The 144179-nt window shown below is 43.2% G+C and overlaps 3 protein-coding genes across 10 annotated transcripts in view; 1 reads left to right on the plus strand and 2 right to left on the minus strand.

The window, feature by feature from the left end:
- Positions 1–71486: 71486 nt before the first annotated feature.
- Positions 71487–76932, minus strand: LOC125309323 (alpha-amylase-like). Of its 2 annotated transcripts, XM_048266152.1 has the most exons (12): positions 76607–76932; positions 76244–76447; positions 75783–75950; positions 75427–75573; positions 74909–75106; positions 74430–74660; positions 74125–74258; positions 73874–73996; positions 73513–73612; positions 72984–73105; positions 72591–72716; positions 71487–72311 (listed from the first exon to the last, which is right to left on the minus strand). In XM_048266152.1, exons 2-12 carry the CDS (start codon positions 76247–76249, stop codon positions 72116–72118), a joined length of 1551 nt encoding a protein of 516 aa, XP_048122109.1. In that variant the 5' UTR covers positions 76250–76447; positions 76607–76932; the 3' UTR covers positions 71487–72115. The 2 variants fall into 2 exon arrangements, with proteins under 2 accessions (XP_048122109.1, XP_048122108.1); XM_048266151.1 differs by having other exon boundaries at positions 76244–76932.
- Positions 76933–78705: 1773 nt separating this feature from the next.
- rnpc3 (RNA-binding region (RNP1, RRM) containing 3) lies at positions 78706–97915 on the minus strand. 5 transcript variants are annotated; one of them, XM_048266148.1, is made up of 17 exons: positions 97844–97915; positions 94496–94658; positions 94233–94280; positions 94031–94140; positions 91068–91157; positions 87976–88087; positions 86857–86925; positions 85941–86080; positions 85345–85470; positions 84244–84407; positions 83658–83693; positions 81589–81759; positions 81002–81096; positions 80829–80887; positions 80539–80671; positions 79707–79779; positions 78706–79314 (listed from the first exon to the last, which is right to left on the minus strand). In XM_048266148.1, the coding sequence occupies exons 2-16, from the start codon at positions 94649–94651 to the stop codon at positions 79711–79713; spliced, it is 1578 nt and encodes a 525-aa protein (XP_048122105.1). In that variant the 5' UTR covers positions 94652–94658; positions 97844–97915; the 3' UTR covers positions 78706–79314; positions 79707–79710. The 5 variants fall into 5 exon arrangements, with proteins under 5 accessions (XP_048122105.1, XP_048122104.1, XP_048122103.1 ...); XM_048266147.1 differs by having other exon boundaries at positions 78706–78795; positions 81589–81762; XM_048266146.1 differs by having other exon boundaries at positions 81589–81762.
- A 31219-nt stretch (positions 97916–129134) lies between these two features.
- col11a1a (collagen, type XI, alpha 1a) overlaps positions 129135–144179 on the plus strand; it is an 83961-nt gene continuing 68916 nt past the window's right edge. For 2 of the 3 annotated variants that reach the window (XM_048266018.1, XM_048266019.1), the window contains exons 1-4: positions 129136–129483; positions 135851–136015; positions 137209–137422; positions 140545–140707. In XM_048266018.1, coding sequence (XP_048121975.1) covers positions 129369–129483; positions 135851–136015; positions 137209–137422; positions 140545–140707 — 657 coding nt within the window. In that variant the 5' untranslated portion in view covers positions 129136–129368. Of the gene's footprint in view, positions 129484–135850; positions 136016–137208; positions 137423–140544; positions 140708–144179 lie in introns of all 3 variants that reach the window. The other variant, XM_048266017.1, reaches the window with a different exon arrangement.

Here is a 144179-nt window from a genome sequence, read left to right on the forward strand (position 1 = left end):
AAATCAGTAATGTCGTTAATTACATGGCAGTATTATTGGAGCCAATTTCAGTACAAGGCACATAGGTAAACAGAGAGAAAGAGAGAGAGGGAGATAGAGAGAGTGTGCGAGATAGAGAGCAAGAGTCTAAATGAAATCCTAAAATAGGTTTCCGTGGTTTCCTTATTACAAAACCCCTAATTTATTAAGCCGGAGTTCATTTCTACCATTAATGTCATAGTTGATTGGTTGCCAGCTATTTGCTCTAATGGTGGTGTGACATGGTTTATTCCCCTTAATTATAGTTAGATTATTGCCTGCCTCGGCTTTTCCTGGGAAAGCCTGTAGAGGAGACTGGCTCTGTCAGCTCTTTTCACCAACCAACTGTTTGGATTCGGAACTTTAAGGTCCGCTAAGTAAAACATATGGAATGATTTTTTTTCTTTCCTATTTCTGAATCAGCTGACAAGAAAGGTCCATTTCTCTTCTCTGTATACTACCAGCAGTAATTACCAGTGATGTAGTACTCGAGTCCGGTCTCGAGACCGATTTCTGCTTTCTCAGACTCGACTCGGACTTGTTCCTACAAAGACTCGGTCTCGGACCACAGTGGGAGGAGAAGAACTCGTAATTTCAAACCGAGTCCTCGAGACCAACGCATTTTTTTATGTTGTTTTTATGTCATATAAAAAATCAAAATCAAAATGAAATTTCACGGCGGCCACGTCTTTGCCCCTTGTTTGCCTTGGTGCCCCCTTCTTTCAATATTCTGCTTTGCGTCCGTTTAATAGCGATTTTTATTTAGCCTATAGCCTGTCAAAATAATCTTAGCATCACAGCGCAAAGTAATTCAGTCTTACACAGTGGAGAAAATGACAGCACATGGCAAGACAGAAAGTGCGTCCAAACTCACCCATTCTTCTCAGTTGATATACTGCTTGTCGCTAAGCCTACTCATCACACAGGCACATGTATCACATCACATGAAAGAGCTTTTTCTCAGCTTTTAAACAATGTGAGCCGTTAATTGCTGTGGTGAACGGTTCAAAGAAAAAGTAAATAATATAATTAAATTGAATCATAACGTCTACATAAGGTGCTACACCCATCTCCCTACCCATTCATCTTGGTGGAATACTTCACGAACCCTTCGTTCAACACATGACAAAACATATATCAGAATAAACAGCAGACCTTACCGAACACAGAGGTGTAAAGCAGTCCCCTGTACAGTAAGCCGTTCCAGAGTATTCCGGTTAAATTAAAAATGTAATCTGCAGCAAGATCTACATTCATGTCTCCAACTTTGGTCTTTAGGTTTCAAAATGTGTTTAAATCGTTCTTCATGATTTCATAACAGGCCAAATACAAAATAAATGTTACAAATATTGCCTAGATATAGGTAAATATTAAAATCAGAGGATATACAGCTGAGTAGGAGTTTGTGAAAGGAGTCTTAATGATCAAAAAATGCTAAGCATGCATCTAGGTTGCATCAGTTTCTTAAAGCTGAGCTATGCTTAAATTGTTCAATACATCATTCCATAACAGGCCAAATATAAAATAAATATAAATATTAAATATAGCCTAGACATCTAAATATTAGATGCTCGGATGATTTACAGTTCTATGTAATATGTCATGTTTCATGTTTTTGTAATGTTTCATACAGTGATTCAGGTCTACTGCTGTGAATAGGCTAAATACAACTTTGATTATTTTTATAGCCTACTACTGTATAGTTAACTTTGGCCTTGGTGCCCTGACATGTGGCCTTTGTGCCCCCCACCAAATATGCCCAACTGAAGGCCAAGTGGCCTTGCCCCTAAAATGGTGAAATTCCAAGCCTGGGCCTAACTGTTGATTATTAATTGGGGTGATATTAAATCATGAATATGAAAACTGACATGTTTTTATGGTCTTGGTCTGGACTCGGGTCTCGACTCCTAAAGGACTCAGTCTCGACTCGGACTCGACTGTATTTGAAAACCAACGGACTCGGTCTCGACCCTTCAAAGACTCGGTCGTGTCTCGGACTCGGCATAGGCGGTCTCGTCCCCATCACCAGTAATTACTGTCTCTTCTGGTGATAGACTGAGCTAAATATATGTGCTTACAGGCGACCAGGAACCTTGTGTTTGTGACTTGTGACATTATTTGTACCGTTGTTAAGACCTTATGGAACACACATACAAAAAAACACTCCAAATATTGATATGCACATGCTCCTACTAAGAAGGAGATAAATGACCAATTAATTATTTTCAAATTAAAATACTTAATTGGAAGTCCCATTGATCCCCTCAATCACTGCTACCATCCCCACGGAACACACAACTGACCTTTAAAACAAACATCTACTCAAACTGTAGCCACACACACACACACCCACACACACTTTTCTTAGAATTCTTATCGAAAACTTTCTGGTCAAGCCAGAAAGAGAGACAAAAACACTAAAGACGATTCTAACGCTTCGCCTCTATTCCATCTCAATTGACCCCTGTTCTAATGCGAGGAGAGGCGCCACGCGCGGAAAAGTGTGACTGTTTAAGGAGCACAGTGGTGCCCGGCAGAGCACTGTTGGCAGGGCTCAGGGCCTTGTATGTATTCAGGATTAGTTCTCGTCCTCAGGGAGCATTAGTAACAACCTTTCAGAAGTACTGATTGGAGAGAAGGATGTGCTGCATATTAACAGGAAGTTGCCATCCCTGGAGGACTCTGGCAGGAAGGGGAGCAAAGAGGAGCTGACAGGAGGGACAGCCAAGGAGGCGGGAAGGAGGTGTGTGTGTGTGTGTGTGTGTGTGTTTGTGTGTGTGGAGGGGTTTGTGTGTGTGTGTGTGTGTGTGTGTGTGTGTGTGTGTGTGTGTGTGTGTGTGTGTGTGGAGGGGTTTGTTGTGTGTGTGTGTGTGTGTGTGTGTATATGTTTGTGTGTGTGTTTACCTGGCATCTGAATTGAAATGATTAAGATGCACTCGAGCTAAAATAAGTTTAAGCGCTGATGCTAGTCAGAGAGGAAGGATAGTAAGAGCAGGAACAAGAGAGAAATCCATTACAGTGTGGCAGCCTTAACAGATTTATTTAAAATGTCCAGGGAGCCGAGGCTGGAGCGGAATATGCTGGGCCGTCGTTCCGTACCTATAAACCAAAAGGACAAGTTTGCACAAGCAGAAAAAGTAGGGATGTGGGGAAGGGCATGGAGGGGGGCGTTTACAATACATTAAAAAAAAAGTAAGACATTGTTGCTTCTTCTTCAGTTTTGAGAGGGTAGGTGAAGAGGAGAAATGGCACACAGTTGTGTCTCAAAGAGTTATGGCATCCCCGATGAATAGATCTACATTTATTTCCACATACCTGCACAATTCATCATGAATAATGATGACGTCTTATTTTTTTCCCCTTAAACTTTTATGAAAGGGTTTCAAGGAGAGCCCAACTTTTCGGCTGGGGTCGATACTGGTTTTGTGTGCCGCACAGCGTTGGCTGCCCTTGCGGGGGTTTTTGTTTGGTAAATATTATTCTGGACCTGTGACGTGCAGAGAGGCCCATGGCTTTGCTTATTATAGTTCATGGGCAGTCACAGACACCAAACAAGCAAATAGAGGCTATTGTCCTTTGTGTGAATCAGAGCACAAGGGCAAGCTTATACTCTAAATGAAACAATACGGTATAATGAAACTGCAAAAATAAATGAATCAGCAGTTAACATCCTACTAAATTTGTGATCGCTGGGACTATAAATATAGCTTCAGTTTAATAGCTTCAAATTAAGTATATTTTAGTAATTGTTAATTTTGACAATTTCCACTGCACATGTAGTTATGTGAAAAAATGCGTTTTGGCTCTAAAAGGCCGATTGTTCGAGCTAATATAACCCATGTGGAACAGGTGTATCACGAGTCCTTGGGAGCCTATTTGCTCTAATAGTCTTTAAGAGGCAGTCTCTTCAGCCTAAGAGGCCCCAGCACTTGTGTTGGTTGTGGCTGTCTCTGGCAGCTGTCTCGTCAGCCCTCTCCCTGCATTAGGCTCGGCTATAGTCACAGCACAATCAATGAGCTGCTCTTGTCTGGCTGGTGCCTGCCCTACATGTATCAATTTATTGAAATGTTCTCACATAACAGCCTAATCGCACCTTCCTGTTAAAGTCTCCAGCTCTCTTTTACTCTGCCGTCTCTCTCTCACACCCCAAAACACACACACACACACACACACACATTGCCCAGGTGTAGTATTGGTAAAATAAATAGTGCATACTCATCTCTCAAGTTTTTCACTCAAGGGCCAACACAGTATTTTTCTCCAAGAGCAGAGCAGGTAGTTGACCTGATCTACTTAACATTGGCGGAGTGCTTTTGCGCTCCTCTGGGAGCTGGAACAAGACAGTAGGAACAGGAAATATATATATAAAAAACAACACAGATTTAACCCTGGCATGCCAGCGCCTAAATATATTGGGCCCCCCACCCCCCCCCCAAAACCCTTACCCCCGATGCAGGCCCCTGATAAAGACATCCAGGGGGCTGGACAGAGCAGAGGGATCCCGCGGCTGAGCGCGGGGGGATGGTGAGCCATCACTGTGTTTCAGACACCGGGCGAATCAAGCAGCACACCAGAGTCTCAGCCTCGGAGCAGATGGGACTGCGCAGGTATTGGTCCATCTATCACCGCGCACTCCCTCCCCGGTAAACACGGCGCGGCAGGAAATCTATCGCTCTCACTTTTACACAATATTCCCTCCATCTTTGTCATCGCGCGGCAACTTGAAATTCTCGCAAATATCCACTGAGAAATCAGCAAGTCTAGACTAGTAGCGTGGGTAGTGGGGGTTGGGGCTGGAGTGGAGGGGGGTAGTAAAGAGGAGGCGTGCTAGACGGTTCAATAGAGAGAAACTTTTTCTGATGATGTGAAGGATTGCCTTTTCATGATCAAGTGCCTCACACAGTCATCCTAATGATAGACTCTAAACACTGGAGTGGGAGCTTCAGTGAACAGGCACTCGAGTGAGGAAAATGGCCACATGTTGGTCGTGGCTGCCTATTGTATCTAGTATCCCACACAGATGCTTCTGGCCGCCATAGAAACACATGGTAATCTGTCAATCAGCACATCATGGCATCAGCCATGTCACTGTTTTAACAGGTGTCTCTGCGAGAGGGTGATTTAAGCAATATAGCATGAGTGAGAGTGGGGTTGGTCATGGATATTCCCACAGGTGTTGTTCGGCCGTAGCCACGAGGCCGGAGGCCGAGTGACGCAGGCAACAACAGCCGTGGGAATATCCATGACCAACCCCACTCTCACTCGTGCTATATTGCTTTTATACAACAATTCTACCACAAACTAAATAATCTGAAAACACCCCATTATTGTTTAAAAATGTTAATTTCGACATCTTTCTTACGCATCAAAAAATAGTTCCCTTTTTAATAGACAGCGTCTTGGTTGCTAGGTAACCAACATTCCAGATCCCTCGTTACAGGTCTTTGTGGTTTACATGTCTTCTTGAAAGAAATGTTGAAAGTCGGGCTGAAATCACATTCATATCTAGGTTTGCTGCATGCATGTTACAAGGACACTGGGCCATGTCATGTAAGGGACATGATACTGCAAAAAAACTGAAACATAGTCTACATTGCAGAACCACTCAACTTTATTAATTTATGGTGAATAAATGTTACACTACTGTGCACAGCCTGACGTGATGATGCTAGCACGTTAGCAGCGGTTAGCTAATTATGCTAACGTTAGGTATCTACAAGTCTCCTCCAAGTGACAATCATATTATACACAATGCTGGCAATGCTGAGAACAATTAGCTTCCTCGTTTATCTTACTTACATTGAGTTGACTGTGTGGCTTAATCCACAGATGTGGTGTTTCGTTATGGTTTGCTAAGGAGTAACCCATTGCTTGAAATAGTGGAGATGAGAGTGTCAAATCTTCAGGCATTGTATCACGGAGTGATTTATTATTAGCTGTGCAAAGTCTGAGTTGAAATGTCCAGGGATTCCAACTCATGGAACGTCTCTCGGCCAATCAGAAACAAATAAATAGTTCCATAGAACCCAATTGTTGTATAATAAGTATTGAATGGCTGTAACTCTGGCTTGTACTGAGACAACAGTTGGCTTCAGAACATGAAAAGTCTTCAGAAAGAGTGAAAGTGAGAAGACAGTAGACAGACGTGGAGTGGAAGAGTCAGTCAGAGGCCAGAATAAAATGGGAGGAGAGAGAGAGAGAGAGAGAGAGAAAGACCTGATCTTGTTACGGCAGGTCAAATGTAACATGTCAGTCCACTCTTCAACCTGTTTCCGAGGGCGCTTTTCTCCCGATGGCCTGGCCTGTCAGAACCCGGGAGCTCCGACTGGCAGGGCATCTCTGCAGATGGAAAGCCGAACCCCACTCTGAAACAGTCCATTAAGCACAGGCCGCGCGCGCAACTGTAGAAGAAATAACACCAGGAAAGAAACTTCACATTCAGTTCAATTGCACTGATCTTCACCACGCACGCTGCAAACCTGGAATTATACTTTTTTCCAGCCAACAATTTCTTGGTCGTGCGAGTGAGTGAACATTGAAGCAAACACGAGGCATACTTACATGTTGTGGGGGAGGTGGAAGTTGTTTTGGTGTTTTTATTTTTATTTTTCTTATACGCCCATTACTGACTCGTCACAGTTGTGTGGTGACAATTTGATTTACAGGACGGGGGCGATACCTCCAAGCTTTCACTTGACCCAGACAAGATTCCCGAAGCCACCGCTCCTTAATCTTTTCCGCTCGGAATGAGATGAGAAACACAGGATGCTCCGAGGTCACCGTCGTCCTCGTGGAGCTGCATCCTAACAGGGTGCCGGTCGGCCCAGCCCGACGCGAAGCGGCCGGCGCTCCTGCACAAAGACACCGGTGGAGCCTGACAGCACGGAATTAATTGACATGCCTCCGAGAGGCGGTTCTTTAATAACATATCGATCAGCTGGGTCAGATATGCAAAGCGTCTGCCACGTAGCATCGCTCTTAGTGAGGGAAGCGGGACGCTGGTGGAATCCCTGATATGGCTGCCGTTGATTAAAAGAGGTATTAACCCCTCTGATCTGACGCCCAAGGGACGGCATCAGGTGCCTCCCTCAAAGCCATGCAAACTCGATGACATCGGTCCTTCACAATTGCTCTCTGTAGTTTTCCCCCGTTATTCTCGCTCTCTCTTCTCCCCATCTCCATTTCTCTCATGATACTTAGGCACTCAGAAATACACAAATAAACACAGACACAATACAATACAATGTGAGATTCAAATAATCTATGGCTGGAGACGCAGGTGCTTTTAGCTGTCAGCCAAATAGTTTCTTTATTCTATGAGCGACAGAGCATTACCCACATTTATCATATAAACCATCACAAATGCTCATCAAATTTGTGTGTGTGTGTGTGTGTGTGTCTGTGTGTGAGAAAGAGAGAGAGAGAGAGTGTGTGTGTGTGTGTGTGTGTGTGGAGCACTTACAGATTGTGTTACCCACACTCAAAAACAGCATTACTCTCAATAATCAAAGGGGGGAAAACCTTCTCAACAAAAACTGTTCACCTCTACTGAACCATTATCTTAATATAACATCTTCAGAACTAGGGGCGGATCGATACAGAGCCATTACACACACCAAAGGGAACCTTCTGTTGTGTCGCCATCTGCCATCACACGTTGATTATTCATCTTATGTCTGGGGCTTAAAAGCCCTGGGAAGAATGTCTTTTTCATTCTGGTTAACACAAAAATAGCTGGAACAAGTGGCCCATGAAAACCAGTATTGACAGGGAGAGCACACCTCCTTCTAAAACAAGGGCTGAGAAAGGTCAGACTAGCTATTTGGCATTAACAGTGGCTCTCAGCCAGCCGTACAGGCAGCACTGCGAATCCCATACGCCTCGCTGCCACTATATTTAGATGAGCATGTAAAGAACTGAGAGAGAGAAAGAGAGAGAGAGAGAGAGAGAGAGATGGAGCCTTGAGATCTTTATTGCTGTGCTAATTGCCATGCTGAATGATTTCCCAAATACTGGTTTTAATCTCATCTATTTATTCTGGTGCATGTAATCCCAATGACGCATATGCATTATGCAATGCAGAAATATTTTTACATTCAAAACAATGCATCTTAAAAAGAGTTCTAAAGCTCCTAAGACTGACCACACATTTCACTAGGCAATCAAATGGCTCTGAGTCTGTCAATGCTGTGCATACAATGATGTTCATTATAGATTTATCTTCTCTGCTTTTATGCACCCTCCAAAATGACGTTGTTCATATCTGGACGGCTCCACTAGTTTCTGTGTTAATAAGGTTGGAAGAAATGCAGCCTATTTGTCAACCTCATACATTCATACATGAAACACTGATCAGCCACGCGGCTTTAGGCAAAGTGACACTTCAGCACAGAGCACACGGGTGGTCTGACTACAGGAACAAATTGCCCGCAAGGCACACGCCATCGGTAATGCCCTTGGTGTGCCACCCTGGCACGTGGCAGCACAGTGGCGGGTCTACTTAGCCTCAGCGGTGGGACGCGTCAAGGGTGATTGAGGGGCTCCCAGCCCCAGCCAGCTGCCCGGACACCAGGGCAGGTTTGTCTGCCTTTGACAGCCAGCTAATGGTGGGAGGCAGCGCTCCAGAGGGCCATGAAAGGGAGACTCCGTCCCCCCTCAGCAGAGTTGAGTCGTCCATACCGCACTGGCACCGATGCGCATGGGTCAGCACTTGCTTAAAAAACATCATGGCTGCCAATCTGGCTGACCTAGGAGGAGCTCTGTGGCATGCCGGTCCAACTCTGAATAACCCAAATGAAGCAGGCTGTCAGGATGCCACCTCTCTGAATTAGGATGAAAGGCTTTGACATCTGCCTGATTAATATAACATTTTGTAGAACGTTTATGGGCAGCCCAGTTTACATATGTCATCACAGTCAACTGATTGTGGTCCTTTTTTCAATAGCTAACTTTATACATAACTATGCACCTAAATAGACAGCCGTATCCATACATCATTATAAGAACATTCATAAAGTTATAACAAATATTCATAGTCATTTACATATGTCCATCTTACTATTTATACTTAGTAATTACTGCCCTCTTAAAGTGTAACAATGTACAGGTTGAAGTATCAAAATACATAAAGTAGCTTATTTTACCTCTTGATAATGCCACTGGGGACATTGCTCTTTATAGAACAATATGCAACAGCACTCATCCTAGAGTTGTACAGGGCTAATACATAACAGTATGCTACAGCATTAAACTACATTATAACACTATATAAGAACACAATAACATAACACATTACAATACTACTTATAATACTATGCTACAGTAACTTACTAATGATGCTTTAAGGGTACTGAGTTTTGGTAGTGTTAATCCAGGTGCTTATAATATAACATCTTAACACTTTATGAGTGATTATTATATAATGAATATATGTATATATATAATGATGAGACATTATGGAAACTATATAACTGTATGTGTTGATAATGCTTTGTGCCCCAGCCGTGGCAGAGCTGGCATTCCCGCCCCATGGTCCTTTCCGGCTTCCTGTCATTCTCCACTGTCCTGTCACATAAAATAATAATAATAATAATAATAAGTATAAGTATAAGTATATATACTTTTTTGATCCCGTGAGGGAAATTTGGTCTCTGCATTTAACCCAATCGGTGAATTAGTGAAACACAAACAGCACACAGTGAGGTGAAGCACACACTAATCCAGTGCTACCACCACTAATCTAGAGCAGTGAGGGGTTAGGTGCCTTGCTCAAGGGCACTTCAGCCACGGCCCACTGGTCGGGACTCGAACCGGCAACCCTCCGGTTACTAGTCCAGAGTGCTAACCAGTGGGCCACGGGACTCGAACCGGCAACCCTCCGGTTACTAGTCCAGAGTGCTAACCAGTGGGCCACGGCTGCCCCCCCCATAATAATAATGCTTTGTGAATACTTGTTATTAAGGGAAGTGTTGCTGAGTTTTGAGTGTTACACCTCTCCACTCATATTTTTTACAATATAACAACACACATTTGATGTAAGGTGTTACCAAATAAATCTATAAAGTAGCACTTACAGGCAAGAAGAGATAGTTTTTTCACCCCACAGCTCTTAGTCACCTCAGCTTGTTTACTTATTCTCTGCTTGCCTTCCTGAGTCTTCAGAGAGGGCTGTACGAGACTGTGTGGGCAGGGTGGTTTCGGAAGTGATGAAAACCCATCAATGCCACCGCACTCAATAAACCAGGTCACACCTGAATCCCCACACCCCTTCCAAAAAGTAGTCCAGAACTAGATGTATCTTAGACACTGAAACTAGCCATGTTTTCATAATGACATTTTGATGGATGAAAACTACAACAAAAAAATGAATATTAAAGTCATAAAAACATAATGCATTTGAATGTGTTCACCAGCCTACACTTAGAGTGCTTGTGATTGTCTTCACAGAACCGAAACTCACTGCTTTGTGCTGTGGATATTCTGTGCTCTCCGTGCAACATGCATCAAAAATGAATGGCCTTCTTATGTCATCCACTTGACAGGGTGGAAAAACAAGCACAACTCGATGCCGCGTGTCTGGTGGAGGCCCTTCCAGTTTTGTGCCATAATTTGCCTCAGAGACAGCTTGGAGGTGGAGTTAAAATGGCAGGGGCCTTCACACACACACACACTCACTGCCTTCTTCTTCTCTGAGCTCCCAAACTCTCTCGCCGCTAATTTATTCCACATTAAAGTGAGCTGCAGTATCTCCGCCGTGCCATTCCTTCCCTTGGAAAGTCCCCCCCCCCCCATTTCTCTCTTTTCTTTCTTCCAGTCATGAGCAGCTCTCCGTCACGAAGCCTCTTATTTCTGTGCGGAGGATTGCGACACAATAAGTTACCCAGCTGGGGCAGATGAGAGTCCCGTCTATTGTATTCAAATAAGAGCCCTGACTCCAGGAGGATGGCACATGGGCGGGTAAGGGGAAATGGATGGTGCCACGGCTGATAGGCGCCCGCTCCCCAGGCAGTCGATGAGTTCGGAATTGAAAAGGCAGAGGGCCTTCGGTGCCCCCTGCAGGAGTGGGGGCCGCGGCCTCTCCCGACGGCCTCTCGCGTGGGCACACTTTTGCGCGAGTCAGCGGGCAAGACTGGCACCAGGCTGCAGATGCCATTGTGTGACTGGTGAACTGTGTTTGTGAGTCCCAGCTGGCGTGCTGCATAGGCAGGCGGGCAAGGGGCTGTGATTGGATTTTGGAGCTGCTGCAGCGGCCTGGCGGCAGGATGCTGGGAAGGTTTTTATTTATTTATTTATTTTAAAAGATATTTACACAATGCTGAGGATTGGATGGAAAGCTATGGGAGAGAGTGGATCCCTGAAATGTCATTTTGGCGGATGAGAGATTAGTCAAAACCAACCAAGCAATGTGGTAGTGGTCTAGAAAAAGAAAACTTCCGGTCTCCTGGAAATGAAAGCGTCTGTAGCAGATACTGTTAAATGTTTAAACTAGCTGTTTCACATTCTCACAAAAGCACAAGGAAGAAATGTATGAATTAGTAAAAAAAACTTAAAAAAAAACTGTCCTTTCCTGACAAAAATGTTACATGTGCCCAGAACATGACAATACACATAAACTAGCATATCCTGGCAGGAGTGTGTTATTCATATTTTATAGATTTTATTACAAGACAGTAATACATGTGTGATGTATTTACATTGTAATAACAACTTGCCCAAATAGAATGGTTTTATGGTGATATTTCTTGTGTTGCACAGTAATTGTGGGCCATTTTTGATGTCCAGTAATGTTGTCTAAACAGAAATACCTGGCAAAGATAAATGCACACATAGAGCCAAGTGTGTATTTGAAGGCATCCTCATGTAGAAAATGCACTGCATTCAGACATGCCATAAATATTTACGGACGATTTAAGCATGTCTCTAAATGTGCACTGATAGAACATTATGGTATGCCTACATGGAGCCTACCATTAAGTCAACTCTGGTTAGAGTGATCACTAAGTATTTTATTTTCCTCCTGTGAGCCACCTGCACTATTCATGTGCACAAGCAAAGTTGTAAAGGGTCCCTGTGGGCCACTGCAGTGCCTTACCTTCCCTTTGGTCTGCACTGCACAAGGCCTGATGTTCACATTCCTCTCATCCTCCCTCGTTTCTATGGCTACCTTGTGACATGAAAAGACCATCCAGCCAATCTGTTGTTCTGGCAAGGGTACAAAGCCACTAATTAAAAAGTCCATCCGCTCCGCACTGATTTCTATACACAGGTCTCTTATTGGTGGGGAAGACCTCCATTCCTCCATTTACATTTTGATATCTTAATCTTTGTAATTGTTAGTAAAGCTGCCGGCATATAACGTGAAGAAAGAAAAGAAAAGAATTTTTTTTTTAAAAAAAACCCAGCAGGAACAGCTAAAAACTGAGCACAAGCAACACTGACACACTCAGAGACAAAAACAGGCTAAACAATATGCATGCAAAACAAACACCCTGAGGTGTGCAACACTCACACAAACCTACCAAGTAGAATCGTGCTTGTAATGTCCCTCAAATTAAGCACTAGTAAGCAATTGCCTATGGGCTTCATAGAAAATAAATCATGCCCGAAGGAAGGTTTAGGGGGGGGGCTTTGCTTTGAATTCTCTCTCTCTCTTTCTTTCTCCATCCCCCTCCCTGTTTTCTTCCTTCTCCATCTATTTGTCTTTCTACATATCTTCCACCTCTTGGCAACACACCTTGGTGTTCGGTTTTTCATGGTGCAGCAATTTCTGACAGTATGACCACCAACATTAATGAAGGTGTACACCATACCCGTTTGGGTAACGCTTTAGAATAACATGTGCCTATTAGGTATTAACAGTGCATAATAAGCAGTTAACAATTCATTACTAACAGTTAGTTAACTGTTGTTATCCTTTAATAACATTAACTGTTAACTGTTAACACAGCTTGTAAGTGTTAATAAGCAGCCTTTTAAGTTACTTACAAGCATAATTGTTAACAGTTGTAAGTGTTAACAAGCAGCTTGTTAATGCTTGTTAATGGTGTATAAGACAAAGAGGTGGATAACTAATACGCTTATAAGACCTTTCTTACCTCTTTGTAGTAAATTTTGCAGCCCTCCAATCTAAAGCGAGGACCATGTAGCCTATAGTTCCACAAGCCCAACCTTCTATATCTCTATATACTGTATCTCTCTATCTATCTTGGTTTAGCTGAGAGAAATGCACCTTCAAAATTGTTGCAGTGAGCAGGAATCGAACCCCAGTCTCCCGCGTCAAGGAGTGCATCATGTAGCCTCAACTAGGCTCGCACTCTCCACCTGCTCACTGTCCCTTGCTCTGTATCTTGCTTACATCCTCGTTCAAACTCAACGAACTTCAACATGTTGCTGACATATGCTAGCCTACTTGCAATATTGTATTTTTGAAGCTTCTACATTGGTGTTAATTTTGCACAATTGTCACTACCGGCACCGCCCGCAATTTCGTGTAAACAACCCGATTAACTTTTGATCGCTCACAGAATCCTGGCTCTGAGCCAAAATGGGAGGGGTGGGGCCTGACGTGAGCTGTTATTGGATCAGTCCAGTGTCAATATATTGAAATGTAACCAATGGGCCGCTGATTGTCCTTCCTTTGGGCCGATCGTTGGCCAAAATAATTAAATGATATATATAGCCTATTCTGTCGGCCCAAAAGGTGCGTCGGCCCACCGGGAAAATGCCCAGTATGCCAGATGGCCAGTCTGCCCATGCCGGTAGGTTAGGATAGGTATCTTTCATGTATATCTTCCATCAGCATTGTGTTAGCGAACGTTAGCGTTGTGGCTAACTAACTTAGCTCCTGTCAGTATGGTCAGAAAAGAATGGGATGACAGTCGGAAGAGACAATTACAGTACTGTTATCAATTTGCTCGGTACAGTATAACCGGGTTTATGTCAAATACTCCAACAATCAAACTAGCCTCCATCACTCAACCAATGCTAACAGTAACATTATTTTACCTATGGATATATATGGCTCTGGATATAACATTAAGCAGGTGTAAGATTAATGAACCTGCAGTAGAAACCAAGCATGTCCGATAAACATTCTCAGGTTTATTTTGGCTTCAAGAAGAAATGGGAATTACATTTCACGTGAAACTGTAAGTTACCCTTGCGTTGTCTTTCTAGGAAGTGAAGTAGTAGGGCTGAAACGATTCATCGAGTTACTCGAATAACTTGATTACAAAAATTACTCGAGGCAAAAACCCTGCCTCGAAGCCTCGTTAAATTCCTATGACGCGCACTATACGCGCAGGGATCTGATTGTTCCACACGGACCGTTGTTCAGTAGGCCTGTCAAACTCGATTCCTTTTAAGGATCCGGGTTATTCTGAGTCACTCACTAAACTGATCCGGGTTGAATGAGTCACTTGAGTCAGTATTGCTAAATCGCAAAGAAATTCAGTCCTACGTTCAAGCAGTGCAGTGGGGTGCTTCATTTCGTTAAGTGCCTTCTCATGTTGGATGTGGATCCTCCATGATTTGAAACCAGGTTTTTGCAGTACTTGCATTTAGCCTTTAGAGTTTTGCTCTCCTGGTCAAAGTGCATCCACACATTGTTCATCGTTTTGGTGCTCATGTTCAGAAACGTTGATCTTATTGACAGAGAGGGTAGCCTATATTATAATAATTAATTATTTGTTGTTGTTTTGTTAACAATAGAAAAGTTTGCCTATGTCTAATGCTACTCTGCTACAATGTTTATTAACACTACTATATACTAATAGTAGGCTACTAGGAATCTATTCTAATAAGTATTATAGGCTGCTAATACTAGGCAACTAATATTATTATTAATCATAGTTATACTGTTAGGTAGCCTAATATAATATAATATAATATAATATAAAATAGCCTAATATAATAGCATCAAAACCTCCACCCACTCACGGGAAAGAAAGCAGTTTGAGCCAGACTGTTTATTTATTGTCTTAACCTAGCCTAAGCAATTGACTTTCAATGTAGACATAGAAACAGGAACGTAGAAATGCCCTGCAGTCAATAAATTATTATTATTGTTATTATTATTATTATACTACTACTACTACTACTATTCTCATTAGGCCTATTATCATGACAACGTAGCCGGCTGATTCGGCTGACTCGCAGTCATAACAACATAACGTAACCGGCCCGCCCGGCTGATCCGACTGACTCAGGTAGGCTAGCCTACTCAAGCAACTCCATACAGAGCTTGCAATGTTTCGGACTGTCTTTGCGACCTAATTGCATTTTATAGTAGGCTATGCGTGCAGAATATATGTTATTTCAGAAGTGAAAGCATGGCTTTTGTTGTGGATTTTCTTTTAACCTTGACAAGGATTTACTCGCTCCTCTAAAGATCCACTCATGACAACGTAGCCGGCTGATTCGGTTGACTTCGCCTCATAACAACATAACGTAACCGGTCCGCCCGGCTGATCCAAATGACCCAGGTAGGCTAGCCTTCTCAAGCAACTCCATACAGAGCTTGCAATGTTTCGGACTGTCTTCGCGACCTAATTGCATTTTAAAGTATATATATGTTATGAATATATGTTATTTCAGAAGTGAAAGCATGGCTTTTGTTGTGGATTTTCTTTTAACCTTGACGAGGATTTACTCACTCCTCTAAAGATCCACTCATGACAACGCGTAGCCGGCTGATTCGGCTGACTTCGCTTTTCGTAACAACAAGCGTAACCGGCCCGCCTGGCTGATCCGACTGACCCAGGTAGGCTAGCCTACTCTCCATACAGAGCTTGCAATGTTTTGGACTGTCTTCGCGACCTAATTGCATTTTAAAGTAGGCTATGCGTGCAGAACATATGTTATTTCAGAATTGAAAGCATGGCTTTTGTTGTGGATTTGCTTTTCACCTTGACGAGGAGTTACTCGCTCCTCTAAAGATCCACTCATGACAACGTAGCCGGCTGATTCGGCTGACTTCGCAGTCATAACAACAAACGTAACGGCCGCCCGGCTGATCCGACTGACTCAGGTAGGCTAGCCTACTCAAGCAACTCCATACAGAGCTTGCAATGTTTCGGACTGTCTTTGCGACCTAATTGCATTTTATAGTAGGCTATGCGTGCAGAACATTCGGCTGACTCGCACTCATAAAACAACGTAACCGGCCTGCCCGGCTGATTCAACTGACCCGGGTAGATACTCAAGCAGCTCCATGAGCGTGCAGTTCGGACTGTCTGCACGACCTAATTGCATTTTAATATGCTACATCTATACACCAAATCTAATTATGTCTAGGCTACATGCAGAACATTGAATGTTATTTCAGAAGTGAAAAAATGTCTTTTGTTGTGGAATTGCTTTTCACCTCGAGGAGGAGCTACTGGCTCTCAGAATCCACTCATGACAACGTAGCCGGCTGATTCGACTGACTTCGTGACTCAACGTAGCCTAACCGGGCCGGCTGATCCAACTAACCCGGATTGCTACTCAGCCGGCTCAATCTGAGTCCCATGGTCTGCGAAGTCTGCAATGTTTCCGGCTCTGCGGGAAGTTAACCAGTTATCTCGGACTGCCTGCTCACTCAGTCGCTTGAGTTGATTTGTGGAGTTGTGGTTGCCCTCTAAATTGTTACATTTTTGGCAGCTACGATGGCTAGGGCTAGGAGGCTAGCTAATGTTGCAAGAGGTTTGTGTGTGGCGCTGTTTATCGTTTTATCGAATTGTAGTAGGACTCAACTGATCCGAGTTAATGATACTAGAGACTCGTGACTCATGGGTTAATTTAAAGACACGGGTGAAAGATCCGAGTGCAGGGCTCTCAAGTTTTGAGGACAGGCAAGAGTGACACCCCCTCCGATGGTTAAAGGGGTGGCTGGTCAGACGGGTTGCAAGAATGGGGGTGTCATTAGTAATACTACAACTTTTTGTTGCTGTTAATAATATGCCTTCAGATGTTCCAGTGTAACAGAGGTCGTTTCGTCAGCTGCTCACGGCCCTCGAACCCGCCATCTCACCCACCGCCGCCCAAGCTTCCAACTCAGCGGTTAGAGCCGTTCTTAAGGTTAGGGGTGTGAGGATTTACACGCGCAACTAGCATCACCAGCTAGCATACACCAGCCTCAGGTCGGTTACCAGTTGATCCAATATTAGTTGTGCAGAAATATAGCCCATCTTATAAACACCAATTGAATTGAAATAGATATTTGTAGATATAATAGATAATATAGAATAGAATAATAGATTTGTATTTTTTTAATTATTCCATATTTAGTGTAGTCATATCAGAACCTGAAGTAGCCTACAATCCAAATACAAGCATGAAACTTCAGAGTATTACCTTCATTTGAGGCCAAGATTATGCTTATAAGGGGTTCATATGCAGCAAGCATTTGATTGCCAGTATGCATTTTGGATAACCCAAAGTCCTATGGGGAGTTTTCATAGGGCATTTTACAAAATGCATGAGCATACCTTGGCAAATAATGGTCTAAAGTACTCATGTTGTCATTCTATATTGATCTACTTTTGCACACAGCATGACAAGACCTAATGCTAGGACTCAAGTCATATCAAGTCAAGACCTAGAGGGCTGAAATGTGGTCAGTTCAAAGATGCGTGTTATCCGGTAGAAAAAGAAAAGAATAATCTAGCCTTTGTAACTTTGTGTCAGTACATCACACAGTTATTCTAATTGTTTTCCAACAGTGCCTCAGCTTTCCAAAAGAGAGCAGGCATTTGATTATTGGCTAAAGTATGTAAAAGCAATGCCCTCCTGAGTCAAAATGGGGCAAAAGTATAATTTATAATTGCTCAGATTTGCAAAAGAAAAGATTTGACACATGGCGCTAACAAATCAATAATGGGCCTTTTCACCACCTCTGAGCATCCACTAACCTGGACCTTTTAGGGGGCTTTCCTCTCAGGGTGAATGAGAGGATGCTTAATTGCTTTTTATACCCAACATTTTTTAATACAGATGCAATGATTAATGTATCCATGGCCAGGATATAATTATATAATATGACATGATTTTAAAAGTGACCTATAACAATAGGCTATGCAATACACTTTAATTTGTTTAGGGCTAATCAAATGAAAATGAATTGGAGAGAGAGATGTTTAGAATGTGACAATATGTAAGTCATCGTGTGAACGGAAGTATGACTAGGCATAGGCTACTTGTTCTGAGCAAGTGTTGTCAATGAACAGGCTGTGAAACTGTTGGCTAAGTTACAGACAGTCATGAACAACTGATGCTAATTATCTGGGAAACATTCTCTATAGCAGCAGTCACGTTTGCCATTGTTTGTGTGTCAAACAAGTTGTGGATTTGTTGTTACATTAAAAAATGACTTACTCTGTGCTGAAACCATGAACTGATGCTCGAAGCTCCAAGATGAACGAAACTTGGATGAAGTAAGTAACAGGTTCACGTGCAATAATTCACGTTCAACAATTCCAGGATACGCGTTTTTCATTGGTTGTTGCGTTAAATCTTACCAGATACAGCAGAGCTATTTTTGATTGGCTATTGTGTAGCCCCTCTTGTTATTTTTGATTGGCTGATAAGTGGCAGGCTCAACTCCAGGACAGACGCGCTTGATTCCTGCCGGTTCCATAGTGAGAGCGCCGCGGCCAGAGACAATTTGGCCGCTGCGGCAGCATATTAAATATATAAATAGTTTTTCTGCGTGAGAAATACAATGTGTGGCGGGAGAGCGTGACAAAAGACTGAAATGAGTGACTATCACGCTCAATGCGTGACACTTGAGAGCCCTGTAAGTAACAGGTTCACGTTCAATAATTCACGTTCAACAATTCCAGGATACGCGTTTTTCATTGGTTCCAGGAAATCTTACCAGATACAGTTTTTTTTGATTGGCTATTGTTGCCCCTTTGTTATTTTTGATTAAAAGTGGCAGGCTCAACTCCAGGACAGATATTCCTGCCGGTTCCATAGTAGAGAACTATTTTATTAAATATATAAATAGTTTTTCTGCTACAATTGTGTAGCCCCAGAAGACTGAAATAGTTCACGCTGAATTTGAGAGCTGAGTCACGACTCAAAACACCTTTATTGTTCAGGAAGCACAAGATGAATCCATAAATTTAGGCAGAGTCAAGATGTCCATAAATGGCAGAGTATGTCTAAAGTTTTCAAGTAAAGTTTGGGGATCATTACATACTCAAAAAGGAAAAGAACAAGTATCTGAACCGAAAACATCCACTCCATGCTGTTTCACCAAGCGTCAATAAAGTAGGCTATCTATCAATCTATCTAGCCTATCTATCTATCTACGTAGCCTATAGCCTACATTGATGTTGGCTGGTTTTAATCACATACTGTATTTGTAGCGATGTCGGGATATAATGTTTAGCTTTGATGTTTTTAAGTAGTAAACTTATTCACGTTCAATTGCAAGACAGTATGCCTAAAAAAGAACCCCTTCTTATACACATGCATGCCCCTCATCTTCCCTCACGCACCGCACGCGTGCACACACACACACAGGTTGCTAGGTTACTATAGCAAATAGGCTCACCCCAGAAAATATTTTTTAGTAGCCTAATGGTAAAATTATTTGTTAGTAGCCTAATGCCAAATGCTGCAGGTGTAGAAATCTACATAAAACAGATATTTACTTTGATGACAGGTCTAGATTACAGCATGAAACTTGTTGTGCATATTAATACATTAAATTGCTTTCCCTCTCCTCCCTCCCAGCACTTCACAACATAGTATGGACAGCTTTGTTTGCCCAGCTAAGTCATGCACAAGAGGTTGCAATTGTACAGAGAGCATTTTGAACATTATTTAATTGTTGCCACTGGCACTTATAAACACTAAATGGGTAAATTGCAATAAATGGGCTTAGTTTTGGAGTCAAATGTTGGAGTTAGAATAAATACCGTTGTGCCAATTGCTTGATCATTTTACAGCAATGTCATTTTCGTTATGCATTATTTGTTTTGGTTGTTTAAAAATGCAAAACATTTTTTATCCGATTAATCGATCGATAAAGTGCTATATTAATCGATTACAAAAAGATTCGATAGCTGCAGCCCTATGAAGTAGTAACAAGTCAAGTAACCATGTGTGTCTTGCAGACAAACTACGCAACACCAATACAGGAAATGCAGCCTAAACAAAGGACCAATATTCAATTGTCCTTACTAAATTTAATTTTAATAATAATTAATAATTATTTATTGACCGTTATAATTGCCGATACTAATAGTATGTGTGTGTGTGTGTGTGTATGTGTGTGTGCCTGTACATGTGGATGTGAGTGTGTGTGTGTGTGTGTATGTGTGCGTGCATATGTGTGTGTGCGCATAGATGATAGGGAAGAATAAATAAATAAATAAAAAGAACTTTGACAATCCCTATATGAACGCTTCGCTAGCAGCGTCATAATAAATGTACACATAATTGTAAGTAAACTCCCATGTGTGAAATAGGGGCAGCAGATGTGTGTGTAACATGTTACTGTTTTCTTCCCACGGGTTATTTATTAAATGGTACATTTAAATTGTATTGAACTGTCAACTGCAACTCTACTTGGCATCAAAGAACATTGAGATCTATTACATTTCCTACAAACAATAGCTAGAACACATGAGGGAATGGTGATGTAATTCATAAGAAGTAGGATTGTGTGGGGGTAGTATAGAATCCACCAGTCTCACAAATGATGAGTAAAAAAGTTAATAATGAAAACTAAATAACCATGAAAGTCGTTAATTTGAAATCTAGCTGACATTAAAACTAAGGCTGAGTTTGTCAAGTGCCTGTAAAAAATCTAAAATGACTAGATCATTTGATTAGAACTTATGTAGTTCTCAGTTTCCTGAAACCTAATCACAATTGTTTGCATTGGGAAAAATGTGAATCTTTGCTCATTGAGTATTTTAATGGGCAGTCATTAGCAATGTCCCTGACACAATTCAATTAAGTGTCTCACAATCACTACAGTATTTTTAGTTCTCCATGCATTTAACATTAAAATGTCTAATTTTGGAGAAAAAGCATCCAATCTTATTGGTGACTAAGCTCTGACCCTATCAATGAAGAATTGTACCGTGAAATAGCTCAGGAAATGAAGAACCTATTACATCATATCTCTTTGAGCACATTTTTAGAGTAAAACACTGTTGTCACAGTGTCAGCATAATAACAAGCTGAGGTAGAGTTTGGGTTGGATGCAACTGTGAACAGCAGGTCTATGTATCTAACTATACTTACAGACTTTCGATATTCATTGTCTTTTTAGAAGATGGGTGAGCTTTCGGACACTGGAAATCATGTGAAGTGTAATGCTCTGTAAATTGATATTTGAGTGAATGTTCAACAGCATGTAATGGAATTGAACATGAAACAATTTGCTGTACAGCAATATTCAGCTGTGTATGCCAAGTAAAGTGCATTAGTCACAAAAGTAGCACCACTTAAATGCAAAAGCCACTCTCATTGCGTTCTCTCTCTCTCTCTCTCTCCTTTGGCGTAACACAGGATTAGGGGCGATTGATAATTGTTTATGCCGAAGGCTGTAATAAATTTGTGTATTTCAAGTAATTGCAGTTGTGTTCAGGCTGACACACACGCACAGTGCAGAGTGTCTGACAAACGGTGGAGTGAGGGGAGGGTGTGCTCTGTTAGAAAGGAGGACCTAAAAATGAAAGTTATGAAATATAAAAGAGGACTGATTTTTTTAAAAGGTTGTTGCAGAAAACAAACATTCTTATTACTTTCCATGTCTTTCATGAGTATTTTTTTTAGCAAAACTCTCTTTTAATTGGAACTCTGTGTTGGCAGCTGTACATGTAATTGCTTATTATGGTTTCTTTGACAAAATAAAACATGCTGTAAGTTGGCATTGTTTCTAGGAGTAAAAGTAAACATCAGTGAAAAGCATTCAGTATTTAATCTTCAAAACTTTAGATATGTTGCCTTTGATTTAATTCATTTCACTTGTAACCACAATTCAAAGTATTCATACAGACGGAATCTATTTGAATGAGGTCTGTTAAGAGGGTGATAAGAAACCATGGTGTTTTAATGGCCGATATGATTGAATAGGTACAGTAATAGACCAGTGTATTAACACATTACAGGCACTTTAATGTGGTTTGTATTTTCCTTAAGTGGCTAGATAGTAGTGGTCTGTTTCTGGGTTATGTGTTCATTGTGCTCCACGGTAGCTGGGGTGAGATGCATGGCCTGAGCACATCTCCCTCTAGGACCTTTACAGCGGCTGCACTGGTGGCCTGGTGTGACTGCGGATGGCCCTGAAATGTCCAGGGCTGGTGAAGAATGGCTTTTACCCAATTTATGACCAGTTCAGTTCATTCAGGTAATCATGAGCTACACAGAAACACACATGCGGCCAATAAAATACCAGCCTAAGAGATACTAGATATTTTTTGAGATTCTTTTTCCTGACGGTATCTCTCAAATTGTAAGAGGCAAAGGCTGTAAGATGTAGCAACATGTGTCAATTATGCAGAAATGTGTTTTGCACCAAATGCCAAGAGTGCCTAGACACAACATCAACTCTGTGGACAAAAGACGGAACTGAGGAAAGAAACACTTTGACACTCATAGTCAATATCCTCACAATCTGACTTTATATACATTTATTTGTGACAACATTGATGATACAGACAGAGAAAGAGATCACTACCAATTGCTTTCCAATTCATCAGTGGCATCATTAGCTGCAAACTTGCTGCAATGAGAGGCAGGGTCATAGTCGGCTCTGTCTCACTCACTTCTAAGAGCTCTTGTGTATTGTGCGTTGGGGTCTGCATATGCATTAGTTGATATGTGAGAGGGTGGGAGGTGGGGGTCTGTTCTTCACTGTCTGATAGAGTAAAAAAAGAAGAGAAAGAAAAGTCTTTTGGGTACAGTGACCTCTGCTGGTGTCTCTGGTAGTCTGAGAAAAACTAAGATGTTCAAAGAGTCCCAATCCTGAATTGAGTTCTTAAATATGATTAAAAAAGACAAACAACTAGAATTAGATGCAGTCAGAATGTAAGAGCTACAATAAAACACGTTCTTATGACATCACACAGTCCTGTGCATTGTAGGAATCAGCATCCTGACACTCACAGAATGCCGCTTCCACTCGGTCTCTCCCGATTCGCTCTCTGCTGGAGTACAGCAGTAATGATACAAACTCATTTTAATCTCACTGTGCAAAGGAGGAGGTCCTGTCCGTAAGACGATCGCTTCCTCCCTTCTCCCTCCCCCATCTCAGAGGTCAGTCCCTGGCCTGGTCCTCAGAGGAAGGGGGCCCAAAGGGCTGGAGCTGAGGTTTTGCTGCAGCACTGGCTGTATATTATGGAGTTCTGGGGGATCAATGTGCTTTTATTGCGGTCCTTCCCCAGAGCCGGACCGCACATAGCCCTTTCGCCTGCCCTCAATCTATATCGGCCCTGCTGTATTTACAGTAATGAAACATTTAGACGCGTAACGACAGCCATTGATTTTGTTGTGGGTACACTTTGTTTTCTTTTTTCAGGGGAGATGACTGACATTTCTCAAATGGCAACCCATCATAAAATAGTAATGAGCCGATCCTTATTAACATTCTGCCTTTATGCTGAAAAATGGATTTAATATTAAGATTTCGCTTAACTGCTCTCAGATATGCATGAGTTATGTAACTGGCCGAAAAATGACATTTATTTTATTTTTCCATATCCTCTGAGGAGCTATCAGCAGCATTGATTTGACAAAGGTATTGATTTAAACCTGTCTGAAGTGACGTATAGGTTAGCACATAATGCCTGTTGTCAATGAGCGCTTAAAAGACTAAAAACCTAATTAACTTAATGATGAGCAAACCGGATGGTACTAATCATAGATAACTAATGGCAGAGCTTGCCAAAATAACATACACTACACATAGACATAACAAGGCTGAAATAACTCTTTCATTGGCTGACAAATAAAAATAACAAGCTCAGAATAATTAGTTTATATATATATATATTAGTTTATATATAATGGTACTTTATTTAATTTTGGCAGATGCCCTGTCTCACTTTTTCTATCTTACCTGCATCTCATACTCATACACAGACACACCCTAAAATCCTGTAATTCAACTTAAATGCCGGTTGTGGAATGTGGGTTTGGGGAATGAAACTTTCTTTTTGACCGAGCAAGCTCTACCCTTCCTTCGGTGAGAGAAGCTTAGAGATGTGATCTGGGCTCTGGAACTAGAGGCTAAAATCAATGTGTTTATGGTGATAATGAGGAGAAGGGCTCGTCTAGTTTCACCGAGGGTCCATAATAATCCCTCACAGTGGTGTGCAGGTGGGAGCAGAAACGTGACACAAATGCAATGCAGCCCATTCATTCTTAACAAACAAACGAGTACATGGAAATGCGCAATAATTAGAGAAGATGTTAGCACTCTTATGTACACAAACCCATTCACATGGTTGCTCAGGCAGAGATACTAAATGTAGACAGCAGCGGAGGGGAGGGCAGGAGACCACCCATGATACAGGTTTTTTACACAACACCTCCAAACAAGCTGCACGGCACAAGGCAGCACAGTCATGTTATTTCCAGAAGGAATATTCTGTGTAACCGTTAGCTTTGTCTTAATTAGCCACCATGGGGATCAGCTATTTTCAGCTATAAGGTACTGACTGCAGTCAATCTGTCACTCAGAACGTCTCGAAGCACCTATACTGTGCCTAGTTTAGCTAGCTGACTGGGAGTCATTCTCTGGGGTGCGGTCATTGCCGCAAGAGGAACAACACTGAGGTGTGTGTTTACAGCTCTGTTAAAGTGGAGCAAAGGTGGCCTCAAAGGGAAGTCTGGAAGAAGTTGAAGTTGGTTCAATCAAGTGGAAACTTGGGAGTGCATCTTCATGCTATTACATTCACTGTTGCTACCAGGAATTCTCTAAACCTGCCCAACAATACACCATCAAACCCAAGAAAGAATACTCACATGAAGGATGAAATTCCTTATCTTATTAGTATTGCTGCCCATGGCTGGAAGCTCTATGAAGCAGTCCAGGCTCCATACAGCCTCTCTCGTGTTGCTCAGACATACAAAGTCTTTAGCACAAGCTGTTTCCTTGAGGTGTAGAATTAGTCATCTCGCTGAAATCTGATTAGTCACCCTGACAATGTGCCGACATGGAAATTACTTTCTTGTGCATATCATTAAAGAGAAATCAATATGATGAATGCGGTGAAGGCCAGGACTATTTATTGTGGCTGAACAAGGGCTATGCAGAGCCAGGCTGGCCTCACATCTCCTCTCGTAATGAGGGCTTAATTTGTCCGAAAGACAAAAACATCCACTTTGGGTCAGGGAGGGCTGGCGAATGTGTTGCCATTTCTCTCTCTCTCTCTCTCTCTCATTTTCTTCTATCCTACTCTCCCTCACCCTGCAACCCCCCTCCTCCTCTCGATGTCTACACATCCGCCCCCAACTTGGTCCAACCTGTGACTTAATTACCTGAAAATAAATTGCCTCATGAAGAAATGTGAGCTGCACTTCAAGATGAGACCTCCTCACACTCCATGTCTTAATGCTCTCATTATCCACCGGGCTCCTAGCAGCTTTCGAGCAGCTTCAAAGATTTCAGCGGTCAAATAATTAAGTGACCTTAGCTTTGCATGTGGAAGGGCTTTGTTAATAAAGGTGCCCCACCATGGGCACTGACTGAAAAGAAAGGTTTCAAAAAGAACTTTGGAGTATAAATTTCACAAGTCTGGTGAATGCAAGAACATACATATCACACATATATATATTCACACATACAGTTGCATGAAGCCATTCATCCATACATTTATATTGTAACATGCAATGGGGTTATGCAATTCCAAACATGTTGTGTGTGTGCAATAGTTTACTCCATACTGCTGTGCGTGTGTGCCTGTGAGAATGTCAATGATTAATTCTGTTTTTAGTGTTCCTTTTTAGAATGTGCTCTCTGGCTTGTGGTAATGTTAGCGTGTATTTCTGTTATCCTTTTGAGTCTGTGTGATATGCGTAATTGACCGTGTGCAATCCTGTCTGTCAGTGTATTTGTCATAATTAATTGTGTTCCTGAAATAAATGGCAGAGAAGCCAAAGAGAAGCCGACACATTGCTCACTTCACTATACTGGTATTAGATGAGAGATAAAAAAAAACATGATATGCTGCAGCAGAGTGGGGCACAACCAGAGCCTTGACAGTAACAAAGTACATTTACTTGAGTACAGTACTTGAGTACAATTTTGAGGGATCTGTACTTTACTTGAGTATCATTTTTGGGGAGTACTCATGACTTTACTCAAGTACATTTGAAAGGGAAATATTGTACCCTTTACTCCACTACATTTCTATCCATAACCGTGAGTACCCGTTACTTCTTCTAAAAAAGAAGGAAAAAAGAAAAATCTCGGAAACCCTCAATTTGTTGTTTCCCTCTCAAACGTGATTGGATTGTGCAGGCACCACTGATTGAGACAGCCTATCAGCAATCACCTTCAGCTTTCCGCCAAAGTCAACTCCATGGTCAGATTTAGATAAGACACGAAACCATGGATGAAACAATGGATGAAGACGCAGCAGGTCCATCCCGGGAATATGCCAACCCGTGGCCCCACCTCGCCAGACTATTTCGATTTTCTGAACAAGTTAATGATAATGTTCGCTTCAAGTGTTTCAATTACAAAATAGTATTTTGTATTTGAAATACGTATTTTAAATACATGTATTAGAAATACTGCCCATCCCTGGCAACATGGTAAAAAGATGAAAATTACTTGATTTTACTTTCAATTCCTTTTACATTCTCCAAGGTATTAACATTAACATTTTTCATTCCAATCCAGTTGCTGCTACTGGAAGAAACTGGAATCCATGCATTTCCACTGAATTATTTTTTGAATCTGATCCCTTATCATACCTGTTCATTCTTACTGTCGTCGACTTATTATAGAACATTGACTAAATTCAAGATGGCTGCAAACGCTAAACTTCGCGGAAGATACTGTCTGTATAAATCGTCTTGTAAGTAAACTACCAGTGCTTTTTCAAAGTTCTCAATGTCTCGTTTTAAATGTCAGGGCCCTCGGAAGTCTACCAATGAAGTGTGGAGATACATTGAGCCTCGTAAATGGTGTAAAACAGTGATTTATTTGCATGGCTAGCCCGATGCCGAAGCACCACCATTGAAAAAGCTGTTGGTAGCATCGGCTAACTAGCGCCAGATTTTGGAGTGCAGGGGAAAAGCCGAGATGGGCTATGAGACATACGTTCACACTTGATATCATGTTTCAACACACTTTAGGTCAATATCACACCGGAATTCTCCTTTAAGTAGACATCTGACTGTTGTACTTTTACTTGTACTTGAGTAAAATTTAGCAAAGGGTATCTGTACTTTTACTCAAGTAATGAAGCTGTGTACTCTGTCCGCCTCTGGACACAACCAAAGGGGAGTACATCTGTCCAGCCTGATCACCATCCAGGCTTGGATCTGCATGGTTAGCTTAAGGGTTGCGGTGGATGTGTCCGGAGATAAGCTCCTTCTGGCCACTGAAGCCGTGCCATTCCACACCACTGGCAGAGGGGCGGACTGGCGGCCAAAAGACTCTTCTCACCACCTCCGTCAGCTGAGACTGAGCCTGCTGCTTCACTGTCATCTGCTCCAGTAAAGCTGCCGAGATCATCTCCAACGGTGTAGAGTCCAGAGCGTGCATGTACCAGGCTTGTGCAAAATTCCAGAATTGAATTGAAAATGGCTCTTAAATTCCAATTTGATTCTTAAATTTCACTTGCATTTCAATTGAGGTAGCAAACAGGAAGCAGAATTGCAATTCGAATTCTGCACAACCCTGGCATGTGCTACTGTGACAGCTGGTTCCAGAGGCCATCGCAGCATTGCTGTCCACTCCAGAAAAGCCTCCATGTTGTGGCCACCGTCACAGAGGTTGTTGAAAGCCGAATAGAGCCGCTACTGTGCAGCCACCAGTCCAGTGGCCCCACGGCATCAATCTCCATTGCAGTCATTCAGTGCCAGAAGCATCGCTAAGCGGGGCCGTCTCCACGCCAACGCAGATGCTCTGTCCTGACATCTGTGTGAAGAGGAGCAGTGCCGGTCTTTTCAGCACAGTGACTCCCGATAGCAGCTGACCAGTGTGGCAGTAGATGAGCAGCGATGACAGCAGCCTCTGGACTTCAGCGCCAGGCGGCGATGACAGAGGATGGGCATACTGTACATCGGTCCCCAGCAGCTCCAGAGTGACCAGGGCCATGGTGCTGCTTTCTCTCTCTGTCCATGGCTCACTGTCGCAGCACTGGGTCACAAGACCGAGACCCCCTACTTGCAGTGGCCCAGCTTCACCACCAACACTACCTACTAACACTGTACTAGATAGATAGATAGATAGATAGATACTTTATTGATCCTCAAGGGGAAATTCAAGGGTCTCAGTAGCATACAGACATACTGTAACACACAACATGCACTTACAGCAGAAATGGTAAACATAGGTATAAGTATAAACATATAACTAAACTCCACTGTACAATAAAGACAGTAGAAGATAAGAAAGATATGAAAACTAACAAAACTAAATACTAAATACTAAATACACTATATAAGTTAAATTAAGAAAGTCCAATGTGCTCGAGGGTGATCAAGCATAAGACGCTTGTAGTGACAGGGCCGGGACTGGTGAGGTGCTAAAGGGAGTGAGTGAGTGTCATGGTGAAGGTGCAAACAGTAGTCCAACCATAGTCCTTAGTTATGTGTGCCTGGCAAGGTGCTCAAGAGAGTGAGTGTCATGGTGAAGGTGCAAAAAGTAGTCCAACATTAGTCCAACAGTGCAACAGTGCAAGAGTAAGGTACTACTAGCGCTACCAGACTCCCGAGGGCCATCTTGAAATCCTGCACCTTATGGCGCCTCACTGCCTGAACTCCAGTTGACTCCTCCAGCTGGTCCATGGCTCCGTGGGGGTGAACCAAACGTGTTCACATTCAATTGCAGCAGTATCTGGTGGGGACCTGCATGGCATGCTCTTGACAGCCATTGACAACTTCCCTAGCACCTAAGAGCCTTTATTAAGAATGCCTGGGTCATAGTGGACGATTGACCAGTCAGGTGGGGGATATGTATGTGCAACAGGGTTGTGCACTTCTGCAAATGTGTATAATATACTGCTCAAAAAAATTAAGGGAACACTTACAGTTTTCCACAATTGTTAAAACACATTTTTTGAAACCTTCCACCCTTTTCTCCATTCTCAAACTACATTCACAGAATGTTTTTGCAAAATAAAACACTCGCCTCAAAAGTTTTACTTGTGCTCAGAGCCAAACAGTTTTAGAGTACCGATCCAGTCTTAAGGGATTGAAGTGTTCCCTTAATTTTTTTGAGCAGTATAGTTCACTCCATGTTGTTGTTGTTGTGTGTGTATGTTTGTCTGTGAGAATGTTAAGGTTTAATTTGGAATCTGTTATTCGATTGCAGAATATATATTGGGTTAGCTTGACAGCTTAACATTAGTATATTTCAGTTTCCTGATCCTTGTGTTGTGTGATAGGCGTGATAAGCGCCATTGGCGCTTGCAATTCCCAGGCTGTTGGTCTATTTATCCTCATGTAAAGATTAGAGCCCCTCAGCTACTCTACTTCTGCATCTGAGTTTCTGTGTTCCTGCCATAAACAGAGCAGATCCATATGGACATGTATATCTACATTCATACATCACAGGAAACCAAATCCATGCTCAAACATCAAGATTTTCTTGCTTTGACCTATCCATTATGTATTTTTAAAGTGCATTTAATCTAAAATATAAGTTGAGCCACAGCCGCTACAGCTATAAGCAGCTCAGTATACACCAATTCGCCGCAAACTTTATGGGCGCTGCCATCTTGCCTGCCGCCATTACTGCGTGCCTGCGGAGTGTGACGGTGTGACACTTGCCTGTGCCTTCTAATGGCTTTTCAATGAAAGCATCCTGTCAGAGAATATCAAATAGGAGATCCTGCTCATGAAAAAATGTCAGGTGAAAGGGAACATTGGGTAGATGATGTCAGGCAGTGGCCAAAACTTACCGATGAAGGTAATTTATTGACAACATAATGTATTAAGATGTGTATTAATTATTGACAACAATAAACCGAATGCTGTCATTAGTAGCTGTGTTGCTAATATGTTTACAAGCTTCAGAAGTTGCAAATATCTATTAGCCACGACCACTTATAGCAGTAAATTACATGTTCTTACAGGTATTCAGGATTATTTTATTAATCTGTATTTCATCCACTTTTAACGCACATCTTGGTCCTCCACTCGACAAGGAACTCTGTGTAATCCGTAAGCCTGTAAACCAAGGGCACTCAATGTGCAACAAAGGTTTGTGAATTTCACAATCGGTTTAATTCTAGGTCTGTATATTCCTACTGTTGTTAAAACAGCTGACCACAAAACACGCTTTTCACCGGCATCACTGAACAGCATACGTACTAAATAAAAATTAAGAAAAAGAAGATTTTGCATCTACAGCTAACGTCTGCTACAGCCGCCTACGGGACCAACACATTACTTCGCTACTTCCTTAGCAGCGAGGCAACGCAGTAATGGCGGCGCTGCTTTACTTCCGTGTTTCGCCGGATTTGTGTATATTATCACTTAGATCCAAAATGTCTAGGTGCCTTGGTAATGCTCTGATTACTTCTTAAGACTTTAAATCTGCAAGAATAACTTGAGTACTTAGGAGATAAACTCTGGGTCCATATATAAGAGGTAAGAACTGTTAGATTAATTTTTGCATTGCACACACTTGGCCTTTCTCATTCTGTATCTGTCTTAGACACACACACACAAGTACACATATGTAGGTGTAATCATAGACATAATATACATATATGTATATTATGTCTATGGGTGTAATGGGTATAAAACAACTGAAAGAAGACCTGAGTGATCAAGCTGTTTGCTATAGCTGTGCTAAACTCGACCTTACCGGCGGTTACAGCGTAAATGGAGTTGAAGTGTTCAAGGTATGACATTTAGAACCAACAGGAGAGGGAACTTCATTAAAGGAAGATTTAGCAAAATGAATCAAGAATAAAAAGTTTGCTCAGCTCTCATATTGCTTTCTGTTTAAAAATGAAATTGAACAGCTGTGAATGGTAAATTACTTTCACTGACTAACACAACTGTTCTTGTATTATAAAATACCCAATGTCCCAAAGTTGTATTACCTAAAAAAAGTAAATGTCTCTGAAATGCTTGATTTTTGTAACAGATCAATGAGGATTTATTTCATTGTATCAGTATATTCTATTGAAAGAACAATCATTTTGTATTTCAATAATGTGAAATGAGGTGAAAATGCTGTCATTTAGGATACATCTACTTCTGAATAGCTTTAGATCAGACTAAGCTGAAGAGCCATCGTCCATTTACTGTACCTAAGAGTGACCTATCTACTGAGAGCATAGCATACAGTTCTAAATGGCTGTAATTGTTGGGTAATTTCTAAGTGAAAATCTATAGTGGGCCTCTTGCATTACAGGTGCATTGCAAACTTTTTCATGGTACCTGAGTATCAAAGATCACAGCTAGAAAGAGTAATCCCCAATGACTGCACACTACTGAATATATGGGATGGGAATGATTCTTCCTATCAAGGAGACATGATAGAAATCCAGCCTGAGAAGGCAAGTCAGGGAAACATGATGATATCCTGTTGCATTCTGTGGGTACAGCAAGGCTGTTACTGTTGTAAAATAATAACCCCTTTACTGAATACAAATATTATGGGAAAAACATATCACAATTTGACACAAAAATGTAATGGATGTCTGGTTGAGAATTGTTTTGTGATGACATTTTTGACTAGGTTATGAGGAGATAGGAAATGGCTGAAGCTAACTAGCTTCAGCCTGCCTGGCAACAGCTGGCCATGCAGCCGAATGAAAAATCAAACTGAGCTTCTCGTACCTACCTGATCAGTGCACCTGACACTTTGTAGCCATGTGTCTCACAGTCACTGCACATGACGCCACATCCATCTGTTAATGCTTTGCTCGACTGGTCTGTGGCACTTCCTGAAACCCAACAGGAATTGTGCACAGGTGGTTGCCTAGTGTAGCACTTGTTAGCTTTGAGAGATTAACAAAAAGAAGACAAGACAAGATTCCATATCACAGCATTCAAGGCTTGGATATCTTGGTAATTTAAGAATTTCTTTGTCACATACTGTACTCTACCAATTTACATTTGTTGCTGTGTGTTTTAAGACTTTCATTACCATGGTAATGCACATTTGTGTACAGTATGGAGACAGGAAGCTAAGCCATAATGTATACACTTGGTATGAATAGGCAATTTCATTCAAGTGTTACCTAAATACAGTATATTTATCTAAGTACAATATAATTAGGAGGTATTTTACATAATTTTAGGAGATTGTCATTGTAACCCACTCATTTAGAATAAAAATAAATAAAATGGTCACAAGTGCTCTCCTCCTGAGTGGTGTAGTGCTGTATTAGGTATTGAACATAAAGGTGGACATAAAAATAGCCTTAGGTGCAGGTGTTGAGTGCTATGCGCTCCCTCTCATGCCTCAGGTATCATGACAAGAAGAACACTCACCTCTCTACACACTTCCAAAGTTGCACTAAAATGTTTTCAAGAAATTGAAAATGCACGTCTGGCTCTTGAAACTTGTCACCAATGTGAATGGAGAGATGAGTCAAACATACAATATATAACACGTTGTTCCAGCTGTTCAGATTGTTTTTTCCCCCACAAAAAGCGATAGAGAGGAGGGGGCGAGAGAGATTTTTCCGACTCGGAGAAATCGGAGTGAGGATTTACATCAGTTGAAAAAAGTTGAGAAAAGCTTGAGGAAGTTTTCAAGGGGAGTTTGGGTCCATGGGTCCAAATTTCCCCCAGCATAGGGAATCAGTGGATTTGAGACAATACTTTAAACTCTATCCCAGTTACAGAAGCAGTTGCTGTTGGAAATCTTCCTCCGAGGCAACAAGGCCTGTTGATTTCTTCAAAGTCTGCAAATGGCCATTAGTACACAATCGAGAGTTGGTCTTATCGAGCCGCAATTGATTTTGTACATGAGAAAAATCTTCTGGTGCTATGTGATTTATACACCAGAAGGTCCAGAGCCAAGTTTTATTTTTTGATGGCTATCAGTGATGGGAGATTCTTTTCCCCATTTATTGGACCATCAGAAAAGATCAGAGAGTCGGCCAACGCTGCTTGACCCTCCATGGAATAAACCCTGAATCACAAGCTTAGAGTATTTACCACACAGTGCATATAGTGTCCAAATCATTTCGCATAAAATTATAGAGATTCCAGGAAAAGGAGAAAGCACCATGACTACACTGGGTATGTTGATGCCCCCATGTCCTCTAACAACAGTGGATGAGAAATAGGGACATACATGTATGCGTTAGTTGTCTAAGGCTATTTTATCAGGTACTCTTTGCAACCTTTACTCATACTATTACTTTATCCTTGGGGCTCTGACATCCAGCATAGATGAGTGTTCCCTCTGCAACAATCAATTTAGTGTTTACGGCTTTGGAGATGCAAGCAAGGATGATCATTTGTTATGTTAAATTTATTCTGGACTGTTGCAATGCACTTGTCGATAAATTGAAAATGGGGACGCGCAATAAACATCATTTACCCCTCCTTATAGCCTGGCTAGCGCCACCACTTCTCAATGAGACGTGGTCTGGGAACCAAACGTTCATTTTCTCGTATTTGAAAAAAATGCCCAGATCCGTTTATTGGGTGCTACGGATGTCTATCAAATGCGTCTGTGCATAGCTCATCATCGTCTTGCTTTCCCCCCTGTTCTGTGATTGGTTCCCTATCTCAGGCGAAAATTTGCTCCATGGTCTCCAGGCTGCCTTAGCAGCGTGAATCAAATCGCGCGCAAGGCAGCATGGGAACACCCAGGCTACCCTCCTTAGCAAAATCCCAGTTGCAATATACCCAACACTGACCTTAAATCTGGCTGAGAAAAAAAAGCATGCTGGGTTGTATATCACAGATCTTTACTTTGGTTATGAAAATATGTATGCTCGTATGATTTAGCATTCATAAACAGCGGTCTCTGATATGCTGTGTTTTGTTATTGTGAAATAATGGCAGCCAAATGATGGTGCATTTTCTCCATGGTTTCATTGAAAATTTCTCAAATTTCTCAAAGGACTTGGAGGCATACATGCTGATTGCGCTCTTGAGAACGCTGCGTATAGAGCTGGCAATAGAATGAAGACGCGGCACATTTCTCGGAGAACTCAGCAAGAGGGAGAAAGAGGTGGAGAGAGAGAGAGATGAAATATAGATGGATACTGAAGGATTACCATCTGTTTGTCCAGACTCTTTTTTTGACTCTGCAGATTGTTACAGAGCCACAGCGAGAATGAGCACAGAGCTCTGGATTTGGATTTTCCAAGCAGAGCTATGCAAATATGCATTCATTTTGAGCGCAATAAATTTTAATAACCTGATTGCACCCAATTTATTAGACAAATCATACAGAATGTACACATGAGATTATATCACTAAATATGAAATTAGTTTCGAGCTTGTCATCATTTATAGAGGATTTCCAATTAGCAGATCACAATATTTAAAACCCAGATCTTCCATGTACATATTTAATGGCAAAAAAGGGGGAAAAAAGCAAATAAACACAGTAGGCGTGTGATAAAATGTCTGGCATCTCAGCCAGAACTTCAAGCTTGCGATTAGACAAGGGAAAGGTGCCATTTTTCATTTTTGTTTCATTCATGTCCAAAATCGCCTTGATTTGCCATCTGCATTTGTTTGCTGTGTGTGTGGGGGGATGAATCCTGTTTAGAGCTCTTTCCACAGATCAGCTAATCAAAGTGAAATTTTCAAAAGGCCACTCTTGTGCAGCACGGCTACAGTTGGCTACAGTAACGGACACGTGGCAGACTGACGTCGTCTCTATAGCTGGGGCGGGAGAAGGGCGGGGGTATACATCCATGCCATACCTCACATCTCAGCAAAGTCGCCCTGTTTCCATTGATTTCCTTTTGATTTTTTTCCACTGAAGCCTCAGACATCTCTGCTGTGTTGAAAGCCTAATTCGACTGTTGTGGATTAGTCTGCAGGATTTCAACTGAGCAGTCAAAGTGCCCTAACATTTATGGCGTCCAGACTTCACATGGCCTCCGAGACCATCTGGCCAGTGCAGTCAAGCAAAACAGATATGGAGATGACCTCAAGGAGGAGAGTGTCAATCAAACGGCTCCTGTTTACATGGTTACGTTTGTCTGTCCACAAATTTCAGCAGTTCCCAGGGAAGCTTCAAAAGGTTAGTGGCAAGAAATTGGCTCGTTACTATTCCGACGCTCCAAAGTTTCAAGGTGAGGCCATTGAGGCATCAGGTTTTCTTATTAGTTTCTGAGCGTGGCCATCTTATTAGGGATTCAAGAAGGGACAAGCTCCTCGAAGAATGTTAATTAGTGTGACTTTAACAAAAGACGGCGGATTCAGCCATCTGCCTACCATAACAAGGATTCCTTGCTAATTAAAACACCTAGGCCTGCTATTTAAAAATAATACCTATGGAAGGCTAGTAGAGCAGAGGTTTGCAGGAAGGGAAATATGAGGAATACTTTTTATGTGCCTAGAGAGCACTGTGCAATATTGCTTTTTGGCTTGGTAAAGCAGTACACTACAAATACTGCTAAAGTTGTTCATCTTTCTAAGAAAATCCATGCATTATGTAATTGGTGTTTAATATTCTGCCCGATAATTCAACATCACTCATTATCATATGTCTTCCATGACGGCAATTTATTTTTAGTGTAGTCTTACCACACAGTAAGAAGTGGTGTAGAGCTAGCGTGGAGTTTTGTAGTTTGGGACTCACAAGTCACACTTTCAAGGTAACACTTAAAAGTATCCCAGGCCAAATCATTGTCAAGGTTACTTTGCACTCATCAAAGAGCATCTTTTAGCATGACAAGACACCCAATATCCATCAGCCTTAATCTTTTAGTGAGGTGTGGGATTTCTCACCTCCATTTTTCTTCCATCTCACTGAAACTTAGCCCGTGCTCGGTCACCCCCAACCCAGAGCCGCCGCTGAGGGGCAAACCCAGGCGAGTGGCGGAGGCTGGCAGCTAAAGGCCCGCTGGGGACAGGCTTCCGGTGCCAAGCCTCCGGCTTTAATTGATTGTTGAGGGAAATATAGAAATCTGCTATGCCTGAGAAGGCAATTTGTCGAGAATGAATTTGTCACGGGGCGCTGGGTTAGTCTTTATGTGCGGTGTCAAGATAAGGGAAGAGGGGTTGACTCGCTGTGGAGTCATGATAGCAGTGAGATGTCAATCACAATGAGGCTCAATTGCACACACCCACTCTCTTGCCATGAAAGAAAAAGGACAAGAACGGGCGGTTAGCAGTTTTTAAGCGTTGGTTACAGTTATGAAGTTCAGAATGAACGGTTCGGGCCCTGCGGGACTGAAATGTTCAAACTGTGCTTCGGACGAGCTCTACAGTGGAAAACATCAAATACCAGCCTGCTCCAACCCCCACCCCTCGTGAAGCTGCCCATATCATCATTGCTCATGACATCCCTCTTTTTGTAGTTTAAAGTCATCCGGACCTCGGGCAGAGACGGCGAATCTATAATCTCTTTACCGCACGCAGCAAACGCCCTCCAGGCACTGGTTTCATTTAAGCACACTCATTACCTTTTAATTGCCTCTAAATTGCATTGTGACCCATCACATCAATAACACTATCTGCATTAAAAAACGCACAAAAATTAACTTGATGGAGTGAACATCTTTTTTTGAGGGGGCTCTTTTGAACCTAGACCTCCTTGGATAAAGAAGGAGAGTAGAGAGTGGGCATGCAGGTATTTGGGCAAAGGCAGTTATGAAATGATTTTATGAGAAGAGGTGCAGCCAGTACCGGGCACTCCTGGCCCTCGCAGTCCCCTTTTAATCCCTTTTGATTGGACGCTTTTGTTTATGACCCTAGGTTATTGGCAACTGCTGGTCTCAGCTTTGCTATGACCTTCATCAGAATATACAATTGCCTGCCTGAAAGCTTTTCTTGCTAATGCTTGATGACTAAGTGTTGGAGGCAATCTTTCAACAAACTTTTTTGCACTATTGAGACGCTATTGCTTTTGGGCTAATTAGTCATTAAAAAGCCTTTTAATGAGGAAATTAAATACCAATGATATTTGAAATGAAATGATATACCAACACACTATGTCTAAACCTAGACTACCACATCTAAATTACCTGGAAAACAGTGAAGTTGGACTGAAAGAGAAAAAAGAACATTGAAGTGGGCCTCACAATCAAATCCCAGCCTGAACGTTCACAACATGAAGGCAGCCCCTCTTTTCTGTTTAGGTCTGCGTCTGATGGGAGTTACTGGCAGGGCTCCATTTAAATGAGTCTTGAATACTTAATCCGTTTCTTTCGGGGCCCCTGTAATGTAACGTCAGTAAGACGGAACGCGTGGCGCGGCGCTGCCTCGACAGAGCTCAGCACATTTTAAGAGGCTGGATTACTGCATCAGATGGATCCCTGAAGACTTCAGTGTTGTGCGTTTTGGAAATCGCAGCCAGAAGCACAGCCATGTGCCGCCGCCGTCACAGTGATCAAAAACAGAAGCGGAGGAAGAGAGAGAGAAAGAGGGAGGGGGAAAAAAGATGCTGAACTTGTTCCACCCCTAATTGCTTTGAAAATACACAATCTCTGCTTAAAAGTGTGCCTAATGGACTCAGCGCAGTGCGCAGTGGGCAGGGCATTTAAAGAGAGATAAACACTGCAACAATCAGCTTTATTTTCCATAGCCATTTTCCACGGCCATTAAGAAGCTACGAAACTATCCACTATCGCAGAGCAATGCGGCAGCTGAGTATAACTCATCCCATCAGCTTTGTATTCAGCAGGGGCCATTTGATCCAGTAGAAGATGAATGGAGATTGCCGAAGAGGTCCTGAAGTCGACCTGATGTGCCTCTCTCCTGAAGGACATTTACGATCACCCCTCTGACTGCAAAGAAGTGCTGCAACATAAAAACAGCACTCGTTTTATCTCGGTGAGAAGAGGAGTGCATGTAAAAGAATGCCAGTGCTGATGTTTACAATGCCACATTATTGTTATTGGCCCACAAGCATGTCACCAAACACAGATGAAACTCGGCTCCAACCGTGGCGCAACTGGCTGTACTCCGGTGACCCGGGTTCGATTCCCACCCCGTGATCCTTTCCGGATCCCACCCCGACTCTCTCTCCCACTCACTTCCTGTCACTCTCCACTATCCTGTCGCATTAAAGGCATAAAAGCCCAAAAAGATATACTTAAAATTTCTTTTTTTTAAACCCACAGATGAAACTCAACGTCACCAAGGCAACATCGATATACATGTCTGGATTGACCAGCCTGCTGTGATGGCTGATTCATATGCCAGCTCAGTCAATACATGAAGCGTCCACAGCTGGGAGACGCCAAGCTTTAGGTCTAGTTGGGCACCTGCTTCAAACCCCAACTGGCTTTATTAATTAAAACAGCCACCTATGCACCAACTCCCCTAGGGACTCACAAGTCATTGAATTAATTAAATCCTAACATACCCCTTGTCTGTGAAAGTGCTAGTCCTGTGGGCTGTTAGAAGTAATTCAGACGTAGCCACCTCTCAGTGGAAATGATCCTTAACTGTTAGATCCAATTAAGAGTAGGGAGGTGATGCCGTGGAGGCAAATGAGTATGTACTGTTTGGGGAGCTCTCACTTTACTTGTGTTTGGAGAGGCTTGTTTTATCTTCCAAGATCATGTATACTTTTGATGTTAAGTTGATTGTTCTGATCTTCTCATTAAACTGGCAAATCCAAGTACTCACTGGACAAACGGCATATTAATTCAAACAGCCCTTAAGTCTCCACTGTGCACCACAGACACTGCCCATCAAAACAATAGCTATGAGAAACTCAGCAAACAGATACAACATTCTTCTAAAATTCCCACACATCTTATTCAGACGGACCCTAGGTTTTGAACATGGGAACCCAACAGTATATTCTTGGTGGTAGTTTGACTCACCCAAAGCCTTTACACAGGAAGGGCTGATTTTAATGGATCACAGGGAGGAGAGAAAACCTCAGATCTCCAGCCAGATTTGAAGTGAGAGAGCGGCAGAGTGAGGAGCAGAGCCGTATGCCCCCGTGCTGAGGAGAGGAGTCCGCAACTCGTGCCAAGCCTGGAGTATGGCCTCCTGTTCTCTGTCAGAACAGAGGCAGTACATGCACAGCACGCACCGAAAAGTGCAAGCTGAAAAATGCAACTGTCGATCTGTCGTGTCACAGGGAGTGTTTTTGCAGCACTGGCATTCAAGGATATGGAAATCTCTCACAGAAAAAAGTGTTATCAGAAGTCTGGGCTCAAACCACATTTCGCCGTTTCTTTCCAGCACTTTTTCTTATTATTTTCTGATTCTGATGAAAGATCTATGTGTCTGTGAATAACTTATCACTAGGAGGCATGCTTGGCCGTTTTAACATGCTGAAGCTTTGAGATAGAGCCAAGGTAAAAGCAACTGTATTTGTTCAAAAGTCTGCAAGGGCTTTCATGTTTTCTAAGGAATACAAAGGTGTGGTTCAAGTCCAAAGCAGTGCATGTAATTAAAAAGGTTAGTCAAAAGGAAAGCAAACAAGCTTTTGGAGAAAAAACACACACTCATTGAGAAAGGAAAAACCTTTCCCCATTCTGGGTAGTACAGGAGTCAGTCAAACCAGAGACACAGCACTCAAAAAATACTCCATAGAAATGCATGGGGCTAGTTTGTCACGCCAATATGGCCGTTGTCTACACATATCCCACCCCTTCCTCGGCAAAACGTCGACATGTGATTACATTGAGCCAATCATATGGTGTGTTGTGAAGACATCGTGCCAATCATGTGTTGTGATCTCGCCGCTGGAGCAAGATTGGTGTCGTGAAGCCTTGCGCACGCGCAGTTCGACCCAAAGACTGTGCCCGATGAGTGCCCATATAACGTTGGTATATGGCCGCCGAGTGGAGGGACTTGCCTAAAAGGACTTTGGTCAAACTGCTCATAGTAAAAGCTCACTGCAACTGAATTCATGGTGGTTTGTTGTGCCCTCGATACAGAATGGAATGAAATTCTTAAATGGTAAGTAGACTGCATGATGTTATGGAATATGCCATCAACTTGACTCCGCCAGATGGACTGCTTCGCATTTGCTCGACATATCCATCTGGGAACGTTCCGTTGGAGAACTTTTGGGAAGTGGCGGAAATACTGGTTAGCTGATTGGATAAACCATCTGTCTATCACCACCTATGTTGGTGATAGACGGGCCAAATCAACCAATTAGATCAACGAAGCGTATGACATACTAACAGAGCGTTGACGAAAATACAACCACAACCTAGGCTGCCATTAACCTAAACCCGCCTCAAAACCAACACTGATTGGCCGTTCGTTTGGTGAACGGCTCCAAATTTTCTCCATCGCAAATAGCCAGACTGATCTGCGAGTAAAATAAAATGGAGCTCATGAGATCAGGATGGTCTCATGAGGTTAATGAAACATGCCAAGAAGGAAAATATAGAATGTCAAAAATTGTTCTGATATACTTGCTCTTTGATGAGGGCATTAGTATATTAGTATTAAACAACCAGCCACAAAGCCATAATTTTGTAAAAGTGAAGTGAAAATGTAAAATATTTGCACTTAGATGCAAGACTTCAAAAGCTGCTTTTTAAAAAATGACATCTGTCGGTAATAAAAAAAAAGTTTCATGTCCGAAACCTCAGACCTCCCCCTACTGTATGTCTGCCATGCATCCTCCGGAGGGTGGTCAGTGGGAAGAGTTGAAGGAATGTTCTGTCAGGTCTCTCCTTTGAGCTGGCCCTGTCTATAGCTGTATTGATCCATGAGGAAGAAGAACTTTGCTCATCAAAGCGTCCGAGGGCTCTTTGAAGGTGTGCTGATCAGTGCGCCCTTATCTCTTACCACAGACAGGACAGCACTCCAGTCGAGATAAAATGGAATAGTTCCAGCAGTCTCTCACCCCCAACCAACTCGGATGCAGCACACCTGTGTTGGTGTACAGCCGTGATGAGATAAAATACTGATCTCAGATCGCAGATTGAATTCAAAATTTGAAAAAAAAAAAAAAAAAAATCTCGAATTGATATCACTGAGACAGGACCTCTGGTGACTTCAGGAGAATACTTTTTTGGCACTCTAATGAGAAATTATGTCTTGCCTCTTCTCCAAGATATTGCAGACTGTTACTGGACTCTGTGGACCTCATGCTGACAGATCGATGGAACAAAACAGGCTTCTAACTCACAAAAGACAGGCCTAAGGTGTCCATCCGTCAATATAACACCCACTGTGTCAACAACCTCACATGAGAAAGAGACAAATATTGTGTGTAGGAAGTTGCCCCCACACACACACACACACCACACACCACACACACACGTCACTGATGCCACCCGTAAGGGACAGGCTATAATGGTGTTCCAAAAAATGTGAAAAATCTGTCCTCACATCTTGTGTCTTGAACTGACAGGAAACATGTCATGGTTATTGTTTTTGACAAGGGCTTGGCAAAACGTCAAACTGACACTGATGCTGTGTGTTTGATGCTGCCTGTTCTCTCTGCCCAGTCATAGCACTCAGATGATACACACACCTGTCTTTGGGACGGCAGATACTTTAACAAACCAATCAATGGAGGTTAACGTCAACAGTGGCCATGTCACGGCTATTACAACGTCAGGCCTCACTGACCCTGAAATCGATTTGGCTCCAGATATAAATTACGAGCGTAATCTTTCACTGTCTTTGTTGCCACTCTTCTCACAAAAGTTTGATTGACGAGCATCAGGCGAGATTGCAGTTAGCATAGCATTATTTGAATTGTGTTCTGACAACTTTCTGTCTGTTCCCCCGGCCGCCAACACATGCAAATCGACTATCAAAAAGCAAAAAATCTATCATATGTCAATTACAATTTTCCACCAACTCAATCTCCGTCAGTAACTGGAAAAGGGTAACTTCTTTTCTCTCCTTCCTCTTCTTCCTCTTCGCTCTGTGGACTGCATTTAGAAGGTTCTCATTCAGTCAGGCATTATTCTCAAGGATAGCCTGTAATGAATGAGTGAAGTGAACATTTCAGGAAGTTACAGATGTCATGCTGTGACTAGCCTTCCATTACACTGGCTTAGTGGAAATATTACTGGCATATGGAAATATCTCCCATTTGTGGACCTCAAACAAACGGATCCTATTTATAGGGTGATGAATGGCCATCCATGGGAAAACAGCCTCTTAAATATTTTATTGATATATTCAGAAGTCTGCAGCTGACACAATGAATCCTGTTCCTTTTTCCAGAATTAGATATGAAATGTAGGCCAAAGAACCACTTTATTATGTTCCTAATGTCCCCCCTATTGTTTTATTCACTTCAAGCAAGTGCAACCCAGACACTGAGCAAAGATTTTCTACCTGATCGCTTCGCAGTGAATAAAAGATACCAAGGTTAATACATTACAGTATAGCACAGTCCACAGTACATGCTTTTCCATACGTTTCTAAATACCCTCTTATGGACACGACATATGAAAATGCATTCCTGTGCCAAGAAATACAAAAGGCTACAGGTGTTTATTTATATATTTATTTGTTAGGCATTTGATATCACTTGGCATAATTTGCTCATTTCCATAAAATGAACAATTAACATTTCCGATGAATATTCAGCCGCATGAGCAAGCCGCTTTCTTTGCAGTTGTTCCATATTCAAACAGCAGCCGAAACCATGCAGACAAAATGGGTCCCGCGTATACATACCATATGGTCAGTTCTAATGACTGCAGATGAGCCGTCAATCATCTCATTCTCATGAAAGTCGATTTCTCCTCCTTTCATCCTGCAAAGCACAACCACATGGCATTTACATTTAGACTATTCCCACTTATGCCCCCATCACCAGTACACTTGCACACATTATTCTGTTCTTTTTATTCAGTTTTTCAACACTTGTTTTTCCAAGTGGCGTATAGGTGGTCTGCTTCTGGTCGGGCCCGGTCCAGCTGCACTAATGAGCCTCCGGTCCCCCGCGTTAGCCGGCGCACACCCTAGCAGTGCCAGAGCGATCTGTGAGCACAGGTAGCTCCTGGCCAGGTGAGAATGACATGAAATCACACTCACACTCGGCGGCAGGCTCTGATTCAGACGACGCTCCCCGCTGCTTCCACCCCCTCCTCTACTCCCCGCCTCCTCTACTCCCTCCCCGTCTTCAGACGGCTGTTGTTTTGTAGTTGTTATACCAAACCTAGCTAACACACTGCTTCATCGAGAGCCATGGTCCAGATGAATGATGCCCCTCGTCTTCGTCTGTGTCCTCCCCTGTCGTACAGCTTACATTACAATCTGTTATAAGTGTGCTCAATAAGGGAGGGATGCAAGGTTTTGTTAGTATTGTTGTGATTCCTAGACAACACTAGTCTACCTGCCGAGACAAATCTTGGTAGACCACCACAATGGTATTGGTGCGAAAAATAGCATTTTGATTGGGACTGTATGTATGCTGTTATTGGGATTGTATATGAGATTGTGTTGTTTGTGTGTTTGTGTGTGTGTGTGTGTGTGTGTGTGTGTGTGTGTGTAGCCAATCACATCTAAGATGATTATTGCACATTAGGACATTTAGACTAACGTAGTGTGTGCCAATAAAAGCTATAATGTCAAAACACTTGAGGGGACCATTTGGAACCAGGTGCCAGTAACTCAGATGTGAAACACACACACACACACACACACACACACACACACAAACACACGCACACATACACACGCACACATACACACGCACACATAGGCTATGTGTAACTGCATGTAGACGTTTGTCCACGTCCTTGTGATTATTGTTCAGTACATCTATCACGATGGACTAAACATGTTGGTCTTTCTTGTGGTGCTCATGCTCAGGCTTTTGTGTCCAGAGTGGAGGAGAGCAGCAGGGGCAGAGAGAGAAGAAGAGAGCACAGGACACGTGAGAAGAACGCATGGGAAGGAGGAAAGGACAGGAGGTATGAGGTAGAGAAAAAGAGTGAGAAGTGGAAACAGGAGGAGAGGGGGAAGAGAGGGGGCTAAAAGAAGAGAAGAGTAAAGGGGGACAGAGAGGAGAAATGAGTCAAACTTCTCTCCCAGTGCCCCCCTGTCTGTGACTGGTACTAAGTCATCTGAGTCATCAGATGTACTTTCATGTCACTGGATAAATGCATCCGTCGAAGCAATAAACATCAACAGCGTTACTACAGGAAGAGGAGACTGACACAAGTCACACACAGATTTCAGTCTCATAGTTATGAGTAGTATATGAGACTGTTGGGACTAAAATAGCTATCTCTGTGTGAGAGGCGAGATGAAATCTGAATAAAAGTAAACAAATGCCCCGCAGCATTAGTCAAACGTAGTGACTGCAACACTGAAGCCAATGAGCCGCGGGTGTTACTAGCACTGCAGCCAATGATCCAGTATACACATGCAGCACCGAGACGGCGTGCTGATCTCTAACCGCGTGTGTGTGAGAATGAGTGAGTGTGTGTGTTAGAGAGAGAGTGTGTGTGTGTGTGTGTGAGAGTGTGTCATCACTGAGTCATCAGCAGAGTGAATCAGTGTAGGAGCATCAGAGCTGCAGGGGCTGTTTCATTGTGTGCCTGCAGTCCCCCTCAGTGCATGTGCATACACACACACACACACACACACACACGCACACACACATGTACACACACACACACACACACACATGTACACACACAAACAAACAAACACACATGTACACACACACACACACACACATGCGCACACACATGTACACACACACAAACAAACAAACACACATGCGCACACAAACACACACACATGTACACACACACACACACACACACACACACACAAACAAACAAACACACACACACACACACACACACACACACACACACACACACACATGTACACACACAAACAGATAGACACACACACACACACAGTCTTGAGGCAACCGCCATATGGACCACATGCTATCCCCTGTCATGAAGCATGCAGTAGCCTGTTAACTCCCACACATCATCAAACAGTGTACACAGCAGCCTGTACACACAGTCGTGATAAAGAATCAGCCAGCCAGGCTTCCTCCTCTCCCCCTTCCTCCGCTGTCTCCATCCTCACCAGCAGAATGGAGTTCCCACAGAAGTAATAGAGACCAGGTAATGGCTCCTATGGACCCTTTCAACAATAAAAACAAAAACAATGCTTGAACGTTCTATTTGGGTCCCAATCTACTTCCTCTGCATTAAGATAACATATGGAATGTTAAAAAGGAAGTCTTGTGGGGCCAACTATGATGCTGATAATGGAACTCTCTTGAAAGGGTCTATAGCGATGCAGAAAAATACTACCTGTGCTGTAAACCTGATGTGTTGTTGTAAACGTACTGCACAACTTCATCCTAATTAAATACTTTGTGTTGAGTCATTTTGGTGCGCGACTGGAGTTCGTTCCACGTCTTGCTTTTCCTTGAGAGGTCAGCGTGGATATTGACCCCTTGGGGACGCCAGCCACGCAGACACATCAAGGTGACTGACGGAAATGTTATACTGTACGCTCAGGTGGGATACATTACGGCGCCGAAGCTCATTTCACGACTTAATTACCGGTCCGCCATCTTTCCCACGTGCCGTTGAAGTGCCGCAGACACAGCCCAGCACTGGGTTGGTGAGGGTGGTTGGGATGGAGGTGCTAAAAGTGGTCCCGTGGAGAGTTAGCGGGTTAATTACATCCGTACCCTCGTGGCCAGTCACGTGGTCGACAATCTGCTGCATGCTGAAAATGTCACCTCCTTCCATCCCTCATTGTGTGCAAAGAGGAAGGGATTATTTGGTGCAAAAACCTGTGCTGATTTGTAACATAAAGCAGTATTGAAAAGGCTTCAGCCATACGAGTGGAAGGAGTCGTCAAATCAGCCCCACGGTCCGGAACTGATCAATAGTCACAAATGCCTGTTCGCAATGATCAATGAGGGTTATCGTCACCCGGACAACACAAGAAGATTAGTTTTCCCTGTTGATCCTAAGACTATTTAGCAAATAGTGAGATCAATTCAGGCTAATTTCACACAGGTTTGTTGCCGAGTGAACAGTGGAGACATGAGATGCAGTGGTATTGTGAAAGCTATGCATGATCCTCCATACGGGTTCTGAGATCCCTGGAAGACATCATTGAAAAAATTCCCTCTATTAAAGGACATGGAGGGAATTGAGCTGCCATTGGCTCAGGAAAAAAAAAACATTGATTCAAGTGTTTTCCAGTATCTTTCTGTCTATCTCTGTGTGTGTGTGTGCGTGTGCGTGCGTGTGTGTGTGCGTGTGTGCGTGTGTGTGTGTGTGTACACCTCACAGTTTAACATGTTATTGCTGAGGTTGCTGTATGAAGCATACAAATATTTCACACTTACTTTTTTTGCTTTACCAAGGATATGCAGCACATTGCTTTCTTTGCTGAATTATGCTCTTGTGGTTACTCTGGTCTTATCCATGACCTTCCCACACCATGCAGTTACTTTACAGAAAACATACTGATGGTGATCTTACAAGTCAGGTGTGGATCGTTGGCTTCTCTGCCCTGTATTAAACACTGGCAGAAGGCTTCAGATACTGATACAGGATAGCAGCTGGCAGAGTAGTGGGTAAGGCCAACACAGAGACAAGGTAACACAAGTAAATCATATAAGGAAAATAAATCATACATAGAGTAATTTCCTGAGTATTAGCCACATTGTGTATAAGCGGCAGGACAGTGTTTTATGCAAGTTAAAATAAACAAAACCATATTACCGGTAATACCATATTAACTGCCCCCGTGTATTAACCCCATAGCTGAAGAAATTTAGCAAAATCAATGTATAAGCCAAGGCTAATAGGGAAATTACGATATAATCACACTCAGATCGCCATTTGGGGATTCATGCTAACATAAAGTAAACTGGGAAATGTCCAGTTATGTTATGATGAATGATGAAATAATGCTATAAAATGGATAAAACCATGCAATATATATAATAACTAAGGGTTACAGGTCTTGACTCCCATTTAATTAAGAGCAGCTCTGGAGCTCAAAGTAAATAGGCCTATTGACTTTCTTGTTAGTGTTCAATGAGCTATTATTCCCCAGCATGAGCATTCAAGAAGTGTAGTTTATCACAAGCCAATCTCTGCAATGTTGCCCCAGGTAACATACATATTGAATTACCACACATCAAAGAGTCTTCGAATGACTAGTTCTAATGATAAAATACACTTTTTATCTCCTAATTACGAGCAACAACTCACCATAAAAAATGGAGACTTCACTGCACTTTCTTTTCTGACGAAAGGCAAGAACAGCAGGCATTCAAAACACAATGAAGTCTGAAAAATATAATGGAGGGATACTTGGGCTCCGGGATTAAGTCTTAAACACTGGGGCCATGAATGCCCATTCAAGACAATGCTATTCACAAGGGTCACCCAGAATATAGCTTTTTATAAACATTCACTTTAATCCTGTGAATGAGATAACATCAGCAATCACAGATTAATCGGGTAACAAGAGCATTTTCTAATTCCCAGGAAGATAGATAGCCTACATAAACAGGAATAAACAAACCTCTGCAATGGAGCCTCAACAGGGCCAACTTCACACAGCAGTTACCGTGGTTACTGCACTTGACTGGACAAGAGGAAGTCCTCGGCAGTTACTTAGCTGTCAAGGACAAACAAAAGACGACGAGCCGAGGGAGGAGAGAGAGAAAGAGAGAGAGAGCAAGAGAGAGAAAAAAGGAAGGAAGAGAACCAGCTGCTCCTGTCATGCTCAGACGCTCAGGGGTAGCTCAGGACCCTACTTCTGTGGCCCAAGCCGCTGTGGCCCAAACCTGTGGATAACAGGAGAAGGGAAAAAAACACCTGACAAACTCACTCCTCTTTGATTTATTATTTTACAAGGCAGGAGTCACCCAGCCCTGACGAGGAAACTCCGAGGCTAATGCAATTACCTGGCTGCGAGGGACAGCAACAGCTTATGGATTTTATTTTTTTTTTTGACTTTGACGCTGTCCCATGCATTCATCTTCCTTTCAGATGGATCATTTAACCATCTAATTGACCACTCAGTAAGTCAATAAATATTTGCCCCCCTCAATACACCTGTGAGACAAGAGTGTGTTTGTGACATTTTTAGGCTACATTCAAAGTCAACATCCCTTGTAGACGATGGAAAGAAGTTAGGCTTGGAGAGTTAGGGCCACAATGGCTCTTGACCAGTTCTGACATTTTGTTTCTTGCTTTTACGATACAAAAAAACAAAAACAGGAGAGGAAAATTAAACTAGCACATGGAAACTCACTCAGGCAGAACACCCAGGGCAACAATCTGGACCGTCAGCTAAGTGTCACGAGCCGCTGACCTGACTTGGCTAGTTTCTTCTGCCCTGGCTGCCATTAACATGCCAATCAGCCTTCCCGGTGAGAACCCAACGACCTAATCAATCACTGCGATTGGTTGTGTCACAAAGCAGCTGCAATCAGCAGGGAGGCTACACCTGTTGCTGTCACTAATCCAGCGCAGCGTTTTGCAGTGAGCACCACAATGTCAGCAGTCCTTTGCTTTTAGCCCCATTTAAAAAGGCGCGGAAGCCTGGCGGTGCTAACGCTAATTAAAAAATGATTATTCTTTTTTTTTTTTTTTTACATAAACCGCTCATTTTGTTGTGCTCCTTGTTTGGCTTAACAACACCAACAAAAAAGGCCAAGCATCCACCCTCCCAAGGTGAGGTGAAAGTTACTTATTCATGCTCATCTCTCTGTGTCTCCCTCTCTCTCTGTCTTTCCCCCAGGGAAGTACGGTGGCCCAAATAGCAGAGACGGTCTGAATTGCGGGGGGAGGGGTTAGGAGGTCTGATGCTGCAGTTCCCTCCATCCTCTCACTGCCTTAATAAATACACAAACAAAAGTATACAGACACACGCACACACACATACAGTACACACACTAACACTCTCTTTCGTCTCCCAATTTATCTCACAATCAAACAAACCTATATAGTGATGGTGGAATTACATGCTTAGTGCCCAAGAGCACTGCGGGCCATTTTGTGAAATGACAACAAGCCTTCACACAAGAAGAGAACAATGCGAATGGAAGCTCATTTAAATATAAATGGAAGGCATCCTAGAAGTTAACTTATTCGGGACCTAGTCACAATTTCACTGTTATTGGGGTTTTGCCATTAATGGCAGCGTCTAGTTCTCAAGCAATGTATTATGAATAAAACATTACAATAAAAACTGGTGCAATGAACTCCAAGGGCTAATTACCATAAGTTCACACCACAGGTTGGCTAAATGCGATCCTTTAAAGCAACATCGAAAACATATAAACTGTACACAACGAAAGATCAATACAGCCTTATGCAGAGAAATACAATAAATTAAAGACAATCTGTATAATGACCTGAATCATCATCATGTTTATTCTAAATAAAAAGTAAAAAGAAATCAAATAAAGAAAGTAAAACTCAAAGATAAACCTTGGGAGCAGAAAGCTTAAAGCTGATGTTTGTTTTGACAGCTTCCTGACTCAACAGAGATGGCACTTATAGTATGACATGTCGACCAGGCCACCCTTATCCTCCACCTGCAACTACCACCTGCGGCAACACGCACGCACGCACACACACACACACAAACTCACACACACATACATGCACACACAACCACTCCTCAGGGACAGACAGACAGTAAGGGGCAGCTCGTATTGATCCAGGGCTGACGAGAAGGTATGGACTCAGCCCATGGCACCTCCTCCCTTCTCTTCCCCCTCTCTCCTCTCTTCCCTCTCTCTTCCCCTCTCTCCTCTCTTCCCTCTCTCTTCCCCTCTCCTCCCTCTCTCTTTCCTCTCTCTTCCCCCTCGCTCCTCTCTTCCCCCTCTCTTCCCCCTCTCCTCCCTCTCTCTTTCCTCTCTCTTCCCTCTCTCTTCACTGCTGTCTCCCTCCATCACAACTCTCCTGCTAAAACTGTCTACAGCGCCTGCCAATACGCACTGATGGGCCTTTTAGACGGTCATCAATATTCAACCTTCCCCCAGCCACAGACTCAGCAATTATGTCCTAATTGATAAGACACTGATTATCATCACTACAGGGCCAGTGAAGTCGAGAGTAGCCTGTACTCTTTAAAGGAAGGGAAGGAAACGAGAAGCCTTTCCAATAAAAATATACAACCATTGTTTGGTGTTCTTGTATATTAATTTATATTATTGTCTGTGAGTAATATATAAATAATGAATGTAGACTTCACAGTAGGATGTTGTATGAATGGAACAGGTAGACTGTGTTTTGAAAGAGAGTGTGTTGGGATGGGAAATGCATACTGATTGATGATGAAGAAAGTAGTGTCCATGTTCGCTTGGCTAATATTCAGCAGGGGAGAAGACAAAGACAGGAGAGCGAAATACAACAATGAGTTCATCCCTTACAATCTCCCAATCGGGGCAGCTACAGCAGGCTTGTAAGGGAGGATGACAACTTGGCCCGGGCTGCAACGGCCGAACTGCCACGGCTCGACAACATACCAGAGAGCCGCTCCCCGTTGCTGTCTGTGCAGACATAACGCCAACGCAGATGCCGCGCCGATGAAAGTGGTCTCGGCCGAGTTTCGTACAAAGAGGCTGTACTCTCCAGGAGCAGCTCTTTGCAGACGTGCAGCGATGGCACATCAATCCAGCCCCAGCCTGGGCTTTGCGCTACCACGGCAACTGTGATGTTCCCTCCCATTTCATGCTGGGCAGGGTCTGTGTCGTTTTTTTCCACCCAAAATCAAATATGTTGTTTTTTTTCTCCTATTTTCCTTGATATGAAATCTATCCCCTTGTTGTGCATCATTCTGTGCCACCAAACAAGCCCCAGCACACAATCTGAATGCAGAAAGCGAGGTTGTTTTGCAAACTGTCCAAATGAGTGACAGTGAAGTATTTCCAAACAATGAGAGGAGGTATTCATGTATTGTTTTGTATTTATTTTTTTTCCAGCTTTTTTTTTTCTGTCATGTTTTTTTTTTGTATCAGAAAATGTTCAGTGAAACCCTTGAACATTGGCATCGATGGCATCTCTCTCCACACCTACACACAACTACCTCCTTGCTCCGGCACATCTGTGGCCCCCCGTTCCCCTGCCTTCCCCCTCATCCACATCTGATTCCTGAGCAGCCATGAAAAGCCGCGTTTGAAAGGGTAATCTGATAATGAGTGACTGGCCCATTGCAGTCGCAGAAAAAGCGATTCAAAGTCCTTACATAAAGGGACGCTCTCAGCGCTAAGCTTAGCCCAGACGGCCGAAGGCAGACAGATTAGCGACTGCCTATTTTTTCTTGTGTTGAAAAATAAATAAATAAATGAATAACAAGGAGATTCCTCACTGACATAGCTTTGAAGAAGACTGCTTTTTAAAGAGGAATCGGGGCCAAGTGTGACCGGTCGTGGTACATTAAGCCGCTAAAATACCCATGGCTTCATTTGTTTGAGAAGTGATTATGACTTCACGAATGGCTAATTAGGAACTCTCATTAAAATTTCTCCATGACTGTTTGTAAAGCATTACATCGCACTGATTAAATGTGAGATCCTTGATTAGCCAGCTAGCAGTCTCGAGAAGCGATAATGTTTACAAGGAGCTCTCTCCTTCACGGTATGCAAATTCTAGCACTGCATTTTGTTGTTACATTAAATGAAGCATGGATGAATGAATTTGAGTTTGTGTCTCAATTACAGTCGACAGAATTCCCCCCCGCTTCCAAGATTCCTGTAGGACTAATAGATCCTGTGTGGAGGCGTGCTCGTGTTTGTCTATGTCGGAGGATATTTGTGCACTGTACGTAAAGGCGCACGTACACGTGGTCTTTGACTCTCCGCATACAGGTTTTCCTACAAACTAAAAGCTGCGTGGTGGAGTCATACAAAAATCAATCTGGGTAAACTGCTGCTGTCCCCCGGAGAAAATACAGACGAAAGATTTTTTGTAACCGCCATCACCCCCTCTCCTCTCCTCTCTGATGTTGTGCATAAGCTTTATGCTCAATGGGGTTCAATGGATTCGATTTGTCTCATTTTGCTCTCTTCATTCCCTTGCTTGTTCACACCCACTATACCAGCTATCCTTTCCTTCCTACCTGGTCTCAGAATGCAACGGCCTCTCGGCATGTGCCCAGCCCTTCCCTACCATTGGTGTCTGGCGTTCCAGGGTCATGGGCATTTATCTGGGCTATAAACAATGCCACTGCCCTCTGGCCACATCAGGCCTGCTGGGGCAATACTAAAACAAAAACAATGAATACACCAACCAGCCCCCCCACCCCCATACACACACACACACCAGCCCCATCACTGGGAATCAGGGCTTTCAGCCTCCCCGGGTCAGAGATGGTTAACGTCTGACGTGGTTCGGCCGGTGGCCTTGCTCATCGGAGCTTGTAGGCCACCTCCCGCGGGGTGGAAAAGCTGTGACCGATGACTAAACTAAGCGCACGAAATGAAGCTCTGAGCTGCCCTACGCTTTGCATCAGTGCCGTGCAAACAAGTGCTGGGGAGCGACAAGGGCAGTCCTAGAGGACGCAATCTACATGTGGGGTATCAAATCAGCTCTGCCGGACAGCCAGCCGTGGTGGGCAGTTTTTTTTCTCTCTCCCAACGAGGCAATACAAATGCGTTTCCCTCAGGGCTTACAGGTGCTGGTCAGGGAAATGAGGATTCACAACATGGGGACATTGAAGAAGACGCGGCGATCAGCGCTGTCCTTTAATATGTTGCTATCGAGCTAAATGAAAGGGCCACAGTTTGGAATTTTAAACACCTCCCGAGGCAGGACTGCGACAAGCAAGCACACTGTTGCTTGAATTTGTGCTCATTAAGGATGAAATGTACACACACACACACACACACACACATACACACCATTCTCCAGCCCAATAATTGCAGATCAGTTGCTGCTGCTAAGTAATCAGATGTAGATAGGGGCTATTAAAAAGCTTGTGTTGTAAGCACTACTGATAGCGAGACAGAAACAGACAGGTGGAGAGGGCTAGGGAATGAGATTGAGAGAGAGAGAGAGAGACAAAGAGAGGAAGGCAGAAAGAGGGGGAAAAGGGGGAGAGAGAGAGAGAGAGAGAGAGGCATTTAGTGAACAGACAGTTAGCCTGATTCAGCTTGGCTGGGGACTGGGCAGGCTGTCTTGCTTCATGTACCTCATCTATCACTGACTATTTCTGGAGAGTCACCCCCTTTTTCCTCCGCACAGAAAGAGAATTCAATCTTTTTTCCTCGTGCCTTCCAGTCATCTCCTCAAATGCATTTGTTTGCCCTTCATGCGGAGCCTCCCAACCTGCCAATATTGGAGGGGTGGATGCCGGGGTACTGAGGGAGGGAGAGGGGGAGAGAGAGAGAGAGAGAGAGAGAGAGAGAGAGAGAGGGGGAAATGGCGAGAGGAAGCAGAGCTTTCTACATGTATTCTGATTTCAATCTGTATGGTTCCGTTGGGAAAAAGTCTGTGTGTCTTTGAATGTGTGTGTGTGTGTGTGTGTGTGTGTGTTGGTGGGGGGATGGGGATATCAGTGGTTCTAAATGTTTTCATCGGCCTTGCGGGATTTGGACAACGAGTGGATAAGAACGTAATTATTCAGGCCCCCAAAGCTCAATTTGTCACATGGGTGTGTGATTAAATTCTTCATCAATCTGCTGCAATGGTGACAGAATAGGCAAAGAAGGAAGGGACCAAAGAAAGAAAGAAAGAAAGAAAGAAAGAAAGAAAGAAAGAAAGAAAGACCTAACGAAAGAAAGAAAACATGTGCATGCAGGACTTAGAGCCCCATGAAGTCATGTGGACTTCTGATGTCGATTGCCCTCCCCTACTGAGACCATGCCCTTTTCTCTCAATGAGATTTCAGTACACAACTCTAACAATACAGAACTCTTATGAGTCCAGAATACTTTGGAATATCTACACAAACAACCGTGAGACATCTGTGCATAAATCCTACGTAGAAGGAATACATCTACTGAGGACAGAAGCCTCTTTTAATGAAGAGAAACAGTATATTCTGTAAATTGGTGCAAGTGGAACATGCCAGCAGATTTGGCAAGGATGAGGCCCTAGAGACTCAGAGGGTTGGCTGGAGCAAATGTAATTAGCTTGAGGTGTGTTGCCATGCATGACCAATATTCTTTTCCTTAAAATAAAAAAAAAAAAATCTAGATGATTGTAGATTCTGGGACGTTCTTGCCAAAAGCACATATGGAAAGAGAAGGCCAAAACTGTCACCTAGAGCATACTGCACCATTGTACAATATATGCAAATGTATATGGATTACCGCTCAGTCCAGCCCTTGGCCATTTAGAAAGTGGAGTGAAACAGACTGTACACAGAAGCCATATAGAACACAACGCACATGCAAGAAAGGCACGACTAAGAGCTGGGAAGCTATTGGAGGCTCAAATTAATTTCCATTAAACTATTAAGCAAATCATGAAGTGTAATGAAGCCAATGTGGTATTGGTACCATATTTCCCCCAAGACTACCAGTAGTCATTCATTCATTCAAGATTTCATTTAACACATATTAAACCTAGATCTTCCTCCTTTGGCTGCAAAGCCCAACACATGTAAATAAAACAAATGAAAATGAAAGCATAATCAAAATCATCACAAATGGCTAAATGGACGCTGAGTCACTGATGTGTACTCAATTTGGATTTAGCGTTGTGCTGTATACCATATCATATGGGCCCCATTCATTCGGGCAAATGTTGCAACCATGCCAAGAAAGGGTGGGTGATTTCAGCCTTCTCATGCAGCTATAAACAACATTCCGTTTATTTGAGAAAAGTCCATGAGACGTCTAAGCTCTGCGGTCTGTCTCAGTGCAAGTTCAGAGATTCAGACATTTTGCTGGACACAAAGACAAGAGAAATATCAACATATCTTAGATCTTATTTTTCATGGCATGATAGGACACTGATAATTGAAATCATAGTCTTCCAGCTAGGATGCAAGAAAAATGGCAATATACACTTGACAGGGAAGATTAATCTTATTTCAAATTGAAAACTAATCTCTGAGATACATAACTTTCAACAACAACATTGTTCGTAACGGAACTATATAATTGACAGAATATACTTTTGAGCAGAGCTATCTTCACAGAACTTCTTAAAACCACTTATCCAAAGGTTATTACAAAAAATCTGCATCTCTTTACATGGTGCATTTCAAGCAATTTAAATGTGTAATCAGTTAAACAAGTGTAATCAGGTCTTGTTAATGGGCAACCCAATTTATCTTAGCTAAGAACTATTATGGGTCAAACAATTAAGAACAAAGATGAAAAAGACAAAGATGAGAATCAGGAGATAAGATCAATCTCCTGCTCCAAATTGTCAACTTGTGCAGCTCTTGTGGGATTAATAGGGTTTGCAGAACAGTTTTATACTAAGTTTGAGAGTATATGTTCATACCCTTAAAGGTTATAGCAGCATGTGTAATGATCAATTTATAATGAGCAAAGTAATTATTAACCTAGCCAGCTCAGTATTGAGAGGTTAATAAGAAAATGCATTGAGCATTCAACCACACATGCCTTTTTCATAACAGACCAATAGCGAGTTATTTCCTTGGGGTTCGGGTTTTTAAGAAACATCCTTGGTTTTCAAAGACTTAGAAAGGAGAATTAAAACCAATGTTTTAGCAGCATGAGACAGGTTAAAATGTACAAGTATAATTGCACTGGGGCAATCTGGGCACATTTAGTTTGCCATAAGAGACCTAATTATTGTCCCAGAGTGCAGTGAAAATAAATCATTATCTTGGTTTTTACAGTTAAAAAAGTAGCGCTAAAACTATTGCCTTAATCAATCTAGGGCAGGTTTTTTAGGAGTTTATTGCACATTTAATGATTTGGCCTTTTGCTGTATTAAGTTAAAAAAATAAGAAAAAAAAAGAAAGAAATGTCTTTCACATGACTGTGAGGTTCAGCTAGATATACTAGAGAGAGGGAGCAGAGAGGGAAATGGGCAGAGAATAAGATGAAAGGATGAATGAAAACAAACACACACGCACACACAGACACACACCACACAATTCTGCAACAGCCCCTGCAGTACAGCCAAAAGGAAAGAAGCCTGGGAACTGAAGGACCTTGACATCCTAATGCTTCTTGGTGGCAAACAGCAGCTTAGTAAAGTCTAACCCCAAATTACACGCGAAAGGCTTTGTTGAGAGCCGTACATTTTTCCAGTTGTTTCTGGGAAAACAAAGGATTTGTTTGTTTCAATACTGCCCCCAAGTGGCCTTCAGGTGGTCAGTTAGAGACATACTCCCTCAGTCACTGCTGCTGGAAAACTTGTGTCAATGAAGACACTGATTTGGAAATGATAATGATTAGTGGAGAGGCTATTAGTGACTTTCCTAAAGATTTTACAAAATATAATATTTTTGGGAATACATTCGTTTTTCATGACCTAATTTTCCCATAAAAAGGAGAGAAAGGGTTGATGGTGATTTGGCTGAAACATTAAGATTGTGGTCAGTTCCACGGCTGGTTTGTTTGTTTGTTTGTTTGTGTTTATTTACTCCAGAGAGAGATACGAGGAGAAGGGGAAGCCACAGCTCAGTGCTCTTCCAATGTCAGTGGCTTTTACTCGGAGAGTGACTGTGTAAACTGGTGACCTCACCTCTGGAGTGTGTGATAAGAGCCTGTTTATTCCCCAGCGTGTGTGTGACCGGGGGCTCCTCACCAAGCCAGGCTTAATGTGTATGTCCCTCTGTGTGTGTGTGAGTGTGTGTGTCTCACTCTGCCGCTCACTCTCCACTCCTGTCTCCCACTTGCTCGCTCTCTCTCTCTCTCTCTCTCTCCCTCTCTCTCCCTCTCTCTCTCCCTCTCTCTCTCTCTCTCTCTCCCTCTCTCTCTCTCTCTCTCTCCCTCTGTCTGTCTGTCTTAAGCACACCCTATTTCTCCTCTCTTAACACTCAAAACTATAGCGAGCAGTATGGCGTCTGCCACCAGGCATAGAGAAAGTGATGGAGATGCTGGCGATGATGATGATGATGCTGCTGAAGAGGATGCAGGTGTCTCGGCGTGAGTGACGGGTGGGTGAGGAGTCTGACCCGCTCCGCTGACATGCATGACACTAATCAGTAGGAACAGCTCGCGCTGCAGTGGCTGGGGCAAGCCTTGGGAGTGCGGCTAAATAATTTAGCAGGTGCAATATGTTCAGGCAGGAAGGGGGAAGGGGCAAAAAAACTTCTCTTAAAATGGCCGCCCTGTCCTCTGGTTGTTAAAAGTCATCAAGTGATGATGGAAAATGACGAACCGCTTGCCCTCACAGTAGCTTCCCTCCCGTCTCGATTCCCAAGATGGCCAACACCGATGTTTTTACTTCTTCTCTCTGCTCCTGCTCCTCTTGTTCTTGTCCAACCATTTTTTTTCCTTCTTCTTTCTCTGTTCTTTCCCCCCATTTTCTTCCCCACAGAAGACTGTTTATTGTTTGTTTTTTTTTAGTCATCAAGCATGGGTTGCCATGACGACAAAGTGGAATGTCATGCTGCATTTCACCTTTGCTGTCTCACCTCATGTGGCGTTCCGTTTCCCTGTGCAAACGCGACCGACGCGGCAGCCATACAGATCCCAGATTTAACCAAGGCAGGGCAGTGGAGGCGGTGGCGGTGGCTGGGGACTGACCTTGGGGAAGGTGGCCCTCCTGAGGTTCTGTGTGGACTTGGGCAGCTTCATTCAATCTGCATCATCCGGCCCAAATGGTGAATGCCAGCGTTGCACAGGGGGGCAACCAGCGGCACTTTACACTGCAAGCTTGCAAGCTGATGGCTGTCCTGAGAGGAATAGGAGAGAAAAAAGAGAGAGAGAGAGAGAGAGAGAGAGCTAGAGTGAGTGAGAGAGAGAAAGAGAGAGAGAGAGAGAGCTAGAGAGAGAGAGAGAGCTAGAGTGAGAGAGGGAGAGAGAGAAATAACAAGCACTGTCTATTAGTGTTGCAGTGGACATATCCAGCTGCTCTTAGACAGTCTTCTGAGCTTAAACATCTCATTACCAGTCAACATGGGACTATTCTGTCTATGATGAAATTATGAGCAGACTTACTGTAATGTGCTTTTACATTCTGTTGCATGTTCTTCAATGGACATAGAAAGACCACACAAAGGATCACACCCAACTACCTAGACCATCTCCAATTTTAGTAACATTCAGCAGAACACGCATTAAAGATGTGTGGAACATAATATTGCTTTATTTGACATACTGACCAGTGGTACAGTCTCTAGCAGTGTCCACACAGTGGGCAAGCATTACAAATATTCTGAAAAGTACCCAACTTTATGTGGAAATAAGGCATAAATATTAAAACGGGAACCTCTAAGGTATAAAAGGTAGTGCACACAGCGTCCCACCCCTCCCACCTACTCACCCACCCACCGCCACCATCTCTGAAAATAAACAGATGCCATCTCCCCCTGTCATAGCTGAGTGGCGGAGGGCATGAGTAATGTCCTCCTGAGAGTCACCGGGTTTTTCGGGCCCGCTTTCCACAGAGAGGTGTATCGTGGGAAACCTGTCAGTCGGCCAAACAATGGCAGGCCAGGATGCGTGTGGCATAACTGACAATAATGGGCTCCACTGTCGCCGCTGACGGCTGTATTATTCAGGTTGACAAATGTGCTTGAATGGGTGGAGAAATGGAAGCCATAGATCACACACACACACACACCCACACACTCCTGCAACCCTATAATCCTAGCAAGCAAGCCCTCCTAATCCTTACCCTCTCTCCGAAGAGAATAAAAAAAAAAATGACGGACAGCTCCATTATGGCACTGCAGAGGCGAGGTCCCATCCACAAAAGTAAACTTGGCAGGAGAGTTAAGCGATGTAGGGACCTGCGCCTCAAGAGCAGGCAAGAGCTTTTGACGCGTTTGACATCTTATTGTTAGTGCGGGGACGAGCCGGAGCTGGAGCCGGGGAGCAGTAATCAAGTGGATCGCGCCAGCCAGCGATGCTATTGCACATCTGAGAATTCCACCTGTGATTCATGAAAGCCACCAGGCGTTTAAAGGAGCGAGCATTTGTTCATTTCCTCCTCCCCGCCACTTCACTTTTTTACTCCTCCCCAATCCCTCCCTCCATACAGCCTAATGTGTTGTGGGTAAACAAGAGTCAAGGCTATTTCCGCGATTTATTGATGTAAACAGCCCAAAAGAGCTTGCAGTAGGACATTTTATTTTACTTTTGAGGTTTCATTTTTTTTTTTTTTTAAGGGTAGGTTTGACAAACCAAACATAACTGAAGGGAGGATGGCTTATGATTTCCAGAAGCAAACAAGCAAAGCATGTCTTCTTACCCGCAAAGCAAATGTTTGTGTAACCTCATACCAGAACGCTTAAGTTATGGTCAACAAAGTTACTTTTAATTTCTCATTTGCTTTAACTGGAATCAAACCTTTTTGATTATGAAAACCTGGTACCCTTACACCTACTCACTGGTGAGGTATTAATCTGAAATCTGACAAACTGAAAATGAGGGGCAACCAAACCAAGCAATTATCAATTTACATGAAACCCAAATCATGACAGTATTAACACAAAATCAAATAAGCCCCTTTCTTAGTTCACCTTTTAGGCTATAGTTCCATTCACTAGGTCTTAACAATTCCCTTCAACAGGCATTTAGATTTAGTAAACCCCTTCAATTACACATCATAACATCAACAGCACATAACACATTGTAATACACTTGTAAGCACCACAACACGTGATTCAGTATCACAAAAGTCCCTCCCAATAAGTTCAATGCTTTGGCATGACTCAATTCCGCTGTCAACGACTGTTGTCACTTATAGTTAAATGTTCGCTCAGTGTCAGACAGGATGGTCACTTAAAAGTGTTCCACAAGAAAAGTATTAGCCAGTTCACGGGTGAACGTCTATTCGTGCCAGTAACTGGAGTGGAGAGTCTCATGTGGCAGGGAATACTCACAGACCACACCGTTGGTGCCGCGGGGAGTGAGAGAGGGAGGGGAGGGAGAGAGTGAGCTTGACGAACAAGCGCTGGCTTCTCTTGCAAGCTGATGTGATGAAACGTCCCACGTTGATCTAGAAAGACGACGAAACTAACACTTTGTTCTCTAAACTAATTTAACTTCACAATAGGATAACTAGTGAGGCAATTCCACCTCACACTACGACGCCATACACTTTCCGAACGGCAACAACGCAAAGTTGATTGAAGTGTAGACTTGTTCTTCTCCGTGACACAACCGTTCCAGGTATCCTTCGTCCGCAACCGAACACAATGACACTACTTTGAACTGAACTTAAAGATACTTTACTTAATACTTAACTTAATGCAACTCGATAGAGTACCTTCACTTTGTCTAACGTGTGTAGTCCACGGAGGCTGCCATCTTCTCTCTCACTCGTTCACGCTCCTTCTCCAAGTCCCTCCCTCTCCATACTCCCCATTGGGCGGCACAACAACCCTTTACAGCCACTGATTGGTTTACTGTCAATCCACGTCCTAGGCTGCTATTGAATATAGTTCTTCACAGGGGAGGGTTGACACGTCAAGACAGCGGTGTACAGAATAATTATCCATAGTCTGAGGCACCCTTACATTTGGAACAAGTTCAGTCATTTGTTAAACCTCACCAGCTAGTGCATTGATTCCATGCATCGATTAGCTTTAGAGGTTTACCTCTTGGATTTCCTCTCCTTTAATCAGACGCTCAGAGAGAGGCTAACCTCACAGCCAGGGTCACAGTTAGTGGTGAGTCACACTTCTCAACACAGCTATCATCTAGAGAGAGCCATATAACAGGTCAACATCTATTCAGGGCCATGCTTTTAAAAACGTATTCATTTGTTCATACAGATTCATTACATTGCATTACATTTGGCTGACGCATTTTTAGCCAAAGTGACTAACAACATGGTAAACAGTTTAAGTTTTAAAGCAATTCTCAACAATGTTTGGACAATTTAAAAAAACGGTAGAGTACGGTAAGAATAAGTGCATCAGTGAGTGCTGTTTTTAATAGTTACGTGTCAGTTCAAGACGGCTGGTAAGTGCTAGGATCAGCAAGACTAGTTGTAAGTGACGCTTATGAGAGGAGATGTTCTCTAAAGAGCTGGGTCTTCAGGAGTTTTTTGAAATTGGAGAGGGATGTCCCTGCCCTTGTAGGAACTGGCAGTGTGTTCCACCAACGAGGGACAACAGATGAGAAAAGTTTGGATTGGCCTGAGCGTACCGGTGGTAGAGCTAGACGTTGTTCGTCTGAGGAGCGCAGCGGTCTAGAGGTAGCGTATGTCTGGATGAGGGCAAGTAGGCGGGAGCAGAACCGGAGACTACTTTGTAGGCAAGCGTTAGAGCCTTGAATTTGATGCGGGCTGCCATAGGTAGCCAGTGTAGCTGGATAAGCAGCGGGGTAACATGTGCCCTTTTGGGTTGGTTGTAGACCAGGCGCGCCGCCGCGTTCTGGATCATCTGAAGGGGTTTCACTGCGCAGGCTGGGAGACCTGTCAGGAGGGCGTTAGTCGAGTCGTAAGATGACTATTGCCTGAACCAGAAGTTTGGTAGCATCTTGAGTGAAGTAAGTCCTGATTTTCCGTTTGTTGTAGAGTGCGAAACGGCATGACCGGGCGACTGAGGCAACATGATCTGAGAAGGTTAATTGGTTGTCGAGAACAACTCCTAGATTTCTTGCAGTCTTGGTAGGTGAAACAGACAGGGAGTCAAATTTGATGTTGATGTCGTGGTGTATGGTAGGTTTAGCTGGGAGAACCAGCAGTTCAGTCTTTGAGAGGTTCAGCTGGAGGTGGTGTGCCTTCATCCATGTAGCTATGTCTGAGAGGCAATCCGAGATCCGTGCTGAAACCAAGGGGTCATCAGGTGGAAAGGACAGATAGAGCTGTGTGTCGACTGCATAGCAGTGGTATGAGAAGCCATGCGAACAGATAATCTGTCCCAAGGAGGTGGTGTAGATAGCAAAGAGAAGGGGGCCCAGCACTGAGCCCTGGGGGACCCCTGTGGTGAGATGGTGAGGTGCAGATAGCTGACCAAGCCATGATACGAGCGTCCTGTGAGGTAGGATTCAAACCAGGAGAGAGCAGAACCGGAGATTCCCATGTTAGCGAGTATAGAGAGAAGGATCACGGGGTGATTAACCGTGTCAAAGGCAACCGATAAGTCAAGCAGAATGAGTACTGATGACCGGCGGTCGCCTGGCTTCTTTTAAGGCTTCTGTTACAGACAGCAAAGCCGTTTCGATAGAGTGGCCGCTTTTGAACCCAGACTGATTTGGATCCAGAAGGTTGTTCTGTGAAAGAAAGTCAGAGACCTGTTTGGAGACTGCTCGCCTCAATGCCTTTGGATAGGAAAAGGCAGGAGGAGAGACAGGGCGGTAGTTCTCGACTTGAGCAGGGTTGAGAGAAGCATTCTTAAATAACGGGTGTTACCCGGGCCATTTGAACGCTGTTGGAAATGTGCGAGGAGGTTAGATAGGCATTGATCACATGTGTGATAGCTGGTGCGATGGTCGGCTGATGGACTGAAGTAGGCTCGTAGGTATAGGGTCTAGCAAGCATGTTGTAGGGGCGGCTGCATGTCAGGAGTCTAGATACTTCACTCTCGGAGAGAGGCTCTGCTTAAAAAGATGTTCCAGCAGCCCCTAGAGGTTGTGGGGAGTCGCGGCATCTGAGTCAGATGCGTTGTGTGGGCATGTAGAGAATTGACTGCTGATTGCCGCCACTTTGTTTGTAAAAAATGAGGCAAGGGTATCCGCAGTAAGGTTGGATGGAGGAGGAGGCAGCTGAGAGTTGAGTAGCGATTTGAAGGTTGAGAAAAGTTTTCGAGTGTCTGTAGCGCTGTTGATTTTGTCATTGTAGAAAGCCATCTTAGCAGCAGCGATGCTGGCTGAGAAGGAGGTTAGGAGTGTCTGGTAGTTTTTGAGGTCATCGGTTAGTTTGGATTTGTGCCATTTCCTCTCCGCGGCTCTGAGTTTGGTACGCTGCGATCGGAGAGTATCATTTAGCCATGGATGAGAGTGTTTGGATCGAGCTGGCCTTGTGGTAAGAGGGCACAGCTCGTCTAGAAACGAGCTCAGTGTGGAGCAGAGCGAGTCTGTGGCCTCATTAACCTCCAGAGAGGAGAAGGTGTTGAGTGGAGGTAGACCGGAGGCAACCACAGAGGAAAAGTGCGTTGGAGACAGGTTCCGGATGTTGCGGTGGAACGTAACCGTCGGCTGAGGAGCCTGAGGCTGTTCTGTCAGGCTGACGTTGAACTGGATGAAGAAGTGGTAAGAAAGATGGAGTGGCGTCATCATGAGGGTGTCTGTGCTGCAGTTCCGAGTGAGGATCAAGTCAAGCTCTTTGCCAGCTTTGTGAGTAGGTGGACTTTGAACCAGTTTGAGTTCAAAAGAGTGGATCAGGGCCAAAAAGTCCGCTGAGCCTGGGGCGTCTAAGTGGATGTTCATATTGCCGAGAACGAGAAGCTGACAGTCATGCTCAGGGATGGAAGACAGCAGAGTGTCAAGTTCGTTCATAAAGTCGCCTAGTTGGCTTGGAGGGTGGTAGATGACCAGCACGTAGAGTTTTGCTGGGGCGATCACTGTGATGGCATGGAATTCGAATGAGACATATTTGTTTGAAGGCAGTTGCGAGGTGAATTTCCATTTGTTGGAGATCAGCAGGCCCGTCCCACCTTCTCGTCCAGATGGGCGAGGGGTGTGGGATAGTGTAAAGTTAGTGGAGAGTGCAGCCGGGGTGGCAGTGTTCTCTGGTTTGATCCAAGTCTCAGTCAGAGCAAGGAGTTCCAACGAAAGGTGGTTGGCATAGCCAGCTATGAAGTCTGTTTTGTTGACTGTGGAATGACAGTTCCACAAGCCCATGGAGAAGGAGGTTTCTGTAGGTGAGGACCGTTTAAGTTGCTGGAGGTTAAGCAGATTTCTGCCCTTTTTGGCATGATGCCGTTTTCTGCAATGGCCGGTGATAACAGATATGGTGGAATGGCACATTTCACAGATTCACAGCATAGTGTGAGAGTGGGATACCCTTTCACAAAATGAAAAAGAGCAATCATGAATTAGAAATATTTAAATATATATAACATAATGTGGCAATATTAAACAAACTCAGTTTGACATCATTTGACTATGTCTTATTTGTAACATTATGGTAATTGAGTTAGATAGATAGATAGATAGATAGATAGATAGATAGATAGATAGATAGATACTTTATTGATCCCCAGGGGAAATTCAAGGTCTCAGCAGCATACAGACAACACAAACACATTCTTTAACTGCAGAAAGAGTAATTAAAGTATATAATATAAAAACACAACTAAGCAATAAGGACAGTAGAAGATAAAGAATATAAAGTATAGTTATCCATTTTTAATGAAGGCTATAAATCATTTGACCTGTAACAACTCGGGGAGCAGTGAGGGGTTAGGTGCCTTGCTCAAGAGCACTTCAGCCCTTTGGTCGGGGCTCGAACCGGCAACCCTCCGGTTACAAGTCTAGAGTGCTAACCAGTGGGCCACGGCTGCCCACGCATAGAGATATGTCATCTCTTGGCCAAATATGTTTATTTTAGCTGAATTATGAGTAGTCAAGTGCATGCTGCAATTAATTATAATATGTATCCTTCCTCATACTCTGATGAGATCTAAAAAAACATGTTTTCTGAACATCTGTGCTTATTCCAAGTTGTACAAGTTTGATGGTTACCGTAGTGTTGCCAACTGAATGAGCAATATGTGTTAAATGGTTGAAGACCTTGAGGAAAGGATATCTGAGTCATTAACTGGATATAGTGTAGAGTAGTAGCGTATTAGCTGATTAGATACATTCCACTTACTTTTGCATCTACAGTACACTTAGAAAATTCAGACCACTTTTTTGTTATGCTATAGCCATTTTAAAAAAAATGTAATTATGTTTTCCCCTCAATCACCACATAAAATAGGATTTTAGAATTTTTTGGCAAATATAAGTAGATATATAAGTAGGACACTTGAAATAGGACGCTTGAAATTTAGCTCTGAGGCCTTCCATTTCTCATGATCATCTTTGAGATGTTTGTTTCTACACCTTGATTGGAGTAACCTTGTGACTGTGATCCTTTCAATTGACTGGACATGATTTGAGAAGGCACACACATATTTAAGTTCTCACTGCTGAAAATATATACCAGAGCAAAAAAGAAGGTAGAAGGAACTGTCTGCAGAGGTCAGACAAAAATATGGGGAAGACTAAAAACAATTCTGCCCCATTGAAGGTTTCCAAGGTTTCCACTTCCTAGAGCTGTCTAGCTGACCAAGAGGCGATCATGAACCTGATGGTCAGATGGGAGAAATTTCCAGAAAGACACCATTGCAGCACTCCACTGATCTATGGCAGAGTAGGCAGACAGAAGCCTCTCCTCTGACAGACACACGAAAACCCTCTAAAGCAGCAGATAAAGGACTCTGACCAGAAAACCAACCAATGCAAGCAGTAACAAATAATTGTATGTTTACTGAACAACTAATCAGGGCTGAGGGGGATCTGAATGGAGTTAAGTACAGAAAATATTCCAGAGCACTGAGGACCTCAAACTGGGCCGAAGGTTGACCCTAAGATGACCCTAAGAACACAGCCAGGACAATACAGGAGTGGCTTAGAGACAACTCTGTTAATATCCTGGAGTGGCCCTGCCTGAGCCTTCACTTGAACCAAATCGAACGGATCTCTGGAGAGACCTGAAAATGTCTGTCCACTGACAGTCCCCATCTAACCTGACAGAGCTTGAGAGGCTCTGCAGCGAAGAATGGCAGAAAATCCCCAAATCCAGTTCAAAGCTTGTCGCGTCACATCCAAGAAGACTCAAGGCTGTTCTCGCTGTCAAAAGTTTGCCTCAACTTGTCAATGAGTAAAGGGTCTAAATGTTAATGTCAATGTGATTTTCAACTTCCCCTTTTTAATTGCAAGTGTGTCTCAACCCCTGCTTTCCTGTTGTCATTACAGGGTATTTAATTGTAGATGCATTGTGACTGTACAAGGACATCCTATTTCAAAGGTAACGTTGCTAAAAATGCTCTGGCATTACAAAGGGGGGGAAAACAAAGCAAACTCTCCCTCTCTTGCTCTCTTTCTGTCTCTCTCACACACACACACGAATACACACACAGAGTCAACAAATATACAAAACAATGAAAAGATGCTCGTTCTCCAGCTGAAGTCATGCTCTGTATTTCATGAGGAATTTATTTCTGTCAGTTTGGATAAAAAAAGGAGGAAGAGATTGTGGACTATCGGGAGGCCTCAGGCGCCCGGGCTCCTGTTAGAATTCATTAAGCCAGATGCCCCTATGGATTATCAGTGTTTCATGGGCTGGCATGAGTCCTACCGCTCTGACAGGTCATTATTGCACATCACACTGGGACCCACTGCTGAGAGAGCACTGCCAGCTCCCTCGCACACACACACACTCACACACACACACACACACAAAGATCTCTCACACACACACACACACCTCAATGGTACAGGATGTCCTGCTGCTCCTCTCGCATGAGTAATACCTGATGCGTGTCCATCATTCCATTCCAACCTCCATTCTCCTGCCCCAACCCCCCCCCCGACTCCTGCAAGCACCCACGCTCCCACGCTTGGCCTTCGTTAGTTGCCCCCTCCCACCGTCTGGAACACGCCCCGAGGTCGTGAGGTGAGCCTTCACATGCGGATAGAGCATAGAGCCTGTTGCCACGCATTCTGGGTCTCAGATGAGAGGCACGGTGTGCCAGGTAAGAACACACGCTAAGCTAAAACCCAGAGGAGAGCGGAGGGAGTATTTACCTGCTGTTTTTGCCCAGTTGGATACAACGTTTTTTTAATCAAGGCTTACGCAGGGGTGGCACTCCTCGCTGACAGTCCAACCCGTGACCTTTGTGGTGTGGTGAGATCTACATGGACGATCGGTTAGGTAACAGGAGAACTTTGTCGAGCGACAGAGCGAAAAAACTCAGAGGAGAGGTTACCGGCACGGCGCATTGGCTGTTGACATCTTATCGACGTCTGCTTTATCGCCCACATCAGCCTTTCCTCCCTCAGATGAGCTCAGATGCTTATCTCTACCTTCTACGGATCAGCGTTACACTGGAATATTAAAAGAAAACCTGAAAAAAAAAACACATACACATTAAGATGGAAAAATAGAAAAAGATAATAAATGCCCCCCTTATAGTCAGCAAATCAATATGACTCGTGTGTGGGATGATATTAACAATTGACAGTGTCAGGGTGCTGGAAGCAGTGCAGGCAGAGAGAAAAATGGGATCTATGACAGCAGATGGTATTGATTTGTTCTCCTGTTTAAACAAAGCTCCATAATGCAATTCCGGGGGTAACTGACGACCAAGGAAAAGCTATTATTTCTCAATATTGCAAAACAAATTGTAATTAGGCTTTGGGGCCACAGACAATTGGACAAACGGCAGCAAGCAGAGAAACTCTGAGAAAATTGATCAGGCCGGTTCCACTCGGCCTGGTCATAAATGGCTCAGATTATCACGGCATGGATTATGAAGCCACCGTGCTGCACTTGGCGCTGTCACCGAATACCTGATACTGCAGCCCGGAGAAGAAAGCACAGAGGCAGTGACAGAAAGCAGAGATAAGGAGCGACTAAAAAGGCCTCTCAAAATACAAAGCAGTAGCAGATAGAGATGAAAAGTGAGAGACAGACGTGAAAAGAGAGGACGGAGGCTTAAAAAGTCTACTCAGAATAAAGGAGTTCAAGATGATGAAGACGTGGATAGACATAGACAGAGAACAGATAGAGATAGAGAGAGGGCGAATGAGTGGTATAGAGAGAAAAGAGGAGAGAGTGAGTATGAGTCCTGAAATGGATGAGCACTAGAGATCTGACAGGAGAAAGAAGGCAGAGTTAGAGGAGAACCAGTGCTCCCTAAATGAAAAGGCCGTTTAACCCATGGGCAAATATGTGGGCCGCTGGGCCAGCCCCGTCTAAGCAGAGGGGATTCTGGGCTGCTCCGCCGGGCCAGCGCTTTAATAATGAACCAGCGCCCACTGGGATTTATGTGGGAGGGTCATTCAGAGTGCAGCCCAACTGAGCACGCTCAATAAGCCAGGCAGTGGAAAAAGGGAATTAGTGGTGACCTACACCTCCTCAAATATCTAACCCAAACCTCTCTCTCGCTCTATCTTTCTCTCACTTTCTGCTAAATGAAATTTGGTGAGGCAGATAATATTAGAGTGAAACCAGCCAACATGGAAGCTATTAGTCCTCCGACGATGCCGACAGTCTCCAGTTATTCAAAAAGTGACCTCCAACTGATTAAAACATTTCGGTGATTATCAGCTAATTCAAACGCAGAGAGTGTGAAGCCGGTCAAGATTATGCAGATTACTGAGGACAGTCCCCATGAGTATGTTCACAAATTGCATCCCACCATCACAGGTATTTTAGCTACATCACTGGCGATACACTAAGGGACTTAAGGTTGTCTTTGAAACTACATCTTCAAGAGCAGTCCTCCTTTCTAGGTTCCTTTTAATTGCTCTTGACTCAAGGATTAAGACCAAATGCCAACGGTTGACTCGCCTGATTCGTTTGATATATTATCATTGCCTCACAGGAAACACTGAGGATTACTTCAATTTGACCAATTATCTTCTTGGATCATCGCAGATAGAACACACTACCGCTGTGCTTACTCCTCCTATTGATATTGCTGGCCAACATTCAGAAGCAGCAGGTCCCTAGTCTTATGATCTCTCTTAACAGACAGATTGTTTTAGGAAATGTGAAACTGTTCAATTATGAAAACCCATCCTTGTGGAATGGAATTTTGTTGTCAGTCTAGCGCAGATGACAATTTTCTTGGTTTGATCTATTGGGCTTGATCTATTAAAGAATTAGAACATTTCTACTGGTCAGAAGCACTGATTATTGAAACACTTGAGGTCTCAACAAGTGGTATTGCTCATTAATCAAAAGTCTCATCCATGAACTGGTGAAACTCACATCCAGGCCCTACTCCACCCATCAGCCTATTCACCGTCCCAAAAAAAAAAAAAAAACGTATGATGAATTTTACATTAAGTCACATGTCAATTAAATTTTTATCATAATTACTAATGTGACTTCGATATCAAAATCTTGACAGGCTAAGCGGTCATGGCGCGGTGATGGTGAGGAAGGGCTAAGCCTCTGCTCTCTAATGGTCAGGCCCTCTCGCTGGCCTGACACGCATTAGTGGGTCGAGAGCCCCATCAGTATTTATAATATTCCACCTTGCTCACACCTTCCTCTCCCTTCGTCTCTCACTCCATCTCTCCCTTCCTTCCTCACGTCATGCACTGTCTCATCAGAATGCACAGGTGGTCTCCTTCTCACTCTCTCCCCAAGATGCGCTCCTATACATTTGAGCAGAATGACTTTAGATTAGCCGGCGTATTATGTTCCATTACTCATGACGTTAATAATGGAGGCATTTGCCATATTAGAGTTGGGAAAACATTATCGCCTGCGTGCTGTGAGATCATATGCCTGCCAATCTTATTAGAGGCACATGTATGGAATGCCTCTCTGTGGTAAGTGCAATGTCTGACAAGCTCTCAGATTCATTGTTCCAAGAGAATTTACATTCTGTATGCATGGCGAAATGTGAGATTTCACCGTTTTATTTAACTCAATGAAACTGCTTTCTATTAGGGAGTCCCATTGTGTAACTAAGTGTGCCGTTTGAATACACACTCTACTTACAGTTGAAGGCATCCATATGTATGACATGGAACACTGCAACTGCTGAATTCCATCATGCGCCAGCAGTTATCAGATGGACCCATAATGTAGGCTTCCCAAACATTGTCTTTCTGCTGCCTCTCGCTACACACACACACACACACACACACACACAGCTTCCATTTGGTATTCTGTTTACACCATGTACACAAAGTCCATGTCTTCCAGCCTCCAACTGTGGCCTAGCACATACTGGGCCAAAGGGCTTTCCGATCAACATTCCACCCAGCTGAAGACATCAACCAGCAGCCTTCCTGCTCCTCCTAGTCCCTGGGCTGCCTACACTCGTTCCTCAGCCTCTTAGCAAGCCGTGTCCCCTGCTGAGTTAGTTCTCTGTTAGGCCTGGGATAATGGCGTCCGACGTGCATGAGACAGATCGCGCCCCCACCCCGGCCCCAGTGCAGATTGCAAAGATGCTGAGGACTTAGAGCTTCCGCAGCGGAGGCATTACAGCCACCGCTGCGCCGTATCCCGCCTGCTTGGCATGCTGTCGGCAACGGGGAGGAGCGGAACCGCGAGCGCGATGCATTAGTCCCCGAGAGAGACCTCTCTGGGGCCCCCCCGCACCTCTCACACATTCCGGTCAGCGACCGCGCTTCTCCGAGACGCCCACTGTAGATTTAGACATTTATCTCGGACTCGTGACTTTTCCACCACCGCTTCCACGGCCATAAATTCTCCCTGCGCGCCACACAATTGCTACTGTGGGGAATAGGCAAGGTTACCAGGAATAAGACGAGGCTGAGATTTAGTTGGGGGGGATTTGGACAGCGGGACAAGAGTAATGAGAAAAGGCCCATCGCACCACAGCCCCCCCCACATGTTAACATGAAACGTGGTGTTAAAGGCCCCCACCACCACCACCGCCGCACCCCACAGCCCCCATCCCCCATGCTTGTTGGCCGTGTGTGAGTATTCACTCACGACAACACAGACAAAACATCAGACACTCGTTACTAATTTATGTCCTGTCGGAGGCTCTAGTGTGTTTCCAAGAGCTGTTTTCGTTTTCCAATCTATTACTTCCGAGTCCACATTTACCCAATGCGAGTGGCAATATTTTACAGCCTTGACTTCTTCTGCTGACATCAGGTGTATGTCTTTGAACTTTCAGATGTTAAGGCTGCTTTTTTCCCCTCTAGTGGACCAGAGGGACCACCATGGATGATCTACTTGTTTTTACAGCATCAGCACTTTCAGGTGCCACTCGAAGCATGGCAATATAAGGCTGCTTTTTTGTGAGAACAAACTGATGACCTTCGTAGTAATTCTTATCAAAGACATCACACATGAAATATTAAAATAAATTACTTCACTCCAGGTTTTAAATGTTACTCATTTGGACAACTTCATGAAATTTGCAGTGTTCGAATGCATGAAATATGAATGGCAAAGCCATCACTTGCTCTATAATGAATAAGCACACCTTGGAATTGACTCATTTACTTAAGGAGAGAGCTAGGAGCGTCATGGACCGACAGTTATGTGACCAGAGATACTGTACAGTGTGATGTGTTGCTCTCGCCGAGGACATTTGGTCCTATTTTATATGATAAGCGCATCATATTAAGTTACATTAAATGAAAACAGTAGTTGAATGAATGTTTAAAGTCATTCTGCATTACTATCACAATATTTTATGCTCAAGCTTAGCGATAATTGGCAGGGGCGTCTAATGTTTAAAGAGATTACGCATTATGTTTTGTATCAAACTGATGAAAAGGCATTCTCTATGATTCACAGACTATAATTTATTTATACGAAACGGGAAGACACAAAGCTTCAGTGCATGTCTATGTAGATTTGTACAACACCAAGAAGTACGCCTATTTTCTTATACTCACTGTTTTGAGCTGAATCACAGTTGATTTTAATGCTCCCTCTCAATGTAAACCAATCCTGTGGATTAATGGAATGGATACTGGCATGTCTGAACTTCAGTAATACACAGAAGTTTCATGGTTTCATTGCAATTACCTGACTGAAATAATCTCTCGAAACTCACAGTCTGGTTTCACTACTTTCTCTCACTGACTCGGGCCCACTGCCTTTCAAAGCTCTCTTATCCCAAGCCAGAGTGTCCCATTTGATCACAACTTTGAGCCTGAGTGGATGGCAACAAAGGGGTCCTCTTCGGAGGCCTTGATGGAAAAACGGGCTCTTCCATCTTCCCCTACGGTGATCCGCTTCCCTGTGCAGCCCGTGCCGGCAGCAGTCCTCTGGCCAGAGATCACATCGCAGTAGCACCCGGCAGGCATGCCCGTCTGCAGTGAGGCGTCCAGAGTGCTAATAATGAAAAAAGATTAGTCACAGGTGTTAGCCTAATGAGACTAGCACAGAAAGGTAAGTGTGAGTAGAGATGTGTCGCTTCGATCGCAATGTACCATGAAAACATAACACTCTCACTTGGGCTTTGTGCAAAGGAACGTGCCATGTTATGGCTATTGGGTGTAACAAAGCTTTCATGCCTTAGATGGTGCACATGATCAGACATGGACAATCAGTTTTGGTGGCATTCCAACCATGCATTCCATTCTAGAATGGCTGCACGCCTGCTGTGCTTACCAATCATCGTTGTTGATGACTATGAATCCGCGATCTCCTCGCCCAAAAGCAATCTGGTTCTCACCATTGTCCCACCAGTTGGATAACGGCTGCCCATGGGCCACATTCCGGAAGGTTACCATATTCCTTCATTCAGACGGGAGGGTGGGAAATAAGGTATTTACATTTCAACATTCGATTTCTTTCACTTGGCAAAAAAGGTTTTGTTTATCTCCAATCGCATGAAGGCAAATGGAGAGAAATTGGCAGTCATCATCACAGAGCTATCACACCGTACAATTCTGTCCCCGCAAGGTCAACCCAAATATTTAGTTGGCGGAAAACAATTGAAAGTAATGAATGTGGATAGGCGGCGAGAGAGGGCCGACCGGCCGGATGCGTCCACTCAGTCACCTGATTTGATGCCATCTGTGTTCGCACACCCAGTCCCCTCCACAGCTGCCGTCGGGGTTGATGGGGACGGGCTTGGTGGAGCCGTCCGGATAGCTGGGAGGGCCCATCCAGTCGTTCTGATCCTGAACGAAAGGGAGGGGGAGAGAAAGAGAAACGGAGGGGGGTGCGCAGAGAAAAGAAAGATGAATGAAAGAACAGAAGGACAGACAGCACAGACAAAATAAAAAGGGAGGTGCACCCATTAGGGAACATTAGAGAGCCTGCAGAAATCCGTCAGGGCAAAAAAAAGAGAGAGAGGGGAGGGGAGAGGAGAGGTGCAAGGGGACAGAGTGCCTGAGAAAGTGCTGAGACTAAGGCTTCAATTCGCACTGGCGGTGAAGACGCGTGGTGTTGGGTGGGGTGGGGTGGCGGGGTGCCCCGGGGCCTCTGGAATGGAAGGCGTCCGCAGTGCTTATTTATTTATCTGCGTCTGACACATCCTGACCTAGCGCGGCCCCGCAGAGGACAACACCTGACAGGAGCCACCCACCTTCCCGTCCAGCAGACGGCGGTCCCAGCGGTAGCTCGACATCAGTCTGGTCACGCCGTAAGGATGAGCCAGCATGAAGGCCACGGCCATTTTGTACATTCTAAGAGAGAGGAAGAGAGGGGAGGTGGCAAAGTGCACAACGCAGTTCATTAGCACATTGTGATTTCTAGTCACCTTCACTGGAAAGAGGAAAGAGCCACATAACTGTCTGGAAACTCAAGGAAAATTTCTAAGTAAAAGTCTCAGAGCATCTGGTAATTTGTGCCTTCGTTTCAACTGCTTGTCAGTGCTCAGACAAACAAAATGCCACAGGCTCCAATGATAGATGAGCCATGCAATCATTGTCTTTGTAGCACAGTACCTTGGCTCCCAGAACGTCAAAATAGATGTCCCTCCTGCTCCATGCCCTCTCTGGTTGTCATGGTTATCCACAAACACCAGGGCTTGGTTGGAAGGCATCAGTCCCCAGCTTTCTCCAAAGGTCCTGGAAATCAAATATGGCAGAAATTTCCTCTCAAGAAGTAGTTGAGCCCTTTCAAAAAGTCACATGAAGAGCGGCAGCTCCTCATTTGCGGAGGCCCTGTCTGTCTGTGTCCCCAGGGCATGGCTTACTTAAGGTCAGCGAGCTTGTCTCTGTTCCATCTGCGAATGACAGATCCTAGCTTAGCTCCGTATTTGAACTCTGTTACATGGCCAAGCCCAGAGTATTCGCTTGCCTTTATGGGTTCCCCACCAAGGTCAATGACCTAAAAGAGAAGATGTATTTTGCATGTGGTTTTCACAAATATTGTGCCACTAGTGATTTTCACAATTCACAAAACTCCAGCAGTAAAGTTCATCTTGTTTTTCACAAGTCCAAGACATATTACATTCTCACACTAAACTAGGCCAATATATTTCACTGGACTTTAACTCACCTCTTGGTAAATGAAAGGTCTGGAACCTTCTGGAAACCACTCCGTGTTGAGATTGTGCAGTTGGCCGTAGATTGCGTTCAGGTCCTGCGGCCACATGTGCTTGCAGGCATCCACCCTGAAACCGGCCACCCCCATATCCAGTAGGGAGTTCATGTAGCTGGCCACCCGCTCCCTCACATGCTCCTTACGATGGGCAAGGTCCAGCAGCCCCACCAGACGGCAGTCACGCACCTGCACGACACTCAGATGTGAGCTACAAGCCAAGGCTAGGTGTTTCTCTCTCTCTCTTTTATTGCACCACCCATGGTTCACCGAAACACAAAAAAAAACATCCCTCAATTATGTGCAAATCATGTCTGAAATTTCATTAGGGGAAAAAGTCACCTCTCTGGGTGTTGGAAAAAAAAAAGGAAAAACATCTCCATTTCCATCTGTACCCTTTCATCTTTTTACTCTCCCCACCCCACCTAAAATCGTACCTGATAAATGTCTTGGTAATTCTCAATATTTCCACTCGCGGTGGTGCATTTGTCATCGTTGAAGTGGGAAGCTGAGTAGGGCACAGATGGGAACTCCTCTTTGCTGGCATTGAAGTATGATCCACAGGTCGAGCGCCTGCCTTCCCCTGCGCTTGCCGAGCACATGTGATTGATGACTACGTCCGCGTAGATCTTCACCTGCACAAGACATGTGCTGGATCATTACCATAACCGCACATCGCCTCGCAGACATCAACCAAGGCAGTGAAGAAGAAAAAATGTATGGATGTCAAAGGGCATTTCTATAAACATCGCTTATGGCCAGAGGCAACCAAGACACTATTGATAGACAGAATTCCTCTGCACACTGAATTCATATCACATGCTGGCCTATCTTAGCTCTAAAGAACAATGGACAGAGTTTTCATACAAAATGGTGTGACCTAATATTGTGTCTGTATTGTAGCTCTTAATATTTTCAATTTGTCAGAGCTGGCTGTGCAGTGTGGGTAGCTGACCCCAGCTTTGTTGCATCTGGAGATCATGTCCCGTAGCTCCTGTTCCGTACCCGACCTGGAGCAGAGCTTGTAGCTGATTGGCTGATATCTCTCCCACCAAGGTCTCCACGGCTGGGCCACCACAACGTTCTCACTAGGAGGGGAAATCTGATGCGGAGGCATTATTGATCGTGCTCACATTTAGTTTAGTTCTTTCATTACCAAGTGGATTTTTGCATAGCCAGTGCTACAGAAAATGAATGCACGCAATGAGACAAGTCATCTCAAAAGCACTCTGCTACAACTCTGAGAATATTTGACAAGCATTTAAATTATATGTTCTTCAGAAGAAGGAAAAGTAACACTCCTGTACACACCTGCACAGCATCAAAGCCGTTAGGACCAAGATAGTTCTCACATTCTTCAGCTATGTCTCTCCAGCGCCATTCAAACAGATGGACAATTGATGTTGTCCCACATGTGGTGCTGCAGTGGTAGTGAGACAGGCCAAGACCCAGTGCCAACAAACACCACCTGGCCTTCAGCTAAGCAGCAGAGAGGTAGCACAAGTAGCCTACTATGAGTGGTTTAATTTCATACTTTTCTTAACCGTTTGTCTTCAAAATGGAAGCAGCCTGCTTAACTGGCTTAAATTATTTCAGGAGGAAATACTATTATGCATAATGCAAGATAAGACCTGTCATAATATCCTCATTTTAAAACGAAAGTGTAGTCAACAAACAGGTTTTTATAGGACTGTCCACATACTGACAGAAGTCATGTTTGTACACTCTGCTCATGAATCTTTCTAAACTCATTGGCACCACTAGAAACTCACCTTCATTTGCTCAATTCAAGGCTGTAGAGCTTTTTCTGGACATAGAAGTTGCCCTGTTAGGGAGAGCTGCAGGAGCATGCAGTGCTGCAACATTCACTCCTCAATGGGACTGTTCCGAGGAAAGGCCATAAAGCAGGGGACTGTGCCAGCACACACAGCCATAGACCAATCAGCATGAGGGGGAGACGCTCAAACTAGCAAGCCCTGGATTGTGGGGGTTAGCCAAAGCAGGAAGTCATGCTAATGGCTAACACTATTACCATGGTTGCCAGTACAGCAGGCTTGAATACATCACTGAGGCAATGAGTGAACTTACTAACTAAACATTTAATTCCATGTATATGGTTACATGTATGTACTTACCCCGACAGGAATTTAAATAAGATAACAGTCCTTGTAGAGATTCTTAAAACCTTATTTCCTCACAGGGAATTAGGAGGTAGCACAACGAAAGTAGGAGGGTCGTTCTACAGAAACGCACACTTTTGACATGGCAAGATGTCTGAAAATTTCTTTCATTTTCTAAACTTTAAACTTAGACCACACTATTACTTAACTTCTTGGCTGTAAGAATACACTTAAGGGACACCTTAAATATGTTTTACCTTTATTGAGCATTTATTTAAAGATTTCATGCACCGTCTATGTCACTTGTGTTACCTTACTCAAAATATTATCTCTCAACCTCTTCAGCACATGTAACAAGAGCTACAGTACAATAATGATAAGGCAAAAAACAGGAGATTATTGATTTATTTATTTTAATAATGATTGTTAAAAGTTTGTTTGAATGATGTTTATTCAAATGCGCAACCATGTATTCTCTATAAAAAAGAAAATATCATAAAAAACAGTTATAAACAAATAATATTGCAATTGTTTAAATGTCATCTCTTAAGTCTAGCAAAATTAAATGAATATGAAATCATTATCATGCCGAATTTGACACATTTGTCTTCATGTTCCTGAAAACACACAGTAACACCAGTGACATAATGTAACACCAGTGACCAAAGATCTTGACTACTCAACTCTAATTAAGTATATGACACCAAATTGTTACATGTAGGCTAATAAAATCACATTGACAATAAGTGAAAGTATTTAACAAAGTATTGTAAACAAGAATTTCATACATGTGTTACTGACAGTCACTGGTGTTACCCACATGAGGGTAACACCAGTGACAACTCTCAAGGAAAATGAAATTTACAAAATGGCTGCTACAGGGAATCAAACCACATGTTGTCATTCATGGTATACTTACTAAATTATGTATATTAATCCATTTGTAATCTCTTTTTAACTTTCCAAAGAATAAAATAGATCATACCAGTGACGTCAACTAAAAGCTTCAAAGGAAAACTTAAGATAAATGAGAATATTTCTCAAAAATGAAAAGTCAGTGGTCTTACCATGTCTTCTTTGATCTTCAGGAAGGAAGTAAATAGATGTCTTGTGATGTCATCAGTCTGATTTTTTATGTCAAAATAATAGTCTTTTCTAATGAGGTAACACACCAGTGACATGACTCCATGGGACATACATTTTTATCATTTTATTTGTAATATTTAATTGGCATTTTGTATTTTTATCTAATGCATAATATATTTGATAGTTATGTATATATTATTGCAATTTAACTGAATAAAAAACATGTTTTTGACTTAAAAATATTGCCCTCTGCCTTTGTACTTGACAGTTGGGACGGGCATTTTTGTGGTGCCTGGGAATTCATAAAATTGTTTAAAAACAAATACTGTCATAATGATGGCTCAAAAAGGTGTAATTGTTCAGGAAACATATTATTTTACTTTAAAATATAAATAAATTGCAACAGTAATATGTTTTTAAAATGTTATAGTCCTCTAAAGTCAGGGGACAGAAAAGTGTGCGTTTCTGTAGAATGACCCAGGAAAGTAACAACCAAATAGGAGAGATTAGTGTCACTCTGTGCTCAGAAGGTGCTGCTCTCGCTGAATAAGACATTTCAAATGTTCTGGGTGGCTTGAGCCTGTCTCTCATTAGCAGGCTTCTCCATGCAGTGCATAAAGGGGGCTGGTGAGGAGCTGGGGGAGAGTGGCTCTCCAAAGAGCAAAGTACAGACTGCAGCTTCTGTTTCGCTAGATCAAGGCCAGTTATTCAGCCAAGGCTGCCATCCACACACGTCCCCCCCCTTTGTTTGTTTGTTTGTTTGTTTGCATGTTTGTTTTCCTTCTCTGCCAGTCATCGCCAGTCTCACGGCGCTGACACCACCATCTGTTGCTTAGCACCCAGGAGCTGTGATGGATTTCGGATAGCCTGCGTTGACTCACTTCATCTCCGTCACCACATGTGTGAAAATGATACACAACCACACACTACAACGGACGGGCTGGAATATTAATAACACCTCGGATGAAAAACAAAACGAGTAACTGTCTAACACAGTCATGTGTGTCACAAAAATAATTAGACAATAGTCAGACTCTTTTGGATTTTATTATAAAAGAAACATTTATTTATTCAAATCAAGGTCTTCAGTCAAGGGTGGTCAGGTCAAAACGTGCAGTCTGTAAAGGCAAAGACGTGGGAAAGAGAGAGAGAGAGAGAGAGAGAGCAAATGTTCAACATAGTCAGCAGGCGCAGATAAAAGTTTAAATGTGGGCACAGCTTATTTCAGACATGTTAGGAAAAAAAAACAGGAGCTGCCAATGCAATTAGGGCTAAGCAGGGGTGAGAGGAGATGGGAGGAAGCAGAAAAGTGAGAAATGTGCAACTAAACGTCAGATCTCTGCAGTGTGACTCAGGCAAAGGTATCTATTGTAGTATCTCACACACAGTTTTTTTTTTTTTATCATTTTGCAAACTGAAAGGTGAAGGTAGTGTGAAACGATCTCTATTCAAAATATCACTCCATGTAAAGTGGGTCTTTTGAGTGTAGAAGCCTAAATGTCACAGTATGAGGGTACGATGAACTAATTGTTGAACATTCCCGTTAAAACCAGTATCTTGAAAGGATATGCCATGATTAGAAGGATACAACATTTCCCCATCGATCCCAACAGAGACGTTTTTTTTGCCATCAACATCTTAAACAAATGAAATATTTCACTGGATTAATACAATGTCTTCTAATATTTCTAAGATTATGTTTGCTTTACGACTGGGGAAAAAACATGAATTTTCATAATTAGACTTTTTGATTATTTGTTGATTTGTTTTCCTGATAGATCGATTGGATAGTTGTTTGGTCTATAAATAATTTCGGAACATGGTGAAACATGTTGATGTCCTCAAATTGAAATCCTCAAGATAATGTCAACTACTACTGGTAAATTAATCAATAAATCGATTTGTCGTTGCATTTCTAATATGCTTACCCAGTTTTACACGGCTTTTAGTGCTAAATATTTTGAATGGTAGCTGGACATCTTAGAAATCCCTTCTAAAATATCCCCAAGGAGACAGGACTGTAGCTTACCCTTCTAAGACCTCTTTGGTGGTTTCTTTGTATCTCCAGCATCTTGTTTGGGTCTGGCTGATCGAGCAAATTGCTGTGTTCTGGGTCAAGGACTCACAATGCAAGCAATGGAATAATGTTTGTTCTCTGCTATGCAGACACCATTAACTAGCATGGTGAAGACAATAAATTGAATCCTACCTCACTGTGTGATCGTTAAATGTGTCTTGGCTAAGACAAAGTCTGCATCTTACCGCCTCACCAAACGAGGTGCCCCAAGGCTTGGTGCTGGGGCTCCTTCTCTTTAACATGTACCCCACTTCGCTGAGCCTGATTATCTGCTCGCACGGCTTCTCAGATCACTGCTACGCAGATTCTACCCAACTCTATCTGTCATTCCCGCCATCTCGAAGTAACGTCATCTGGCACTGTCGCCCCTACGCACGGCAATCCAGACTATTTTCATTTGTAGTTCCCTGTTGGTAGAATGTCCTACCAAGTGCTACCAGCGCAGGGGCATCCCTCTCTATCAACAGGAAACTTTTGAAGACTCAACTCTTCCGAGAGTACCTCCTCTCCTAACATATTTCCTTCGACCACTTTGACTAGTACTTCCTAAACTACTTCCTAATACTTCCTCTGGTAGTAGTACTGTAATAATATTTATTGTTACCTGAGGTCTCCTTTGTATTGTAGCTATGCTACAGTAGTGTCTGCTGAATTAATAAAAGTTTATGTAAATAAATACTGTTAAAACCTCTCACACAAAATCGTTCCATAATTACACAAGGCCATTCACAGCCACTTCCTCCTGAATAAGAAAAGAAACGTCAATGTGACACGCAAAGGATACCACGACGAGTGGCTTGTCGTTGAGCACATATCCATTGGTGTCCCTCAAGGCCTTCTCTGCACTTTTCTCACTGGGCAGGCCAATGAAAGCTTGACCTTTCATTCTCCCCTCCTTCATTAAAACTATATCAAACCTGCAGGGGAGAACGGCACACACTGAAGTAATGGAAACCACATGGCCCTGAGACTCAATACACAAAATGTTTACAGAACTGTCTGGCTGCATCAACACAACTGATTTTAAGTTTTTCAAGGAGACAAGAGATCTTAAAGAAAAAAAATGGCACTTACATATTTCTCTCTGCCTCTGATGTGATGTCGATGTACCTGCCATAGACGTACTTTAAGTCCTAAAGATGACAAAGGCAGCAGTGAGAACCAATCCAATTTTAATCGATGAACTCCTACACTTCAGTCTTCGTCTGCTGCTTCAGTGGGAGTCTTCCCATGGTGCAGGTACTTACTTTTTCTTCTACTTGCTTGGCGATGTTCTTCACGTACAACCTGCAGGTCACTTCGCCGGGCTCATAATTTTTAAACACAGACATCCTTTTCATCTCTGTTTTAGAGGGGTGAGAGAGGAGGATGTTGAAAGGTAGCAGGAGACTCAGGAGGAGAACAAAGTCAGCAAGACACGAGACTTAAATCAGCAGACAGCTTTTTGATACACAAACACAGCATCAAACACACACACAAAAAAATGCATTCTGGTGTAAAACAAGACAGACAAGAGCAAAACGGAGGTGTGCATTCTAATTGATGCGTGCAAATCCTTCAGCGTCACTCCAAAACAGACACACCTTCATGCACCCCTAGTGGATTGTCAGTCACATGTGTGAAAATTTTAGCTTCACACAGCAAGCGCTCCAGAATTTTAAAAATATATAAATTATTAATCAGAAAATGGGTCTCTTCTATGAAACCGAAATGCTGCTCATATCCAGTATATTTGATGCTGTTTGATGTAGAGTGGTTTACTCAGTGTATGTGTGTGTGTGTGTGTGCGTGTGTCTCTCTCTCTCCAGGGACGGTGGCATGGGGTATCCCTTACCGTCCCTGGAGAGACGTCCCTTGTCCAGCTCCTTCCTGGAGATGAAGTCTGAGGGGATGTCCTCTTCCTCTCCACTGTCCTCCTCCTGCGTTGGGGGGGCCTGGACAGCTGGGTAGATCTTGCCAAAGCCGTCCGCCACCTCGTCCGAGGGACCTTGCTGGTCATCTGTCTCTGCTAGAGCGAGAAAGAGCACGCGAGAGGGGGAGAGAGAGATGAAAGAGATGAAAAGAAAGAAAGAAATGAAAAGAAAGAAAGAGAATGAGAGAGAGTGCTTAAAGCAACACCAAAGAGTTTTTTATACCTTAAAATAATGTTTCCAAAATCGTTTCAGCCGTTCATCAACTTGTAACAGGGTGAACGGCAATTCTGCATTTGCTTCGCGGCCCTCTATCGGCTATAACCGCACTATGTAAGTTTGCCAGATCGGGTAGCGGATCTGTAGTTCAATGGAATGAGACATAAGAAACTACAAATTTGACTTGCATCTAATGTCGCAATACATTGTAGGCTAATTTTTTTAATAAATCGTGCAACATATTCTACCTTGTCTGTGGACATCGTTATTTGCAAAGCCGGTGCTGGATAAACAAATAGCATGCGTGTGACAGAGGGAAAGTTCTTTGGTGTTGCTTTAATGAATGGTCAGTCCTGCCAGAACTTTGTTTCCTGGTTTTGGAAATGGTAGAGATGAAAGTCCGAAGCATGTTTAATGTTGAAATGATTACAATTTCTCACACAAAAGAGTTTGTTTAGGTGTGTGTTAGCTACAAAAGATAATGAGGACCAAATTAAGATTTTTAACCAATACACACACACACACATTAGAACCACTTAAATCACACAGACCTAAGGTCACATCCATCCAAGCATGTCCCCTCATTACCAAATCCTCAGCAACGCTAAAGCCACACTGTGTTTTTCCTCTTTACACAACAAAGCGGGCCACGTTCAAGCGTGCCGTGCCTCTCTCTCTCGTGTGAGCCCCTCGACAGGGAAGCCGGGGCAGGGCAGGGCAGGGCACGACTGGCATCTGGCACATGGCACATGGGCATCAGACGAGATGAGACGCGTGCGAGAGGATAAAAGAAGAAAGAGTGAGTGGTGTGTGTGTTTGTGTGTGTGTGCGTTTGTGTGTGGTTGGGAGGGAAAGGGGCAAGGATGATGTCGCGACAAGCCGGCGCAAATCCTCTGCAGCCTTGTCGTTCAGATGTGGACGGGTGCAGCCGAGTAAGAGAGAGTGTGTGTGTGTGTGTGTCTGTGTGTGTGTCTGTGTGTGTGTGTGCATGTGTGTGTCTGTGTGTGCATGTGTGTGTCTGTGTGTGCATGTGTGTGTCTGTGTGTGTCTGTACGTGCATGTGTGTGTGTGTGTGTGTATCAGAGCAGAAAGCCAGGCTCTGATAAATTCGCCTGTGAAATTTTTTTTTTTTTTTTTTTTTCCTCCTGTAATCTGAATTATCCAAAACCTTATCATGCAGCTTGCGCTCCCCTCCCTGTGTTGAACTGTATTGTTTATCTGCCCGAAACGAGATGGAGAGAGAAGGAAAGGGGGAAAACGGCCTTGTCAATCTGGTCTCAGGGAGGCTGAGAGAAAGAGTGAGACAGGGAGGGAGGGAGGGTGGCAGCCTTTCATATTTTCCTTTTAGTGAAATTTTTTTTTTCCTTCTACTTTCTACTTTGTTTGGGTTGAAGAGCGCAAAACAAACAAACGCAAGATTGAGGCCAATTGAAAAGAGGACAGGCTTACAAGTACTGTGTAAACACAGACAGACATGCACTCACACAGGAATACATGCCTCACACTTTGTGAAACACGGATGTAAACCTATATGTGAACTTGCATTGGAAAGATGAAAAGACATTGGGACCCCTCTAAATATGCATTGCTAAATCCAAAACGCAAACCAGCCTAGCTATTAAGGCTAACACACACACAACCATCCACAGGCATGCACAAGAAACCTCTCAGAGAATAGAACTAATAAAAAAGGGGTGTTAATTAATAAATAAATAAATAAATAAACAAACAAAATTAATTGTGCCAGCCAACAACGATTTATGTACACAGTCACCTGTTTGGACTTTAGCGACTCTCCATTTTGGTGTAGCTAAGAACGGAGAGGCAAGATAGAGAAAGAGAGAGAAAAAGTGAGAGAGAAAAAGAGAAAGCCAGATCAGCGAGACAGACAGAGTTAGACAGCAGAGAGAAGAGACAGAGGTGGGAGAGGAAGAATTGGATAGGGGGAAAGGGAGAGAGAGAGAGAAAGAGAAAGAGAAAGAGAAAGAGAGAGAGAGAGAGAGAGAGAGAATGGTAGGTGGGTGAGGGAGAGGACAATAGAGACTCCGTAATTCTCTATGCACACCCACTGAGCCCCAATTCACAGGGCTAACCGGTATGTTAATTAAAACTCCAGTCTCTAGGTAACACTGGTGTGTATGGGGAGTGAGGTGTGTGAGTGTCTGTGAATGTGTGTGTATGTGTGTACTGTAGGTGTTGCCTGTGTACGGTGTGTGTGTGTGTGTGTGTGTCTGTGTGCGCGTGTGTAGGTGTTACCTATGTACGGTGTACGGTGTACGGTGTGTGTGTGTGTGTGTGTGTGTGTGTGTGTGTGTGTGTGTGTGTGTGTGTGTGTGTGCGTGCGCGTGTGTAGGTGTTACCTGTGTTATCCTCCCTCTCCTCCTCACTCTCCTGCTGGTGAGCCTGGTCTGGGGCTTCCAAGATGGAGGACACCTCTGGAGGGATGTGGAACTCAATCTTTTTGGGACCCAGGGCCTGAGGCTGCTCAAACACATCTGATGCCTGGAGAACCGGGGCCGTAGCACTACGGAACACAACAGAACAGAACAGGAGCACAGGAGGGAACCAAATGTCAGAACATTTGATCATTTCTAAGCTGCTCTGGATTGAGACTGTAACAGAGATGTTTGAATGCAGACTGCTTGGAAATGAAATGTTTTTACTTATTTTATTCCCCTCCACGACACTGTAGACAGAGAAGCATTCAAGTCCTTCTGTTACAATCTTTACAGCCAGTATAAATACACAGTCTAAATATGCAATCACAGACAATTTAATATTATCTGCACAGCAGTATCTTCCAGAAAACGTGTTGCTTCAAGCCAGTACCTAATCTTTTCTAGTGCTACAAAAACATGTCAGGCAGATCATCTTAATCTGGCACAGCCAGTGGCAATGTAATAAAATACCCATAATATGCAGAATCTAGAATCAATGAAACCTTATCCTGGCCGATACACACTAATGAGACTACTAAAATAGCATCATTGCAAGCAATATAGAATAATCAAATATACATTTAATATCTAGATCATATAACTTATGAGTTCTACAATCAGCAGCAGCAAATTTATTGCTATTATACTAGTAAGCAACTAACCTTTCTATATGTACTAATTATTGCATGCTGATATGTACTACTGCTATTTTCCTCAAAGCCAGACTGGCCTATAGAGGAGGATATGAGAGGAGCGCATCTTTGCCATACGTTCTGTGCGCACAGACCGACAGACCACTACAGAATTAACTTGAATGCAACAGTTGTTAGCAAATTAGCATAGCATGGTTATGATGCTAACCAGATTTAAGCACAATTTAGTACAACCTGGAAAATCATTGTGTGGTGGTCAATGTTTATGTTGTGGTGGGCCGCCACAAATAAGTCAATGTATGGGAAACACTGGCTCTAAGCCCAGTAGTGGGACTGGCAGACATGCAGAGACGTGACTATGCTGAGCCACCTGTGGGGCTCCGGCTTGGGCGCGTAGAGCAAGTCCTTCAGCTTGGGCTTCTTCCTGGTGGCTGGCGCTTTCGTCCGGGCCGGCCTCTTGCACGGCTGGTTGACCAGGCCCATCAGTCTCACCATCCTGAGTGGGAGGCACGGTGGGGGAGAAAAAAAGCAAGAGGCAGATGTAAAGTAAAGTAAATAGGAAGAGATGGGGGTTAACCTTTCATGTGTTCAGCTGTCGATAAAACTCAGACTGAGGAGGACATGTGTTTAGCATCTTGAAGGTCGGCACGACGGCATGAGACACTCTCGTCTCCGCAAGTCTGAGCTTTACTAACTCACAGCTTTGCCTCCCTCTTCCAGTTTAGATGCTGATAGAACTGCCTAAGGGCCCCACTCGATTTGTAGTAGCCAAGGTTGAAGAGTTAAGTTGACTACTGTGAATGAGTTGCGCATAGCTGGTTGTTATGGCTTCTGACATCCGCGAGCAGATGTAACCTGGAGGTGGAGACCCGCCCTAGCTAAACGAAGAGGGAAATGGGACAATGGCGGGGCTGGGATGGGGTGAGACAAAAGCAGAACTGGTTGTGTCCGGCCGACACGCATTACCTCTCTTTCTCCTCCTCGTCACCCTCGCTCTCGTACTCAGACTCCTCCTCGCTGGCGTCGGTCCCTTCCGTCGGCAGAGGGGGGTTCTCCGGGGGGTAGGGGGGCGGCACGGGGCCCGCAGGTACGTGGTACATCTCAAACTAGACACAGACACCAACAAAAGATTCAGATGTACAAACAGTATGGTCTAGATCAGTGTTTCCCAAACTCTTTCTTGCAGCACCATTTACTGTAAGAAAATATCACGTCATACCACCACGATATCATACAAAAGCCATCTGCCTGTTGCCTAACTTGAATGATCTTTTTTACGGTTGAAAATGGGGTGGGGCAGGTTCATGGCCAGGCATCGTTTTTAAAGGAACATGTAAGCCTAGCTGGAGCTAGTATAGGCGAACTGGTGTAACCAACTTCCAGGGAATTATGTTAAACTGGACTGACAGTGTCAGACTGCAGTCTGCATCCTCTGGGGTACACGCCAAAAAAGCAAATTCCCCCAAGGCCGTGTTCCTTGCCTTTCCTATGCCTTTCAGCAGCATGCCTTTTTGTTTGTTGTTATGCAGCGTTTGAGGTGTGATTGATTGTTGGTTGCTCATGAGTATAACATTCCTTGACTCAAGAAAGATGGACAAATGTGCAAAACAACTGTGCAGATTAAATAGTCGGTCAGGTTCAGAAGCAATTTTGTGAATTGTGATTTCAACAATATACAATTTCAGGCAAATTGTTCATGATTACTTAGGGCAAAGAAAAAATAAATTCATCTGTAGCAGGCTTGCACCACTCTCATGGCACACCGCTTGGCAAAGACTGGTCTAGAGATCCACAGTGCAGTCTAAATGAACGGTACCACTGTGGTGCTGTGGTAATAGGAAGTGTAAAGCTTTGCGATGGGGCAGCTGAACTGAAGTCTCACCATGGGAGGTCTGGGTGTCAGGGGGCCGAACGGACACGGCAAGTTCATCTTATTCATCAGGTGGAGGACCTGAGAGAGCCAGAGGCAGAGGGAGAGAGAGAGAGAGGGAGAGAGAGAGGGAGAGAGAGAGAGGGAGAGGGAAAAATAGAGTAGGGGGGAGACAGGGAGCAAAAAGAGAGATGGATATCAAAGGCACACATGAAAAAAGAAGGGAGAGGAGAAAGGGATAGGTAGAGAGAGATGGAGGGAGAGCGAGCCACTGAGTCATAACCTTCTGCCAGCGAGTGATGCTTATTATAACTGCCAAGAGTCCGGAGTGTATTATGAAGTCTGAGGCGCAGCACAACAACCACTGTTGTGTGTGTATGTGTGTGTATGTGTGTGTGTGTGCGTACATATATGTGTATGTGCATGCAGGTGTGTCTCTTTCCCTTTGTCTGTCTCCCACTAAACTTCCTGCACCTGCTGTTGTGCACCACGTCGACAAGCAGTAATTGTGACCTCGCCCCCATACGCAACCCAGATTGCTGCAAGCCGCACGTGGATCGGGAGCGTTTAGGGCTGTGACTGACAGGATGAGGCTCAGCGAGCCTCGTCTGCGACCACTGCCGAGACGCAGCCTCTCCCACAACACAACAGCACCACCCAGAGGCCACTGGCAGTTCATAATTCAAAGGCAGGGTAGAGGGGAGAGAGGCAGCTCATGGCTGGAGGGGGAAAATGTTAAGCCTATAAATCATTCGCACCACTTAGGTTCATTATTAATGCTCTTTCTCCCTCCTGAAAATTTAAATGCAAATATTTGCTATTTGATCTTTTCAGGGGAAAAAGGGGGGGTTAAAACTGGCTAGTGCCAATTAAAATTCCGGCAGAAGAAAACAGCACTTCTTGTTTGTTTTCCTTTATAGTTTTTATTCAAATTACTGCTGGGGCTTGCTTTGGTTTTTAGAGGAGTCAATTATAGTCTTGCGAGACCAGGTAGCAGACAAACAACAAAGGAAAAACAAGAGACACATGAACTTGAAATGAACTGCACGTGCTTGGCATGGTTTCCCTGCGTGAACTGCTAGATAGTGAGCAGAGACAGTGGAAGATGAACACTCCGCGTGGCGTACTCACCTGAACGTAAAACTTGGGCACGCTCAGCAGTGCGTGTGTGATGTTCGTCACGACGGCATTACTAGGGGGAGGGTATAAATATTTCAGCGTCGGGTTCGCTTGGAATTTCAACCTGTGGAAGGGAAGAGGCAGTCCTTGAGCATTATGAAGCAAACATACATGAAGACCTTTGTTGACACAAAAGTAACCTCAATGGCCGCTCAAAATAATAAAAAAAAAAAACCTACGACAACAGGGCACCTAAATAACAGTGATGCAAGAAGCCGCAAGAAGCCGACTTCGAGGGCTCTGGCTGTCTGCTTTTGTTTTCGTTTCGTTTTTCTTTTTAAGGGAAAATGTCAATCTGTGGTTTGCCCGAGAGGAACTCGATAGCCCGGCTCCATTCAGGCACAGTGGGGGGAGCCGGCATGCAATCCTGCCGTCTATTCAGCCTCTACACAGGCACTTTCGACAGGCCTGCACTGCACACGAGGGAGGCTGAATCAAACCCTTTTCAACAGATGTCTGCGCCTGCCTCTGAGGGAACAAAGTAGGGGACATGGCAGGGCTCCTGCCTACTGTGTTAAGGGCAGCCTCCATGTCTGACACAAACTATAAGACAGCACTCAACTATTTCCAGGACGGAGCCTGCGGTATACAAAGGTACAGCAGAATTGCCATAGCGGAAGTCGGGGCACAAAATGATTGATGTCTGCTTGACATTTCAGCTTGAAATAGCAACAAAATGCTAGTTCAGTCAGTGATCATACCCTTGTCGTATTTCAAGACTAAACTAGTTTTGTGTGCATGTAACACAATTGTGAATCCTGCTTCTACCGGCAGAGACATCAAATGAACAACTGTAAGATGAGCCAAAATATTAGGCCCTGGGACAATAAAGAGGTTGCCAAACAGACGAGCGCACACAGGTTGCAAAGGGGTGCTGATTCCTACCCTCCAACTGCCCCTAGAAATGTCTTGCATGCCTGTAAGGATGTAGGCTATACACAATTATTTACATGCAATTTAATATACATCATATGCATGCAACTACTTCCACTATGGGCACTAGATATCAAGACTGACAAGTCCAAAAGGAGAACCAACTCACAAACAGACAGACAGACACTTTATTGAGCCCCACGGGAAAATCAAGGTCTCCGTAGCATACAGACATCACACACATATTCACTAACAGAAGAAAAAAAGTCATTAAAAGTATATAATATAAAAAACACAACTAAGCAATAAGGATAGTAGAAGATAAAGAATATACTAAATATACTAAAATACAAATTATACTAAATAACACTAAATCTAAATCAATTCTAAAAACAGTAGTGGGTGATTAATCAAGAGATGCTTGCAATGACTGAGGCAGGGACTGAGCCTGTGATTCTCTGTGCATAGTAAGGTAAGGTGCTCTGTGTGAGTGAGTGTCATGGTGATGGTGCAAATGAGTAAGTCCAACAGTGCAACAGTGCAAGAATAAAGTCTAGAGACCAGCATAAAATAAATATGGACATATCAGCGAGTAGACAAGGTAATATAAAAAACAAATATATATATATATATATATATATATATATATATATATATATATAAATATATACAGCGGGGAAAATAAATATTGAACACGTCAACATTTGTTTCAGTAAGTATACTTCCAGTGAGGCTATTTGCATGAAATTTTCACCAGACATTAGTATTAACTTAGGTAATCCACACATATAAAAAAATCCAAACATTAATGTTCATAAGTAGAGTTATGAGTATAAAAGTGGAATGCCACAGGAAAAAAGTATTGAACACGCCTACTGAAATTTCTTAAATACCTAGTACATTGAGCAAAACCTCCAGACTTTCCATAATTTTGCACATCTGGAAAACAGTATTTCATAACTAGACCTACATATCTTCCCTGACTTCCCAGACCTAAATTTACATTTATTTACATTTACATTTATTAATTTAGCACTATTATCCAAAGTGACTTGTATATTTAAATTATAATTTAAATATACAAGTCCCCCTAAGAATGTAAGAACAGCATTTATTGCACAACATTGCCAGTTAAAATGCTACATACTGTTGCTATAAATGTGTCTGGGTAGGCGGCCTACATACTCGTTCACATATGCCACCAACACCATCACAACCTCACATATGCCACCAACACCATCACAACCTCACATATGCCACTAACACCAATCAAGCGGACATTTCTTCCTTTGTTATTTTTTTAACCACCGGCCGCCACTGATATATATATATATATAACTGTATGAAGAAAAGAAAAGGTATAAGTGTGGCCACAAGATATACATGGTCAAAAAAGATTTCCCAATTTCCTCTTTATTTGCAGACAACCAAGTAAAAAGTCTTGTCCCATATGCTTTTCTTTTGTATGACCAAGGAAGAGGTAGCAAGCAAACAGATGAATGAAAGAAGGAAAGAAAGGAAAGAAAGGAAAGAAGGAAAGAAGGAAAGAAAGGAAAGAAAGGAAAGGGGTTGTCGTGGGCTGCGCTTGATTGAAGGTGAGGTGACTAGTACTCATGGTGAATTATATCATAGCCCTGAGCGTCTCTATCAAAGGCCACCTGGCGCCGGCACATGGCAGTGGCAGCCGGCCTGTCAGACGCGCGGGGCAGCGCAGCCAGACGGGGCCGCGTAATTGGACATGAGACTGCCCGAGACAGCCTCTCATCAGCGCTCCATCAGCCCAGGGCAGCGTCAGGGTGCTCGGAGGACGACAAGGGCCAACGCTGACAGGGCCCAGCCGTGTGTGTGTGTGTGTGTGTGTGTGTGTGTGTAGAGAGTAGTGAGAGAGTAGGTTTGTGTGCATTTCTATGAGTGACAGAAAGAGGGAAAAAAAGGTACATATTCTGAGAGGTGCCAGCAAGCACCACACTTTCAAATCCAGTCCAAATCTCTGACATCTCTGACAATACATGTAAACACGATCAGTAACGGATAACACACACAATCGTAAACTTGCCCCTGTAGTAGGTCTATACGCTTTTCCTCACATGATCTAGCAGGTGGATACTTGCAGAGTGTAGCGCTGGAGAAACATTCCACATTTATGCACAGAGTAAAGAGGAGCTACTTACCCCAGGTTTGGAGCAACGCCAGTCTCTATGAGAGGAACATTCTGCGGTAGTTTACTTTTCTTCCCCTTCCCATCCTTCTCCTCAGGAGCACTGAAACAGGAGAGTCAGACGGAACAGTCCGCATCAGATAGTAGATCTCTTAGGAAATGCACCTTACTTGGGGTGTTTTGAGGTGATATTGGGTAAAACACCCAGATGATCTCATTTCTGGGTGGATATATTTTTGCCCTTTAATAAAGTTTTGTTCATTTAGGTACAAATTTCTATTCTTATTAACCACTGGAACAGTGTTGAGTGAACAGTTAAAATGAAAATATAAGCCAAAAACGGGAAGTATCCATTATTAGATTATAGTAAACTATTAACTATTAGCCTAACTAGTCCTATGGTGTTGTTCTGTTGATCTGGTAAACTGGTCTGTTCTTCTCCAAGGTCTAAGAAAAATTAAAAAGTCTGCTGTTACATCATGGAAAGATAGAAACAGCACACTGGCCCCCAAAGATACATACAGGCCCACAGATTTCTGAATGTCAATGAATAGATTCAGCTCAATATTCCAACTATCTCTTTAATTTATGCCACCCCTGATTGGTGAGCACGCTACACAAGAAGCACAGCACCCCCTGACCGACTGTGAAGCTCACCAATCAGAATTTCTGTGCCCCTCACACACTACGCACACTCACCAACCAGAAGTGGCATATTCAAGGAGGATGAAATTAATATAAAAGTCAGAAATGTGACAAAATTAACTGTGCATGATTATTTGTAGATTTTGCGATTAGGCAATTGCGCTGATACATACTGCGATTACGATTGTGATTATTGTGCAGCCCTACAAAAAAACACATTTATTTCTGAAAACAGATAGAAAGAATCAAGAATTCAAGGCTATCACGTCTGTTATACAAGATATTAACAGTGCAATAACGCAATAAAAGCGATTAAGGTATTTGATATATTTTTGTGGGTGGGGTAAATTCAGGCTGGATTCCAGGCCAGGTTGAAACACGCTCCATAATCAAATCCAAATGGCATGTTCTATTTTGATAAGAACTTAAAGTTGGCTACGCCAGGCTAAAAAACAGGATCCTGAGTGGACCCTTGAAAAATCCAACGTCATGTTTTGAGTGTGGATGGACAGAAATGGAGATTTTACAAAGCAATCATGCAGACTCCCATTTTTTCTTCCTGAATGGGTCATATCCATAACTACTACCCTTGCATGATTTGTCAAGCTTCTGTCATATGACCCTTTTCCAGAAGGAAACAAATGGCCAGTGTAGGTGAATGGTCATGTGATATCCATTTTCAGAGGTGTAATATGGACTGGGATATCCTGCCCCTTCCATGGCCAAAAGTCGACATGTGAATACATTGTGCCAATTATGTGGTGTGTTGTGAATACATCGTGCCAATCATGTGGTGTGTTGTGAATACATCGTACCAATCATGTGTTGTGATCTCGCCGATGGAGCAAGGTTGGTGTGGTGAAGCCTTCTGGCCGAAATAGATGCCTGATAAGTGCCCAAAGTGCGTTGCAATATGGCCACCGGGTGAATGGACAAGGACTTTGATTATGGTGCTCTAGACTGAAAATTCTAGGGAGATTCTGAAATCTAAGGTTTTTGTGCCATTCTAGCCTTTCTGGCTCTGTTAAACACCTGCACAGTATGGGGGGGGGAGCTGTCCCATTCGCGCGTAAATCGCACTTCAGTTACACACTTCTGTGTTGCGCGTATTCTCCCATTCCCGCTTCTGTCACACCCACAGCGCATAAGTTCGAAAGGTGGCCTTATTAAAGAGGCGTGATTTATTTAAAATAGAACCAGACTGATCCACCACCTCATTCATTTAGGGTTGATATGAAAACGTGGAACATGGACTTTCTCCTTGACCTTCTGAATGCCATTTCAATCCAGAACGAACACAAACCAGTCTTTGATTTTGAAAACGTAAATAGCGAAGGCCTACAGTAAAATGGTGTGTCATGATGTCATCACATAGCCTAACAAAAAATTGACTTCACAAAATGTCACTTTTGCTTTGAGGTTTGTTTATAAAGAGTCAAGACGTGCTTGAGGTGTGTATATCCATAATTTAAAAACTCACTGTTGAGAAAGAAGGTTTCAATGGCAGCTGCTTCTCATACTGTAATATCGATGCTAACCAAGCTGTAGACTGACACCTGCAGTTTCGAATACAGTAGAGTAAAGAGACTGGCATAACAATACCAGCCTCTATTACAAACGAATCAAGAGACAGGCAGATATAAACGCTGCTTGACAATAGTGCAGACGTCTGTGCAAATGTATGGATGACTTCGGTCAAATTGGAAAGAAATGGACAGATTCGAACAAAGTAGGCTATGGGATTATGACTTCACGTCAAGTTAAAACTGAAGATGCACAGTCGGTAAGCTCCAATATCCAAAGTGGGTGATTATAACGGGGTTTTCACTATTTCACAATGTAGCCTCATGGATAAGGTAATGTCGGGAAATATGGCACCATGTGACACTGTAATGGGGGGAAACATGAAGCTGTATCAGCATATTAAGCACCAAATTTGATACTGTAATGTTAATTTGTAACGTTCTGTGTAACCTACATGTATTTAGAACTAGGCCTACTGCCGACATTGAGCAATATGCTGTTTCACCTTGTAGTGGCCTTGTAGTAAATACAGCCCTCCGGAGTCCGTAGCTGGAAAGGTGCTTAAGCCATGACAGAATGCGCGCAAGAGTTGTATCCATAAGAAACGCCTAGATTTTGGGGTTGCTCCTCCCAAAACGTGTAACTCCCTCTATCTTGCGTAAAAGATAGATTTAAGCGAAGGGGAGATATTGCGCAGAGTGAAATACGCATCATTTTTTTTACTTACGCACGCTTGCGCACATGGGAGAATTCCCCCCTAAATGCACAAACAAATCAACAGTGTTGTGATACAAGAAGCACACATACCCATCAGTTACAGGTGGATCCTTTAGTACAGTGACACTCTCCTGTTCCCTTGCAAATTCAACAACTAGTGTGTGGCCAAGAACCTTGAGCTGATGCAGTCTGTTTAGTGCCTGTGAAGGAAGAGAGGGGAAGTGGTCCAATCAGCCATCCTAAATCCTACATCCATTAACATTACAATACAGTTAAAAAGAAACCTTCATACCTTAGCAGCGGAAGCCTCACTGTCAAAAGTTGCAAAAGCTGTGTGTTTCTGTGGACCAAATGAAGGCAAGATTATCATGAAGAATAATGACTTAAAAGGACGCATGCTGGTAAGAAAAAAGGAAATCTACACTACCATTGCTATCAAACTGGCTTAATAAAAGCTGTGCAACTAGAGCAATGTTCCTGTGAAGTTAAATAAGGGCTGTATTCTCCTTACAGTGGTCGACACACCGGCACACCAGACTCTTTGAGTGAACTAACCAGAACTCCTCTCTCTGACAGAACCCGGACAGCTCCTGCTCCGAAATACTTAAGAAGGTCCTCCTTCTCCTCTCTGGTCAGGTCAGCTGGCAGGTGACGGACGATGACTGTCCGGCTCTGTTTGCTCTGCACTGACCCATCCCCATGGTCTGCCATGGCTCTCCTTACGAGGGGGAAAAAACACAAAACATTATTGTTTAAGACAAGAGATTTTACCAGAATTGTTGAAAACACACTATACTTTATAAATGTTCACATAATACAACCCCAAAACAGAAAAAGTTGGGACGTTGTGTAAAATGCAAATAAAAACAGAATGTCACAATATACAAGTCTCATAAACCCCTATTTAGCAGCAAAAAGGACAAAGACAACATATCAAATGTTGAAAATGAAACTTTGGACTATTTCATGGAAAGTATATGTTAATTTTGAATTTGATGCCAGCAACATGTTTCAAAAAAAGTTGGGACGGGAGCATGTTTACCACTGTACTGCTTCACCTCTTCATTTAACACAATTCTGTAAATGTTTAGGAACTGAGGAGTCTATTTGCTACAGTTTTGAGAATGAAATGTTGTCCCATTACTCCCCAATATAGGATTTCAGTTGCTCAGTATGGGATACTCTTAGTGATGCCTTTCATTCCATTATGCACCTATTTTGATAAATCTGGACTGCAGACAGCACCTGGACTCTTCCTCTATGGAGAAATACTATTCAAATATGTGCAGAATTCATTTTGCCATTGTATTCCTGAAATATTCAAGGTCGTCCCTGGAAAAGACATTACCTGGATGGCAGTATATGTTGCTCAAAACCTGAATACATTTTTCAGAATTGATTGTGCTTTGCCAAATGTGCAAGATGCCCATGGTGTAGGCACTAATGCTCCTTCACACCGTCATAGATGTTGGGTTTCGAACTGAGTGCTAAAACAAGTTGGATAGGTTGAATACTTGGATAGGCCCTATCCTTATTAGCCCAGATGAGTCCATGATTTCCAAAAAGAATGGCAAACTTTGATTAGTCTAACCACAGGACCCTTTTCCAAGTTTCCTCAGTCCATTTTAAACAAGCTCAGGCCCAGATAAGAGGGTGGTATTTTCTGTATCATGTCTCAATGCAATTTTTGCTGTTAAAATTTTGGCTGCAGTTTTGAATTGAGTATCAAACTGGGCACATAGACAATGATTATCAGAGGTTTTCTTGAGCCCATACAATGACAGGTCTGGAAACAGGTCTGGTGTTGATGCAGTGCCATCTGAGGTCCAAAAGACCACGGCCATCCAATTTGTTTTTCAGCTATTTCCGTTGTTTGCAAAGATTTCTCTGGATTCTCTGAATATTTTAATAATATTATGTCCTGTAGATAATGAACTCCCTAAATATGTCACAATTTCATGTTAAGAAGCATTAAAATGACATTGTTTCATCATTTGTGCAGACAAGTTTACACAGAGTGATGAATACCTCTACATCTTTACTTCTAAGAGACCCTGCCTCTCTGGGATGCTCTTTTTCATACCCAATCATGTTGCATGTTACCCTAATTAGTTGTGAAACATTCTTCTATTTGTTTTCTTTATCATTACACAACATATATTTTCCATGAAATAGTCAAATTTGTCATTTTCAACATATGATGTGTTGTCTGTGTCCTTTTTGCAACTAAATATGAGTTTAAGAGATTTGCAGATTATTACATTCTGTTTTTATTCACATTTTACACAAAGTCCCAACATTTTCTGTTTTGGGGTTATAAATTCTGGAACATTCTGACAACCAGCAGTTAGTTGACTCGGTAGGAGAAAAACTGTACTGTGCCTAGGGGTGTGACTTTCGAAACCGACGTCTCGAATCAGTGTCGAGGCTTCGAAGCACAAGTGTTTCGAAACACTGCTTCGAAACGTGGTTCAAAACAGCCATGTCATGTGACCACTGCTTCGAAACATCGTTCAAAATCCCCATGTCATGTGACCAAAATTAAGTGAACCTTCGGTGCATTTCACCAGTGTCGGCAGGCGTGCCCGCGCGTTCAATTAACAGTGTAGCTTAACCATGATGGTGTAGTGGTTAGTGAGGGTGTTTTTTGCACGGTAGCCCAGGCTGCTCAAATGTGGTTCGATCCCCATTTGATTTGTAAGGTATTGTTTCAGATCGTATCTGTTCATGTTTTCTTACTTCACCATTAACCACACAGTTTCAACTAAACTCTCAGAATGGTCAAAAATCGAGAGTTTTTATAAGGAGAAAGTGATTTAGAGAACACATAGTGGCAGCAATAAGACTCCCTTTATTGTGACTTAATGTGGTCTCCCATCCAGTAATTGACCAAGGGCATGCTGCTTAGCTTTTGACAAAGACTGAACACAGGTAACACAGCGAGCCACGAACTTTAAAGACTGCATCTCTAATACGAAGCATTTGACAGATTTGTTTCACCCTAAACAGCTCTGAGGTGTTGGAATTGTTTCAAAGCTTCGGAACAATTCGGCACAATTGCTTCGAACGTTTCAGTGTTTCATAAAGCCTCGCTTTGCCCATCCCTAACTGTGCCCACTGTCTCCTGCCACTTGCCATTGTTCCATGGGTTAGGCACGGGTCACTGTCGCAGGACAAGTGGCACGCGCCACCTACTCAGTACTTAGTAGCCTACTTCTATACTCTTTGGTACAGTGCAGTTTTTGCTCCTATATCTCTCAGTTGACACCTCTAGTAGTACACAGACAACATAGAAAGCCTTAAATGTGGTTTCCAGGCACTGGTCTACGTTATGGCCTGGACAACTAAGCAGTGCCGTCCACAAAAGGCATACTTGCCACTGTATCCTGCATCTCCGAAGGTAACGTTGGGATTCATAATGAAGATGTCTGTACAGTACAACTGGACATGCTGAATTAATCATAGTTCGTACCATAAAATCCGTTTTTAATTAATGGGATGATGAGATAGGTTGCACGCTGCACAAACAAGCTGAAAAGTTAAACTAATGTTAGCTAGCTCGCTCGATACTAGAACTAGACAACCCCTATCAGTGATCACAAAATTAGGCACGTTTAAAACTAAGATTGGTAAATGTTAACATATGTTTTATAGGCTAAAACATGTTTTTATAGGGGTGTCTGCTGAAACTTTGCAACATTTATTGTATAGCAAAAGCAACATTAGCTGCCCGTGTTATGGTAGCGAAATAGGCTAACATCCAGTAAACTGCAGGAGCTCAACACAAAGGGGTGGTTTGACGTTTGTCCCAGGATATAACCTGAAACATTTTTGGTAACTGCTTTCTTCTTCAAACTGCTTTTCACCTGCCCCGTAAATGTAAGAAATAAAAGTTTAACATACCTAAAAAGTGAAGAGTTGTTCACGAATTCAAAGCGTTCACATGAGTATCCGGCATGTAGTAGTTGTTTCCGGAAAATACGATATCCGATTGGCTAGAGAACAAATAGGTCCCTCCTACAACGTCGATGATTGGATGTGGTGAGATCAATCAAATATTCATTTGACTGGCATTGAAACTGGGCAAGACAGAATGGATTTTTCATTATTTAGCCAACAGAGGTCACTGTCAGCAAACAAAATTAACAGATAACGGAGCTTTGTCCCTGTTAAGGTTTTTAAACGTGTGCATTAATGCATAGAGCTTATACATTCCATACAAACCAACCAAGATGAAAAATGCATTCTGACCTCTTACAGATAGAAAAACAGAGATGTTTCAAGGTGAAAAAGTTCAACACTAGATGTCATTAAGGTGAAAAAAGGTAATCGACAGGTGATTTTTTTTTTTACTCATAAAAATGAACAGGCCTATAGTTTTTATAATTTGTCAATTTGTTTCAGTGTTTTCCTAAGCTAAATAGGTACAGACTTTACTATATATTGCACTGAGAGGAATCTGAATGATAATGAGTGCCTATATGTGAATGTGTCTCCAGACTCACCCAGTCTGTCTCTCTCCCTTCACTATGGCCCCAGTGTGTGTGGCTTACATAGAAGAGTGAGTAAACCTGGCGTCTGACCAAGCCAAATCCTGGCCTAGTCAGTCTCATTCCCAGCTATACTGGCTCTCTCCATTCCTGAGTCACTTCTGTTTACATTAGGAGAGGACATCTTTGATGTGCAGGGCAATGGGATCGACTCCAAAGCATAAGGAGAGTGTTTGAAGTATAGGATGAGCATATGTCTGGCCTTGTGCAAGAGTGACACTTTCATTTATCTGACCGAAAATGTGTTTTCCATTTCTAATCAAACACTTGCATTCAGACATTCAGTGCCAACAACTCTGATTTTTTGTATTTGTTTTGAGACCTTGGTACAAATGTTTCCAGTTGCCTCTTTTGCACAAACTGGAGGAAAGTTGATCGTGCATTATGGGCCATTTAACGTAAAAGTAGTAGAAATAGTAGCCTGCACTTCACCCCTGGAGATCTCCCCAGTGTTGTCAGGGACCCTCCAAATTCCTGCGCAAATGAAGTCTTTTCTTTGCGGACAGCGCGGGCATTCCTTGCATAGGGAAACAATGCTCCCTTTCAGGGTGGCTGACTCTGAAATTTCACAGGTGAGGGGAGGAACGGAAGATATCTGATCCCGTTCCCCCGGCCCCGAGTGCTCGCTCGTTCGCTGGGAGTTCAAGACGCCGCTGAGAGAGAGGGGGGCTGGCCGGCTGGCCGACTGGCTGTGGCCACCCCGTCAGCTGGCCAGACTAGTGGCAGAAATGTGTCAAAAAGAAAAGGCCCATGCCTCGTCAGCAGGGCCCCTGTGAGAGACCAACAGTAGAGCCGCCATGTTGACTATGCACATTTGGACCCACTTTATAAACTTTCTTGGAAAAAAGAGGTACTCCACCCATGCTTAGGTTTTTTTTTTTTTTTTTTATAGCCCTCCTCATGGAAAAAGGTTGGGCTTTGATTCTAAGCGCTATGTATGTCAGGAGAGCAAGCTTGTGCTTTGTGATCCTTTCATTTTAAACGGGCACAAATTTCAGGTTTTAAGAATGTAGCCTACCAAGTAGAAGCCTAGCTTCTTAAAAACAACAACAAAAAAAAAAAACGTGTGCAAAGGATTGTGGGAGTAGAGCAGTGTGCAGGTCAGTCCACTGACCACTCTGACCGCACTCTTAGCATCTGAAAGCCTCTGTCAGTCCCAACAGATGGAAACGCTTCACGCTGGCCTCCTCATATTTCTCTGAGGAGGCCTCGCTTAAGGGCCCGTCGAATCAAAGTTCCTTTCACCGGCAACTTGAAGTCACTTTATTTGTGTTACAGCAGCGCTTTGTAAAGCCCCCCCCCCCAATACATTTATTACGGCTTCTCAACAGGGACATCACAACAGAGCTGAGAGCCTAGCATGTTGAAAGGCCAAAGAAATGTTATCGGAGCTTGGATACATAATGGGTCTTGATTGAGTCCTGATGACAATTTATGAGACTGGCCATTTTGGCAGAAAACAAATCTGCCTTGTTGTGACACCAAGTATTCTGAATAAATGGAAATATCAGTTGCCATGTCTCTCAACATAAAACCCCCAAAATGAACACGACTTTGAAGAAAATAAATTGTTTAAATCAGATTGATTTTTGAATCAGAAGTAACTTGGCCATTTAAAGCATTTGATAAATGCCTGGTATGCCAAAAGAGCCATGGGCTGTTTGCCCAGGCAAAGGGATCACCACCCTCCACAGGGAGACCGGCTCTCAAGGTTGATATGTTTGCCATTAACAAACATCAATTTGGGGAGAGAGAGGGCAGGATATCTGCCCTAACTACCCATACAGCAGTAAAAGTCTAAGCAAGGATCAACACAAATGCAGAGACTGCATTCCTCCAGCTGTTATTTATGTGACAGCTCTAAAACAAGGCTGCTGTCCTTGCTGTGGGCTATACAGTCCTACACCCGACACACACACACACACACAGTCACACACACACACACACACACTCAGCTTCTAACATGACCTCCCATTTTTCACACACAATGGCAGGGAAGTATTTTCTTTGGCCTAACCTCTTATGTCATAGAGTGGGCATTGCATGCATAGGCTGTGCACATTTACATGCCGAACACTGGGGGTAAATAATCGAGGAGCGCTTGAAATGTGACTTAAAAAATGTTGCTTCTTTTTTATCCTCCAGTCTTTTGACCGCACAGCCACAGATGTGAACCGGGTCTATTGGATTTTTCTGGATGAAGTTTCCAGAGTGACTCAGCTTTGGTTCTTTCTTCTCCCCCTCTCTCAGCATGCCCATGAAAATGCAATGAATGCTCACAGTAGCAACAATTCAGACAGTAAACCAAAGTCAGGCTGTGACTCAGGTCTTAAAGACAGCCCTTTCATACTGGAGAGACTGAGTGGGGCAGTGAACACTCGTCTCCAGGGGCTTAATGGATTTATATTGGACCTGTATGGAAACCACCATTTTTAAATGGGGATTCATTGTTCATTCTTTGGGCCAAGGATGTGTTGGTTAGAATGTTTTTTTTCCCCTTCGCCCCCAGCTGCTGTCTGTGGGTTACTGTACAGGAGACTTCCCAGACAGAGTGTGTTTTCTCCAAAAATATTAACAATTGGTAATCATCAGGGTATGTGGATTTCGTAGCTCAGCTGAACTTATACAAAGAGTCAATGGTAGAGACCTCTCTCTCTCTCTCTCTCTCTCTCTCTCTCTCTCTCTCTCTCTCTCTCTCTCTCTCTCTCTCTCTCTCTCTCTGTGTCCATCTGTTTGATAGGGCTTCTCTCAGATGAGTGTGGAATGCTTCCACGTAGTGTGTCCACATTCTCTCTCTCCCCCAGCACATTTCTGCTAAGCATCGCCGTCATGTAGAGGATGCATCACTTCCTCTACAGTATATCTGCCCCTCAGCGGATCCCCCAGCTATGAGCCATTTATATGAAAGCCATTTACGTGTTTCTTACGCACCGTTTGAATGCTAATTGAGTGAGAACTTGACCTTTTGTCAGGCTGACCTTTTGTTAAATCACTTTGACTGTAAGGACTGCAGTGCAGTTTTTTTCAGGAGAATGACAAGGAAAGGGGCACATTGGGCATGACAGATGTGGTCCGATACTTTCACCTTGCAGGTCATTTCCAAAGGCTAAAGGCTTGCAATAACTTGCTCCCTTTTGCCACACTTTTGCCACTGGGGGAGGTTATGAGCCCCTTACTAGTGCTGGAGTTCTTCTTCTTAAGAGACCCAGTCACATTTCCTCCCACACCCCAGACTCCGCAGGTATTTGTGCGATCACACCCAAAGGGTAATTACATTCGATAACAAGGCACCCTGTGTGTAGCTGTTATCAATTGTTTAATTAGGCCCAGAGCGCATGAGGGCCAGGTCCAGATGAGAACTGTACGAACTTAAATGGCATTCCTCACCAATGTGCCATGCAGATGTGCTGCTAGAATAATGGAAACAATGTATCCTGGGAACATTTTTCTTTTCCGTACTTGACTCCGTTCTCAGCCCTGCATGGAGGCTGGACAGAGAGAGAGGTGTGGAACATTAAGGAGGGCTTGTCCAGTTTTTGACGTACAGTGTCTGACAAATGTCACCTGGGCCAAGGTATGTCATTACTTAGAAAGTTTGTTGATGCTGACATCTGATCATCTAATTCCACATAACAAGGCATACTACAGGCCTCAGAGAATTTATTTCCGACAGAAAACTCAAACAACCGGTAGTCGTAATTCTGCGAGAAACGCAAGATCTGTAATCAATCCATGCACTAAATCTAGCCTAACTCGGTAGGATGTCCAAAGAAGGCCTCAGATGGTAGACTGTTTAGACTAAACCGGTGTGTGTGTCTGTGTGGGTGTGTCTGTGCCTGTGTGCGTACATGCATACGTGTGTGTGTGTGTGTGTTTGAAAGAGAGAGGACTTTTTCTTTGATAATTACAGAAGAGAGGCCCCTTTGTAGGATACACCTCATTGTGGCATATTGAGGATAATTTATGTGTTTGTTTATATGTCGCCTTTCCTGGCCAGATGGGAGAGAATGTGTGAGTGGTCACGACTCTTCGGCCCACCGTTTGAGAGTGAGGGGAGGTCAGGAATCCAGCATTAAGCAGAAGCCTGGGAATGTGTAGACCTGGAGAAGTGAGTGTGTGTGTGTGTGTGTGTGTGTGTGTGTGTGTGTGTGTTAACAGTGACCAACTTATGTTATTCACATCTTGGCTTGCAAGATTGTTCAAGTTTTTTTTGGTTCATGTATTTTGTCTTCTCTATGGATGTACATACAGTATGTAAACATGTACATTATATGTTACCAGAATGTAGCCTTTTTATAGAACACAATTCAAGAGCTACAAAGGCATAATGAGAAAGTACCAATCTTTTGGAAGACACTCATGCAGTGAAGGTCATATATCAAAGCCTGTGCTGGCCTCTCAAATAGGAACTCAAGCACTTGTCAAATGATGACTGTCTGTGCCAGAGACCAAACTTTGAGTCTGTACTCAGCCTGCGATTCTCATAATATCCTTGCTGTACATATTTTAGGTCAGTCTGAAAAAGCCACAAAGGGCTTAAATGCAAAGCTTAAGTTTCATACTATCAATTACTGTTCCACCGGAGTACATTCTGTGACGTCATACATCCAATTACTGTCAAAAGAGTCATTTTTTTAGAATAGGTATTTGTCTTGATTCTGCCTTTGAAGACAGCATGATTTACCTTCCAGGAGTGATGTGATATAGCTGAGTTGTTCTACCTAACTTGACATTAAATTCAATAATGGTACGTTCAATCCTTTTAAAATATCCCAGAGACACGTCTGGTTCTCCACAAAAGACACACATTGGGGAGAGTGTGTCAAGAGGAATGCTGTTTCTCACCTCCAGCTGAGGTAGGACCTTCCTGTTTCCAAAGCACCAAATGGGCCACGAGTCTAAATGTGTCCTCAGGCAAGGGAGTTTTCAGCCAGCTTTTCGTTTCTTAAGTTAGGCCCTTATGAAAACAAGAGAAATCAAATCCACAATGTAGCACACGATAATGGCTTTTGAGTGCCAGCCCAGGGAACATGCTTGTTTTCTCTTTCTGTTATTTCAAAGGGAGGTTGTACATGATTTGAATGAGTCAGTTGATTGGCAAATTATTTGGCTGGAGGGACTTAGACTTAGGTGCTGCCAAAGTTGGCTGCCCCAGTTCCTGCACAGCATCTTTTCCACGTGCCAGGCAGCTTGGCGCAGCTCGCTCTCCATAAACCACCGGCACTATCCAGCTGATGCAGGCGGCCGGCCCGGCACCCCCCCCCCCCCCCCCCCTTCAGAGGCGGGGAGACTTCTAAGTGACCATAATATATATGCTCCCATGTGGCATTTCTATTTCTATCACCAAACCCCGGTAATCAGCCATTCGCTAACTCGACTCCCCAGAGCGCAGTTTCTTTTCATCGGGCTGCACGTCGACTTCGTCCGCTCCCGCACACCACCGCCGCCGCCACCACCACTGGCCCCAACCCCTCCCCCTTCCTCGAGTCCGCAGCGTCTGCCATGGTGCTTTTGCTCAGCTAGCAATTACCGCAGCAATGCCGCACCCCTTCTGGGGTGGCGGGGTAGGACTTGGGGGGGTAGGCAGGGTACAGTCATGGAACCTTCTAGCACAACCACAGTCGAGGCCTCCTCCCGCGTTTGGCAGTGATGGTACTGTGTCATCTGGGGAGACCATGTTGACAGAGGAAGGATTACAAAAGTGGGATGATTGACGACCACAGCTGGCTAATAAATATCAGCTGAGTGCACCTTACGACTACATATTCATTTAGCATCCAGCACACAAAATCTGTTTTAAGGTACCATCCAAAACCTAAAATCTTCATCTCCTTAGAGGAGGACGTCTTTACCATTACAGTTCTAAAAGGAGTCCCATGTGGATTCAGTTTGAGCTGAAGACTTTTACAAGTGTGGCCAAGCTTGCATTTTAACAATGGGAAAAATTGTCCTGTATATTAACCAAAATACCAGTAATTGCTAGAGACCACTCGCTGATTACATACAGGCTGCGTAGTGTAGCCAATAAAAGGGGGATCCAGTCATATAAAATAATAGTTTTAATATATGAGGGAATGGATGGAATTTGATCAATGAAAATTACATTGTAAAAAACAACTTTATGCAATTCCCTTCCTTTTAGGGAATGCTAATTCTAGTAATTCCAATTGTTTGTAACTGGCTGACCTTCCCCCCACTTCCCTTGGTTCAGCCAACCTCTAACTCCTTAGCACAGTTTTGCTGAAAACAGGGAAACAGTGAGTGTCATTGCAGCTGAATTCTCTGAAGGAACAGGTTAACAAAACATTTCCCCTCTTACTTGCATTATATTTATGAGTTAATATCTGTGTGTCCCACTTTAGAGTTTTAACTGCTGAATGTCTCAAGGAAATCAAGACAGATAGAATCTGACTGGAAGACAAACTGGAACCTTCTAGAATCCCATAAAAGAACATGCAGTAGGTTTATATGAGGCATGTGCCTATCCTCCTGAGTGCTTGAAGAAGGCAAGTAAGGGCTTGCGCTACAGATGTCTGTGGGGGTCTGTTCCACCTACACGCTTCCCTAATGTGTTTAGGGGGGCCTGCATTAGTCTTGAAAATAGCTAAAGAATGATATTTACAGAAGCATAGCCCCTTTATTTTGGAAGTGCTGACAGCACATTTAAGGAAGTATTTTTATTTTCTTCACAGAAGCGCTGAAGGCTATGAGGGGTTTCACATCTCCAATCCATCTTAATAACCCTGTTTTTTTTCCGTAGAAAAGTATCCAGAAATAGCTTTACAGAGACTGGTACTGTATGCTCACATTTTCATTATTTTCTTTTCTTTTCTGTCTGACTCACTCTGTATCTCTGCCTCTCCCCATCTGTCTCTTTGGAAATGATCGTGCCCAAAGCCGTTGCAGAGTGGAATGCCTCAGCAAACAGACACGACGAGGAAGTAAAAACTCTCTTGAAATCACTGGTAATCAGGGTCAACGCACAGTACATGACGCCTGGGCCTGGGACAAAATGGCAAGCCTGGCGACAACAATGGCCCACGTTTCTCTTTTGATGCCTCAGCATGTCTGTCTTGTGTTAGAAATTCAGCCATTTGCTCCCCTGTATCATAGAATTGTTTGGTAGGAGCAGGCTTATTCGTCTTTTTAGAGTGCTAGGCCAAACTTATAACTGATAAGAAAGGCGAAAAAGGCTGCACTTTGCATACAAAACTGTTTACTGCACAATTTATTTGATAGTTTAAAAACAATGTGCAATAAACACTTTTGTATGCAAAGTGCGTCCTTTTTTCTCCTCTCTCCCTTGCATCATGCCATCCCTTTCTTTGTGTTTTCTTTTTTGCTTATGAGCACGAGAGTTGTGAGTTGACGTTTTGACACCCTCCCTCCCTCCCTCCTTTTGGCTGGACCTGGTAACCCACCCCCAACCCCTCTCACCCCGCCTGCTTATAATTGCCTGTATATTTTATACCCAACTTGTATCTGCTTTATTAGAGTGGATGCATTTATGCACAGCATTTTAAACACACCCTGTAATAAATCACAAATCATTTTTTTTCCAATTCATTAATATTCACTTAAATGCTACTACACAGATTAAATGAATCGATACAGAAAGCCTCAGAATGTATGCAGCAAGAAAGAATACGAAAACCTTGTACAACATGCTTTTCTCTTAAAAACTCTTCTGCATTGAATTGATTCAAAAAACATCTTTGATTGCCACTAAGTGCTATGTACAAATTCAATGTAATTACAAGGTTCTTTGAGAGGGCAACCTCTCATTATCTGCCATGGTAAAGTGGCCTTTGGTGCCAGCCTTGAGTAGCTTTCTACAACACCATGTACCTAATTTTTCCTAGTTTTTAAATGAGTATGTGATTTAAATTATAATTCTGAATGGTAAACATTTTCGCCCCAGTCTGGATGTTTATATTCTACTGGCCGAAGCAGGGCTAGGGAGCCATGTGACTACTAAGAAAAGCTTAAGTAAGAAGGAGACCGGGGTCAAATGCAATCACGCATTTGCTCAAAAGTGGAGATGACACCTAAGGCAAGCTCGAGCCTGCATCACATCCTACCATTCCTGCTAGTGAATGTTCAGCATCCAACCAACATTCCTGCTAGTAAAATGTAAACATCTAACCATTCCTGCTTGTGAATTTTACACATACAACCATTCCTACTAGCAAATTTTTATGTATCCAACCATTCCTGCTAGTGAATTTTAAAGGAATTATCCAGAGTAAAATGCACTTTAGATCAGTTTACGGATGATTGGGAGTACATACGTTGAGTTGACATCAAAATCATGTCATTCGGATGTGTTTTGAGAAAGTTCGATTTTACCGTTTTTAGTCAAAACTCGTTAGCCTGGAAGTGACCCGGGCATGTCATTTCGCCGCTACAAAACACTATTTTTATACTTCTTCTATAGTTCCAAACAACATTACACTTACGTGGTAGTGAGTAGAGGGTCCCTAAAGACAAACCGAAGTATCCCGAGGTCTTTATGTGGTCGGATAGAGAGTCCAGAATGAATTTCATCAAGCCAGTACCTTTCCGGAAATGTTGCTGCTGCAGCTGGCATCTTTAGGGAAAGTTTGTCGAGTGTGGAGTAACATGCTCTGGAAATTCACAATTTCGTCGCCGTTTTTTTTTTTTTTTAAAAACATAGTCCAGTATTTATTTCGAAATTGAAATGAAGTTGTATGCAACAGCAAACCCTAGCTTAACTAGATGTACCGCATAGCGGTACAAAATATGACCGCCGCTCAGTCCTGTACATCCGTTCCGCGAAAATAAATCACACTTCAATTTGTCTCCATATTTTACTCCATCCCCCACTCTTGAAACTTTTGTGTATGCTTGTTTGGCATGCCTGAGTGTGTGTGTGCGGCTGCACAGAAAGTACCCTACTGGTGCTGAAAAGGTGAATAGATTGTAGAATAGCCAAAGAAGATGTAGAATTGTTATAAAACCTTTAAAATCTCTAAACAATCACAAGTAGGGCAGTTCATCACAGTTCATCCATTGCAACTGGATTGATGAAAGGTCACTTACACCTGTAGGCTACATTGTATTTGGGAAAAGCAAAAGGTATCAGCATAATGTTATTTATTTATTTATTTTTTATGTATTTATAAACAAAAACATCTCTGTCAGTTCCATGCCGTTTTCAACAGCTATCAAAAACAAAGGTCATTTTTGGATGGATGGATTTTTGTGAATGTTTCTTCTTCTACATAAGATTTTAGTCATCTTTAGTTCATGTAATACTTTTATTGTCAATGCACAAATTAAGTAACAGTAGTCTGAAACGTTATTGTTAATGCACAAATTAAGTAACAGTAGCCTAGTCTGAAACGAAGTGCTGTTTTACATCTAACCAGTGGTGCAAATAACTGACATGTCCAAATGGGCCTTGATGAAATGCGTCGCTAGACTGTTCATACACATTTTAACGGGCCAACGTTGAAGAGCTTTTGTCCGTTATTGTTAGTGCAAATATAGGCTGATTCATGTTCCCTTGCATTGTTTAACTGAGGTCCATGGCTAGTCTGGCTTTCATCAGACCAAGCTCAATCTTTTAAGAAATCAAAAAATAAATAGCGGGCAGATCAGGCTGGGTTCACCCAGCCTAGTCCATAGGCACCGATATTGTTTAATTTTCCGATTGAGATATACACGCTCTGGCTATTCTAAATGCAAAAATGCATCAGGGAGTTATGACAAAACGGTAACTAACAAACTAGATCCTAATAGAAAGTTGTTAGCTTCCCTAAGCTACAGGTAGGATTATAAGGTAGGCCTATTGACAATTTATGTTGTCAATAGGCTATGCTGGCGACACAAATAAAATCTCCTTTGAAACCAATGGCTTACGCCTTACAGTATCAAGCGGACTTAAACTGTCATATCGCGGGCGAAAAGTTGTAATAACATTCACGCAGCTCCATGAGTCAATGAAAGCGCAAATGAAGTAGCCACTTCTAAATGGGACCTACTACACAGTAGCTTAAGGTGTTTTGCTAAAACAGCCATAATGAAATGAAGGTGTCATTGTTTGATACTTCACACACACACGTGCTTTTAATTTCACAGACTACAACTACCAAGCTGTAATCAAAGCACATCGATTCCCCTCTCACACCCTGCACGCACTTAAAAACAAAATAAACAGGCGTCTCAGTCTCACGCATGTATAGGCAAAACTGCATCAGACCGGTGTAACGTTGGTAAATCTTCCATTGCACAGAATGATTTTGTAGCACGTGCAATAAATGACAGTCGAAAAGATACAAACAGTGCTGCTATACATTTGCTTGGTATAACCGCATTTATAGTTTTCTACAAATGCAATAAATCAAATGCCTCCATCACTCAACCAACGCTTAACGGTAACATTACCTAGGTCCTTATTGATATTACAAGATTAACGTATCTGCAGTAAAACCAAGCATGTCCGATAAACATCCTCAGATTTATTTCGCTTCAAGAAGAAATGGGAATTACACTTCATGTGAACATCGTCCTATCCTTATTAGATGTTCGCTGCGGTAAATTACAGTCCTTGTATGAAAGCGTCCATTGTTTTTCCAACCCCTTTTAACTTCCAACAAAATTACGTCTCACTGCAACGATGCGCCATCTAGTGGACAAACGACTACTTCTCGCCAATACTGAAAATGCAGCCATGATGATGATGATGAATATTTATTTTGGCTTTCTTTTAATCCTACTGATTTTCATTTTTTTTTTTTGGGAATCACAAATGAGTGATTATGAGCCAGGTTTATGTGGGCCCTTGAGACTAACATACCATAAAAGATTCACAGAGAACTGTGTCTGCCCTACCCTCCTTTCGGGGGGTCCAGTCCAGCGGGGGGGCTGCAGATGAAAACGAAAAATGACGGTTCCATGCTATCCATATGGGGGTACATGCTCACCAAGTTTTGTGTACCCCGGTCTTTCAGTGTCCCGGGAATCCTTGTTGGTGTAATGCGTCACTAAATGTACACATAAATTATTTTATTGTAAGGCCCCCATGAACGAAAGTACACAAAACTTGGCATGCATTCAGAGGGTGTCATAATGATCCTACACTTTTAATTTTTGTGCAGTTTTGACCTTGTCAGCCAGAGATATTGAGATGAAAACACCTAATTTTATGCTTTTAATTTTTAACTAGGTGGCGCTATACATGAAATAAGTGGTAATGGGATGGGTTGACATGCCCCCTTAAGACCAACATACAAAAAAAAGGTGGACCTCCTAGGCCCTACGGTTCTCGAGATATTCACAGAAAACTGTCTCCGGCCACCTACAGGCCAGTTGGTGTATAGTAACATAAATTAATTTATTGTGTGGCCCCCCATGAACGGAATTCCACAAAACTTGGCGTGCATACAGAGGGTGTCATAATGATCCTACACTTCCAATTTTGTGCAGTTTTGACTATGTTAGGTCACAGATACCTTCAATTACACCACCTCATTTTTACTTTTTTGTGTTTAACTAGGTGGCGCTATACATGAAATGAGTGGTTATGGAATGCGTTGACATGGCCCCTTGAGATCAACATACAAAAAAATAATGGTCCTCCTAAACCTTACGGTTCTCGAGATATTCACAGAAAACTGTGTCTGCCCTACCCTCCTTTCGGGGGGTGCAGTCCAGCGTGGGGGCTACAGATCAAAACGAAAAACGATGGTTCCATGCTATCCATATGGGGTTACATGCCCACCAAGTTTTGTCTACCCCGGTCTTTCAGTGTCCCGGGAATCATTGACGGAAATTTGGACATGCGAAAAAAAAAAAAAAAAAAAAAAAAAAAAAAAAAAAAAAAAAAAAAAAAAATCTGACTAAACCTATATGACCGCCGCTTCGCTGCGCGGCGGTCATAATAACAGGTTGGAATTTTGAAATGTCACGTGACGTGATGTCGTGCAACGACGTGATGCAATCGACTCCTACGGACTTTCCCCTAAAGATACGTAAGTAAGTGTAATGTTGTTTGGAACTGTAGAAGAGGTATAAAAATAGCGTTTTGTAGCAGCGAAATGACATGCCCTGGTCACTTCCAGGCTAACGAGTTTTGACTAAAAACGGTAAAATCGAACTTTCTCAAAACACATCCGAATGACATGATTTTGATGTCAACTCAATGTATTTACTCCCAATCATCCATAAATTGATCTAAAGTGCATTTTACTCCGGATAATTCCTTTAAGTATCCAACCATTTCTGCTAGAGAATTTTTAAACATCCAACCATTCCTGCTAGTGCAATTTTAAGCTCAATTTTACCATTGCTCTGTATAAGGTGTTTTATATGGACATTGTAATTGATGAATATCGATTAGGAAAAAAATGAAGCAGACTTGGAAGTAGAGGGAGGGCACAGGTTCTGGTGGATTCAGATCCTGCAGTAGCAGGTCAGTCCAGCCCTCAGTCTGGGCAGCAGTGAGAACTACGAGGCCCTGGCCACAGGCCCTGACTGGAGTCTGGATGCCCCTACTCCTTGTGTTTTGTACACAACACATAAAGATGGACAATGGGCAGGGGCCAACCTCAGCCAGTTAAAGCCCAGTGTGGTTGCTCTGTTTGTAGCTCCGAACAAGCAAATTACCACCTCTAAACTGGATGTGCTCACCACAGAGTTTGTCGTTTTGAAAAGGAAAGTAAAAATGCTTGTGGTGCGCACTCCCAGAAACAATGTCTGGAGGGAATGCGGGTTCGGTAAACCACAATTTCACCAAGCTGACTATCAAAAGTGTGAGATTTGGTTTTATTTTAGTATCATCTGTGGAAGGAAGAGGTGTTATTACACAGCGCTCTGAGGGTTTCTTCCCTGTTACTGAAAAGACAAAAAGTGTCCATCAAGAATCTGTTACAAAAGAGAGACACTGTACTTTACGTGTCACTGACCACGACTGCAAGACCAAACTGTCTGCATTACATAGACGACTGTGGGACGCAAGTCAAAGTAGTTGTAGAAGGTTTCCATAAAATCATCACATTGGGATCGTACACAAAAGAAAAAAAAAGGGAAAAAAAGTGACATGACAGGCTTCCAACTGCTGGATCCCAGCGTCATTCCCGGTGAGTTTCAGCCTGGAACCCCAGAAAGCCAGGTAGAATTGAACTGAATAGGCCATTCATTTCCAGTCCATCTGGGCCGACATGATTTACCGTGGCCCTTAATGTCCCACATGTGTTTTTCCAGCCTCCATGCCAGAGCTGTCTCTTTGGTCTCTTAGGACGACCCGCTCACCACCAGAAAAACCGTAAGACCGTATGGACAGGCTTAAGTGTGGCTACACTCGCGTGACACATGTGAGATTTCAGTAGCGTGTGCGAGGAGAACTGTCACTCTTCCCAAAATGTGGCAGGGTGCTGTGTGGCCTTCGTCCTGCGGCGACCTAATTACGTTTTTGGGCGTTGCGTGTGTTTGGTGCACTGCTTCCCACAAAACATCATCCACTTCCTTTTGAACTCCCAGACCAAATGGCATCACAGTTTTTATTTATTTATTTATTTATTTTTTTTATTATTAAAAACAGATTTAAATGTCAACTACAAATTTGATCTCACTCTTAACTTTCTCAAAAGCATACAGGGTCATTGTTCCCTTTGCAACAGCCCTTTTTGTATTATTTTACTTTGGAGACTGTGTCCCTCTTTGTTTTATGTTTTTCTTTGTTTCGTGTTTTTGGTTTTGCACGCTATGAACGTATTGCCACTTCATTGTTGACAGTTATTCCTCTTCTTGTGGCAGAGCCAGAGGATACTTAGAACCAGCTGAAGCCCATTTAGCCAAGACTGTGGTTTCTGTTGACTGATACCACACTGATAACCCACTGATTAGACACTGTTTATGCCCCTGCATTTGGAGATTCAATCCTGTTTCTAAGGGAGCCACTCAAAACTGTATAAACACACATCTTTCTTTTCTCTTTGGAGGTGACTGGAAGGGAGGAGATGGCGTTTCCCTCACGTGCGGATGCTGATGTGTTGCTGATCTTTTTCCTAGCGCCGAGAAAGTAGGTTAGACAGCCTCATCCTGTGAACGTCACCTCCGATCATAGCCATGTTTTAGTGCAATACTAGCAATACTTTGCTAACACTTTAGATTCAAATCCAAAATAGGATAGAGAGAAGAAACTACGTCAGGAGAAGAGACAGTGGTTTTTGTTGTGCTTCTCTGGGGTACTGCTTTTGCAGTGTTCCTCCACTGATTACACACAGGATTCCATGTGGTTTCAATTTTTTATACCAGAGGAAACACCACCACATACAGAAAGCACAAAGCCTGACATTGACAATAACGATTCAGTGCTATTAAGGTGTAAGCCTAGCTCATTTTAGTACATTAGACTGTTGATATGACAGAGCTCTGTGTTTTACACATCTCGGATAAATGAGAAATTTCATGGATGACAAGCTACCGATTTATCTTTTCGTTGCATCATGTGGGACAAGGCAGGGTGTTCTGTGTGGCTAAAATTGAATTAGTGCACCACAGACAACCTGAACTAAATGCCATCTCTGGGATCATCGCGTTTTTTTTTTTTTTTTTTGTAGCAGACTCTGATGGGTTTTGGAAGAAGCACAGAGGCTCCATTGTAATCTGAAAGTCAGGCCGAGCATCTGTCCCAATGATCGTGCTGAAAGATAATGCCTTGAAAGGCAATGAATGCTGCTGATGAGGGAACGGTTTCTCTGTGAAGCTGAGGAACCCAAACCAACCAGAGCTGCCATAGACGTTAAGCTCCTACCTTTCACTATGTGTGCTATATGTTACAGAATATTAATGTCATATTATTAAACGTTAATAAGGCGAGTGAGTCTGTGAAAAGTGGCACATTGCAGTAGCTGCACAGGACTCTTGCCCAAGTACCTTCCTCCCAGGCTTAAAAGTCAATGGGCCGTACTTTATGTTGAGCAAACAAGTGACTTCATGCAGCAAATGTGTTAGTTCAGCATCAAAGACGAGCAGAACACCACGTCCATACCAAAAGAGGCTTGGTGAAAACCCTCATGCCATAACCATAACACATTTTTCCCGTACTCAGAATAAGGACTATATAAGTTTGGTTAATACAATTTAAAACTCTTTTATATTCCATTTCTCTGTTCCACTAATTAGTTGAAGCAGTTTAGAAATCGCTTTCACCAGTCGGCTACAAAAGTCTTAAATGTTGGATATTTGACTTCCTTCCTGGGAAAACAAAATGTGACTTAAAGTAAACACTAAACATTTCACCATGAAAAGCTTCCACACAGCAGTGGCCCTGTCAAAAGTTTGTTTACTCTTTAAACTTGGTCAGGAGGACTCAGTCAACCTATATTTTCAAAGGTGAAAGACAAAATGGAGTGAGAACCCTTGCATGGCCCTGGAGGGTGTGTAAAATCGCCCCATGACACAGTCAGATTTTTGTCTTTTAGAGAGACAGTCGGCGTTTCTGTTGCTGGCTGGGGGAAACATAGCGCTGGTCAATGTTTTTCAAGTCCAGGGTTGCCATAGCTTGCCTTTTCACCTGCGTACAGAGGAAAATGAGGCCTTATTCACTTGTGTTATTCCAGTGCTCAGAGCCATTTTTAGCTCTCCAAATACAAACCAATGCTATATTTACACCCTCAAACAAACAACTGACACAAATTCCTTGAAGTGACGACTAAACTTCAAAAATATATTTATCTCTGTCATCATCCCAGACCACAACACCTCCCCCCCCCAAACAACCCAACAGCATTATCCTCCATTCTTCTCCATCACCCAAGCTAGGCATTTCCCCTTCCCCTCTCCTCTGGCCCTGACGTGGGATGAGGTCTCATCGGCTCCTCCAGGCCTGGGTGCTGGGCTGCACTGCTATGAAAGGGGCTCTGTTTGGAGCAGGGAGGACTGAGCCACTGAGGTAAAGGAGGAAATCTGATCCATACACAGAGGCCTGAGGAAGCGCCGGAGCCAGGGCCTGAGGATGTGGCAGTGCAGCAGTGGGCTGTTTTCAGACGTGGACTGATTCCTCTGGACACAGGACGGCCATGTAGAATGCTATGTGGTTTGGGTATTTTGTGCTTCATTAGCCAGACATAGATGTGTTATCGATCTTTGAGACAACTTGTGCTATCTAAATTTGTTTTTTTATTTTGAAAACAATCAAAACAAAAAGTGTACATTTTTCATTGCTGTTCATTCGTTACGGTAGAACAACTTTTGTTTTGTTTTAAACTCCCATGAGCAGGAGTTACAGCATGATTGTCGGGTGTTTAGTTTGACATTCCTCCACGCAGTTGTTGGATGACATTCCGTCTGGACAGGAGTGTGTGGATCTTAGTGTGCACAGAGCTTGAGAGAGCCGTCATGTTTTGATAAGGTTTGGTTCTGACCCTTTTCAATAAATTATCTGCATCCAGACCAAATTATTTTGCCTGCTTGTTTATTTTTGTGTTTCTGTGAGCTACTTGTGCATGTCTGTCAGTATTCCCGAGCAACAGAAACGTATCAGCGCAATCCTCGGCCAGATGGGTGAGCAATGGGTGGTCCCCTAATGTTCACGAAGGAAGTTATTTCAATAAACAGACAAAGACAGGCTGGCTTTCATCTGCTGGGATCAGTAAAACAATACATAAAGCTGTGTGGACAACCAAGAGCATTTCCTTCTCTTTAGCTGTTTGAAACTAAGATCCATTAAACCCAGCCACAAGTACTTTCCCTCAAGTGTTTGCATGTTTAAAAAAGCAAGGGAGGGTAAATAGGGTGGGTTAGAGAAAGAGAGAGACAGCGAGAGAGAGTAAGGGAGAGAGAGACTATTGTGGTGTAACTGTATCACAGCCACAGTGATAAACTCATCAGTGTAACGTATTGTCTGGCAATGTAAAGGACACACTGCTGGGACCTCCAAGCCCCTAAGCCTTGTGTCAGTGGCAGGCAGTTGAAACCATAGAGCATATATCTCGTTTATCAGCCTTCACACGTGGAGGCTCCCCTCCCTCTGCTCATTAGGCCACGCTACTCCAGGACGCTCCGTAACCTCCTCCCCAGAGGAGGACGAGGCCACCCACATTCAGCAAGGACACAGCGGCAGCGCCTGTCCACCCCCCATCCGGGGTGCTCCTAGCTTACCTCATCCCTCCCTCCTTCACTCACTCCCTCACTCACTCACTCATCAGCAATCATCTGGGATCGTTTGAGAGTGACCTCCGCTGCGGAACGCTACCGTTCCTTTATAGTTCTCTCACTCTCACCCCACACTTTCCCCACCATCCCAGGATCCCTCCAGACTTGAAGCTTTACAGCCTACAGCCTACTGGAAGGCCCAGCATGGCATGGCATGTTCCGGACAGACAACCAAACTATTGCCATGGAAACCCAATAAGGGTGTGCGTGTCTTGGTAACAGCATATGTTTCTCATTTGTTTTTTTGGGGGTTTTTTTTAAGAGAAGGTAGCAGGCGGTTGCATACCTTTTTTTCTTCTGTGGCACTGTTCCAAGCGATGGTAATATGCTTTATTCTAGACTTTTCCTGGGGGCGTTATTACAGATCCGCCTTCACCAGGTGGTGAGGACTGACAGCTTTAACCTCATCCCATCTCCCTCTATGACTCTCCAAGCACTAAACTCTCTATCAACTCCAGGGAAAACGAAGGCACTCATAACTCAAGGGCCTAATGACATAAAGGAGGCCAGAGGTTTATTAAGCTATTACCTTTTTAACTTCACTCTCTAGTCCATACTCAGTTTTTAGCTGAGAAGGCACCAAACAGTTGCCGTTCAGTCAGTAGGCTTACAGCACAGGGTGAGATCTGTGTATAGTGAGAGGGAATGTTGCCATTCATAAAGCTCAGATTTTACAATGTGGCAGTCAAAACTAATAAAAATATTTGATCCTTGATTAAACTAGATGTACCGCCGAGCGGTACAAAATGTGACAGTCCAGCACATTTTTTCCACAAAAATAAATCACGCTGAAAGGCCTATATAATTCTGTCTAACTAAATTGCATTATCCACACTCAATTCTCACTGGTATCTGCTAGACAACAAGTACCAAAACATGATTAGTTCATAGATTTCACATGTAAAATTCATTTTATACAACCCCACCTCCATCTTGCCTGTTTATAATTCTGATAAATTCTTGAATTGTGTGCATGTGTGCATGTACATGTTTATGTTATGTGTGTGTGTGTGTGTGTGTGTGTGTGTGTGTGTGTGTGTCTGTGTGTGCGTGCTTGTGTGTGTGTGCCTGCGTATGTGCCTGTGCCTGTGCATGCAAGCGTACATATGTCTACTGTGTGAGTATGTGTCATACGTATGATTACTGTGAATGTATGTGTGTGTGTGTGTGTGTGTATCTGTTTGTGCACATGTGTGCACATGCAATGGGTTAACATGACCCCTGGAGGCAAACATACGGAAAAAAATGGTCATCCTAGGCCCTACAGTTCTCAAGATATTCACAGAGAACTGTGTCTGCCCTACCCTCCTTTCGGGGGGTCCAGTTCAGCGTGGGGCTACAGATCAAAACGAAAAATGACGGTTCCATGCTATCCATGTGGGGGTACATGCCCACCAAGTTTTGTGTACGTCACTAAATGTACACATAAATTATTTTATTGTAAGGCCCCCCATGAACGAAAGTACACAAAACTTGGCATGCATTCGGAGGGTGTCATAATGATCCTACACTTTTAATTTTGTGCAGTTTTGACCTTGTCAGCCTGAGATATTGTGATGAAAACACCTAATTTTTTGCTTTTTAATTTTTAACTAGGTGGCGCTATACATGAAATAAGTGGTAATGGGTTGGGTTGACATGCCCCCTTAAGACCAACATACATAAAAAAGGTGGACCTCCTAGGCCCTACGGTTCTCGAGATATTCACAGAAAACTGTCTCCGGCCACCTACAGGCCAGTTGGGGTATAGTAACTTAAATTAATTTATTGTGTGGCCCCCCATGAACGGAATTCCACAAAACTTGGCGTGCATACAGAGGGTGTCATAATGATCCTACACTTCCAATTTCGTGCAGTTTTGACTATGTTAGGTCACAGATACCTTCAATTACAACACCTCATTTTTACTTTTTTGTGTTTAACTAGGTGGCACTATACATGAAATGAGTGGTTATGGAATGGGTTGACAACATACAAAAAAAATGGTCCTCCTAAACCCTATGGTTTTCGAGATATTCACAGAAAACTGTGTCTGCCCTACCCTCCTTTCGGGGGTCCAGTCCAGCGGGGGGGCTACAGATCAAAACGAAAAACGATGGTTCCATGCTATCCATGTGGGGTTACATGCCCACCAAGTTTCGTGTACCCCGGTCTTTCAGTGACGGAAATTTGGGCATGCGAAAAAGAAAAAAAAAGAAAAAATCTGACTAAACCTATATGACCGCCGCTTCGCTGCGAGGCGGTCATAATAAATCCATTCACCAAATTTGAACTGATTTATATGTCATTTGGCTCCAGTTACCTTACTGTGTAACAAAAAGTAAAGTGAAAGTCAGTTTGATTTTTACGATGCGGCAGTTAAAGTTAAACAGTAATATTTGATGCCTGATGAAATAATTTCATTTGTCTAAATTGTAAAGTTGGGACAAGAGCATGTTTTCCACTGTGCTGCTTCACCTCTTCATTTAACACAATTCTGTAAATGTTTAGGAACTGAGGAGACCATTTGCTAGAGTTTTGAGAATAAAATGTTGTCCCATTACTCCCCGATATAGGATTTCAGTTGCTCAACAGTATGGGATACTCTTAGTTTTGTTTTTTATTCCATTATGCACCTAATTTCACAAATCTGGACTGCAGACAGGCCATCTTAGCACCTGGACTCTTCTTCTATACTATTTAAATATGTGCAGAATTCATTTTGGCATTGCTTCCCTGAAATATACAAGGTCTTCCCTGGAAAATACATTGCCTGGATGGCAGTATATGTTGCTCAAAACCTGTATACATCATTCAGAATTGATTATGCTTTGCCAAATGTGCAAGATGCCCATGCTGTAGGCACTAATGTTCCTCCACACCGTCATAGATGTTGGGTTTCGAAGTGAGCACTAAAACAAGTTGGATAGGTTGGATACTTGGATAGGCCCTCTCCTATTTAGCCCAGATGGGTCCATGATTTCCAAAAACAATGGTACATGTTACCTCAGTTACCTCAGTCCATTTTAAACAAGCTCAGGCCCAGATAAGACGGTGGTATTTTCTGTGTCATGTCTCGATACAATTTTAGCTGTTACAATTTTGGCTGCAGTTTTTGAATTGAGTATCAAGCTGTGCACATATATACAATGGTTATCAGAGGTTTTCCTGAGCACATGCAATGACAAGTCTGGAAACAGGTCTGGTGTTGATGCAGTGCCATCTGATGTCCAAAAGACCACGGCCATCCAATATGTTTTTCAGCTCTTTCCCTTGTTTGCAAAGATTTCTCTGGATTCTCTGAATGTTTCAATAATAGTATGTTCTGTATGATGAACTCCCCAAATACCTCATAATTTCATGTTAAGAAGAGTGATGAATACCCCTACATCTTTACTTCTAGAGACCCTGCCTCTTTGGGATGCTCTTTTTCATACCCAATCGTGTTGCCAGAAACCCTAATTAGTTGTGAAACATTCTTCCTTTTGTTTTCTTTATCATTACACAACGTTTCCAGCATTTTGTTAACCCCATCCCAACTTTTTTTGAAACATGTTGCTGTTATCAAATTCAAAATTAACATATATTTTCCATGAAATAGTCAAATTTGTCATTTTCAATTTGATATGTTGTCCGTGTCCTTTTTGCAACTAAATATGAGTTTAAGAGATTTGCAGATTATTACATTGTATTTTTTATTCACATTTTACACAAGGTCCCAACTTTTTTCTGTTTTGGGGTTGCATATCCATATAATTTTGCACCAGTTAACCCTTAACACAAAAGTTAAACTTGTTTATCTCTTCTTACTCGTTCCTTCATAAACATGAAATGAAGGCTGGGAAGTCTCTGTCCTCCAAGATGTTAATTTAACTAGACATCTCTCCTACATGTTATTGTAGAGGTAAAGGAGAGAGGGAGGGCAGGCAGGACCTTTGTAGGCTTTATGGGCTGCTGAAATTGGACACCCGCTTGTCTTTACAGGGTGAAGATATACTGACAACCAAAACAAGTGGCCTCATCAGAGAGATGGAGGACTGCTGAAAGACTTTACTGAAAATGACCCCAGAAAATGACCAGCCACAGTCTCTGGAACCTAATTCAAACTCAGCCTCACGAGTTGAACAGAATTTTCAGTTTACAGTATTTGTATTTTTTTTTTATTACTAAATCAACATGCATTTGACAACACAGCCAAATGGTTTGTGTGTTGTCTCAGTCTTAGTCTACTCTTAATTTTATTTTATTGATACTCGTAAACACAACTGACATAGCCGGAGTGTTCCAATATAAATTGCAACCTTGGAGAAACACTGACCAGATATAACAGCTGCGACACTAACACCAATTGATAGGGTGTCAATTTTCAGATGTAGCCTTGTAGCACTGTCACAAAAACCATGAATCATAAGCTGGTCTTTGCATTTTCCTGTACCAAACAGGGCCAAGGCAGCTTGAGCTTCAGCTAATGAGCCTACAGCTACAGCATGCTTGCCCAGACAAAATTACATTCCTGTCTGAAGGATAGCAGCACTGCATGTCTGACATAAGCTGGCTATGCCCCCCACCCCCACCCCTGAACCAAGAGTATGCACAGAAATGCAGCATTACAGTGAGTGCATATGCTGGTAAATTAAGTATACTTGAAGCACTGGATTAAGGATATTCTATCAGATCAATTGCTGAGAGGCTGGTGGAAAGGGCTGCCCTTGCTGGTACCGCCCCACAACTGGCCATGTGTTGGGTATAGTCTGGCTCAGACCATCAATGTGAAGGATGTGCACCATCCCTTAGTTATGCTACTATAGGTCTAGGCTGCCAAGGGCCTCTCATGTGTCATACCATACAACTTTTTCTAGTTAGCCGGTTTCTTAGCCGGCTTTCACTTCAAACGGGCCGTGGCATCTCTCTGATGTCTGGCTCTTGTAACATGTCTGTGTTTAATCTGTGTACTTGTTTGTCTTCTAAAATATCGTAAAACCAACCCTTTCATTTGAAAATTCTAAAACAACGATGTTTTTTAATACTTTATCAAAATAACATTTGATAAATTAACCTGACATTTTTCGACATCAGGCATCTGACATGGTTCTTACCGGAGCTTTTACTGCCTGAAATATCCAATTTTGTTTACAACGCTCGGAGTTTAGTGCTGGGCTGGTGGGTGCCTATTTCCAACCTTTCTCACGGCACATGAACGGTTAGACCGAGAATTCTCGTCGCAAATCAAAATTTCACTGGAGCTCCAAGCGGATTTGTTCACGCAGCTTTACAACACTGTTTACAGCTCTTCGAGTCACGGTGAAATGTAATCTTTGGTACATATCTAATTTAGATAAACTTATGGTGTGGGTGCTTGCGTTTCTTTATGAATCTGCCATCTTGGATTGTATAGAAATTAATATTAAAGTCGCCCTACCACACGTATTTCATTACTTTGTGGTAATGTCTGAAGTTCTACCATGGATTCTGTAACATTTTTAATTTTTTGTGGAAAACATGCTTTGTTTACCTTGTTTCAAGCCATTCTAGCGCATTATTGAAAGCCTGCAGGAAGACTCAGCTTGATTTGCGCCAGTTTTCATTAATATTCAACAAGCTAAGCTGACTCTGATTGGCTAACAGCTAGTCGGTTTCGTCCATAACATGACAGCCGTTATCAACTAACTTTAGCTTCATGGCATTAACTTAGCTTGGCTAGCGAGTGCTAGCATTGTCCAAATGGGAATAAATGAAACCTGCTAGGCCAGCGAGAGCATTAAACCTGTATAACATAACACTTCCTTGAGTTGACAATAACCTTTTACTTGAGGACTGGGCACTGGTCGTAGACTGCCGCGATGGTAGCTGTTATCAACTAATTTTCGCTTCATGGCATGAACTTAGCTTGGCTAGCGAGTGCTAGCATTGTCCAAATGGGCATTAAACCTGCTAGGCTAGTGAGTGCATTGATCCTGTATAACATAGGACTTCCTTGAGTTGACAATAACGTTTTACTTCCGGACTGGGCACTGGTCGTAGACTGCCGCGATGGTAGCCTACTGGCTTTTACAGCAACCTTTTTGCAAAGCCTGTGGCATTGTTCCAAAAAATAAACTGAAGCCATTTGATCCTCAAGTATGGGTTCTTGGACAAAATGCATTGTTGAAGTTCTATTCATGCATAGCGCACTAGCCCGTTGACATTCAGTCATCCTTGCATAGGCCTATGAAAACTGTCACAGAGCAAAACGAATTTTGTGGGCACGGTCTCAACTGAGCTCAATCGCTTCCATCAAACTGAAGATCTTTTGCAAATGACCTGATTTCTCCGCCTTTTTCGTTTCAGTGGCTAGAGCTGGCAGAGGAGGTAGCTGTTCATTTTCACATTCACGACATAGCACAAACACATATGGACCTAGCATATTTTTAAAAATACAAGTAAAAACGGTTTTGTGTGGCAGGGGCCCTTTAAGTGACACATACACGTAAAAGGTTGGAAATACTAGACGGTTGGTAATAGGTGACGTTCATATATGTCTATAGCTTGCCATGTTGATGTTCAAGACCATTTTTTAACACACATACACACACACACACACACACACACACACACACCCACACACACACACACAGACACACACAACACATACAAGACACCCACACACACACACACAGACACACACGACACATACAAGACACCCACACACAGGGGTTAAAGTAGGGGGGAACGGGGAGGAACGCAGTTCCGCCACCTCAGATAAATGAATGATAAATATATTCTTTCACACCAACGATATATCGTGATGATATTGTTAAAATAAATGGTTAGTTAATTTTTTCACGTGTACAGAGGTGATCAAGAAGCTAGCCATTCTTGTGCAAAATGTATTGCTACACCACGGTACTCTACTCAATATGTTGTCCAATATGAACAATTTTTTCCTATTGCACCGACACTGGATTTTAGGGTTTCCCCACCTGCCAAATCCCACTTTAACCATTGCCCACACACACACACACACACACACACACACACACGACACATACAAGACACAACAAGTCTTCTTTCTACCCTTCTTACTCTAGATTCTTTATTGAAATGTGGTATGAAATATTAGAGAGGTGAAATTTAAATTTTTGATGGTCCAGTGATGATAGATGGGAATTTGATCAGACAATAAGCAGTTAAACACAATTCAAATGTAAACATAGTTGGTTCATCAGAGCAATTTGAGGATCACAACAAAACTAAGACAAAAAATAAATCCTTTTTCATTTCTGAAAAATGGTAGTTATACTGTCTGTGTACAATCCTATTTCAGTTGAAGACTCTCTGCTTATTTGCGTGATAATTATGTATATTTACTTAAATAAAGTTAGCAGCAATCACCCCTTGGTTGCAACCAGGAGCACCGTGCACATTATAAGCCTGTGTTGGCATTCTCAAAATGGAAGCACCCTTTAACCGATGTTAATTCTGGTGCACAGTATGGGTAGACCGCAAGGAAAATAGAGGGTTTGCAGTGTCAGAATGCACCCGGTGACAGGCTGGGCCTTTGCGCCACTTTCAACCTTATTCAGACAGGGGGTTTAGAATGTCTATGTTTTTTTTTCCCTTTGCTCAGTTGCAAATAGCAATGTAATATGTTGATTTTATCATCTTTTGTCTCAACTGACTCATCTGTTAAAAATGTCTTAGAATTAAGGCACAGCAAGCTCTGACCAGCAGCAGAGCTTCTCCTGGTCTGTGTCTGTGAGTGAAAGAAGTCTTTATGCTCCGGCAGGGACCTGGAAGTGTGGACACTAACAGACTGTGGCTGCTAGCTAACTAGTGTATGTCTGTGAAAAGTGCTTCTCTTACGATACCACATTGGGTCAAACTCACACACGAGAGGAAAAAAGAGAGAGTAACTCAATGGCTTTTTTTTAAAAAAAAAAGGTGTTGTGCAACTTGTTAGAGAAGGACTGCATGCACTCATTTAATATAGTCATGACTCATGTCTAAAACAATTTAGTAGTGTTTCTTTTAGATGTTTGTTTGTTTTTAACTATTAATCCTTTCCCCATCATTAATTTCATGAATTCATTTGAAGATACATGTGGATGAGTGATCTTCTCTCTCCTACTGCTTAAGCATGGGTCATTTAAAAAGTCAAGATTTTGTTCCTTCCAGTCAAAGGTCAAATGCTTAACAGCTCAAGAGATGACAGGACCCTCCTCATCTTCAGAAGTAAGGGGAGAGAGATGTGATACTCTGCCCCTCTGAGTAACAAGTCCAGGCTTCACATGGAACATAGTAATACAGTAGTTTGTCTTATTTAACTGCCTGTGCCTCTGAAAGTCCACTCGTGCTGGTAAATTGAGAAGCCTTTGTTGTACAAAAGAGATGTATACTGATTTATTACCAAGACAGCTCCATAGCTCCTTGAATTTCCCCTTGGGGATCAATAAAGTATCTATCTATCTATCTACAGTATCTATCTATCTATCTATCTATCTATCTATCTAAGATCCATTCTTTCTTAACAGCATAGGGATGAGATTGACAATATTTCCTATCTGTTCCTATTTCCTACCATTCATCTAATGTCAGATTTCTTCCTGAAAGACACAGTAGAAGTGACACAGCCTGGAATTGTTTACTGTAAGTAGTTACAGTTTTTCTCAATCGCTTTGGTGCTTTTCTCACATCACTACAGTATTAACATTTGCACAGCAGTTAGTGCATTTCTCAAAACAATTAGTGCAAACTGCAAAACCTAGTGGATAACCTGCAAAAGCATGTCACTTGCAAGTATTTATGTCAATGAAACTGCCAGTGTCATCAAAATGAGAAGTCTTGACACCATCGTTTATGAACAAGATAGTCAAATGGCTTTGTCATGTTTTCATTATGACAGTTTGCTCTCAGTTTTTTCCCATGCAAAAAAGGTCAGAACTCGGTGACACTACCTGAAAATGCTTACAGTAAGACAGCACTATACAGTACTTGTACAGCCATTTGAAAACTACAGTGAAGTTACAAATTGCTGTAGTAAGTGAGTACAAGACACTGAATATGTATGTTTCACAGTTTTACTGTATATGCTCTTTGCAATTCTACAGCATTGTGACAGAATTTGATAACTAGTTCACCAATTTTGTATGTAATGAGATATGTATGTTTGTATGTGATGAGAATTTTCATTCTGATCTGAGAAAAGCACCAAAGCGACTGAGAAAAACTGTAACCTTAAACCACTAACAAGACAAATTGAAAAATTATCATTTTGGACCAATACATGTGCTTTACAAACATGTTAGGGAACACATGTGTCAGGCTCAGTGTCAAGTCCGAGTTCTGATGATTTATGCAGACAGAGATCATAGCAACTCACAGCATCAAAGGCAGCCCATTCATGCGCAGGACATGAAATTAATATCTTGTGACTTTGCAAATATAGAGAGGATTTAGAGATAAGAATATCCTAGAAAACGCCTCTGGATGGAGAACGCAAGTCACACTAAATTTGAACTATGGTTTGCGTAGTGTGCTACACCCATATAAAAAACCAAACATGACTAATTCCACCTAATGATTTAATTATTAAGACCTTGTTAACCAAGAATACGTCAGATTAAACTTCATTGGAAAATAAGAGATTTTGGCTTCAAAGAGCTGCGCCTCTCAACCTCCCAGACACTAATTATAGAATAATGATACTTTCCTGCTGCGCAGCTACTTGGCAGACTGCTTTGTTGCTTAATCATATGGTTGTGAGGACATGTATTTTCTGCATGAAATTGAAGATGAACCCTTGAAAGGCATCACTGTAGCAGCAAGTGTACAGAATGCCATAAAGGTTCATGTGGTGTAATTACAGGGAGTCAACTCCCTATTGATGTTTTAGTTATATAGTTACTGTTGGACAGACATATACACAACGATGAGTGACCTACTTGACTTTTGTGCACGCGTCCAGTAGACCTCAAATCGCATATCCATCACCAGATGACTTTTTTTGCGTTCTCGTTTTTCAACCGCATGGCAGATTACAGGTCTTTATGAAAATGCATCTCCATACCCCCTGATTTGTCCACATCACGTGTAATCCATATAGCTTCAGCTACAGTAGCACAGGGGACTTGGAGAAGATATGTCATGTCCTGAGGCATACATAAGTGCTTGTTAAATGAGTCTAATTACCATGGCTTAGGTCCCACCTCACAGTGGGAAACTGGACGGAAGCCATTGTCAGCAGACCTGAAGTAATTGTGCTTGTTCATCTCTTCCCTTATTTCCGGCAATTAATAGGAAAAACAGCATGGAGTGTTAAAATGGAGGAGCATAATGTTATGTTGCATAGTTCTCTTCATGGGCTGTGGTGGTGTGTGTGTGTGTGTGTGTGTGTGTGTGTGTGTGTGTGTGTGTGTGTGTGTGTGTGTGAGGTGTGTGTGTGTGTGGGGTTGATTACTCTTGCAAGTGTTCCTTGCCTTTACTAGATGAATGTTGTTCAGCTCTCAATAAATATGTTGAGATCAGTATGTTGTTACTTGACAGTATCTAATCTAAGGGCTTTTGTCATCTCAATATGTTTTTAGTACCAGGTGTAAGGGGTCTTTGTAACACATCATACACACACACACACGCGCACACACACACACACACACATACATACTGACACATACACACTGACACACTAACACATACACACAGAGACACACACACACACACACACACACACACACACACACACACACACACACACACACACACACACACACACACAAACACACCACACAAACACATACGCACAGACCCATACACACAACTAACCGACCCACCCACCCACATACACACTGTAAATATAAGTTAATCTGGTGCTGCTCAAGCCACATTCCAAAGCAAGCTTACTTCTCAATCCATTCATTCATAAAGTGGCCACACGTCTCATTTCTACAGCAGACCTCACCAAAACATGAATGAAATGAAATGAATGTCAACTATGCCACGCTCTCCCACTGACCTAGTCAAAGTCAGTCCACATTATATAGTTTGACCCTTTAATGAAACTATCCCAAAAACACTGCTCAAAAATATTAAGGGAACACTTACAGTTTTCCACCCTTGTTAAAACACATTTTTTGAAACCTTCCACCCTTTTCTCCATTCTCAAACTACATTCACAGAATACCTGACAGTTCTTGCAAAATAAAACACTCGCCTCAAAAGCTTTACTTGTGCTCAGAACCAAACAGTGTCAAGAGTTCCGATCCAGTGTATGATTAAAGTGTTCCCTTAATTTTTTTGAGCAGTATATATGAAGCCAATACATGTTGAAGGAGGAGGTTAATTGTATTACTAGTATTGTATATGTTTTGTAAAGTTAATGAGGAAATATGAGCTTATCGTTTAAGAATAGACTTGAATGAAATTGGTGCTGAAGGCAGAAAAATAGAGTGTGTGTACTGTATGGTGATGTAATACAACTTCAACATACAATGGGGATTTATTTCTGTGAACAGGACAAACACGTTTTCTGCTAACTTCATTATAACTGTCCTCCTATTCCCTGAAATCAACAGGATAATTCCAGTAAATAAAAGTGCAGTCCAACAATGGCCCAAATTTGCAGGAATTGCAAATTTTACATACATGGTCTTAAATATCGTTCCACACATAATTACAGATTCACTTGGGACAATCCCTCCACACTAGAAAAATATTGCACAATCCATGCTCCGTAAAAAAAAAACATGTTTTATGCTTCACACATGCCTTGAATTTTCTCTGAATGGAACTGTTCCATTTTGCCAGCAGTAGCTCAATATCAGTGCTGTATTTATTGCAGTGTGTTGCACTGAGTCCAGGAGGAAGTTAGTAACCAGTGAGAATGATCTTGCGGCTTTTCCCATACAAGATGTATGGCCAGCTCACTTTGGCAGCCCGCGGTCCATTCACAGGCCCTCACTCAATGTGAAAACCTGGCTGAAGCATTTATACTACAGACGATCTGTTTACACTCCATTGCAATTACATTGTCATTATGTTCATCTTTTCATACCTTATTAACAGACATGTCCTCTTCAAATCCACACTGTATTATAGATCGTAAAGTTGTATATCTCACACTCATCAGTATTCAAACTTGCTTCAGTCTTTTCTTTTGATTGTGGTACGCTCAGACATCCAAAAATCATACCAAAAGTCTTGTATCATTGAAGGGTGTCCTTCTGAAGGCTTTGAAGTGTTCCCTTCTTCAACAGTTGTGTGCTTGGATCATGTTCTGTTACACTTGTAAGTAGTCATGTATAACAGTGTCGGTCGGGTCAATTCAAGGAGAGGAACATGACTAATATCCATATTTATGCAAAGGAGCCAAGTTTTGTCAGGTGTTGAGACAAACTAATGCATGGGGCCAAAACATGCTGCCTGCAACCGTTTATTTCATTTGGAGGTGTTCTTTGATGCCGAAAGCATTCTCACCTTGACAGCTGAACCATTCAACATGGATGCCTGGAGTCATGCACACCTTTGAGGTTTATTGGGGTCAGTGGGCAGGTGAGGTAAACTTGCAGCCAGGTACAGCTCTTTTTAGTTCACTTCAGTTCAGGTCCATGTCATTTTTATGTGTGATGTCATAAGTGAATGTGTGGTAATGTAAAAACAGATGTAGAGACAATCTCAGTTGTCCAGGTGGACCTCAGATGGTTCTACCTGAGCTAAACTGATCTAGAGGCTTATGGTTATTGTGATGGGGGCAGAGAGGAAATAGCTCTGGGTCAGTCAACCTTTGCATGCTCACACATCATGCGATGGGGGTTGATCTATAAAAAGTTAGCTCATATGTGATCCATATATAAGACTTTGGGGCAAGGGGAACATTTCTTTCCGTTATACAGAAAACATTGGTCAAATCTGGTGTCCATGAAAAAAATATAAACAATATGATAAGTTATTTTAAAACAAAAACACTGGTGTTTGCGGATAAAGACTAGAAAAAAAAACAACCGAAATGCAGTTTGATCAACAGGCTGAATAAAGAGTCCTTTGTTTAATTTCACTCCACTTTGCACCGAGCTGCAAACGCCCAGGAAAAGTTGCGTTTAGAGTGCGAATTGAGTTCAGGTATCCGTCAAGTGTCCAACGTTCTCCGACAACTTGTACACTGCCTTTCATTGTGGCATAAAAATGGGGTACCTATGACCCAAGCCGAACATGCGTCGGTATATTAGACAATGCGCAGCGTTCATTCCTCCTATTGACAAAGTGCGGATTGCTTGAATGCCTATTTGGTCTCTCACTCTCTTGTCAGTCGTCTCATTCCCAGGACACTTCGAGAAAATTGACGCCGATCTGCGGAGGGACGCGGAGGCAACACTTGGTTAGCTCTGTAAAACTGATGGGAGGATCCCAACACAAATTTCAAGCACCGTGATTTGCTAATCAGGATTTTTCCCTTGTCATTTTCCTGTAGTCGTGGGTCTGGTTTGTGGTGCTTGCCCAGCCCCTTGACGGTGTGACTTCTTGGGTATCGAATGCTCAGTGCATTTTGATTAAAGCCCAAGTACCTTCAGTCTGAAGGCTGGGCTCAGGAAAGGAAGATCGGAGGGGCCTGGACTGGCAGTGCGAAGAAACAAAATACCCCTCACTTATGGCTGTGTAGAACTCATCCGTTGCGTTTGGGATTGTGGAAGGGACATCATTTAAAATAACTTGAGGTCGCCCAGTTTTGTTCACATTTGTGGGCGCCGATCATGGAGATGCAAAGGTGGTCCACAAGGTGGAAAACGAAAAGGTGGCTTATGGATTCCCCTGTAACCGTACTCATCACTTTAACACTCCTTCTGGAGGCTGCAAGTGTCAGAGCAGGTAAGAAAAGATCAGGTTAACAAAGTTATTGTGAAACTAAAATGTGCAGGGACCGTCAGCCAGATGGAAGGCACTGTAGTTGTATGCTGCTCCGTCATGGTGACGGAAATGGGACTGATTTTGGCAACATTTGTATGAGTAACTTTTTCGGATCACTCGCTCGCAAATGCGAGTGACCTACTGACACTACAGCTGTCCATAGAGATGAATTCAGCAGCCTGTGGAATCCCTCTAAGTAAAAAGCAACAATAGAGTCAATGGCAAGCATGCCACATGAAAACTAAGATTTTGTTTTACCACATGCTCTCAAACCTTATCTTAGTGGTAGCGCGTATATGGCGTTGCCTAGCATATTCAAGTTTTGGTTCACATATGAAACTGTAAATAATGACTAAGCATTGGCTCACACGAGCTTTACGCATGACTTGGTTTGTTGACTGAGGATTATTCTACTGGTTTACTTTGAACTTTTATTGTATTAGGACAGACTATTAGTGCCTCTTTAGTTGCACTCGGCAGTCGCGAGGAAACCTAAAAAGAATGTGTCCAAGAGGTTACACAGAGACGGCTTTTAAGATTTATGCTGAAAAAACTCTTTGTTTGAACTGGTGGTCCGTTAGGTGTGTGTGGACACGGCTAGCAGGGTGGAATTCCGCAGGGTTTTAGATCGCTGCCTCACAGTTTGGTAAAAAACAATTCTGCAACCTTTGGGAAGTTGCTTGACAAGTTTATTCATGACTTAGGGGGACGAAATGTTAACACTAATTTAGTTCAGTGTAGCCATCCAAACGACGCTATGTGAATTAATGGAATAAATCTGATCTGTATGTCAAATAATTTGTTCGCATTATTGTGTAAAAGCTTAATTGGCGTATTAGGCTAATTGCATTTTTGTTTCTGTGGTAGGCAGAGTTTGGAGTCCTGGGGGCTTAGCCTATTTAACCGTGGAAGACAGTTCAAGAGCAATACATTGAGTTACTAATTTAAACGTTTATTGGCTGAATATGTCCTTCTCTATCAATGTATGGTGAATATAGTAATTCTAAAGCAGTTGATCGGTGACTATGTATGCTCATATCTAACTCCTGCTGGGAATGAGTTATGCTGCCTGACAAAGAAAATAAAAGTATGCTATACATTTCTTTAATAACACAACATGCCTGGTTATAACTGCCAAAGACCCCCGTCCTTTTTTCCATGGCCGATGACCATTCCCTTTCAAGCTGCTGATTTTAGGAGTTTCTGGTGGCTGTAAAAGTCAGTAGTGCCTACAGCGCCCCGCTCGGTCTGTGAAAAGTGCGCCCCTGGTCTGCGGGTGAACTGCACTGCCATCCAACACAGATACCCTATCTCCGTACAGCCCTAGTCCACACCGAAGCCCAAGAGGGGGCTTCAGTAACTCTGAGCGCTTTTTTACCCTCTTCGTGGATTTTTACACAAGTGTGTCTCCACAACGCAGCGTTGCCCCTTCAGTGGCTTTCCTCGATTCACTGGTGGGAATGCTTCCACTCTAAGTACTGTGCTCTTATTTGATGATGGTCTTCTTTGCTCATCCCTATTATTTTAGTGTCTTCAAAGGGCAGGCCAGCATATAGGCCTAGTTACACTGGTCCCACAACAGAGGCTGAGTCACACAAACTAGCAACAATGGCTCACAAAAATAAACAAAAAGCTCCATTTACGTTTTCCACTGATTAAAGATCTGTTTGTAGTTGATTGATATTAGAATGACAAAAACAAAGTTATTATAGTAGGCCCATTTAAGCAACTCTACTTGAAAATTGACATTACAGTATTGAGTTTATACATAGTCAGACATACTTCGGACAACATTAATTAAGACCAGTTTGAACAGTTTGTTCTTTGCATTGATTTCTCAGCAGCCAAATATGGCTGTTTAGTTTCCCCTAATCATTTGTGCATTTATTTACTGTGTAATTAAAATACTTCTTTATATATATATATATATATATATATATATATATATATATATATATATATATATATATATATATATATATATATATATATATTATATGAAAGTATGTATGTATCCTATGTACGGAGGTGGGCTTTATTGCACATGAAGGCATTTCTGCTAGATGTCCCGTAGGGCCTGCAGTGTACAGACACGTTCCTCCAGCCCCTGGGGCTTAGATTCCACTGATGCGCATTCCTTTAAACAATGCTCGCATTTCACAAATCTCATGCTATTTTTCGGCTCGAAAGGCCGGGCCGCTCAGGTTCTAAAATGGAGTTTTGTTTGACTTTTTCTTCTAGTCCTTTTTTTTCTCCTCCTCTGTGGCTTCCTGCCACAGTACCCAACTAGACAACATGTGTTTGTTTGTAAATTATAGAGCATATGCTTTTTTGGCAGTCGCTCTGCATCTCTCTCCAAGTTTTCTAATATGAGACCTACCATAATTACATGATGTATACGCATGTAAGGTCTTGTAATAGCAGCATATATGGACATCCAAGCTGGACGTGCACTAAAGAAATACAGTTGTGTGCCTTGGCTCTGTTTTAGGGCCCTGGGAAAGAGAGAATAGAATAAAAATAGTGGACGTAAATTGCACACATGAACATTTTCCTCTTGTGAAGTTTCCAGAGTGGCACTGGCATAAAGCAGGTCTGTTCAAGCAGCGAGAGGTCAGAGAACCGAGTGGCTTTGGTGGTGAGGGAATGTGAAAAAAAAGAGAGAGAGGAAGAGTGTGAGCCTGTATGAGAGGGGAGAGAGAGAGGAAGAGTGTGAGCCTGTATGAGAGGGGAGAGAGAGAGGAAGAGTGTGAGCCTGTATGAGAGGGGAGAGGGAGAGGAAGAGTGTGAGCCTGTATGAGAGGGGAGAGGGAGAGGAAGAGTGTGAGCCTGTATGAGAGGGGAGAGGGAGAGGAAGAGTGTGAGCCTGTATGAGAGGGGAGAGGGAGAGGGGGGATTCTGACTGAATACATTATTAGAGTCTCAGGGAGCTGCAGGTGAAAAGGTAGCCTCTCCGTCCTAGCTGATCTCAGCCTTGGAAAAAGTGATTTAGTGTCTGACAGGAGCCGACCAGAAGCGGTCCTGTTCTGTGCCCCTCCACAGCTGTGAGCTTCTCCTCCTGGAGACGAGCGCACACGCACCCAGAAGAAAGAGAAAAGAGAAAAAAAAAACATCCCTGGCCCTTTGTCAGCGGTCACACATGTCGGAGCGTGTACCGGCCTCTGGTACTACCCCTTCGTCTCTTTTAATGTTGCCGTGATGATCTCCCCGCCTCTGTTAACATGACAGGCATTAAATCAGAGCATATCTACCGACGGGACGGATTACCCCTCCCCTCACCCCCAACTTCCTACCCCATCCCACCCTATCACCCTATCAGTTTGCATTTTTATTGTGGGGGTTGAGGGTGTATACCCCAAAAGAAGTTATCCGTAGCAGGGGCCCCATGCATGATCTCATCATGGATATGCAGATTTCCTTTCTCCAAAAGGTCTGTCCCTCCCTCCAAGTGGCCCCACCCCACCCAGGCCCATACAGCTGAAAGACTACGTCTGATCGCGGTCTGTTTGTGCAGTGGCCAAGCGGGCCATGTCACACCCATCCATAAGATGCACTCCCCTGAAGACCGCACACACTCATTTGGCCCTTCTAATGGATTTGGTGGGGGCGGGGGGGTGGGGCTCCTGCTTTTTTTCTTTTTCAGCACCTCCCTGACAAGGTCGTCCTCTGGCTGCAGAGCCACATCTGGAACGGATGAGGGCCCGGGATACAGTGGCCTCTTTAGAGATCCGCACCTCCGGTCCAGCAGCCCCAGTGGCCGTGGAACCTTTCACAATATATAAAAGCAAGCGGTCAGCGATTGTGCCCCTGTTTCACAGTGTACTGTTTTTTTTTTCTTTCTGTGTTATTTTTTATGGTCAGGATGATTATTATTTTTTTCACCCCGTCTCTCTCTCTCTCTCTCTGGTCATTCTCTCTGTCTGAGGGCGTGAGCGACTCCCACTGAATGGGGTTAAGGGTGATCGCTCGCTGAATGGCCACTCGTAGCGGGTTACCACAAAGAGGATTCCCTTTTTAGGCTGAAGAATAAACGCAGCAGACCACTGCTTTTCAAACCTCTGAAAGGACCGTAAGCCACATTCGGATGGGTAGTTGGGGCTCAGCTCTTGTGTCCCCCTCCCCAAGTTTTGCCCGTTTAACTAAAAGAGTCAGGCGGGCCAAAATGTTAGTCTTTTACAGTTACAGTTTTCTTTTTCTTTTTTTCTCCCCCGCTGCCTTCTTGCCACCCTCCCTCCTTTTCCTCTCTGGGGTATATGTTTAAAAGCTCCTCCTGTTCTCCTTCTCTTCCTGAGACACATGTGGCCTGTCCCTGGTGGGCAACTGTAGGAGATTCTGTAGGAGTTGCAGATGTCAGGGTTGGGGGGCCCGCTGCCTCTAATGCATTCATCATGCGCGCCAGGGAAACAGAGAGAGCGAGTGAGGGAGATGGAGGTAGAGAGACGGGGGGAAGGGATAGAGGGAGAGGGAGAGTGAGAGACGGGGGGAAATAAGGAGACTGAAAGAAGAAAGGAAAGTTTCAGACTTTGAGAGAGAGAGAGAGAGAAAGAAAGAGAGAGGTGATGGGAGTAAGTAAGATAGGGAGAGAGTGATAGAAGTGGGTGAAGGAGAGAGGGCGATGCGGAGAGAAAGAATGGACAGATCAGCACTTTCCCCACACGCCCCTCAGGGCAGTGACTCAATGGGAACTGTAAATCAAAGCCAGACTCAGGGAGCATCCTCATTCCCCAGCCAGTAGAGAGACAGTGCACTCCATAGAACACACCAACACATGCAGAGAGAGTAGGACATATAGAAGACGGCACAGTAACTAGTTCTGAGCAATAGGAAGGAACAATTCTGAGAGTTTCCAGAAATCCCTTATATGTGCCGAAGTAGTAGAAAATAGAAATGGTTCATGTTGAGCTAGGGCATATTTTCTTCTCAAGGTCCACTGACTATAATGAAATGGCTTGTTATAGTTTGCTTATCCCCGGCAAAAACTGGAATGTATGCCAAAGTGTGTCCAGAAGGAAATCAAACATTTTTCCCCCTCTCACACGACCCACACATACGGAGCACAGTGGATGAAAACTGGGAATGGTTTAGCCCTGTGTGCCAATCTAAACAGTTATCTAAGAGAGTGAACCCTTTCAGACAATCCGGGTCGGCAATCCTGGTTCTGTCCCTACAAAAACACATTTGGGTTGTGGTGGAGTGTGTAGTGTAGTAGCGCGTCAGTAGTAGTCACACGAGGGTCATGTGGTTCGGAACCTTTTCGTGGGTTCAAAAATCAAAAATCCTTTAAGATGTGAAGCTCTGCAGTTCACTGAAACGTTCCAGGTCCGCTCCCCAACCCCTTTCATTTCACATATAAGTAGCACTGTTTGAGGGGGACGAAGTCTGAGAAGTTGTTTTGATAGCCGCCGGATTTTTAATACATTCTCATGGGCCCTCCACAGGAGGTAGGGGCTGAACTGCAGGATCAGACAGAGAGGCCCTTATACCAGGTGAAATGGGTTGTGGTGTGCCAGGGGGAAAAAAAAGACTAAAGTGGCTCGGTGACGGCGACCCTTATCAAAGTAAACCTAACCTATCCATGATGTGGTTACAGGGCTAGCCTTCTGTGGGCAACACTGTTTGTTATGCTGCTCATTTCTGGCTAAGATGGAGGATATTTCCTGTCATGTGAGACAGCAGACATACTTGTAAAAGCTGCTATCCAGACCAGGCATTTCTCAAGAGACTGTAGGAGTTCAGCTTAGAGAAACAGATTCTGTTTTTCAAGTGGTAATTGTAGAAGAAGAAAAGAATATGCAGCAATCAATTAAGTCATCATATATGCTGATTGACTAGGTGGATGTAGTTAACTGAAAGCCTGGATTTTAACCTTTTAAGGTATTTGAGAAAGCACCCATCTAATAGGATTGTGGTATGTTGTGGTCTTAAAGGCAAACTACCTGTCCTGTTGTTGGGTATGGTTTATGTGAAAAGAACATGATACTTTATACAGACTACACATGTCTGGGAAATTGATGTGAAAACATGTCTCAGTCTGGAGTATAAATCACCTTGTTCCATGCACTTTTCTCATAAGTGTGCTCGTTATGTGGGTAGGGCACTGCTGGATCACATTTCCCACCCTTCATTTGTAATTACCTTACCTTGGAGTGTTTTTTTTTATTATTTTATTTTGTGGTCACGATTTTTTTTCCAAATGTATATTATTTTCATAGACATGCTATGAGTGCTATCCAGCCTCTAAAAATAAACTCACTCGCACAGAATTAAAAGCACACTGTCTCTGTTTTCTCTCTCCCCTCAACCCCACCCCACCCACCCCTGTCTACAGCTGAACCAGTGGACGTGCTAAAGCTATTAGATTTTCAAAATGCCCCCGAAGGAGTGAGGAAAACAACAGGATTTTGCACAAACCGACGAGCCTCGCAGCCAGACACAGCCTTCAGAGTAGGGAAACAGGCCCAGATCAGCGCACCCACCAAGCAGCTCTTCCCAGGTAAGTGGAACCTCTCTTACCTCACTTCCTGTCAGTGGCCTTCCAGTGCTTTTGTAAATGTGGGCCTTTGTTAGCGTTGCCAAGACTTTTGACAACAGATGCCATCCCCCCTCGATTGTACAGGGCTGTGTTTCACCCAAACAGGCCATTGTACCCTGGCAAGTGAGCTTGGCAGAAATGTCCCGAATTGCAGTCCAGTTCGGGGGCAAAGTGGCTATAAAGCTGTGACATTTTCATAGGAAAAGGAAAGTGTCATGACAAAGAGAGATGTATCTGTTCAGATGTCACAGGCTGTCCAGAATCCTAAGGAGTATACAAGCTCATAAAATAGTCTAAGCTCAGAAGAGTCCAGTTGAAAGATTTTCTTTCAAATAGTAGTTCAAAAATTAAAAACCCCTTTGGTGCTAATAAAGTTTTATGCTTTTGGCCTCATGCAAGGGCAATGTTCCTTTGTTTTATGAGACCAGAAATATTGTAGCATTTTAATACAGTGTGAAATGACCGACCGTCTCTCTGTTCATCATTGTTTGTGTCTTAGTAATTTCCACCCAGATTTTTTTTCATGATTTTTTTTATTGAAGCTTAGCAGGAGATTGGATAGCTCCCCTTAGGCTTTGGCATACTCGTTACAAATAAATTGGTATCCTCTAGATAACGTAATACAAACAAGACCTTGTTAAAGTTTTTTCCCCCCTCATTCAACCTGAATTGATTGTCCTCCAGTTTGGACTGAGAGCAGAGGCAAACAATGGAAGACTCTCACAGAGAGGAATGTAATGAGCCACGGACATTTCATAACATTAGGAGGACCATGTCTGTTCTCTGTGCTTTATTATATAACACTTTGTCTCAGAATACTTCAGGGAATACTCATAAAATACAATGGAGAGGTATACAGGTATACATATATACATACATATACAACAGAAACCAATGTCATTGTCTATTTGAATAGATAGATACATATAGATAGATAGATAGATAGATAGATACTTTATTCATCCCAATGGAATTTTTAGGCATCCAGTATAGCTTAGACAACCATAACACACATACACACATATCTCACATGCATAACCATCACTATAGACATTGACACAAATTGTCATATAGGAAATGATTAGAGTAGTAAAGGGCACTGTCACCCCTCTCCTGTCTCCTGGTTGACCTGTTTGTGTCTGACGGACGTCCAGGCGGCGTGTTCCCTGAGGACTTCTCTATCCTCGCCACGGTCAAGGCCAAGGCTGGGCTGCAGGCGTTCCTGCTGTCCATCTACAGCGAGCAGGGCATCCAGCAGCTGGGCGTGGAGCTGGGGCGCTCCCCCCTCTTCCTGTACGAGGACCAGCACGGCAAGCCCGCCCCCGAAGACTACCCCCTCTTCCGCACTCTCAACCTGGCTGATGGAAAGTAAGTGTGATATAAAGGCCGGTCAAGACAGGCCAGGTGAGGCCAGGCGAAGCCAGACGATGGCACGCAGTGACGGATATGAGTTTGCTTTGGGCTGCCTGGCCAGCCGACTGCGCCCAGACAGACAGTCATCCTAGTGTGCCCCTGTCTTTGTTGATGGTGTTTCCTGTAGCCACGACAAACCAGTCTACCTGTCCTGTCTCTTTCTTTGATCTCTCTTTCCTTGTTGCTCCCTTCCTCTCTCTCCCTCTCTCTCTCTCTCTGTCTCTCTCTCCTTCTCTCTCTCCCTGTCTCTCTCTCTTCCTCTCTGTCTCTCTCTCCTTCTCTCTATCTCACTATCTCTCTCTCTCCCTCTCTGTCTCTTTCTCTCTCTTCCTGCCACTTAATCTCTTGCATCTCTCATCCTCTTTTTTCTCTCGACATTTGTGCTGACAGTGGAAATTGTGTGAGGCTATGAGGCATAGGCCTACGTTAGGCCTACGTAGATCATTTGAGAAAATGCTAGTATGTATAGTGGGAAGGAATGCTGTTCTAGAACACGTGTCATGGTTTCATACCCCAGTGGTTTATGATGAGTTATCATCCTCTCCCTTCCTGGGAAGGGGAAGCCATGCTGTTTCAGGAGTCACTGGATTAGTTGAATGCATTGGAGACTGCCATGGGCCATCTGACAGCAGCCTCTTGCGATATTGGCTGACTTTATTCCAAACCGCAAAGCATTATCATCATGGATTACCTAATCCAATCAAATAGGCCATTCATAGGTTTCTATCAAGGCAGTAAATTCACAGTAATCCTACAATACTTGGAAGACTCAGGAATTTTGTCTCGGAGCTGTGGCTAAGCCGCTATGACTCTGTGACAGGGAACAACTTCCTGTGACCTTGAGAACATTTATTTTTCTAATCTTTCTGTCGTTTGTCTTCTGGTGTAGTACTTAAGATCCTTAACTCGTGCCTTAACATTCAGACTCAGTCTGTTTACTTGTCCTTCCATAGCTAGCCAAGGGGCCAAACAGAACATTATAATTGAACACAGTTTTGCATAGGCAGCTATGTTTAAATCGTCCTCCATGCAATTTGTATATATATTTCCATACCACTGTGTGAAAGTTCTCGACAGGAATGTAGGAAATTAAGATTTGTGTGATTATTTACAGTAAACTAAGGCCTTAATATTGATACTACCGGTATATATTAGTAGAAAATAAAAATAGAATATAGAAATAGAGACCCATTGGATGTTCAAGTCCAGTTTCTGCCAGAATTGTAGTTTTGTGCAGTTTGCTGTGTGACCCACCATCTAAAAAGCAACGTTCTCCGTAGTGGATTTCAGTTTATGTGGGTGGCAGAGTGGCAGAGCCTGAGTGAGCCCAAAGCAACGTTCTCCGTAGTGGATTTCAGCTTATGTGGGCGGCAGAGTGGCAGAGCCTGAGTGAGCCCAAAGCAACGTTCTCCGTAGTGGATTTCAGTTTATGTGGGTGGCAGAGTGGCTGGCAGTGGGTGGCAGAGTGGCAGAGCATGAGTGAGCCCAAAGCCTCCCTGACTAAACCCACTCTCCAAGCAGACCTCCTCTGGGAAGCCTCCCTGACTAAACCCCACTCTCCAAGCAGACCTCCTCTGGGAAGCCTGCAGCACCCAGGCACATGGATGTCTCCTAATCACCAGCGTTTAGGGCAAAATCGTTTTTGTGAGTGTCATATAAAGATGATGAAAGGGCTCGGTTTTTATCTGTAGTCTTAATTTCCACAGGCTTTAGGCAAACGTGTGAAGGAGAGAGAAGAGTTGTTGCCTGCGTTGTGATTGGCTTGTTTTCCTGCTTAGAACAGCTGTCAGCAGATTTGGTTTTGTGTTTGGGTTATAGAAATGCGATTAAGGCACAGAAACACAAATGTGCACTCAATTAAGCTGCCATGTGTTTACAATGGAACACATGCATGGTAAACAACACCGATATTTGATCAGAACAAAAGAGCTCTGGCATAATGAGAAAGTGTATTTAGTGGAGAAAGAGAGCATGGATTGCACTGGTTTAATTGTTACAATACTTTAGTGCAATAACATTATTATTTATCATTTGTGTTTAGTTAAATGGCTCTGAGTTATTGCAGAGGGACAGCTGATCTGTGATGATAAATGACATTCAAGTGGCCTTTGAAGCATCTCTCAGGCATCCACTACTGGGGGAGAGAAATATTTATTGTCAAGAATGCCATTGTTATGAATTTGATGGCTTGTTGGCGGGTTACTTTGGTTTATGCCTGACCATTTCCAGCTTGATTAAGCCAGACAATTTGGAACTGGATTAAGCCAGACAATTTGGAACTGTTTAGTCATTCCTAACCCATCCCAAGTGAGCTCTAATATCCTAAGCCGCATTGTTATCCCACCAGCTAAAAAAGGGCCTCCTTTAGAAAAAGTGAAAACCTTAATAGGATCAGTCCATTAAAACATGTTTAGGTGTTTGCACACAATCGTACATGCAGACATGCTGAGAATTGTTACTTTACTAGACTGAATTGTTAACTTTGCTGTATAACTAGGCCTCACTAAGACCATGGCAACATTTATGTCCAGGGGAAGTTTTGGAGGTATCTTAGCATCTAACCTCGTGAGAGGCCATGCCAAGTGCCCCCTACCCCTCCCCCTCCTGCCTGCCAACCCCCCCCCCCCCCCCCTCCTCCTTCCATCTTCAGAACAATGTTTTGACTGTACGCCTCCGTTTGGCCGCCCCACCTCCCCGATCCACACTTTCCACAATGTTCAACGTGTCCGTCATGCCGAGTAACCCAGAAGGAGGATTTAGTGTAGGGTTTAATGAGTTTAATCCCATGCTAAACAAGGCCAGAACTGGGGAAGAGGATGGGGGGGGGGTGTAGAAAGGGTAAGGGTGGGGTGGTGGTGGTGGTGAGGGGGGCAGTTAGGTGGCCAGGAATGAGACTTGGAATGTAATATTTCAAGCACGGTGGCAAATTGTCATGGGTTTAGAGGTGTGTGTGTTTGTGGGTGGGGTGGGGGGGGTTCTCTCACGTGTGACACTGTTTACCCATTTAACCCCTTCCCTGCTGCCACCCCACCAGCCTCTCTCTCATCTCCTCTCTTTGCGTTTTCTCTCCATTCCAGGTGGCACCGCATTGCCATCAGTGTGGAGAAGAAGACTGTGACCATCATTGTTGACTGCAAGAAGAAGGTCACCAAGCCCCTGGGCAGGAGCAGCGGTGCTATCGTCAACACCAATGGCATCACTGTCTTTGGAACCAGGATCCTGGATGAGGAAGTGTTTGAGGTAAGGCCATCGGCCCCTGGCTACTCAAAGCAACGTTTTCATGCTAGCTGGAATGCTCAGAAACACGCTTTAATACGTTTCAATACAGAGAGGTTCTTCATTTTGTCATCAACCTGTCTATGTCAGTTCCGAGGACACTTTTTGCATTTTTCCCAGACATCTCAAACATCTCTGTGTAATTGTGCTGTTAGAAGTGCTGAGCTATGAATCTGTGTGGAATTAGTCTATGTCAAGCAGCGGCCTGGTTATTTTGGCATGTGCTGAGCACTCATCAAGGAGAAATGGAGACTAGACCTCTTTTATGGGCGGAGAGATTAGAACAAAGGAGACTCAGTCTGAAAGCATATACTCCCAGAGCTCCCAGTAATTTACAGTTCTAGCAGACTCAGGGGGACTCTATAGGTCCTTCCATACTGTAGCAGTTACTGTTTTTGTTTTTTTTTAAAACGGCAAGTAAACTAGCATGGGGTGGGAGTTTTATTGGCTCATAAATGAAACAAAAAGGGCGGCGTTGAAACGCGAAGGAGCTGAGGAACGTGAGGCAGCAGCAGTGCTTCATCATTCCCAACTGTCAGCAGAAACTTTAGCTGATTTTGGGGCGATGCAGCTTCAGTCGTCAGTCGAAAGCCTTCCCCCGTCCCCGGACTAATATGTCTTGTCAGCAATGAAACGAAACAATTTTTTAAACCACACCTTGACTTCCACAAGGGAGAATTGGAGAGCTTGAAGGGTCAGGGAGGTTTATATTTGCTCTCTAGACATTTACATTTCTGTCAAGAAGAATAGTTTCATGGATGCATCTCTGTTCCCTCGAGCAAGTTATTTTTTGTTTAAAGCACACTGCTGCAATAAAATGCACTTTAGGCCAAGTGGGCTACAGTATGTGGAGGGAAACTTAAGATGGCCTCCCTCCCTTCCACCTCAGTGGGCCAGTGCAGATGAAGGACAGGGGGAGGTGTGTTTGTGAGAAGGAGGGAGGGAGTGATTGAGTTACGGAGTTGAAAGAGGTGGATCTCCTGGCAGGAGAGCCCGGGACGAGACATGCATAGCTCCTGAGAAAGAGGCTTCCAACTGGGACGTCTCCAGCATGTGCTTACCTGTTCAGCCTGATTATAAACATAACCTCATCCTGCTATAATGTAAATACATCAAACAAAAAAAAACTAGTGTTTCCTTTACTCTTTTATGGGTTCTCTGCCAGTGGCTACAGTTCATTGAGAGTTGCGTTAGTAGAAAAATGTCAGCTGTGGAAGGGAAGCGGTTGATATTCTTTATAAAGATGGGCTCTATATTCTCTTTGATGTAGTACGAAGGAATGTCAGATAATGAAAACAGTGTGCTGATGGTGTGCTGGGGGATCAGAGCTATCTTCAGTATGAAGCTACCTGGCTGATGGCTATCCCTGCAGCCCTCCATATGTTTCAAATGGTCTTCTATATGGACTGTGCTTGAACAGAAAAGGAGAAAGAGAGAGAGAGAGAGGGGGGGAGAGGGTGAAGGTGAGTAGAAGAAGGCGAGATATTTGTCTTTTTTTCTAAGGTCGGCCAAGATAGCACAAGGCAGTCCCTGTATGGCTGCTGTTTGCTTTTAAAAAAAGGCCTCAGCTTTCCATCACTTCCTGTCACGAGGGCCTCTTCCCCTTGTAATTAACGCCACTTAAGGCTAGTGGAGACCCTCTTTGCGGCAGGACTGCATTTAGTCAGGGTGCTGCTTCAGGGATGAGAGGTTTATGGACCACCCTTGATTATGGTGAAGAATTAGCCATTGCCCTGGCATATCCATCGGGCTGTTGTTACAGTGACTTTGTCATCATGGCGTTTATAACAGTGTAATAACGCATCAGTTCTTTTGACATAGGAAAGCTGAACTGTCAAAATATTTTGTCAAAAACTCAAGCACAAAGAAATGTGCTCTAGCATTCCCTTGGGACCCAAAAGAGTGTCCCGCCTCTGCCAGATTGAGAAATTAAGGGGAAAAATGTAACAATAAATATGAATGGGAGCTGACAGCATAAACCGCGGGGTCTGTTTCCCATCAGCACGGGCAAGCTCGTGGGACGGCTCTTCTGACGTCTAGCAAGTCCAGGTCAGACTCGCTTTCCAGAGGGTGGAGGTGGGTAGGTGGGGGGTGTTGGGGTGGCAGGGATGGTGCGGTCACTTGCGGCCCATTCCTGCTAATCACCAGAGAAGATGGAAAGGAGCTGGCGTCGAGGTGCTTCGTCCCTGACAGATGTAAGAGTGGCGATGATTATCAATTAGCACTCCTTCGGAACACATCTGTTCTGCATTCTGCGTAGAGGGAAGAAAATGCACAGTGCCATCTGAGAGGGAGGGAGGGAGAGAGAAAGAGAGAGAGAGAAAGAGAGAGAGAGAGAGCACTTCAAACGCCTTGGGGTTTAATTAATGGTAATTACTTTGAGATTTTCACTCATGTCCTCATGTGCCAGTGCCAATAGCTGTTTCTTTCTTTTTGGTGTGTCTGCTCAAGCATTTGTGTTTCTCAACTGGTCTAAACTCATCAGCATTGCTACTGCCTTCCTTTTCCACGATTGTCAGAGAGTTGAATTCTCATGCGTAAAATGCATGAAGTCGTTTGTTCAGTGGCTGACTTTGTTCAGGTCTCACTAGGTGATGTGTATGTGTATTTGCTCTCTGGTGTGTGTGTGTGTGTGTGTGTGTGTGTGTGTGTGTGTGTGTGTGTGTGTGTGTGTGTGTGTGTGTGTTCCCTCTCTTCAGTTTGCAGATGCTCCTAGGGGTTGTAGGGTTGTGGGGGAGGAGGAACAGAACCAGGAGGTCTAAATGACTGATGTAAATAAAGCCAGACAATGACTAATTGTGGTGTGTGAGTGAAATACGAGTGTCAGGGTGAGGGAGAGGCCATCCAGGCCACCGGAGGGTCTGTTTGCCTGCGAAAGAGAAAGTTTGTTTATGGGAAGGGGGGTGGAGTGGGGATATGAGAACCCCGTTATTGGGCCTGTGTAGGTTTGACTGACGGCTGACGTTGCCTTGTCTCAATGGGTTTGTGTCATCACCGTGGTGACGTGGAGGAGTGAGTAGCATTCTGTATGCATGTGTGTATCAGCTTTTGAGGTGTGTGTGTGTGTGTGTGTGTGTGTGTGTGTGTGTGTGTGTGTGCGTGTGTGTTTGGAAGTACATGTTGCTATGTTGAAGGTTTTATATTTGGCACCATGTTCAGCAATCTGACATCTTGTTATTTTCATTTTGTCAAACTTTTAGGGATTGATTTTTTTCCCTTTTTTGAATACCAGTGGCAGGTTTCTGAATCGCAGACAGCTCTTGTCAGGGGGTTGCCAGATGTGAATTAGAGTTGCATACCAAAGCAAGGAGTGGTCTCTAAGGTCCTCTTCGTAGTTCCATTACCCAGTACCCCGTTTTAAAACAAACTGTACAATTTGAAATCTATGTAGTTTTGGATTTTTTTTTTGTTGTTTGTGCTAAGATTGTCAAGCGTA

Source organism: Alosa alosa, chromosome 16, assembly GCF_017589495.1.
Source record: "Alosa alosa isolate M-15738 ecotype Scorff River chromosome 16, AALO_Geno_1.1, whole genome shotgun sequence".
NCBI lineage: Eukaryota > Metazoa > Chordata > Actinopteri > Clupeiformes > Clupeidae > Alosa > Alosa alosa.

Coding starts and splice junctions, on each gene's coding strand:
- LOC125309323 (XM_048266152.1), bottom strand. Junction 75,574..75,782: donor ACGGCTTTGATGCTGTGCAG/GTGTGTACAGGA, acceptor CCTCCGCATCAG/ATTTCCCCTCCTAGTGAGAA. Junction 73,613..73,873: donor TTGACGTTCTGGGAGCCAAG/GTACTGTGCTAC, acceptor CCTCTCTCTTAG/AATGTACAAAATGGCCGTGG.
- rnpc3 (XM_048266147.1), bottom strand. CDS start 94,651: ATGGCAGACCATGGGGATGGGTCAGTGCAGAGCAAACAGAGCCGGACA. Junction 81,763..83,657: donor AGTCGCTAAAGTCCAAACAG/GTGACTGTGTAC, acceptor TTCTCGCTCTAG/CAGAGACAGATGACCAGCAA. Junction 81,097..81,588: donor GGGACGTCTCTCCAGGGACG/GTAAGGGATACC, acceptor CCTCTAAAACAG/AGATGAAAAGGATGTCTGTG.